The 105,954-nt window shown below is 42.7% G+C and overlaps 4 protein-coding genes across 4 annotated transcripts; 1 reads left to right on the top strand and 3 right to left on the bottom strand.

Moving 5' to 3' along the window:
• Window positions 1-20,695: 20,695 nt before the first annotated feature.
• C1QTNF2 (C1q and TNF related 2) lies at window positions 20,696-43,768 on the bottom strand. The gene is made up of 3 exons (XM_010369926.2): window positions 43,641-43,768; window positions 27,740-27,992; window positions 20,696-22,718 (listed from the first exon to the last, which is right to left on the bottom strand). Exons 1-3 carry the CDS (start codon window positions 43,764-43,766, stop codon window positions 22,105-22,107), a joined length of 993 nt encoding a protein of 330 aa, XP_010368228.1. The 5' UTR covers window positions 43,767-43,768; the 3' UTR covers window positions 20,696-22,104.
• A 22,924-nt stretch (window positions 43,769-66,692) lies between these two features.
• On the bottom strand, window positions 66,693-74,821 carry ZBED8 (zinc finger BED-type containing 8). The gene is made up of 2 exons (XM_010369928.2): window positions 73,219-74,821; window positions 66,693-69,086 (listed from the first exon to the last, which is right to left on the bottom strand). Exon 2 carries the CDS (start codon window positions 69,035-69,037, stop codon window positions 67,256-67,258), a length of 1,782 nt encoding a protein of 593 aa, XP_010368230.1. The 5' UTR covers window positions 69,038-69,086; window positions 73,219-74,821; the 3' UTR covers window positions 66,693-67,255.
• A 389-nt stretch (window positions 74,822-75,210) lies between these two features.
• SLU7 (SLU7 homolog, splicing factor) lies at window positions 75,211-92,316 on the bottom strand. The gene is made up of 16 exons (XM_010369929.2): window positions 92,178-92,316; window positions 88,000-88,185; window positions 87,196-87,349; window positions 86,773-86,853; window positions 86,362-86,526; window positions 85,359-85,427; window positions 82,172-82,219; window positions 81,850-81,981; window positions 81,494-81,591; window positions 81,269-81,336; window positions 80,996-81,135; window positions 79,731-79,892; window positions 78,293-78,397; window positions 78,070-78,141; window positions 77,693-77,809; window positions 75,211-76,716 (listed from the first exon to the last, which is right to left on the bottom strand). The coding sequence occupies exons 2-16, from the start codon at window positions 88,167-88,169 to the stop codon at window positions 76,537-76,539; spliced, it is 1,761 nt and encodes a 586-aa protein (XP_010368231.1). The 5' UTR covers window positions 88,170-88,185; window positions 92,178-92,316; the 3' UTR covers window positions 75,211-76,536.
• Window positions 92,317-94,998: 2,682 nt separating this feature from the next.
• On the top strand, window positions 94,999-101,489 carry PTTG1 (PTTG1 regulator of sister chromatid separation, securin). Its single transcript, XM_010369931.2, has 6 exons — window positions 94,999-95,093; window positions 95,477-95,578; window positions 95,885-96,069; window positions 97,320-97,413; window positions 100,476-100,634; window positions 101,351-101,489. Exons 2-6 carry the CDS (start codon window positions 95,488-95,490, stop codon window positions 101,428-101,430), a joined length of 609 nt encoding a protein of 202 aa, XP_010368233.1. The 5' UTR covers window positions 94,999-95,093; window positions 95,477-95,487; the 3' UTR covers window positions 101,431-101,489.
• The last annotated feature ends 4,465 nt before the right edge of the window (window positions 101,490-105,954 follow it).

Genomic DNA, 105,954 nt, shown 5'->3' with positions numbered 1-105,954 from the left:
GGTGCCTGTTGTTCAGCCACTTGGGCCACCACTGAGTTCAGCCACAGCAGGGGGTGAAAGTTCCGACTCTTCTCTGGCTGCCAAAGCCTTCTCCAGTGCAGCAACGTAGCTGGAACCAGTTTGGCTGTCAGGCAAGCACAACCTAGAAGGGAGGAATTAACGCCCAGAGGCAACCCCCAACAAGGTGGGCCGGGAGTCGGCGATAGAGGATATGGCTCCTGTTCTTCAGAAGAACAACTCTGGAAGGCATTCTGTATGACCCTCGTCAGAGGTCCTGGCATGATAAAACTCCAGAGTAAGGAGAGAGGCTAGTAACACCCTCACATTGACTTTGCACTTTTGCTATCTCACCTTCCCTGCTTTCTGGCAACATTATCCAAATAAACTATCCGCATCCAAACCTTTGTTTCAGTCTCTGCTTCCGAGGAAATCCAAAGTAGAACAAATCGTAAACAAACAAAAACAAGAAAATACAAAAGAGTAGTAAGTGCCATGCAGAGAATGAAAACAGGTGTGAATAAAGTGAGTGATCAGAGACCCCTGACACTGGGGCCATGGAAGGCCTCCATTGAGAGCTGAGTGACAGGAGGAATCCAGCCATGCCCCGGGTGGAGGATGAATACTCTGCAGAGGGAACAGCTGGTGCAGAGGCTCACAGCAGGAGTGTGCGTGGCATGTTAAATGAGAGAAAGGACAGCGAACCTGGAATTTAGTGGCTGAGGAAATGAGGTGAAGAGGAAGGCCAGATTGTGAGGGACTTTGCTGTAACCCAGGTATATTGATTTGGGACTTTATTCTAAATGCCATGGATGAGAAGTCATGGGAAGATTTTAAACACAGGAGGAACAGGGATTAATCTTCAGTTTCAAAATATCACCCTGGCTGCAGCGTGAGAGTGAGTTAGAGTAGACAGGGAGTAGAAACAGGACACCCGTTCAGGAAGCTACTGCACGACTCCAGGCAAGTGATGCCGGTGGCTTGGACTGGTGTTGGAACAATGTGGATGAAGAGAAATAGACGATTTGGGATATGTTTTGTAAATAATAATGGTGGGCTGGGCATGGTGGCTCAAGCCTGTAATCCCAGCACTTTGGGAGGTCAAGGCAGTAAGATCGTTTGAGCTCAGGAGTTCAAGACCAGCCTGGCCAATATGGTGAAACCCTGTCTCTACTAAAAATACAAAAAAAAAAAAAAAAAAACACAAAAAGCCAGTCGTGGTGGTGTGTGCCTGTAGTCCCAACTATTCGGGAGGCTGAGGGAGAAGAATTGCTTGAATCCAGGAGGCAGAGGTTGCAGTGAGCTGAGAGCGTGCCACTGCACTCCAGCCTGGGTGACAGAGCAAGACCGTCTCAAAAAAAAAGAAAAAAAAAAAAAAGAAAAGAAAAAATGAATAATGGCAACACACCAGGCCCTACTATATGCACAGAAATATTGAGTAACTTATCCAAGGTTGCCCAGGGCAGAGATTTGAACCAAGATCATCTGATTCCACAGTCTGTACTCTTCCACTAGGCTCCCCTGCCTCACTAGAATCTACCCCCTGGCTGAGGAATCTGACATGGAGGTAAAGGGAAGAGGAAGTTAGGAATCAAGCCACAGCCCCGGAAGTCCAGGTGTTAAAAACAATTTGTGAGACAAAAAACCATTGTTTTGGACTGAACCCCTATACTAGTCCAGATCAAACCGAATGGATTCCCTCATGCTAGGTGCCACGTAGTCAAACTAAACTTAGAAACAGGAGAGTTTCTTGAAAAACAAGAGATTCACAGCAACCAACCCAGAGGGGCTCATCAACCTGAGCCAGTATGATAAGGAGGTCTTCTCCGCTTTAAACCTCTAAGGAAAGTAACATGGAAATGACCCATCTGCTTTTCGATCCTTGTTTCTGCTTTCTTCAGCCTTTTTCTGCCTATAAAGCCCACCACCTCTGCTCAGCTCATTGGAACACCTTTCTATTTTGCAGATAGGATCTGCCCAATTCATGAATTGCTAATAAAAGCCAATTAAATCTTTGAAACTCAATTTGTTGACATTTCGTTCTTTGAGACAGGTATTGTTGTTAGGACACCCCTCCGCTGCCCTCCACAACACCACTGTGGTTATGGAGAGAGACAACCACCCTCTCTGTGCTCCTGCCGAGACCCCCACCCCTGCCTCTTTCCAACACAGCCTCATCACTATGATCTGCCTTGAGACCACAGTGAGGCACCTGAGCCTTCTTCATATCCCGTTACCATAGAAGCTCAGGTCTCCCCTTGCTCCTCCAGACTTGAACCCTCATGCCCCGCCTGGCCATTGTCCCCAGTTCTGACCCTGTCTCCTGAAACCTGCCACTCTGTTCTGGACCCTGGTCCAGATCTCACCGGGTCCTCTTGATCCTCTTACTCTCATTCCCGGGCTGCACATTCCTATCACTTCAAGGACTTAAAAACATCCTGAAGCCCACGCTCCTCACCAGGCCAATTAAATAAAATTTCAGATTGTGGCATCCAGGTATTGGCATGTTCTCAAAATTTCCTGGGTGTTTCTAATATGTGGCTGGGTCAAGAACCACAGATGGAACAGACCCTGGCTCTTCTTGAGAGCTCAGCTGCCTTAAGTGGTGGCTGTGTTCACTTCCTGTTGCCTCCGAACCATGGGCCTGAAGGTGCTGTGGGCTTCTCTCTCCTCTCTGCTCCCCCTTGTCACTGCCACTCTCTTCTCCATCACTGTTTCTGTAAAACCTTCAGGCTTTGAACCTCATGTCTTCAAAGTGCACCTCCTGGCCACCAGGTCACCCCTCATTGCTTGAGGATTTTAGCTCCTGGCTCACTATCACTCTCTCTAACACTGCTCCTGCTTTTTTTTTTTTTTTTTTTTTTTTAGACAGAGTCTCCCTCTGTCACCCAGGCTGGAGTGCAGTGTTACGGTCTCAGTTCACTGCAACCTCCACCTCCTGGGTTCAAGCAGTTCTCCCGCCTCAGCCTCCCAAGTAGCTGAGATTACAGGCATGTGCTACCATGCCTGGCTAATTTTTGGATTTTTAGTAGAGGTGCTATTTCACCATGTTGGCCAGGCTAGTCTCGAACTCCTGACCTCAAGTAATCTGCCTGCCTTAGCCTCCCCAAGTGCTGTGATTACAGGCGTGAGCCACTGTGCCCGACCCACTGCTCCTGTCTTAATTCTCAGTGTTTCCAATATCCACACAGATAGATGGACCTTCTGAGACTCTGATCTGTCCTCTAATCCCCATCTTTCACCTCACCTCAGCTGTTCCTTGTGATGGTCTCGCACCATCCATGGTCTCAGTCTCCAATAACTCCTTGACCACTCACCACTTATCACTTGCCATCTTTCCAGCTCACCTTCACTAGGACCCAGACCCCAGTTATCCTTGAAGCCCTGAATCTTATCTCCTGTCTGTTATGTCACCTCCTTTCACCTCCTCCCTTCTCGCCTTGTCCAGATTCCATTCCAAAGTCAATCAGTGGAATCAATCCTTTGCATATATCCTTAACCCTCTTGACTTTCTCATAACTTGCAGCATCCACTTGGCCAACCTTCAACCCAGGTTCAATCCAGCTGCCTGTTCTGCACCAGATCCTGTGCACTGACCGTGATGGGACAGAAACACAGCCATGCTGATGGCCTTCCAATGAATTCACCATCATTAAGCACAAATGGGTTTTCTATTTGGCCGAGCAAGCCTTCTGTATTTCTCTTGTCTTGTGGGTCTCGAGGATGGTCCCTGAACCAGCAGCATCAGCATCATCTGGGAACTTGTTAGAAATGCAAATTCTCAGACCCCATGTCAGACCTACTCAATCAAATACTCTGGGGGTGGGCCCAGCACTGTACTTTAACCAAGGCTCTAGGTGAGTCTGATGCATGGACCCCAGTACATACCATTGCTAGAGTCTGTTTCCCCTCCCTCTCTCCAAGATGAATATTTCATGCCATCTCTTCTCTCTGCTCACATCTAATACTTCCCCACCCCTCCTCACATTCAGCTAGCTTCCTTATACACTAAGAAAATAGGAAAAATCAGAGGAACTTCCACAAGTTCCCACACCACATCTCTGCCTCCTCTTACTGCACCTGTGCCCATACATGCTGCCTGCTGTCTTTTATTGAGGACAGGCTGGCCATCCGGTCTTAAAACCAGGCCCCATGACTTCCCTGGTCCAATCTGCCACCAACTTTCCACTGGATAATGGCAAAAGCTCCCTAACCAGTCTCCTTACATCTGCCTTTGCCCCCCACTTTGCCCAACCAGAATGACTCCATCAAAATGCAATTCACATCCTTCCTTTGCCCAAAACCCCTCAATGATTCTTCATCTCACTCAGAGTAAAGGCCTATACCTACAGGGCCCTATGTGATCTGCCTACATCTGTGTTCCCCTGTCTGACCTCATCTTTTCCCACACTCCCCGCCCTGTCCACCTACTCCCACCACACTGGCCTCTTGCTTGTCCTCAGACATTCTGGGCACGCTCCCACCTCAGGGTCTCCACACTTGCTGTTCCTCCCAGCCCCACATATCTGTACAGCCAGCCCTCCAATATCCTTCAAGTTTTTACTCCATGTCATCTTATTGGGGGGCTTTTCCCAGCCACCTATTATAGTTTCAGCTACTGATCCTTCCATCTGCCTTCTCTACTTTCTTTTATTCTCCTAGTCCTTAACACTATCTAATAGACTACATATTTGGCTTTTAAAATATTGTTTACTCTCTGTCTCCTGCGTGGAGCATTAAGTCCATGATGGAAGAAATATCTTACTTTTTTCTTCTCCGTTGCAGTGCCCAGCTGAGTGCCAGGCATAGAAGTGGATCAGTGAATTAAGACCGTCAACCTCATCAATGATTCTCTTCCTCCGCTGGGCATGGTGGCTCACACCTGTAATCCCAGCACTTTGGAAGGCTAAAGCAGCAGGATTGCTTGAGCTCAGGAGTCTGAGATTGGCTGGGCCAACATATGACTACCCAGTCTCTATAAAATTTTTTTATTTTTATTTTATTTTATTTTTAGACAGAGTTTCGCTCTATCACCCAGGCTGGAGTGCAGTGCCACGATCTCAGCTCACTGCAAGCTCCGCCTCCCAGGTTCATGCCATTCTCCTGCCTCAGCCTCCCGAGTAGCTGGGACTACAGGTGCCCGCCACCACGCTTGGCTAATTTTTTTTGTATTTTTTAGTAGAGACGGGGTTTCACTGGGATAGCCAGGATGGTTTTGATCTCCTGACCTTGTGATCCGCCCACCTTGGCCTCCCAAAGTGCTGGGATTATAGGCGTGAGCCACTGCGCCCGGCCCCACATTTTTTTAAAAAAAGTAACCAGGCATGGCAGTGTGCACCTGTAGTCCAAGCTACTCAGAAGGCTGAGGGAGGAGGATGGTTTGAGCCAAGGAGGTCAAGGCTGCAGTCACCCATGATCATGCCACTGCACTCCAGCCTGGGTAACAGAGTGAGACCCTGTCCAAAAAAAAAAAAAAAAAAAATCCCTTTCTATTTTTCCTCTAGCTAAAACTTGGCTCTCTTCTGAGAACAAGCCTCCACTGTAACCCCCTTAGGTGGAGCTGTTTTCCGTCCCTCTTCCCTTGTATCAAGCGGCCTGAGCGGAAGATGGTGACCCCTGTTCCCCATCACCATACCCAAGCCACTCTCCTTCCCTTCTCTATACCCCCTAGCTTAGAAATTCATATCATCAGACCAGTCCATCTTGCCCCTGTCTCCTGTGGACCCCCAGGGTTTTCCCCTCACTCCTGGAAGAGCTGAGTTGGTGCCTTGCTGTTGCAATTCCAACACTGCCTCATGAGAATTCTTGGTGATTTTGCTATCTTGGTAGATGATTCATCCAAGACCCAGGTTTTTCAGTTCCTAGAAGTCCTCTCCAACAATCTTTTCTCCACCCTGACGCAGCCACTTGCTCTGTGGCCAAAACCCAGACTCTGTTGTTACTAATAATTGCAAACCGTCCATTTCAGGAATCGCATGCTGTGACCAACAAGCCTGTCTTGCCAGCTCACCCCTCAGGCACTCCGACTTCAGCAACCACCCTACTCCATTGGGTCCTCCAGCCATTGATCCTTCTACCTTTTCACTGCCTCGCCCACCGCTGTCATGCCTATGCTATACACAGTGCAGATTCCATGGCTTACCATTAAATCCTTTGGTTGTACACATGCTCCACTAGGCTGCCTACTCTCGATTCATAATTTTTACCTTGCAAAAACCCAGCCCTTATCAAAGGCAACATTCCACCTACTCAGCACCTGCACAACCAGAGGGCACAATAAAATGATCAAATCCATGCTTATGGCCTCACTTTAAATCAATCACAATAGCTATTCTCATAGTGCTTTCCATGGGCAAGGTACCATTATAGGTGCTTGACATGTAGTAAGTCACTTAATCCTCACAACAACCTTATGAGATACTACTATTATCATCCTCATTTCAAGATGAGAAAACTGAAGCACAGAAAGGTTAAGAGACTTGCTCAAGATCACATAGCTGGGTGGAGGAATTAGAACCAGCAATTCAGCCCCAGAATTGATACTCAGGACCATTACACTGGCCTCTCGGGATCCATGAACTTCACACACTGCTGTTGTTGAGCATTTCTCCCACAATTCCTTTGGCCAGCCTTCTCACATGAGACCCGGCATCAGAACCACCTGGAGGGTTTGTTAAGAACAGGTGGCTGGACCTCATTCCCTGGGCTTCTGAATCCATGACAAGAAAGTGTGGGCTAATGATCAGCCTTTCCAACCACTGCCCAGGCGATGCTGCTGTACAGTTCAGTGACATTAATTACATCCACACTGTTGTGCAACCATCACCACTGCGTCCTAATATTTTATATCTAGAATATACATTTTAGCCGGGCACAGTGGCTCACGCCTCTAATCTCAGCACTTTGGGAGGCTGAGGTGGGTGGATCACCTGAGGTCAGAAGTTTGAGACCAGCCTGGCCAACATGATGAAACCCCGTTTCTACTAAAAATACGACAATTAGTCAGGTGTGGTGGCATGCGCCTATAATCTCAGCTACTGGGGAGGCTGAGGCAGGAGAATCACTTGAACCTGGCAGGCAGAGGTTGTAGTGAGCTGAGATCATGCCACTGTACTCCAGCCTGGGCAACAGAGCGAGACTCCATCTAATAGAAAAATTACATTTTAATATATCTGTTTATGTATAATATAGACAATATAGTTTTTATATCTATCTATCTATCTATCTATCTATCTATCTATCTATCTATCTATTTTTTTGAGATGGAGTCTCGCTCTGTCACCCAGGCTAGAGTGCAGTGGCCAGATCTCAGCTCACTGCAAGCTCCACCTCCCGGGTTTATGCCATTTTCCTGCCTCAGCCTCCCGAGTAGCTGGGACTACAGGCGCCTGCCACCTCGCCTGGCTAGTTGTTTGTATTTTTTAGTAGAGACGGGGTTTCACTGTGTTAGCCAGGATGGTCTCGATCTCCTGACCTCATGATCCTCCCAAAGTGCTGGGATTACAGGCTTGAGGCACCGCACCTGGCCTATAAATCTATATTTTTATACACCTAGATATATAGAACTTATATATTTTTATATACAGAAAATCCCAAAGAATCCACAAGAAAGTTGCTAGAGTACAGCCTCATATTGTCTCTTGACCCTTCTCTGGGCATGTTTTACCTCCATTCCTCCACCCAAAATGCTCTTTCAAAGTCTCCTCTGATCTCCATCTTGCTAAAGTCAATGGCCAACACTTAGTCTGCATCACCTGATATGGTTGATCATTACTTCCTCTTTCTTTCTTTCTCTCTTTTTTTTTTTTTTTGAGACGGAGTCTCGCTCTCTCGCCCAGGCTGGAGTGCAGTGGCCAGATCTCAGCTCACTGCAAGCTCCGCCTCCCGGGTTTACGCCATTCTCCTGCCTCAGCCTCCCAAGTAGCTGGGACTACAGGCGCCCGCCACCTCGCCCGGCTAGTTTTTTGCATTTTTTAGTAGAGACGGGGTTTCACCGTGTTAGCCAGGATGGTCTCGATCTCCTGACCTCGTGATCCGCCCGTCTCGGCCTCCCAAAGTGCTGGGATTACAGGCTTGAGCCACCGCGCCCGGCCTTTCTCTTTTTTTTTTGAGATGGGGTCTCTGTTGCCCAAGCTGGAGTGCACTGTCGTGATCATAGCTCACTGCAGCCTTTGAACCCCTGGGCTCAAGGGATCCTCCTGCCTCAGCCTCTTGGATAGCTTGGACTATAGGCAAATACCATCATGTCTAATTACTTTTTTGAATTTTTTTTTTTTTTTTTTAGAACGAGGTTTTGCTTTGTTGTCCAAGCCAGTCTCAAATTTCAGGCTGCAAGTGATCCTCCCACTTCAGCTTCCCAAAGTGCTAGAATTACAGGCATGAGCCACTACACCCAGCACCTTGCTCTTTTTAATAGTATCTTTGGTTTCCAGCATCACAGTCTCTTGATTCTCTTCTAGCTCTGTAGCAACCACTTATTTTTCAGTCTCCCTTGCTGGATCCTCTTCATCATCCACACTCCAAATACCAGAGTGTCCCAGGGCTCAGTCTTCAGACTCTCCCCTTCTTTATCTGCATTCTTTCCCCTTGTGGTCTCTCTAGAACCATGGCTTAAAAGCCATCTATAGACTGAGGACTTCTAAATTTATATTGTCAGTCCAGACCTCTTCTCTGAACTCCAGACTCACACATTCAACTACCCATTTGCCATCTCAACTTAGATGTTGATGACGGTCCTCAAAAGAATATGTCCACATCAAATATCTGGAACCTGTGAATGTGGCCTTATTTGGAAAAAGGGTCTTTGCAGATGTAATTAAGGATCTTGAGATGAGAAGATCTCTAAGGGGGTCCCTAAATCAAATAGAAGTGTTCTTATAAGACACACAGGGAGGAGAACCACTCAGAAGAGGAGAAGGCTGTGTGACCAAGGAGGCAGAGATTGCAGCAATGCAGCCACAAGTCAAGGAACCCTGATGGTCACCAAAAGCTGGAAGAGGCAAGGAACAGAGTCCATCCAAGACCCTTGAGAGTAAGCACAGCCCTGCTGCTGACATGTAGATGTCAGCCTCTGGTTTCCAGAACTGTGCAAGGATCCATTTCTGTTGTTTTAAGCCACAGTTTGTGGTAATCTGTTATGGCAGCTCTAGGAAACTTACACAGATGTTTTATAGACATCTCTGACACAACATTTCTCAAAACAAACTCTGTTTACTCACCTCCTGTTCCCATCCACAGAGGCTGCTCCTCCCACTCCTCCCAGGAGCAGTGTTTCCCATCCCGGTGAAGGCAATTCCAGCCTGAAAGTTGCTCAGGCCAAAACCTTTATGTCAGTGTTGACCCTTCACTTTCCATCACAGCCCACATCCAAATCCTCAGTGAAACCTGGTGGCTCTATCTCCAAAGACGACCAAAATTGTATCATTTCTTACCTCTTTCCTGCAACTCTTGGGGCCAAGCTCCCATCATCCCTTGCTGGGATTCTTTCTTTCTCTCTCTCTCTCCCCTTCCTTCCTTCCTTCCTTCCTTCCTTCCTTCCTTCCTTCCTTCCTTCCTTCCTTCCTTCCTTCCTTCCTTCCTTCCTTCCTTCCTTCCTTCTCTCTCTCTCTCTCTCTTTCTCCATTCCTTTTTTTTTTTAACAGGGTCTAGCTCTGTTGCCTACCTTGGACAGCAGCGGCACAATCATGGATTACTGCAGCCTCTGCCTCCTGGGCTCAAGAGATCCTCCAACCTCAGCCTTCTGAGTAGCTGGGACTACAGGCATGTACCACCATGCCTGGCTAATTTTTTATTTTGTTTTTTTGCGGGGGTGGGTGGGGGTGGTAGAGACAGGTTTTCACCATGTTGCCCAGGCTGCTGTCGAACTCCTGGGCTGAAAAGATCCTTTGGTCTCGCCTCACCTCCCAAAGCCCCTCCCAAAGCTGGGATTACAGGTGTGAGCCACCACACCCGGCTGCTGGGATTATTAAACTAATCTCCTATCTCTCTCCTTTGTCCTTGCCCCTCACAGTCTATTCTCAAATAGTAGCTGGAGTAATGCTGTTATAATTGAAATCAGACTTCATCACGCATCTGCTCAAAGCCCTCATTATTTCACATCTCACTCAGCATAAAAGCCAAGTTACTATATTCTGCAGGCCGCTACATGATCTGGGTGCTTGTAACCTTTCTGAGGTCATCACCTGCCACTCTCTTCCTCTGTTACTCTGCTCCTTGAGCCAACCATGTTAACTCCCACCTCAGGGATGTTTCATTGAGAATGTTGGGGGTTGGCAAGGAGCTGGTAGAGTTGCTAGGCTACATTTTGTGCCATTGGAGATTTGTAGGCATGAATTGGAAGTGGGACCAGTCAGCACAGCTGGAAATGAGTGAATTGTGAAAAACATGAACCTGAAAGAACCAATCCTTCAAGATAGATCCTGAGTGGCTAACTGGGCCTAAATTTAAAATAGAGCCAAATGGCCATTTGCTGACTACAGGTCACACACATACTCTGAGTTCCCCAAATGCCCCTCACCTCTGTTTAATTTTGGGACTTTCAGGGTTCACCTCAACCAACCAGAGCTCACCTACCTCAGCCAATCAGGGCTCAGCTGTATCAACCAAGCAGAACTTAGCTACATCAACAATTCAGAACTAAGCAAGTTTGAATCCTTCACTTGCATAAACGATTTGATTGGAAACCTAAGTAGAAAGTTTTTCTATAAAAGCTAAACCCGGCTCACTCCTGTAGTCCCAGCACTTTGGGAGGCCAAGGTGGGCGGGTCACTTGAGCCCAGATGTTGGAGGCCACCCTGGGTAACATGGTGAAACCCCATCTCCAGAAAAAAATACAAAAAAAAAAAAAAAAAAAAAAAACCCAGCCGGGTGTGCTGGCATGGGCTGTAGTCTCAGCTATTTGGGAGGCTGAGGTGGGAAAATCTTGAGCCCAGAGAAGGTTGCAGTGAGCTGAGATCGCACCACTGCACTCCAACCTGGGTGACAGAGTGAGATCCTGTTCCCCCAACCCCCTCACCCCCCCCAAAAAAGCCAAGCCTTCTCTTTGTCTTTGGAACATGTCTTCATTTTACCCTAAAGTCTGGGTCCCCTTGGTTTGTAAACTGTTCACTGAAATAAAGCCTCTTTCCTCCAAATTCCTTTTTAGAGAACTTTTATTCATAGAATGAAGAAAGAGAAGGATTGGGTTTGGCTGGATTAAGGTTTTGCTAGGAAAGAATGATGAGAAAAAAAGGGCAAGGATGTAAGGGCTATTTGTATAAGGGAATGATTATAATCTTGGCCCCATGAAATCTCAGATGGGTAAGAAGGACTGAAGTTAGGTAATGCATATAAAGCGCTTACCATAGGGCCTGGCACATTGTAAAAGCTCACTAACTGCATTCATCCTATGTATACTACAACTACTCTTCTTCTTCTTCTTCTTCTTCTTTTTTCTTTTTGAGACGATATCTGGCTCTGTCACCCAGGCTGGAGTGCAGTGGCACGATCTCAGCTCATTGCCACTTCCACCTCTGGGTCCAAGCGATTCTCATGCCTCAGCCTCCTAAGTAGCTGGGATTACAGACACCTGCCACCATGCCTGGTGAATTTTTGTATTTTTAGTAGAGATGGGGTTTCACCCTGTTGGCCAGGCCGGTCTCAAACTCCTGACCTCAGGTGATCCACCCACCTCGGCCTCCCAGAGTGTTGGGATTCCAGGCATGATCCACCATACCAGGCCTAAAACTACTCTTAAACCTAAAAAAGACCTGGCAAAATTAACCACAGTGCCATACTCTAGCCTAGCACTTGTAATTAAACCTCAATCTCTATAAACAAGAGATGGCTTTGAAGATAGAGCAATAAAATCCAAGACATGGATAATACTTAAGAAATGTGCATATATATATATATATATATATATATGTATGTATATATGGTATAAATAAATCAAAGGTATAATTGCCAGAGTGAAAGTGATTATCGCTTTGTAACTCTATATAATGAGCAACACACAAAACAAAAAAACAAACCCCAAAAAACCCCCCAAACCCCAAAACACATCCAAACATGTTCTTCAATTTAAATACGTTAAGATTTACTTACTCCTCCAAGTGTTTGTAATATTTCAGTATTATTTCAGCCTGATAATATTGTGGTTTTCTTTTACAAATCTTCGTCGACTTGCTTTCAGTTATCCATTAGTGCTGACATAGAAAGTGTTTTTTCATCTGTTACTCATATCTGCCAAGTTGCAAGCTGTGGTTGACTAATTGGAAACATACAACCAAATGGATCAACTTTATCAGCGTGTTCCAGGTACTCAAGGCCATGGCCTATTTCCCTCAAGCTTTAATATTATTCAAAGATTTGGCTGAGAAAAACATTTTATTTTTATGTTCATACAAATAGAGATGTTAATAAGGAGAATGTCAAAATCACATATATTCGAAAGATGAAAACACATCAGCAAAATTCACGTTCATGAGCTGGGCCATAGATCAAGAAATCAACAGATGGGAGTCATAGTAGGAGGCGCCATCTGCCAATTCAAAGTCCCGCTAATTTAGGACTAAGACAAACCCTCTGTGACAACAGTGTGGTGGAGGGAATTATTTCTACATTTTTGAGCCGAGCACCTGGATGGATGGAGTTGCCAGTTATTAAAATGAGGGAGTTGGGGCTGGAACGCACAGTTTCAGGTTCAAGCCCCTGATGGTTTAATTCCAACTGCAGGAGCCTCAATTTCATTATCTGTGAAATGGATGTCCATTCCAAATTTCCTCAATCCTATTAGTGATTTTTTGGCATTTCTGCTATTGAGAACATGTCTTAATTAATAAATTAATCCATGTGAAGGGGTAGTGCTTGTCTTTTAACAGATAAATTTTAAAATTGAGAGCGTTTATTTTACATGGTGTTGATTTAAAATGTAACAAAGAAGACAGGACCTGGCTCATGAGGTTGCTGTGAGGATTAAATTCCTTAAAGTGTGGTGGTGTTTGTAAAGCATTTAGGAGCATTTGGACCCCAGGGCTGATGAGGGAAGGTGAGGGCTGCAGCCTGAGTGAGGATGTCTGAGTTCCCAGTCCTGTGTGTTGATAAGATCTCCATTATCACCTCACTGAATCTCAGCAGAAAAAGGCCAGGAAAAGCATCCCCATCCTACTCTGGGGGATTATTTCTTATTTATAATTTGTTCAGGGATATGTATTTCTCTTGAGCTGTTTCCTACCCTGCCTGCCTTTTCTTGTTACTCACTATGAAACCTACTTCAGGACAATGTCAGGTTCTGACCCACACAATCAGCATCTCTGCAGGGGGATCCTAAGTTCACATTTATTTCCTGTTTACATGTGAGTCTTTTACTGTTCAAAACACTCCAGCGGGTTGGGTGAAGTGGCTCATGCCCTGTAATCCCAGCACTTTGGGAGGCTGAGGCGGGTGGATTACTTGAGGTCTGGAGTTCGAGACCCGCCTGGGCAACATGGCAAAACCCCTTCTCTACAAAAAGGACAAAAATTATCTGGGCATGGTGGCGGGTGCCTGTAATCCCAGCTACTCAGGAGGCTGAGGCAGGAGAATTGCTTGAACCCGGGAGGCAGAGGTCGCAGTGAGCCAAGATCACTGCATTCTAGCCTGGGTGACAGAACAAGACTCCATTTAAAATAAAAAATAAAATAAAATAAAAAGACAACAACAAAACTCCAGGGGCCACTGTCAGGCCAATGGTCCATAAATGCCGTCCATGACCTGTCTGACTAAGGACTCTAGCCATGGTGGCCTCTTGGCTATTCCTTCAACCCGCCAGACTTACTCTTGTTTCAGGTTCTTGCATTTGATATTTCCACTGTCTGAAATGCTCCCTGCTACCCTCCACTCCTACCCTCAGATATCGTCATCTCACTTTCTAAAAAGTCTGTACTCAAACGTCACCTTTGCAGCAACGACTTCCCTGACCACCCCCATAAAGCTGTAATCCACCCTTAACCAGCACCCCCATTTTCTTCCCTACTTTATTTTCTCTCTGTAGCACTTGGACCATCTAACCCCATTTTATTTTATGTTTACTTGGTTTATTGCCAGTCTCTGTATTCGAATGCAAGTTCCACGAAGGCAGGAATCTTTCTCTGTCTTCTTCACTGCTTTATCCCCAGTGTCCGGAACAGAGCCTGGCATATAAAGGTCCTCAGTAAGTTCTGTGAAATAAAATGTGTAGGAGGCCATTGGTTTAGACTGAGTTCCTGCGTTAGGCACAACTGAATAAACCGAAATGGGATCAATCATGCTGAAGTTCCCTGTCACCCAGCCAAAACTAAGTTGTTTATCTGACCTTCCCAGAAATCAGGAGAGACAACAGCCAGATTTCTAAACAAGCTAGTTTTAGCTGGTATGATAAGGAAGTCCCCTCTTCTTTAACCTTCACAAGGAAAGTAACTTTGAAGCAGCCCATTCGTGTTTTGCTTTCTGTTTCTGCTTTCCTCAGCCCTTTTCGGTCTGTAAAACCAACCTTCTTTGCTCCGATTATAGGAACACTCATTCTGTTTTACGGAATAGGAGGTATTGCCTGATTCTAGAATTGCAAATAAAAGCCAATTAAGATCTTTAAATTTGTCAAAATTTTGTCTTTTGACAGCATTTATTTCAATAACCAGTCTTTTATGTATTTAGCATTTCCCTTCTTCAAGTTGGGATTCGGGGCCAAAAGGGATGACTACTTTTTATAGTTTTTCATCTAGGTTGTTTCAGTGTATCAATAGTTTGTTCCTTTTTATTGCTGAGTAGTATTTCATGGTATGGATGCATCACAGTTTGTTCAACCAGCAAGTGCAAAGGCTTGGAGTGGGGAATGAACTTGTCACCCCTTCAAGTGACAGGAGACTAGGTGGCTAAAGAGAAAGAGGTTATTTATCACTTTAGGCTCTGAGCAGTAGAACCCCAAGCAGCTAAGGAGCCATAGAGGGCAGGTGAAGGATGTTCCCTGAGGTTTTTTTCATAACTCAACTCTCAAGTTCAGTCTCATCTGACCTCTACGGGAACTTGGCCTTGGGACGAATTCTCCCCCCAACACCTTCCACAGCTCCTGACACTCTTAAAGGAGTGGATCAGATCCTGGCCAACAGTCAGCAGCATTCAGTCCTGGCAGTGTCAACTATGGGTCAGCTGACTTCATTTCTTCTTCTCCTCTCACTGGTCTGCAGGCTTCGTCGGGGTCAGAGGGAAGATGGTGGGCAGGCTGTGGAGATGTGCCCTTGAAGACTCTGCTCTCCCTGACCGGTCATTGGAGCTGACACAGTATTACCAAGGTCCTTCAGCCTCCATCTGTCAGTTCCAGAAATTCAGCCACCTTGGAGAAAGGCTTCTGGCAGCAGAATTGGTGAATCATAAAATCAAAAAAACTATCCAAGCTAGAAGAGAACTCAGAGATCATTGAGTCCAGCCAGAGAGATAGCTCTTCCTGCAACAGCTCTCTCAAGTGTTTTACGAGCTATATGCCCATGGGTCTCAACCTGGCTGCACTGTAGACTCAGCTGGGGAGTTTCCAAAAATTCCCAATGTCCAGGCTGCACTCCAGACTAATCGCATTCGAGTCACTTAGCGGGTGGGAGACAGGATTAGAAGTTTTAACACTCCACTCCAACCAGAGCTGTGGTCCCTTGCAGCCTGGCTGTCAGGGGACTACAGTCATTATGACCATGACCTCTGAGGTCTGAAGGACTTGGATTTGAGCTCCTGCTCTGCAGCTTCTCCAACTGGGTAATCTCAGTCAACTTTCTGAACCTCTTCTAGCCTCTATTTCTTCATCTGTGAAAAGTGGATCATCCTAATACACCTACCTTACATGTTGCTCTCAAGGCCAAATGTATTAATCCATGAAAAGCACAGTGTTTCATTCCTAGTAAGAACTCAGTAAATGTTAGCTTTTATTGTTACTACTTTCCCAAGGTCTAGCATTCTATCAGAAAGCTCTTCTGAGCCAAGCGATGTGGCTCATGCCTGTAATCCCAGCACTGTGGGAGGCCCAGGTGGGTGGATTACCTGAGGTCAGGAGTTCGAGACCAGCCTGGCCAACATGGTGAAACCTCATCTCTACTAAAAATACAAAAATTCGCTGGGTGTGGTGGCAGGTGCCTGTAATTCTAGCTACTTGGGAGGCTAACGCAGGAGAATCGCTTGAACCCGGGACGCAGAAGTTGCAGTGAGCCCAGATGGCACCACTGTATTCCAGCCTGGGCGAAAGAACAAGACTCTATCTCCAAACAAACAAACAAACAAACAAACAAACAAACAATATGAAAGCTCTTCTATAGGGTAAGTTGAAATATTTCTCCTTTAGCTGCAAGAGTGGTCTTCTCAAAACCCAAGTCTGCTTATGTCACTTGCCCACTTAAAATCATTCTGTGGTTTCCTGTTATTCTCATGGTCAAGACAGACGTCTTCAGTTTGACCTATCAGCCTTCAAGGTCTGGGCTCTGCCCCCTCGTCTTCTCCCCTTGCACACTTTGCCCCCATGATCTGGGGAGGGGCTTCTTTGATTCTTCCCCTCTGCCATGCTTTGCCCCACCACGGGGCTTTTGCTTGCCATGCCCCTCCCTGGAAAGCCTTCTCCACCCAGCCTGCCTTGCCAACTCCCACTTGCCCTTCAGCTCTGCTGTTACTCCACCAGTGCTACTCCTTGACAGTCTCACCAGGACAAATCCTCACCTTGCCATTCTCATGGCATCATGCCACAGCTGGCATCTTACATTTATTGGTGTGGTCATTTTTGCAAAGTCTGTCACCTGTGTTAGACTCTAAGCTCCAGGAGAACAGAGACCATATCTGTTTTGCTGGTCCCGTGATTCCTCTGTGCCTAAGTCACTGCTTGGCACATAGCTGAAGTTCAATAAATATGTGGTGCATAAACAAACTGGCCCCAATTGGCCTGTTGATAAACTCCACCGGTTGTTTCAGTTCTGCCGTCTGCAGCTCTTCAAAGCAGTCAGTGCCTTCTACCCTGAGACCACCTTGCAGGGGTGGGCAGGTGCCTTCAGGACCCCCAGTCTTCTCTCCTCAAGGCTGAACAGCCAACACTCCTATAACAGGTGGCACTTCTAGACCCTCTACACCCTCCTCCGGTTCAGGTTGTAGGATGCCTAGAACCAGACTCAACACCAGGGAATGAGGAGCTTTTCAAAAGTGATTTGCCCATACAGTTCTGCCAAGTGACAGGAAACTGTGATGAGGTTGAGGATTAATACCCCATTAGCCTGTCACCCTGAGGCCCTTAATCTCCATGTCTTGAAGCTAACACATTAAGTGTGTTTTATGGGATAAGAGAGCCCCAAACAGAATATGGACATTTCACATGAGGAAGCCATTTCGGATCGCTGTCAGGATCAGCTTGAAAACCACTTGGGGTGGGGATAAATGAGTGGTGGAAGCTTGCAAGGGCGTCAGCAAAAATAAACACCTGTGATGAAGTTGAACTTGTTTTTAAATCAGGGCCAATCTGAGGCAAAAGTATAAAGTAGATGGAGAATGTTTAAAAAATAAAAAAACAAACTGCACCATTTTCCAGAGCCATCTTTGGGCTCTTTCTGAGAAATTCTTTTTTTATTTGAAACGGAGTCTCACTCTGTTGCCTAGGCTGGAGTTCAGTGGCACAATCTCGGTTCACCATAACCTCTGCCTCCCAGGTTCAAACAATTCTCGTGCCTTAGCCTCCCGAGGAGCTGAGATTACAGGCAGTTGTCACCATGCCCGGCTAATTTTTTTTTTTTTTCGTATTTTTAGTAGAGACGGGGTTTCCACCATGTTGGCCAGGCTGGTCTCGAACTCCTGACCTCAAGTGATCCACCCGCCTCGACCTCCCAAAGTGCTGGGATTACAGGCGTGAATCACCGCGCCCGGCCTCCTTCTGAGAAATTCTTTTTGGGTCTCTGTCTCTGGAGCAGGGAGAGAAGACTGTTGGGGAGCCACAGAGTTCGTCGGGAGCACCCTCAGATGCTGTGGTTGAGGAGCTGGGCCTGCAAGGTGACCTTCAAACCCACACTCCGCTCCATTCTCAACGCCACCCCGGCCTGAGGTCAGCTGTGGAAGCGACACCAGGACAAGGCAGGCACACACAATGTCCTCCCTTGAAGGGCAGAACTGGAGTCTTTCCTGTGTTAGTTTTCCCCTCAGCCCGGGCCAGGGCTTGGCAAAGCTGGCTATGGGTTAGAATCGGCTGAGGAGTTTTTATGAAAGCGCATGGCAGCTGTCCCCGCAGGAGGTTCTGCTGCTGAATAAGGTTGTGGTGCCAGATAGATCTGACTCCCCACCTGGTTTGGGGACCCCAGGTGCATTCTCCAGCCGTGCCTCAGTGAGTGCTCAGGACACGTCTGCTGAATTGAAATAGATCTTCAACGGACTGAACAACAACCTGCTTTGTGACAGGGAATCTAGAAAACAGCCTGAGACGAGGGTGGATCTCCCAGCCTCCATGCCGCAGGCCTGGAGGTTTGTGTAGTCGACGTTCTCCCCCTAGTGGCACGACTGAAGATGACAGGCAGGAGGGAAAAAAAGCCTTTCCACCTGCGAGGCCTGGCTGCCAAAGGCTCCAGAGATGCGGATGGACACCAGGATCCAGCTGCTCTTGCATGACTCGCCCTCCCTTACCTCGCCCTGATCCCGGCCTTGTCAGATCTCATCTTTACTTAACATTTCGATATTTTATCATAGAGTTTTTGGTTAATTTTGATTTATTAAAATATTGTATTAAAATATTATTTCTGGCTGGGGGTGGTGGCTCACGCCTATAATCCCAAAACTTTGGGAGGCTGAGACGGGTGGATCTTTTGAGGTCCGGAGTTCGAGACCAGCCTGGCCAACATGGTGAAACCCCGTGTCTACTAAAAATAATAAAAAAATCAACCAGCCATGGTGGTGGGCGCCTGTAATCCCACCTACTTGGGAGGCTGAGGCACAAGAATCATTTGAACCAGGGAGGCGGAGGTTGCAGTGAATTGAGATTGCACCATTGCACTCCAGCCTGGGTGACAGAGCAAGATTCCATCTTGAAAAAAAAAAAAATTATTTCTGCCAGGTGCGCTAGCTCATACCTGTAATCCCAGCACTTTGGGAGGCTGAGGCGGGAGGATCACTTGAGGCTAGGAGTTTGAGACTAGCCTGGGCAACATAGCAAGGCCCCCATCTCTACAAATAATTTAAAAATTAGCTGTGTATGGTGGCACAGGCCTGTAGTTCCAGCTTCTCAGAAGGCTGAGGTGGGAGGATCAATTGAGCCCAGGAGGTTGAGGCTGCAGTGAGCTGTGATCGTGCCACTGCACTCCAGCCTTGGACAGAACAAGACCCTGTCTCAAAAATATATATACATATATTTCTATTGATTACTGAGGTTTTTGTCACTCTCTTACATTTTGTGCATGAGGTGAGTGCCTCAATTGCCCTCCCCCACCCTCATCATAGTTCTGATGCAGAAGTCAGCCCACGAATCCCCCTCTAGATACACAGAGTGCAACCCCCATCATTTGCCAGGTGAGCCCTGAGGCTCCACCCAGGGTGGGGCTGGCCTGTGAGGGCCTTGTGTGTCTAGTGCTCTTTGCACTGTAATCATGGGAGCTGCAGATTCTCCAGGCTTTCTCCAGAAGGGGAATGGCTGCCTTTCAAAGTGTGTTCTAAATGAGAAAATACCTCTGGATCAAGGGCGATTTGAGAGCACAAAGATACACTGGGTTCTGTGGTGCTTACATACGTGGAGACCTACAGGTAGGCCTTGGTTGCTGAAGCCCATGGCAATCAGCCATAGCTAGGAAGAAGGGCTGGGGCCCAGTGCATCTGGGAAGGCCACCGCCTTGGAGCCCCTTCCTCATCTGGGCCACCATCCCGCATCATCAGCCTGAGACCTCCAAGTGGCTCACCAAGGAGGCAGCCATTTTCAGAAGAGTCAGGGAATAAAGGAGAGCTCATCCTTGACATCAGTAGCTACCAGAGACCTGCCTCAACTGCATCATCTGCTTCTGCCCCCCTGCCACAAACCCACCATCTGCAGCAACCCTAGACCACATCCAAGGAAGACAAGACCCCAGCCCTGGGCCCTGAAAGGTCTCTGCTATCATCTGCCCCACCCTCTACAAAAGAGTGCCGAGTCTTTCCCCATCATTCCCACACTCTCCCTGAGGAGTCCCTGGCAGATGCCAAGGGGACATCAGTTCAATATGGGCCAAAAAGTGGCAACCACAGAGCTCTGGGGTCCAGCCCATCTTGCTGAGTTTGGATTTATTACCTGGGCTACAAAGGGTTAAGTCAAATGCCTTCAAATGCCTATATCCCTGGGGGAAGGAAGAGGAAGAAGCAAAAGGCTCTCCTAAAAGTTGTATTTGTAAGAAAAAGAAAAGGAAAAAAGAACTGTTCACTGGCCAAAGCTGACCCCTTCCCACAGGGGTGCTGCAGGGGACCCCAACCCACACGTCAATCTGATTGGGTCAGAAAGCCTTTCCTGAATTTTTCAGACCCACCCCAATCCCAAACCATTTATGGCCCAGAGAAAATGGAGTTATTTTAAATAAACCCCATTTTACTTATGGAGATGGCCACTCCTTCCAGAACCATCCCATGCAGCTATCGCTGTCCTTGAGTATCTCTCTAGGCGGGCAGCCAGAGAAAGCTGCTAGGGAGCTGTGGTTTCAACTGAAAATTCTCTCCAGCAAATTGTTTCACGGGGCTCTCAGGACCTGCATTTTTTTTGAGACAGTCTTATTCTGTTGCCCAGGCTGCAGTGCAGTGGCATGATCTCAGCTAACTGCAACCTCCACCTCCCAGGTTCAAGCAATTCTTCCACCTCAGCCTCCCCAGTATCTGGGATTACAGGTGCCTACCACCACACCTGTCTAATTTTTGTATTTTTTGAGATAACATTTCGCCATGTTGGCCAAGCTGGTCTTGAACTCTTGACCTCAAGTGATCCATCTGCCTCAGCCTCCCAAAGTCCTGGGATTACAGGCGTGAGCCACCACATCCAGCCAGCACCTGGCACTTTTACTGTGGCTTCTTAAGCCCTCAGATCCCTGCATACTGGAAACACCTGGGCTTGGGGTGAGATTCATTTGCATGGGATCCATTCCTGCCATCTTAGAGCAGTGGTTCTCAGGCGTACGTGCATATCCTGGTGTATCTCATTCATTGAGAAGCGGACCTGCAAAAGATTAACTAATAATAAACTGCTCAAGTCTGTGGCCGACTTGACTCATGCATTGAGCAGATTCAAGATGATCTGCTTATCAGTGTCATGCTCACTTTGCATTCTGATAAGCCTTTGTGAGTGGAACGAGCTCTGCCATGGCCTGGGAGGTTCTGTATTATCTTCCAGCCTCACGCCTCATGCCTTGCTTCTCAGTTCTGACGTTGGCCCCTCCCTCTTTTCTGTCAAAGTCTTTGCACTTGCAGAGTCTTTTGCTGGGAGACCTCTTTTCCGAGGCCTTTGCATTGCTCTATTTCCTTCTTTGGAACTCAGCTCAAAAATGGAACTTTTCCAGGTACTGACTTAGAGGGGTCTTAAGAGAGCCTTTGGGGAAGGGAGGTGAGAGACTGGAAATAGCTTGTTCTTCGATCTACATGGAGGTTTCAGGGTGTACACATAAGTAAAAATTATTCACTGAGCTGTCAACTTAAAATTTGGAGAGTCACTGTATGTAAGTAAACCTAAAAAGGCAAAACAAACAAACAAACGGAAACAAATTTCCACGTCTTCCCTGTCTCCTGTTATTCCTATTACTGTCAACCATGGCATGTTCATTTCTATCCTGGCATAATATTACATTATTTGCTTGGTTATTTGTAAATTGTATCTCCTGCTAGAATGTAAGCCGTATGAGGACAGATGCTCTGCCTTGTCCACTGTTGCGCCTTTCAGAGAATAGCATAGTGCCTGTTACACAGTAGATACTTTAAAAAGAAGTGAATAAATAGATGGTTGGATGAATAAAAAGGTTTGGATTTAATGATGGGGAAAAAAAGAGGCAGAGGAGGTCAGCCTGAGGCTAGAACTGCTCACTGGACCCCCCACCCCCAGCCTACAGTTGAGGGGTCTTGCTCTGTAAGCCCAAGTCCAGAAGCTTGCTCCCCGCCTGGAGGACCACACTGGCATGTCTATACCTCGTTGGGGTCATCCTGGTCGGCATAGATTAGGAAGCCCGTAAAGAGGCTGTCTGTCCAGTAAGGGTCGTAGAAGAGCCCATTCTGCTCTGAGTAGAAGATCTGCAGCCAGACTTCGTCACCCTGCTTGAGAGCCAGGATGGTGGAGCCCGAGGCCACGTCGTGGTTGCCGGTGTTGGCATCAAAGGTCCGGATGCGGTACTGGCCGTTGTGCACCAGGCCGATGGCCAGGTGCTTGTTGGCCAGTGTGATGTCATAGGTGAAGTAGTAGATCCCAGGCACGCCGCAGACGAACTTGCCGCTGGAAGCATTGTAGTGACCACCCTCGTTCATCAGAATCTTGTCAAACTTGATGGGCAGCCGCTCCCGTGGGTAGCTCTTGGTCACTGCCACCGAGAAAGCTGACTTGGTATGGCCACTGCCGCAGCTGCAGGGGCCTGGGAGGCCCGGCTCCCCCTTCTTGCCCTTAGGCCCCTTCTTGCCTGGCGTGCCATGCTTCCCGGGGGTGCCGTTGACCCCCTTGGGGCCACGGGGGCCAGCCCGCCCAATGGCCCCGGCTTTGCCCTTTGGTCCTGGCTTTCCCCGGTTACCTGTCCGGCCAGGTGGACCTGGAAGACAGAGCAGCTGATGTTACGGAGGGTCCTCACAGACCTAGGCAGAGGGGTGCTCCTTGGTGTTCCAACCTTGGAGAAGGAGTGCTTGGGTAATGGAAAGAACAAGAAGGCTTTGGAGACACACAGAAGTGGGCGTAAATCCTCATGCTAGCTATCTGGAAAATGGAAATGATGATACTTACCTTCAAAAATCACTGCGGATCAGGGCAAAAAGTTCACACCTTTTCCTTTTCCTGCCTTCTAAGGAAGGGTCTGGTCTGTCTGCCAGATCAATCCTTCCACGGGCTGTGCTGGTAATGGGTTGAGAAGAGAACTAGAAAAAGCCTCTTGATTTCAACACATTGATCTTAGTAAAATCCCTGCCTAGTGCATACAAGCCCTGCCCATGTGTACAAGGATTTTATTGGGGCATTGCTTACAATAGCAAAAAATAGGAACGACTAAATGCCCATCCAAAGGAAAATGATAAAAAAAATTATGGTCCATTCATACTGTGGATTTCTATGCAGGGGTTAAAAAAAAAAGAAAAGTAGAGTTACGTGTACTCTATGAAACCTTTTCTAACATATACTAAGAGGAAAGAGCAGGTGGCCAGACCTTTTATGTTAAAAGGAAGCCAGGCTGGGCATGGTGGCTCATGTCTGTAATCCCAGCACTTTGGGAAGCTGGGACTGGAGGATCGCTTGAGGCCAGGAGTTTGAGACCAGCCTGGGCAATGTAGCCAGACACTATCTCTACAAAAAATATAAAAATTAGTCAGGCATGGTGGCGTGCGCCTGTAGCCCTATCTACCTGGGAGGCTGAGGTGAGAGGATCCCTTGAGCCCACGAGTTCCAGGTTACAGTGAGCTCTGATTGTGTCACTGCATTCCAACCTGGGCAACAGAGTGAGACCTTGTCTCTAAAAAATAAAAATTAGGAAAACAAAAGGAATCCACAATGCTAAATATTTCTACACCCATTTAAATGCATAGAAGAGTGCCTGGCCTATAGCAAACATTCCCTAAATACTAGCTGGCATTCCCTGCAGAACAATTCCCCCAATTGTGTTAGCCTTTAGAACGCTTTTTGATGTTTCATACTCATATTTCATAAAATGCACATTTCTCTCAATACAACATTTTTGGCTATTGATTGTATAAAATCAATTTAGTTTATGTCCCTTCAACTCAACATTTTAAACAAAACCTATGTAGATAATGACTTGAGTTCACTGACACAAGGTTATGTCACCCATATGAACTGGGTGGTCAAGGAAGTAATGTTTCAGGCATTTTCCATCCTAACAAGTTGCTTTGTTTCTTTTTTTTTTGAGACGGAGTCTCGCTCTGTTGCCCAGGCTGGAGTGCAGTGGCCGGATCTCAGCTCACTGCAAGCTCCGCTTCCCGGGCTCACGCCATTCTCCTGCCTCAGCCTCCCGAGTAGCTGGGACTACAGGCGCCCGCCACCTCGCCCGGCTAGTTTTTTGTAGTTTTTAGTAGAGACAGGGTTTCACCGTGTTAGCCAGGATGGTCTCGATCTCCTGACCTTGTGATCCGCCCGTCTCGGCCTCCCAAAGTGCTGGGATTATAGGCTTGAGCCACCGCGCCCGGCCGCTTTGTTTCTTATACGTATGTATGTAGGCATTTCGCTGTGTTTTAGAGTTCTGAGTTAATCTGTAATGCATCTGAATTTTTCCTATTTTACGTAATTCGGAAATAGGTTTCCAAATAGCATTTTGTTACTGAACACTTGATTTTCAGCAACAGAGTGCTTATGTTAAATGCCTGACAATGCCCAGTATTATTAAACACATATGTAAATACACCGAAAAAGGCCAGGAAACATACACACACCTAACCAATTAATAGTGGTTACCTCTGGAGGGTGAGGGGAGGATGAGAAGGGGTAGTAAGTAAGGAAGACTTTTGCTTTATGTGTATTGTTTGAATATATTACAGTGAGACTGTATTTGTATATTACTCATATAATTAAAAATAAACAAAAAGAATGGGAAAAAATAAAACTAAGAAAAGTCACAAAACTCTTGAAAAAATGAAAATAAACAAAAGGTGGGAAAAGGGGCCAAGAGAAGAGGAGTAGAGACAGAATCTTTTTTTTTTTTTTTTTTAGAGATAGAGTCTCACATTGTTACCCAGGCTGGAGTGCAGTGGTGCAATCATAGCTCACTGTAACCTCAAACTCTTGGGCTCGAGTAATCCTCCTGCCTCAGCCTCCTGAGTAGCTGGGATTTCAGGCACACACCACCACGCTTGGTTAATTTTAAAATTTTTTGTAGAGATGGTGTCTCCCTATGTTGCCCAGGCTGGTCTCAAACTCCTGGCCTCCCAGTACTCCTGCCTCGGACTCCCAAAGTGCTGAAATTACAGGCATGAGCCACCATGCAGCCCCCAAATCATTTTGACTTGGGGTTTTTGGCGGGAGACAAATAGGTAAGAAAGCTTACCGGGAAGCCCTGCCATGAACTATATAATGTGCTTTCCTCTTCATTACCTTTTTTGAGAGACTTCAGGAAAAGCTGACTTTACTCTTGAAAGACTTTTCTGGAGGTGAATTTGTGTGTGTGGTGATGGGGGGCGGTTGGATGTTATCCTGAATTGGCCCCAGGGTGACAAGCTTTGTCTGGGTTATGTGTGCTGGGTTCCCAACACCACCTTCCTTGGTGTGGTGGCTTCCTTCTCTGCAGAGACTCAACACATAGCAGAAGAGATGGCCAAAGGCAGCCCCAGTACATGGTAGAACTTCCTGGTAAGCTTTATCTATTTGGGGAAAAAGTCAACAGCAGAGACTCTGTCTCTCAGGATCCATAGGCAAATCTCAGGGAAAACACTAGCTGGCCTGCTTGGAGCACATGTCCAGACCTGAGTCTGCCGTTGTGGTCAGGAAATTGGATATCATGACACCTGTGCCCAGCACGCTGGAAGACCGCCCCCCACACACACCGCCAGTCAAAGCTATGATGGTCACTTTTATACTAATCTCCTGGGGAGGAGGTACTTTTGAAGGAATTAGTTTGGTGTGGTAGGAAAAGATCTGGATTTGCAGTCAACTATCTGTGTGTTATGTGAGCTCAATAAGTCAATTACAGGGTGCCTAACATTTATTGTATGTCTACGCTGAGACAGGTGCTTCATACACTGATTTATTTCATCTTTACCACAACCCTGTGAGACAGGTGCTATTATTATCCATATTTTAGAGATGAGGAAACCATGGTTTGGAGAGAGGTTAAATAGTTTGCCAAAATCAGTGTCCAGGTTTGTTTCCAAAGTTCATGTTCTTGCAGGGATGATATTTTGCTCTCAGCTGAATCACTCTGACTCTCAGTATCCTCATCTGCAACATGGCGAAAATAAGAATCCCTCCGGCACAGGATATGGGTGGTCAGATGGGCAACATGCTCAAAAGTGCTTTGTCAATATGAAAATGCCATACAAATAAAAATTATTATATTTCTCTACTGCTTAAAATGTAGGCTTAGGGATGCTGCTGACACTGAAAAGTGCTTGGTTGCTGGGGTGAAAGTTTGGAGATATAAGGAATGTCACAACGGAAAGGTCTGTAGAGTATATCCATTCTGCTTGCCGTCTGCCTGGCATCCCTTCCTTTGGGGAGCTGCCGTTCACCATTTCATTTCATATGGTCCTAGCAGGGCTGTCAGTCACAATGACTCACATACACACACACACATACACACACACACACACACACACACACACACACACACACACACACACACACATACACGCAGGGGTGGCCCCATGAGCCTGCCCTGCAAACGGCGGCACCTCACCTCCTTGGTCAAGGGAATTGGTCCAGGATACACATGTGGCCAAGGAGAATTGGCTGTTCTGAGATTTGCTCTGTGGACGAAGCCAGGAAGATGTGGGCCTGAGCCCAGCAGTTGCTATTTCAGAACTTCCAGCCTTTGTGAGGATGCAACAAACACAGAGAGAAGCAGAGCCCTGACAATGATATTTGAGCTCCTGGACTCAGCTACTCCTGGAGCTCGGCTCTTGGATGTCTCAGTTTTGTTTTTTTTTTTTTTTTTTGTTTTGTGTTTTGTTTTTTTGTTTTTGTTTTTGTGTTTTTGGAGACAAGATCCCGCTCTGTTGCCCAGGCTGAAGTGCAGTGGCGCAATCTCAACTCACTCTAACCTCGGCCTCCCGGGTTCAAGCAATTCTCCTACCTCAGCCTCCAGAGTAGCTGGGATTACAGGCATGCGCCACCAGGCCTGGCTAATTTTTTGTATTTTTAGTAGAGATGGGGTTTTGCCATGTTGGCCAGGCTGGTCTTGAACTCCTGGCCTCAAGTGATCTGCCCACCTCAGCCTCCCAAAGTGCTGAGATTACAGGTGTGAGCCACCGCGCCTGGCCTGATGTCTGTTTTATGAGCTAATACATTCCATTTGGGACTATAAATTGGGTTTCTGTCACTTGCAATCGTCAAGAGTTCTGAGTAATATTTTGGGAGACTTTTCCAAAGTCACTTAGCAACCCAAAGGTGCACCAGGGGCAGGAACACAAAATTCAATACCCATGTTCCTTTCAGAATAAACTGCTCTGAGGCTGGGCACAGTGGCCCATGCCTGTAATCTCAGCACTTTGGAAGGGCGAGGTAGATGGATCACTTGAGATCAGGAGTTTGAGACCAGCCTGGCCAACATGGTGAAACCCTATCTCTACTAAAAAAACTCAAAAATTAGCCAGGTATGGTGGCGTCTGTAGCCCCAGCTACTCAGGAGGCTGAGGCAGGAGAATTGCTTGATCCCAGGAGGCAGAGGTTGCAGTGAGCTGAGATCACACCACTGCACTCCAGCCTGGGCAACAGAGCAAGCCTCTGTCTCAAGGTGGGGGGGGGGGGGATATATATATATATTGCTCTGTTTATAAGTAAACAGTAATCTGATTTATAATGAAGAGGATTAATACTAGTTTTATCAACTTGATGACGTCCCTCGCATGCCGGATGCTGTCAGCCAGGTGGGAACGAGAGGGGCAGGTGTAGGCCTCTTACCTTCTTCTCCGCTGTCCCCCCTGTCACCGTCCTGTCCATCTTGGCCATCTTTGCCAGGAAAGCCCATTCGTCCCATCATTCCTGAGGGCCCTGGGGCTCCTGGGGGGCCAGGTGGGCCCTGTGGGCCAGGCAGGCTGCAGACTAGTTGAGGGGAGCCTTTCCGGAAGTCCCTGCGAGCAAAGGCGCCAAGCAATGGGTCTGCAGCGCAGGGGAGGGCACAGGCCAAGAGCACCCAGGGGATCATGGTGGTCACCTGTGGGAGGCAAGAGAGCTGTGACAGGTGAGTGTGGCCACCAAGCTGGCCTGGGTCTGGTCAGAGGGGATGCACAGGAGGAGGCAGCTGGGATACACTCAACTGGATTTCTGTCTCTTGCTCTTTCCTGCATCACATACAAGTAGATGTGATGTGGACAGAGTTGTCATAGCTTGAGGAAGTATTTGGGTGAGTGGAGTCATTACCCAGAATACACTTTGAAGGGGTCTCGGGGGTGAGGCACTCATGATCAGACCATCATCCCCCAGAGTGGCTGAAATGGATGCAGACCTTATGACCCAGAGACTGGTGACTGGGAGGAGCTGTGAAGGGAGAGAAATGATCCATGGTTTCATCCAAATCTATGGCATGAATAGAAAGTTACAGTTCTACAAGGGTAGAAATGTTTGAATTGTAGGTGACTTTGCAAGTAGTCTGCTTCTCACGGGAGACTCAGGGTTGCGCATGAGGAGGGCTGAGGATTCAGTTACTGAGTGGAGGTCAACCATCACCTGAGCGACCTTGGCAGGCCAGTAGCAGCTCCTCCCCCAGGTGCTTCCTGAGCGCCAGGCATGTGCTAAGAGCTTTCCATTCATTACTTGATCTTCACAATACTCTTAGAGAATAGATATAGGAGAGGAAGCGGAGGCTCAGAGAAGTTGAGCAATGTGTCTACATCACACTTTTCCAACCCGGGGCCTGTGGGCCGCATGCACCCCAGGATGGCTTTGAATGCAGCCCAACACAAGTTTTGTAAACTTTCTTAAAACATCATGAGATATTTTTTGCGATTTTTTTTTTAAGTTCACCACCTATTGTTAATGTTAGTGTATTTTATGTATGGGCAAAGACAATTCTTCTTCCGATGTGGCACAGGGAAGCCAAAAGACTGGACGCTCCTGGTCTACATCACGCGATGAGTAGATGGCAGGGCTAAGGTTTGAACCAGGCCATCCAGATCCAGAGCCTGTGCCCTCCTGTCCCAGGCTAGACCATGTCCTTAAGGCTGATGGCAGCAATAGCACGATCCCACTGGAGACCAGTGTGCTATACACCCAGAGGTATCAGAGGTATCTACTCCCTGCCCTCACTATGCATACGTAGAAACTGAGACCCAGAGCAGAAATAAGCAACTTGCCCAAGATCTCTCAACAAATCAGTTCCGTTGCTTTGCAATTAACAGCCTCTCTCTCAGGAATGAAACCAGAAGGGGGAACATCCCAGGCATGGCTTCCTGCCATGGAGATCAACTATGAAATGGTAACTTGCTTTGTGACCTTAGGCAAACCCTTTTCCCTCTCTGGGCCTCAGTTTCCTCACCTGAACAACAGGGGCTGGACTAGAGCAGTGGTTCCTAAACTTCAGTGCGCATCACACTCACCTCGAGGGTTTGTTAACACACAGGTTGTTGGGCCTTATCCCCAAAGTTTCTCATTCATTAGTTCTGGGGTGAAGCTGGATCATTTGCATTTCTAATAAGTTTCCAAGCGTTGCTGTTGATGGAGGTTCAGAGACCTTGTTTTGGGAACCACTAGGTAGATGGTCTCTAGGGTTCCTTCTAGCTGCAATGCTGAGCCTTTCAGACTTTAATCTGTTTTCTTTCCAGATACAAAGCACTGTGGGCTTCATAGTCCTCACTCAGCCTGTGGCTATCCAATCAGAGCATTTGAGTATTAGGGGGATCCTCGGCAGCTGTGGTCCTGGTTGCACGGCAGGGGCATTGCTCAGACATTGACCTTTGGAACTCATTTTTCCTTCCGGGCCTTCAATCTCCTTTCCCTTCAGACTCTGCTTGGCTGCTGGCTCTTGGAGAGCCTGTCCAGGATTTTTGGCTGCCTCTGGCTGTTCCTCTCAGAAACAGGCTGACCATACTTCTCCTCCTGCCCCCTCCAGGATCTTTAACCCTGGAAACAGATGCTGAGGGGAAGGCCTGGGCTTGCAGAGAAAGGAAAATGTTCATTGCCCACATCCCAGCAGTGTGACAATCACAGGGCCCAAAATGGTCACTCCCAAAGAGCCTGCAAAAGGCCCTCATGGAAAAGATAGCTTTAAATGTCTGCCAGGCACAGAGATGCGGAGTAGTCTAGGCCCGCCCCAGTCATGAAACATCTAGAAATCCTCCTCATGTCCTTGTACCTCCCCTCCCTTCAACTTGGAAAGAGGTGAGCTGACAAGGGGAGCAGATGGCCTTGCCCGTTTCACACCTTCGCTGGGGGAGCAGGAAGAAATCTCACCTTCGAATGGAAGGGTTGCCAGGGAGTGGAGACTTCAACCAGGGGGAGGAGGAGCTCCCCTCACTGACTAAATTATAAGTAGGGAGGGGTAGGAAAAAATAAGGATGCAGTTTGATCGTATTTCTGATGTCACACTTGCTCAACCTAGGTTACATAAATAATAGTACAGGTGGTAGGCAGATACGGCAAACATCGTGGAAACATTACATAAATGACAGGTGCTTTTGGAAAACCATGGCCTAGACACTCTCCAGGTCCTGTGAATCACCATTTCTTTCCCTTGTCTACATGATGAGGGTCTTGGAAAACTGGTTAGCCTTATTTGTGAGCTGCAGCACAACTGGGACCCCCAGAATAGAAACTGAATTTTTAAAGCAGGTTCGAAATGATTTGGAAAGTTGCAGTCCACAAACATTTTGCAGTAGGGAGAGAGGGAGGAAGGAAGTGGAAGCAAGTCTTCAAGGCAGATGAGAATCCTGCAAACAGCTAGCCGAAGACAGGCAGAAAAGAAAGCCAGCCGGACAAGAGAGAGGGAGAGAAAGAGAACCATCTGTCACAGTTGACAACTCCCCTCTCTCTTCTGACCTCCATGCCCAGCCACACAGGCTCCACAAGAGGAAGGTGGATTTGCTTTCTTGCCCACAATGGCCTTGCACCAGCTTCTCTGGACAAAGAGGGAATGCCTCTCTGCAAAAGGTGGTTCGGAGCAGGCCCCAGTGCCTGGGTGGAGGGGTGTGTGTCTGAGACACACAGGGAGGAAGGTTTTTCTGAGCTGGAGCCTGAAGGCTCCTGGAGTCCCAGAGGAGTGCTGGGAGCTACAGCCAGGAAATGTTTTGGAAATAAAGGCGGGGAGACTAGATTCTAGTTCCAAACCTAGAGGAAGGGAGGGAGAGGAGAGTCTCCTTGCCTCCACAGCACCTCCAAGAAAAACAAGGCTCCAAATAGCCCTGCTCCCAGCTTGTGCCCTGCCCCACCCTCACCCCATTCTCTACACAATGGTGTGGAGAAAGCCTGGGGGCAGGGTGCTTAGAGGGGCACTAAGGCCTGGAGGAATCTAGGCAGATTAACTCTTCCAGGGCCTTTCTTTATTTTTCTTTTCTTTTTAGGGATAGGGGTCTTGCTCTGTTGCCCAGGCTGGAGTGCATGGTGCTAGAGCTCACTGCAGCCTTGAACTCCTGGGCTCAAGTGATCCTCCTGCCTCAGCCTTCTGTCCCAAGTAGTTGGACCTACAGGAGTGTGCCACCACTGTCAGCTTGCACCTTTTAAATACATTTAGAATCATGAACTTGGGGAGGGCCTCAGGGAACCATCTAATCCAACCTCTTCAGTTACAGATGGGGAAACCAAGGCAGAAGCAAACCCACCTTATTACACACCTACAATGTTCCAGGCACTGTGTGAAGCTCTGTATCTACATTTTTTTTTTTTTTCTCACTTTGTCGCCCAGGCTGGAGTGCAGTGGCATGATCTCAGCTCACTGCAACCTCCACCTCTCGGGCTCAAGTGTTCCTTCCTCCTCAGCCTCCCGAGTAGCTGGGACTATAGGAGCATGCCACCATGCCCAGCTAATTTTTGTATTTTTTGTAGAAATGGGGTCTTGCCATGTCACCTGCTGGTCTTGAACTCCTGGACTCCAGCGATCCACCCGTCTCAGCCTCCGAAAGTGCTGAGATTACAGGCGTGAGTCACTGCATCCAGCCTGCTGCATTGTTTTATATGAAGCTTACCTAAGTCCTATGAAGCTTACTTGAGCCCTTATTGTCCCATTTTTTTTTTCAGAGGAAAAAACAGATGCTCCAAGAAGTGAAGTTATCTACTCAGAGTCACACAATCAGGGATTAATGGAGATGGCGTTCAAACCCATGTCTGTATGCCTCTGAAGACTGTGCTTAATCCATGCCCCTTGCTTCCTGCCCCTGCTATTTTCCCCCCATTTTATAGAAGACACTGAAACTCAGAGAGGCTAATTTACTTATGTTTACACAACTAGTTAGTGGCAGAAGTTATATATGAACTTGGGTTTGGCTGACCCTAGTACCCAAATGCTTTCCATTATGTCAGCATTTCTTATATTTTTCCTCCTAAATATCCCACATTACAGAAAAGGCCTTGAAGCATATACCAAAACCACACACAGCCACAGAGAAATCTCTCTGATGCCCTGTATTTTATTTTACAATTTTTATACACACACTACATGACTTTGAAAATGTACAAGTGATGCTTTTTTTCTCTCTCGGGGTGCTGGAGTAAATCCATGTTTGAACAAGACCTCCTGTCCTTTGAGAGGCCCACACTTGGATTAGACAAGGTGATGAGAGGCATGGAGGGGACAGCCTCCTGGACCCTGGGTCCTCACTATAAGCCCCTTTGGTTTGTTAATGGGGGGTGTTTCCAAGGCCTGAGCCAAAAGATCAGGGTGTCACTCCCCAAGACCCTCCAGTAGGTGCTGGCTTAAACAGCAAACATCAGAACCCCAGCCACGGCTTAAGAGGCCTCAACTGAGCTGGCTCCAGCCTCCGCCCCAACTTCAGCTCCTCCCTGGCTCCCTCAGCTCCTCTGGCCCAGCACCCCCCTCCCACCCCCACTACCTTTTCCAGGCCAAGCTCCATTCAGCCCCAAGGCGCCAGCCACTCCGCCAGTAACCTGACGGCTCCACCCTCTTGCTTTGCTGGCTCTTTATCTGCTGTATTTCAGTTTAAATGTCACTTCCTCCAGGCATTCCCTGACGTGCCCTCTCAGCCAGCGCCCCCTTTCTGCAAGCTCCCTTTACCCAGCTCTTTCCACTCATCCATATTCACTTTACTTGGTTGCCTCCCCCATGTGTCTCCACTAAAATAAAAGCTCCATGAGTACAGGGACCCCAGCTGGTCCCCTGGCCTCAAACTTCCTCACACACAGTGGATGTTCAAGAAATATTTGCTTAATTAGTAAGTGTTGGAGACATGGACTCTGCCCTCAAGAAAATCCACAGCGAAGAGAAAACCAGGCAGTGGCTGAAATCCAGAAAAGAGAGCACTGACACCTGTTGATACAAATCAGTTCTTTTTTCCTCTGCTTTTTCTAACCCAAATCAGATCAAATCCCTCCTTGCTTTTGACCCTTTATAGTACAGGGGCTAGGTCTTGCCCTCTCTGGCCCGTAGGGTGGGGCTAGCCTTGCAGAATGCCTTACATATAGCAGGTGCTCCATAGAGAGCTGTCCAATTAACCAGAAGAGAGGTAAGTATTAGTCCTTTCTCACCTTTAAAAAACAATCTCAATTCCTAAATTGTCCTTTCTGGGGGTGGGAAGGTGTTAGTTGAATATGGATGCCTTCATTAGAGCCTTCCTGCTAAAGGGATAAAAAATATTAGTTGGTTAAACCCCAGAAATAGAATCATGGGTTGCTAAACTCGGACGAGTTCTTTTTATTTTTATTTATTTATTTATTTTTTGAGATGGAGTCTCGCTCTGTTGCCAGGCTGGAGTGCAGTGGCACAATCTCAGCTCACTGCAACCTCCGCCTGCTGGGTTCAAGCAATTCTTCTGCCCCAGCCTCCCGAGTAGCTGGGACTACAGGCACATGCCACCATGCCCGGCTAATTTTTCGTATTTTTAGTAGAGACTGGGTTTCACTATGCTGGCCAGGCTGGTCTCGAACTCCTGACCTCGTGATCTGCCTGCCTCACCTCAAAGTATTAGGATTACAGGCGTGAGCCACCGACCCTGGCTGAACATGGATGAGTTCTTAAATCTGGCTTCTCATCTCCCTGTTAAGTAGCTAATGATTCACCAATACACATGTTCTAGAAAAGCACTAGGAGCTAAAGTGCCACAGCCTGAGTCTACTGTCAGGGAAGTCTTCCTCCTGGCCCACAGGACATGGCCCCCTGGTTTATTCCCAAGGACCCTCTGACCAGACTGTGATGTGAGAAGGGCCAGAAGTGGGGACGTGGGCCTCTCACTGATCCTTCCTGAATGTGTCTGCCAGTAGAGGTTCCAGGAATACTTGTCTTGAGCAAGCCCACTAGGCCTGCGTGCTGAACAATCTCCCCTTGCAGACTGGAAGATGTAAATTATGCTCAAATAAATCTGACCTGTTGGTGATCAGGTTTTGACACACTGACAGGTAGGAGTGGCATTTAACTCCGTGGTTAAGAGCCACGGAACACCCAGCACTTGGTTCCCTCAACTATGCAATGAAAATGATAGTATACCTACCTCAGGGAGTTTGTGTGAGAAATGAGTGAAGGAATGCATTCAAAGATTTTATCTAGTCCAGTGTTTGACACTGTAAAAGCTCCACGGTTGGAAAAAACTGTGCCTAAAATGCCCGCAATCCTTCACCTCCTCTGGGAAGCCCTCAGGTAGCTGCCAGCCTCATCCTTCAAGTCTCAGGTCTCCTGTCATCTCCTCAGAGGGGCCTGCCCTGATCATGTGATCCAAAGCATTCCACCCACCCTGCATATGCTCTTATTCCATCCTGTTCTTTCAAGGCATCTGGCCCAATTTGTGATTATGCATTTGTTTGTTTCTTGACTTGTTAACTGTCTGGCTCTTTCCCTGGAATGGAAGGTCCAGGAAAGCATGGGCCCTGCATGTTGCTCTCAGTTGGGCTGCCGGAGCCTAGCGCAGCACCTGCATAGAGTAAATACTCAACACACAGCTGTTGAACAACCTTGAATGAACTGGCCACTCTTACAGAGACAGGAATGATCCAGGGTGGTCACAGGAGGAAAATTCCAGGCAGCAGTTTGACATGACTAGAGGCTATATAGGCCGATAAGACCCTGAAAAACAGGGTGTGGACCAAGCTGGCTAAGACCCACTGGACCCAACATAGTGATAGATTTGATCGAGATTTCACCCAGGACCTCTTTATACGCTCGTTCATGTACTCAATCACACACCCACCAGTGCCACGACAGCTCCGAGAACACCCATATTTGGTGTAGAAATGGGTGGCACCACAGTTCCAGGAAATCTCCACCTTTTTCCAGGAATTTTCATGAATATTCCACCTGTTGGTTAAAGAAACCAGTAAAGATAGAAACCCCAAACCCCTCTGCCCAACTCCCTCTTGAGAACGCCCACAGCCCCCTTTCCTGAGTGTGTACTTTTTCCTCTTGCAATAAGTCACCATAATTTCACAATTTCTAACTCATCCTTGAATTCCTTCTTGAGATGGTGTCAAGAGTCTGGACACTGGCTGGGGTTGAGGTCCCACTGGTATTTGAGGACCTCCCCAGCCCACCGGTATTATTACAATTTATAAAGCAAGGGGATCACAAGGGTCTCAATAAAAGTGTGGATGACAAAGCCTCACTTGGCCACTGAGGAAAACTCAGTGCAATGACTGGGCTTGGATTCTGAAGACCAGGGTCCCAGTCCTAGTTTTGTAACTTACTAATCATGTGACTGTGAAAAAGTCATTTCATCTTATCTGGGCCTTCATTTCCTTACCTGTAAAACGGACATATTAACATTTGCCCAGTCTGCCTTACAGGGTTATTCAGAGAATCAAAAAAGATAGTGGATTTGAAAACAAAACATGATACAAAAGTTAGAGCCATATTTAAAATTGTAATTGTCACTAGTTGCAACTGAACTAAGGGATCATAGTCCTGAACTCCCACTGGGAGCCTCTGGAGTGTTTCAGGGGACACCTCATCCTGGGTGGAAGAGGACACCCAAATCTCACCCAGCAGGGCAATTCTCCCTGTGTTTGGTGTTAAAAGGGACAAGGCTTGCTTGCAGATGAAGCTTGCTGAAAATCCGCTTTGATGGGAGAATAGAATATTATAATAAAAAACATTCCACGCCCTCCCCGAATTCCAGGAAGTAAATTGGAAACAGTCCTCTCCAGCTTCTCTGAAAAGCTAAAGAGATCTTTGGAGGGAAAAAGCGGCTGGCTGCTGCTCCTCACACAGTGCTCACAAAATGTCCCCTCTCTCCAGATCTCAGGATCAGTGTCCATTTGGAAACTGTCCAGAATCCAGAGTCTAAATACAGAGGCTTCAAAGTTGTGGGGCCCACTTGCCAGGATGCCTCAGAAAATATTTCATCTGCTATTTTCTCTCTTTCTCTCTCCTCATTTCTGGCTCAGCCTAGAAAATGAGATCCAAGGACACATCATGATCTAACAAGGCCTCGGAAGCCAGGGGTTTGTCTCAGCAAGAATTCTTGAAAGCACACAGGAAATCAGCTCGTGTGTTAAAGCCGAATACTTATACCTTCTAATATATACACTCCCAGCCTTTACAAAACGACAAATGTGGTGCATAACGTGGTGGGCAGTGGAGCCCACCCCCGGGGCCCTGGCCTGCTGCACCTCTGAGCCTCAGCTGCCTCCTCTGCACAATGAGGGCAAGAGTCAGGCTCTGGAGTGGCCAAAGACAAAGCCATCAAGCTTTGGCATTGTCTACAGCTGTTTTCTGCCGCATGGAGACCAAGGACTGCCGTGGGAGAGAAGAATGCAGCAGCTGTGAGAGATGTGAGGGGGAGAGAAGGCGGCTGAGGGTGTTCACATCCCCGTATCGCATCCCCAGGGCCCGTCTCCACGTGCCTGACCACAGCAGTGGGGGAGTGGGTGTGAGCAGCTTGGCCCAATAGGAAAATGATGCAAGTCACACGTGTCAGTTTGTCTTGTAGTCACATTAAAAAAGTAAAAAAGAAGCAGGTGAAATTAATTTCAATGCTATTTAGCCCATTATTTCCCAAATATCATCATTTCAACATGTAATCACCATAAAATTATTAATGAGACATTGTACATTCTTAGTACTAAGTCTTTGAAGCCTAGTGATGTATTTCACACTTGCAGCGGATCTCAAATCAGACTGGAGCATTTCAAGTCTTCAATAGCCGCATGCTGGCTTCTACAACAGCTCCAGCATAGCTGTGTGGGTTCAGATGCCATGAACTAGCTGTAGTACCTTCACACGTTATTTAATCTCTCCCCTTCAGTCTCCTCCTCTCCAACATGAACACGATTATAATAGAACCTACCTTAGACAGTTATGAGAATTTAATGTTTCTAGAATAAGACCTGGCATATGGCAAGAGGTATAAAAGCATTAGCTTCTATTATTGTATTATTTCTTACCCTTCCAAAAATCAAACAAGGTAATGGATGTTGAATGTGATGATACAAATTTTAAGACCTTGTTTAAAATTGTAATTGCCACTAACTGCAGTTGAACTAACAAAAACCAGTCCTGATCTGCCACCCTGAGTCCTGCATGCATTTCAGGTAGAGACCCTGGTAGCTTCTTATAAACTCCCATTTTCACTTAAGTTAGTTTGAGTTATGGCTCTGCCACCAAAAAAAAAGTCCTAGGGAGGCTGAGACTTTGTTCCTGCCCTGCTGTTTCTGCTCTGAGGGAAGGATGGGGTGTTGCCTTGGCTTCACAACTTTGAGCCACCTGGCATGTCTGTGCTCCATAATACAGAGACCAGGGAAGAAGCGGGATGGTGCTTATCTCATCAAGTGACAGGGCCAAATGGGATATCAGGTGTGCATGTGTGCATGATACTGTGGCCTGGCACATGGATAACCAATAAATAGTATGGTTTATTATTATTGCCTTTGAGGCCAGACACTGGGGATTTGGAGGTGAAAAGATGTAGTTGCTGCTCCTGTAGGGCCCACTCTGATCCCTAGAACTTCCTGGGCAGGTTATAATGATCTGCTTACCTGAGCATCCAGCCGGCATACCTGTGTGACCAGGAAAAAAGAGCCTCACTCTCCTTTTCCTTTGTAATAGGCGCCCAACGGCATCTAGATATAACAGCATCCAAGACCAGGCAGGCAGCAGGGGAAGGAAATTTTGGGGTTAGACAATAATCCCTGGGAATGACATAAAAGGGACTACAAGATCTAAGAACCGAGGGAGAGAAACAAATTCTGAACTTTGAAGATGTCAGGGAGAAAAGGCTAAGTTTTCCTTGACTTTTCTGGGTGGGCCCAAGAACTTCCATGGAGTCATTTCTGGTCAGGCCTTGATGGGCGTTCAGAGTAACGCTAAACTTCTGATACAGGGCCGGGCACAATGGCTCACATCCAGAATACTGGTATTTTGGGAGGCTGAGGTGGGGGATCACTTGAAGACAGGAGTTCGAGACCAGTCTGGCCAAAAAGTGAGACCGTCTGGGCAACAAAGTGAGACCCCCCCTCCCCTCACCCCACCAGCTCTACAAAGAAAAAAAAAATCAGATACAGGTCTACCCTTAGAGAAGCATGAGCTGGTCTGGTGATTAAGTCATTTTCCAGCTGTTTGACCTTGGGCAAGTTATTTAATCTCTCTAGGTCTCAGTTTCTTTGTCTGTAAAATGAGAAAAATAATAATGCATGGTCTTATTTGAATTTGAATATTTATTGTTTCACTTTATGTGTGAAATCTGAAATAACCCCAATTTTCCCAAGTGAAAAGTTGTCAAGAATCTTGTAAGGCAGTGTGAATTGTAAATTGTAAACTGTGTTTATGTTATAGCCACATAACAGCACTGTCCTAACAGGTAATCAGAAATACCTACCATTCTTCAGCAGGTGAGCTATTTTTTTTTAACTTTTTAAAAATTTCCACAGTTTATTGGGGAACAGGTGGTGTTTGGTTACATGAGTAAGTTCTTTAGTGGTGATTTGTGAGATTTTGGTACACCCATCACCCGAGCAGTATACACTGTATCCTATTTGTAGTCTTTCATCCCTCACCTCCCTTTCCCCCTTTCCCCTGAAGTCCCCAAAGTCCACTGTGTCATTCTTATGCCTTTGCATCCTCATAGCTTAGCTCCCACTTATGAGTGAGAACATATGATGTTTGGTTTTCCATTCAGCAGGTGAGCTTTTAATGACACCAGTTTTGAATTATTTGAGGTCTTTAGGAATGCCTCCCTCAAGTGATTTGACTGCTCACACCTCCCTTATAGAGTAATTGTGAATATTGAATGAGATAATGCAGCAACAAGCCCACAGTAAGCACTCAGTAACAGTCGTGATTTTTGATACAATAATCATTCCTGAGAACAAAGAGAGAGACGATGTCATGGGAGAAGGTTGTCACACTCATGAGAATAAACAAGCAGACCTGGGTAGACCTGGGTCTGCTGTTTCCCCATCCATAAAGTGGCCATAATAGTGACCCTGTGAGGAGCTGAACATTTGCAAACTTTGGCATCAATGGCGATGAAGGCAGTTATAATGGCTGATGCGATTTTATAGCTTGGCATGAAAGCAAAGAGGTACAGGATTTCTACAGGTATGCCCTACTTTAAACAAGATTGTAAAATTCAAATTTAGTCATTCAATGATTAGCTTTTAACTTTTTGTTAATATTACAATGTGTAGGCTGAGTGCAGCGGCTCATGCCTGTAATCCCAGCACTTTTGGAGGCCAAAGCAGGTGAATTGCCTGAGCCCAGGAGTTCGAGACCAGCCTGGACAACATGGCAAAACCTCGTCTCTACAAAAACTACGAAAATTAGCTGGGCATCGTGGTGCCTGCCTGTAGTCCCAGTTACTTGGGAGGCTAAGGGGAGAAAATCGCTTGAGCCCAGGAGGCAGAGGCTGCAGTGAGCAGAGATAGTGCCACTGCACTTCAACCTGGGCAACAGAGCAAGACATTGTCAAAAAAAAAAAAAAAAAAAAAAAAAAAAAAAAAAAAAAAGAGAGAGAGAGAGAATAAACAACGTGCAAAGACTGGCTGAGAAGAATTAAAAAGCTATGGAACATGCCCCTGCCACTGAGGAAATTAGAGCCTAGACAAACAGGGATCAATTGGCGTTATCAGTGTCCTCACGTGGATCACAGACTACTCTGTACTTTTTGTTTTGGGTTTTTAATTGGAAATTGTTGCCAATGTAAAACTTGGGAGGTTTTATATTAACATCGACGTTTGCAGATTTTCTTGAGCAGCAGAAGGATCTGGGCAGCACTGAGCCTGCATTTACGCAGGTCACCAGGTAGCTGCCCCTTGAGACAAGGTATTACAGGCTGACTTGTGTCTCCCAAGAATTCGCACACTGAAGTCCTAACTCTCAGATTCTCAGAATGGGACTGCATTTAGAGATAGAACCTTAAAAATGGTAACCAAGGTAAAATGAGTCATATGGGTAGGCCCTAATCCAGTATGAGTGGTGTCGTTATATGAAGAGGAGATCAGGACACAGATATACACAGAGTGACAACCATGTGAAGACACAGCAGATCATGGCCACCTGCAAGCCACAGAGAGAGGACTCAGAAGAAACCAACACTCAGACACCTTGATGACCGGCTTCCAGCCTCTAGGGATCGTGAGAAATAAATGTCTATTGTTGCATGTCCCCAGACTGTGGTATTGTCATGGTGCCCCACGCTGACTAGGACAGACAGCCTGTGTTCTAGAGTGTTCACAGTCCTCACCACTCCCAAATATCATGCATCCCATTCCCATACACATTGCGCACAGCTCCTGTCAGTATCTGGGTTTGCAATCCCTAACCTAGAGGAAAAGAGTAATGATTCTCCATGTATGTTGTGTGTTCTTATTTCAAAGTTTTGATGTTCATATCTCCCTTAATTCTCCCCACACTTCTAAGAGGCTGATACTGTCATCTCCACTTGGCAGAAGAGAAAACAGAGCTCAGAAAAGGGAAAAAATTACTTTTCCTAGGTCAAAGTTTGGGTGGAACTCAGTCCTGCTGGCTAGGGGCCCAGAGCTCAAGTTCCTCTACCATGGCCCCTCAGCTAACAGGGGAGTTACTAACAGGGCAGTGATGTGTATGCGCATGTGTATGTGTGTTACAGGAGTAAGCCACTTAATAGAAGTGAACAAATCCACGGGAAGGTTATTTGCTTAAATAAATATTTGGCACAGAATTCCTTTCAAAAGAAAAGCTAGAGGCCGGGCGCGGTGGCTCAAGCCTGTAATCCCAGCACTTTGGGAGGCCGAGACGGGCGGATCACGAGGTCAGGAGATCGAGACCATCCTGGCTAACACGGTGAAACCCCGTCTCTACTAAAAATACAAAAACTAGCCAGGCGAGGTGGCGGGCGCCTGTAGTCCCAGCTACTCGGGAGGCTGAGGCAGGAGAATGGCGTAAACCCGGGAGGCGGAGCTTGCAGTGAGCTGAGATCAGGCCACTGCACTCCAGCCCGGGCGACAGAGAGAGACTCCGCCTCAAAAAAAAAAAAAAAAAAAAAAAAAAGAAAAGCTAGAATGGGCCGGGCGCGGTGGCTCATGCCTGTAATCCCAGCTTTTTGGGAGGCCGAGGTGGGCGGATCACGAGGTCAGGAGTTCGAGACCAGTCTGGCCAATACGATGAAACCCCGTCTCTACTAAAAATACAAAAATTAGCTGGTTGTGGTGGCGTGCACCTGTAGTCCCAGCTACTCAGGAGGCTGAGGCAGAAGAATTGCTTGAACCCAGGAGGCAGAGATGGCAGTGAGCCGAGATCGTGCCACTGCACTCCAGCCTGGGCGACAGAGCAAGACTCCATCTCAAAAAAAAAAAAAAAAAGAAAAGCTAAAATAGAATGTAACTAATAGAAGTTTGATTTACGCAAGAGTTCATCTCATAGAGGCAAATTAAGGTTGGCAGGTCTTTGACCTGGAAGGAGTGGGTGAAGCTGTGGGTGTGGAGAGGGACTCTGTTACCCCACAGTGAACATTCAGGAGTAGGACGCATCAGTGATTGAGACAGCAAGAGATCAGTAGGGTCAGGATAAGAGAAGGAATAGAGAGACAGGGGAGAAGAATAGGGAGATTTGCGGAGAAAAAAAGTGACATCTTGGAGAACTTGCTGAATATTCGATGGAGACAGAGTGGCTTCAAAGATGACTCCAGCCTTGTGAAAAATAATCTCAGTTCATCCATACAATGACACACTATGACACCATTAGAAGAACAAAGTAGGCCTGTATATGTAGATATGTAAACATGGCGAAGACACACTGTTAAGTGAAAAAAGCAAGTTGTATCATGGAATGTAAAGTATGCTTCTCTTTGAGTTAAAAAAAAAAAAGCACAAATATAGAGTATATATATGTACAGAAGGGTTGGGGAAATACTTTCTGAAAAGATACAAAATCTTGTTAAAGGGGTTACCTTTCAGAATTGGGAGGGAGTGTGTAGGCTTTTACTTTTCTCTTTCTAACTTTTGAACTGTTCCAATTTCCTGTGATGAGCATTGTTACTTTTATAACATTTAAAACAAAAGGTAACCCTAAGGTTTAAGGATTGGAAGACAGGTAAGTGTGGTATCCCTGCTAGGAGACGGGGAGAAGTCAGACATTTGGGAGGAAACAAATTCTGCAGTGAATCTGATGTGTTACAATGAAGGGCTGTAGTGATGCTTGAAAATGTGTGGAGAGTCTGAGGATCGGGCAGTTGAAAGCAGGAGTAATTGATATAATTACTCCAGATGACAGAATAAATTAGAGAATGGTGCAGAGGGAAGGCAAAAATAAGGATGTGAGAGGACAGATTTTTAACAATGCTAACTGAGCACCAGCCTTGGGTTGCCTTATGTAGGACATTGTCTTTCTATTACTGCTACTTCAGCATGGTGGAAACACAGGGTCTCTGAGAAAAGGCCAGTCGAAGGAAGGGACCGCTCCAGGCTTCCAAGCAGGGCAGTTTTGTGGTCAAGGAGCAGAGGAGGATCACAATGAGGTAGTGCAAGGGACTCATGGTGTCAGAGGAGAGACCTGGGCTGGGAGAGTATTAGGGCCCACTGCAATTGTTTAGCTGAAAAGTGAGGTCCCAGAATGCGGCAGCAGCAGTGGGGATGGAGAAGTAAGGACAAAGCATATTAAGACAAGTAGTTTAGGCAGGGAAGGAGAATGAAGAGAGTCAAGAAGCATTGGGTACAAATCTCTGCCTGCCGTTCAATACCTTTTGAGCTCAGTTTGCCAGTCTGTATCATATATTTAAATAAATGTGAAGATTAAATGAAATAATGCATTCAGTAAATGTTAACTGTGATTGTTAGCTCGGGTATTGGACTCAGATTTACCAGACTTCAAGTCCCTTTTTCATCAGTTACTAGCTGTGCAACCCTGTCCAAATCATTAATGTCTCTGAGCCCAGTTCCTCTTTTGTAGATGGGGATAATCTGTTGTCATGAAAATGAAAGAGCACAAGTAAAGTGCCGGCAGGACTTGGCACAAAGCAGGCGCTCAATAAATGGCAGAGCTACGGGTATTACTATTGTAACGGGTAAACCACTGGGCACAGAGCCTGGCACACAGTAAGGACTCAAAATATGTTAATTTGTGTTATAAAACAGAAGACAGAAGTCGAGAGGCAGGAATGCGGGAGCTGCCCAACCCGCAATAAAGGCGCGCTGGCAGCTCTCCCGCCTTCCGCATCCTGCCCCGCCCGCAGCAGTGCGAGTCCTCCTCCTCCCCGCGCGCACTTGCCGCCCCCGCCCGACCGCGGTGTGGGCCACTCACCCTCGCGGCTGCCCGCCACGTCCAGGGGCGTCCGGAGCAAAGAAGCTCTCGGCGGGGCTCCGCGTCCCGGCTTTCGTCGGCGGCAGCAGCCGGGCCGAGCGCCGGCCCCAGGCATAGTTTTCCCATCCCGTCATGGGCGGGAGAGCCTTCTTCCCGGTCACGTGGGCTGGCCCGCAGCGCAGCATTCTCTTTTTAGCAGCTGTTTGGAAAAAACTTGCAGTGCTGATGACAACTCGGGTGTGTCGATGCATCTCTGCGTGGGTAGAGCTTGTTAGTGTATTTGGAGGTTTTGTGCACCGGAGTGATCAGAGTGATTGTTTCCCACGCGTTTGCAAAGGTGTGGATGGACTTGAGTGTGATGATAAATCATATGGATGTGTTTAGTTGTGTGTGTGCATAAGTGCGTTTATCCAAATTTTTCATCAGGGCTGTTCGGTGTATGCACACATGCATGCACATGTCCAAGATGGCAGCTTGGTGTACAACTGAGTGCACATCAGCGGCTGGATGTACACAATAGTGGCTAGACATCTGTATGTGGGGTGCATGTTTAATTGTGTGTATGACTGTGCAGTGGCTCATTCTGTGTTGATTTGTATGCATGCCTTGGTGTGGATTTTGTCCAGATGTGAGTGTGCACATACACACTAGTGTGGGTGAGTGCCCTGTGTCCCAGCTCTCATTTCTCTCCTCCCCAGAAGGTGAGGATTCACTGGCCTCACTCGCTCTCTGACCCAACCTCAAGTCATTGAGAGACTTATGGAGGGTCTCAACTCCCAGGAGAGACAAAGCAATCCTGTGTAGGAATCAAGCAGGCACTGGAGGAAAGGAAATCCTCCAAGGCCTAGCTTTCACTTCTCCCTGTTCCTTCCACTGCTCTCTTCCACTAGCTACCCATATTTCGCTCCATGGCCAGAGCATCTGGTTAACAGCTGGTAAGTGACACAAAATTTATAGTCAGAATTTTAATACAGATATGCATTTGAATTCTAATGTTGGAACCACTGCCTTAATCAAGTCAGATAACCTCATAGATGATGTTTCATTTTCTAAAAAATTGGGAGAATATTACCTGCACTGCCTTTACCCCAAAGTTGGAACACTAACTCATAAAGATGTTTGGTAAGCCATTGAACTATGTAGGAAATTATTACTAATACTACATAAACACCATTTGAAAATGAAAGTTTGTAGGCTCAACAAACATTCATTCAACAAATATTTGATAAGCATCCATTATGTGTCAGTCCCCAAGCAAGGTGCTGGGGATATAGAGGGAAACAAATAGGCTTGATGCCTACCCTCATGAAACTTAAGAGTCCTCCAGCTGGGGATGACACAAGTGGTTACAAGTGAAATGAGTGTTACAGAAAACAAAAACTTAAAGTATACACTGGGCAGTAAGGGGAAGGCCTGGGAAAGTGATGTTTCAGGTGAACCCTGAAAGATCAGTGAGACTTGTCTGAATGTAGGGGAAGTGTGACCTTAGAAAATGAAGGAATGATAACATGTGGAGTGGAGTTTAGGGTGTTGATACACAGATGCCTGGAAAGGAAACTTCTATCCACTGCCCCTTGGGTCAGATGTGTCAGCAATCAGAAAGTTGAGGAAACTGCTTAAAATGCCTGGAAGTCATTCAGAATCTAAAGGGCTCAGGAAAGCCCCTCTCCTAGGGTAGAGTGGTAATATCTGTGTGTTATCCATGTGGCTCCATTATGACAGAGGTTGAAATCACTGGCATGCTCTCATTGGTTAGAAAAAAAAAAAAAAGGTTAATGAAAAGTATAAGAAAGGCAGTGGTGCTATACCTGGCAGTGTGAAACATTTAGTAAACACTACTGACTGAATGAATGGGGGCAAATGTTTTCCCAACTTTTGAAGGATACCTGGAACCTAGGTTTCCTAAAGCCTAGCAGAGTTCCTCGGTCCTTGTCCCATGGTTCCTTGCAGTGCTGATGGCTTCATGTAGCAGGCAATCCAAAATACTTCTGAAGTGGCAGTTCTGTGAGCTGTGGGAACTGTGTCAAGCTAGAATAGGGCTTAGAACTTCCTCTCTCTAGCCTCTCTCTGTCTTTACTCTCTGTCTTGAATTCGGTCTACGAACATTTGTTTGTTTGAGATGGAGTCTTGCTCTGTTGCCTAGGCTGGAGTGCAGTGGTGCAATCTCACCTACCGCAATCTCCACCTCCCAGGTTCAAAAGATTCTCCTGTCTCAGCCTGCTGAGCAGCTGGGACCACAGGCACGCACCACCACACCCGCCTAATTTTTGTACTTTTAGTAGAGATGGGTTTTCACTATGTTGCCCAGGCTGGTCTTGAATTCCTGGCCTCAGGTCATCTACCTGCCTTGGCCTCCCAAAGTGCTGGGATTAGAGGCATGAGCCACCGCACCGGCCACAGTCTATAAACATTTATTACCTATTATGAGTATGGGGACAAAGAGATGAACTTCTGAATGAGAACACAAATTACACTAGGAGGGAAAATACAATTAAGTGCCATAGGAAAGGTGCAAAGTGTGAACATGAAAGAGGAGGATTTCCCCCTTCAATTTCATTCATTTCACATCCACTCACATCTAGAGAACATGCTAATATCCATCTAGAGAAGATGAATGATATTATGACATTGATGGCCACAGAGTGGGGCAGCCATGAGGCAGATGTGGCAGATTGGCTTGTTCCACAATTGTCCAAACTCTTCTTGGTGTGCCTTCCTACACAACAGAGACTAGAAAGCTAAAAATCCATTTCTCAGACTCCTTGCTGTTGGGGCTCCCATTATAATTTAGGTTTAGCTAGTCCTGTGCACCTGGGAAAGACCTGAATTCAAAATTGTGTTAAGAAAAACAAAAAACCAAAACCAAAAACAGTTACGTGAAGAGGAGGCAGCAGCCTGGGAGGAATCCACTTTGCTGGTGGTAACCTGGAAGGTGCAGTGTAACTCTGGAGTTCTGCCAGTTCCTGATCCCCAGATTACACCTAAGATATTGTGTTCCTGTAGTCAGACTGGGCCAGTCGCTGGCCTGCTGACTGTGGCAGAAGTAACTGTTCCCTTGGGGTGGTGGGGTTAGTACGACGGTGGGCTTTGGGTTTTGGGACTCATTCCTGCAAGCCCAAGCCAGAACTTGTTCTGCAATGGTTCTGAGTTTATTTGACTCTTTTTATTAAATTCATGTCTGCTTAAAATCCTAACTAACATGTCATGTTGTGAACTATAGGTGCTGTGAAAGTCAGGGAAAGGAGATGAGTGTGGATCAGAACAAGCAGAGAAGAAATCTAGAGGACTGCCTTCTTTCCTCTTTCTATCCACCTCCTATGCTCAACCCCATTTCAATCCTACTATCAACCTTCAGATTAATCAGTTGATTAAATATCAGCAACAATGCACCAGGCACTCTGCTTGATGTTGGGGTCACAGTGATGAACGAATAAGGAAGGTCTCTGCTTCCACAGAGCTTACGAGACAGATGTGAAACCAGCAACCAAATAAACATATAATTCAAAATTGTGGTGAAAATAAGAGGAAAACATGGGAAAGAATAATGGTATGAAGTCTGTGAGATAACCTATTTTGATTGAAAAGTCTAGATGATCTCTTCAGTAGGTGATATTTAAGCTGAGTCCCAAAGAACAAAAAAGGGCTAGTCGGCCGGCGGATGCGGTGGCCCATGCCTGTAATCCTAGCACTTTGGGAGGCCGAGGCGGGCGGATCACGAGGTCAGGAGATCGAGACCATCCTGGCTAACATGGTGAAACTCTGTCTCTACTAAAAATACAGAAAAATTAGCCGGGCGTGGTGGCGGGTGCCTGTAGTCCTAGCTACTCGGGAGGCTGAGGCAGGAGAATGGCATGAACCTGGGAGGCGGAGCTTGCAGTGAGTGGAGATTGTGCCACTGCACTCCAGCCTTGGCAACACAGCAAGACTCCGTCTCAAAAAAAAAAAAAAAAAAAAAAAAAAAGGGGGGGCTAGTCATACAAAGGTGGCCAAGGTGAGGAGAGGTGCCAGGCAGAAGAAGCAGGGTACGTACAAGCTACCTTAGCCTTTCTAAACATCTTTCTAATGCTTCCCTGTGTAACAGAGGATAAAGCCTAAACTCACCCTCTTTTTTGTTGAGGGGACTGTCCTATGCATTGTAGGATTATCAGGATCTCTGGCCTCTACCCACTAGATACTACCTGCTAGTAGCAGCCCCCCTCAACCTCAGCTAGGACAAACAAAAATGTCTTCAGACTTTGCCAAATCTTTCCAGAGGGGCAAAATTGCCCTCTATTGCAAAGCACTGTCTTATAGGTAAGCTCTGCTTTGGTCAGGGTGGTTTTCTCACTGACTCCCAAATGCACCATCAATGTTTACATTTCTGCACCTACATATGCCGTTCCCTCTAATTACTATATCTTCTTCTGCCTCTCCACAAAGCCTTACCCGTATTTCTACCACAAATCCATGGCTTTTTCCATTGGGGAACTCTGTTTGGATGACTCTCATGTGTTTTGGGTGGTAGGGGAAGAAAGGTCCATCCTAGTGCTCTGTCTGCTCTCTGGCTACAGCAGCAGGGGCATGTAAATTACGTACCCTTTCCTTTTCTGCCCAGTTAGGAGTTGAATTGGTGGGCATGAGACCCAAGTGAGCCAATCAGAGTCTTTCCACGTGATCTCCATAAGAGTGCATTGCTTTTCTTTTGAATTGTTGACTGCAAAGAGGTAGCCCCTGGACTGCCACTAGCCATGTTTTTCTTGGCACTTGGAGAGAGCCTGCTTATGGCAGGAGACAATGACATCAATACACAAATAGAAGTAGATCCAAGAAGAATTGAAAGGTGGAGCAAGTGCCATGACTACATTATTAAAGCCCTTTTTTCAGATACTTGTGCTAAAACAGTCTCATTCGCGTATTCTTTTTCTCTTTCTTTAAGCTAGTTTGAATTGTTTCTGTCAGCTACCATGGAAAGTCCTAATCAATATCCTTCAATGCCTAGTTCAAATCTTTCCTCTTTTATGAAGTCCTCTCAGCATAATAGTATGAAGAAAATGCCTTATTTGCATTCTTAACTGGTGTTTTGGTGGATCCCAGCAGCCATGCATCTCTTCCCAACTCTGAGTTTAGTGATGTAATGTTGGTAATGTGAAAGTAATCACACCATGAAATCAACAAATTCTACAAATCAGAGCAGTTCCCTCTACCGCAGCCCCCAGCCTGTTCACCAGCACATCACTGTCTAAATCCCTTCACAATTGTGTCACCCATTTGGATAGTAATCATGTAGTGATTTGTGACACTTCTTGCATTTTGAAAAAGGTGAGATTGGGAGGACAAGTACCATTTATGCTGCATCTGAATCTTCAGAATCTCAAAGGAGGAAAGGTCCTGAGAAATAATTTGGTCCACAGTCTTCATTTCATACTCAAAGACAAAGAGGTCCAGAGATCTTCAGTGACTTAATGGTTGTGGAGCCAAGAAGAAAGTCTTCTGACTTACACTCATTATTTAAATGTAGGCTCTTTTTTTCTTCCCATTTTCAGCCTTTTATTTTCTATAATTTTGGTATAAAATAGTATTTTAAAACTATTGTTGAATCATTCCAAACAGCTGATAGCCAAGATCCAACTTCTCAGATGCTTACTTTTAATAAGGGTCTGTGAGGTTCTCCAGAATGAGATAATTCCAGATGGTGCTCACCAATGTGGCAGTATCGGGGAGACAGCTATTCATAGAGAGGACTTGCTGCCATTTCACAGACTTCTAAGCCCTCAAGTCTGGAGAACTGTACTCACTGTTGTAATGCCATATGAGGGAAAAGATCAAAATAGCCCAGGTTTAAAAGACCATGTCGAAGTGAATGTTGGCTGCTGTGTGTATTGTTACTTAGAATGAAACAAGATCAACCCAAATGAAAGCTTGCTGATTTATAAAAAATTAAAAATACACAATTAATTTCTTGATATAGCCATTCTGTTTCCAGGAACTTATTCTGGAAATGTGCATATGGATATTCATTGCAACCTTGTTTAATAAAGGATTGGAAACCATCTAAATGCCCAGTGATAGGGAGCTGATTAAATAAATCACTATACATATCCACACAGAGGCAGAATTCTATGTCTTATATGGAATGATCTCTGAGATATACTGTTTAGTGAGAAAAATAAGGAGCAGAACAATGTACATAGTTTGCTACTATATACCTTAATAAAAGAAAGGCAAGGAAAACACATGTGGGTATAAAAACAATTATTTCTGGAAGGATATACAAGAAATTGTAACCCATGAACTTGTCTCTGGAGATGGGAACTGGAAAACAGTTGTCAGAGGGAAGCTTATTCACCGCTTGTCTTTTGGAATGATTTGATTTTTAAAACCATGGGAATATGTTACTTATTCAACATCCCTCCCTACAAGAAAATAAAAAATAAAGTCTATGCTGTGTTGTAGTTTTTCGAAATTCTTCTTTTGCTCTTATGGATGAGCTGGATCTGGGGATGTGCCAGAGTTTGGAGAGTTAATAATAGTAATCCCTCTACAATGATATACTTTATTAAAAAAAATTTTAAAATAGCTTTTTGTTCCATCTTTCAAATTCGGGACAAGTATTTCCCTCATTATACATCTGAAGGAACTGAGTGAGGCACAGAGGCAGGTCATCTTCCCAAGGTTACACACTGAATGAGGGTCGGAGTTGGGATAACCAAAATCTTGTACCTAGCCATAAGTTCTTTCTACTAGACTATATTTAGCTGGGCAGAGGGTATCAACAAGTGAGTAGTTTTCATGGGAAGGAAAAGAAGAACCAGAGAGTTCTCAGAGGCTCTTCTTGCTTTAGGTTGTTTTTGTTTTGTTTTGTTTTGAGATGGAGTTTTGCTCTTGTTGCCCAGGCTGGAGTGCAGTGGCGTGATCTTGGCTCACCGCAACCTCCGCCTCCCAGGTTCAAGCGATTCTCCTGCCTCAGTCTTTGAGTAGCTGGTATGACAGGCATGTGCCATCATGCCCAGCTAATTTTTATATTTTTAGCAGAGACAGGGTTTCACCATGTTGGTCAGGCTGGTCTCGAATTTCTGACTTCAGGTGATCCACCCACCTTGGCCTCCCAAAGTGGTGGGATTACAGGTGTGAGCCACCATGCCCGACCCTGTTTCAGGTTTTAAGAAAGTTAAAGCTCTGACCAGGCGTGGTGGCTCACGCCTGTAATCCCAGCACTTTGGGAGGCCGAGGTGGGTGGATCACCTGAGGTCGGGAGTTCAAGACCAGCCTGACCAACATGGAGAAACCCCGTCTCTACTAAAAAAAATACAAAAAAATTAGCTGGGCGTGGTGGCACATGTCTGTAGTTCCAGCTACTCAGGAGGCCGAGGAAGGAGAATCGCTTGAACCTGGGAGGCAGAGGTTGCGGAGAGATTGCACTCCAGTAGCCTAGGTAACAAAAGCGAAACTCAGTCTCAAAAAGAAAAAAAAAAAGTTAAAGCTCTGAGACAGAGTCCTAGTGTAGATGAAATCAGACCAAAATAGATATCACTTACATTCAACAAGAATTGACCCAGAAAAGCTCCAATCGGTTTCCAGATGTAACTCGAAGGACTTCAGCTGGAAAGACTTCATTTTGGAATCTGATGCAAAAAGCTCTTGATGAGGTTTCTCAACTCAGTGTGTGGATCAGAAATGAACTAACATTTGATTTGAGAAAATGCCCTGCTAAGTTCTAGAGGCTTCTGCTTTGTAGAATCAGGTTCTGAGGAAAGTAGCCTATGAATGAGTCCAGAAACAGGCTTTGCCACATTTTGCCAGCGTGATTTTAGGAGGGAATATAAGAAATAAAGGATCCATCTTTGCCTTTTGGCTGGGAAGAAAAGTAAGAGTCCCACATTAAGGAAATGAGACATGATTAAACTACATAAATGAGATATTGCTAGTGGCTGGAAAGGGGTATTTTATCTGTTAGCTGTTCTGAAGTAGAAGGAGACTAATTTCTCTAAATCTTGCATTTCAAAAGACTTCTACAGATGTCCTTTAAATAACACTCAGAAGACTATGTCTCATCCACTTAATTTACATCCAGTAAATTTATTTTATTGACAGTAAATTAAAAATCTTGAAGTATTCAAGAGTGTCTAGTGTGCTACTACTTGTGAAAAAAAAAGGTTACACACACACACACACACACACACACACACACACACACACAATGTACCCAGGCACCCATGCACATACTTGTTTATTAATAACTATCTCTTTAAAGATCCATAATCTGGTAACAGTAGCTGCCTCTGGGGAGATTCCAGGATAGGATGGGAGTCACAGCTTTCACTGTACTGTTGCAATTTACCATATGCATGTATTACATATTAAAAATAAGACACTCTAATAAAAGCTCAAAGGGAAAAACAGATTTGGTGGCTACTCTGTAACCAATTAAGTAAATTTAGCACTACCAAGGATGTAATAATTTGGCATTATATACCTACTAACCTGAATCAAATGATACTAACCTGAATTGAATAAAGCCTTTTGACATAACCTGTGATTTGCAGAAAACCTAGAATAATTAGTTAAACAAGATAATCAAATCAAGTAAGTGGGATATTCTTCAAAATTTCAATGTCATGAAAAAATAAAAAGGTGGTTCAGAAATATAAGATAATAAAATCAGAAATAAAAGATATTGGGGGACTTTGAATATGGTCTGAGTATTAGGTAATATTAAAGAATTACTAATTTTTCTCAGGTGTGAAGAATGATTTTGTACTTATAAAAGATAATGTCAGCTGGGCGTGGTGGCTTATACCTGTAATCCCAACACTTTGGGAGGCCGAGGTGGGTGGATTGACTGAGGTCAAAAGTTTGAGACCAGCCTGGCCAACATGGTGAAATCCCATCTCCATTAAAAATACAAAAATTAGCCGGGCGTGGTGGTGCGTGCCTGTAATCTCAGCCACTCGGGAAGCTGAGGCATGAGAATCACTTGAACCCAGGAGGCAGAGGTTGCGATGAGCTGAGATCGTGCCATTGTACTCCAGCCTGAGCAAAATGAGCAAAACTCTGTTTCAAAAAGGAAAAAAAAAAAAAAAAAAAGGATGTCCTTATTTTTAGGAGATGCATGCTGAAGTATGTAGGGGTAAAGACACATGATGAACTCACTTTAAAATGGTTCAGAAAACACACATGAACACACATGCAAGTGTACACATGCATATACAGACACACACACTATTGGTTATTAAGCTATAGTCTCTCAGTTCCAAACTCAGCTACGTGATGCCAGGGCTGGGACTTTGCAGATCACATTTCTTCTTTACCAGCCGGCCTTCTGACAGCCTGCAAACAGGGAATACTAGAAGAAGACTGGAAGTCTAGATGAGTGGCAAGAACTTGGTCCTTTCTGTTTTGCTCCTGTTACTGTCATTGTCACTAAGCAACAGTTCCTTACCCTGGCAATGACAGTTATTTCCCGTAGGAGCAGCTGGTTCAAGTTTGCATTTTTTTCCACAATCTCAGTCTCATTATGCTTCTTCAGACAGCCGGTATCAGATGGCAGATGCTCTCTCAGTCCCAGCTCTGTGGGGCCCTCCATCAAAGCGTCTGCATTTTAATAATTCCAAATTACTCTCCATGTTCTCCCAGCTGTAGGGCTGGTGGCTGCTCTGTGCATTTACGATAGTATTCCTTTTGCCCCTCCAGTTCTCCAATACCTGGTTAACACTTCTTTATGTTAAATTGTCCCTGTGAAAGTAACTGGTATAGCTTATGTATCCTGACTGAACCCTGATGATTCAGAAACTGGGATCAGGAGTCCCAGGAAACAGACTCTCAAAGATGGAATTTTTGAGGTGTTCGGGTTTGTCTTTAAACTTGAACAAAATGTTGAGCTCTTTGTCATGAAATGGGATGCTGGTAATCCATGGGATGGAATGGCACTGATATTCAAATTATTTATTGTAATAAAGAACTCCCTGAAGCAGGTGCCTTGGGGGCCCACGTGGTTGCTTGGAATGAAGATGACTATAAACATTGTGAGGTGGGATGCCTGCTTCTGAGTGTATGGAGTGCTTACAGGAAGAAAATGTCATACTCAGCTCTTTCAAATCTTAGCTCAAGTCTTTGTCAGAGAACTAGAGAACATCTGTGGCAGTCCTAAAAGTATCTAAATGAGATTTAGATACATTTGATAGCCTACATTTCCCAGCGAAAGTTAGAGTGAGAATTTGGAAAGTGTCCCCAAGACTTGGAATGAGGACATCTTCATGGACTTGGATGAAGCTGAAAATCTTCCATGTCTGAGATTAGCTATCTTTTGCTTGAAGACCTTGTAATAACCTCACCTGAGGCAAGTGCCTTTCAAGGAGGTGCCTATATTCTCTAAGACATAGCCTAACTACTCCTTGTTGCCACCAGACCATAACTAGGGTCAAACCCAGCATATTCCAATGGAACAAGTACAAAGTCTCATTCTGAAGGAAAGACTTTATAATCCAAAAGAACTGCAAGATTTTTCTAATTTCTGTAGGCAGAAACCTGGTCAATATATATTGGAATTGGATTCTAAGAGCGTTAGACCAAAGAAGGTGGAATATAATAGGCCAAATTTACTGATATGAGAGTACTTATCAGGGATTCTGGGTGTTAGATTATATTAAGAATTTACTTACTTACATGACAGAAACTTGGACTAAACACTGACCTACATATAATGAGTTTGAGGTCTCAGAACTTTCTGGTATAATGCAGAGAAAAGAATCCAAAGTCTTAAGAAGCTCTTAGTGATAAGGCAAATGGTTTTTTCTCTGTACCAATTTGCAATGAACACCAGAAACAGTTTGTCTTTACCTGACAGAGCCAAGAGATCACCTTCATAGACTTGCCTTACGAATATATTAACTTACCTATAATATAGTCTGTACAGATTTTGATCATCTTGACATTCCACAGAGTAACTGATCTGATAAGAAGGTAGTAGCAAGTACTTTAGATGTCTTAGCAAAATGCATGTGGGTCAGAGAATGGGAGATAAATACCATAAAAACAGAGGACCTTAGCAGAGTTTCTGATGTGCTAATAGTCTGGAGTATATTGCAATATCCCCTTCAAGGTGAACAAGAAGTTGCTGTGCCTTGCATGACCTACCACTACAGCAGAGGAACAGTGCTTGATGAGCTTTTTTTAAAATCTGGAGGCAACATATACCGCATGAGTGATGTTGCTCTGACCCATTTACCAAGCAATCCATAAGACTGCCAGTTTGGAGTGGAGACCAGAGCCCGAAAAGGCTCTGCAGCAAGTCCATGCTGTAGTGCTAGCTACTCTGCCACGTGGAGCTTAAGAGCCAGCAGATCCAATGACTCTTGAATGTGGCAAGTAGGAATTCTTTATGGAGGCTTTGGCAAATACCAATAGGAGAACTGAAGCATTGACCTCTGGGGTGGTAGAGAAAATCCACACCCTGTTCTGTAGATAACTACTTTTCTTTTGAGAAATAGTCACTGGTTTGCTACTTGGCATCTAACTATGGGACTGGGTGCTATTTGATTCAGCAAGTCATAAATTGGAGTGAGTATAGCAGCAATCTATCCTCAAATGGAAAGAAGTATAGAAGAAACAAAGATTAAGCCGATTTGGAAGGCACAAGCAAGTTGCTTGAGTAAGTGGCTTAACTCCTTTGATACCTACTTGTGTTGCAAACCTTCTTTTTTCTCAATCTATAATTTGGGCTACATGGGGAGTTCCTTACGACCAGCTGACTAGCAGGAAGAAATTTAGAACTGGTTTATAATTTATTCTGACCAATAAGCTTGTACAAGCTGGTTGCTGCACAATCTATTGCAGCATTACAACCTCAATCAGGTATGTCTTGGAAAAGTCCTAATGAAGGGAAAAGTTCCTAGAGAAAATTTTGAGCAGTACATTTGGTTCTCTATGTCTGAACTGAACAATATCCAAAAGTATGGATCTAAACTGCATTAGTCAAGGGAAGTTACTAATGGTTTGATGGGTGATCAGGGACTTGGGAAAAACAGATTGAGAAGATAAGTGACAGGAAGGTGTAGGGGAGACGTGTATGAATGGACCTCTCAGAACAGGCAGAGAATTAAAGCTAATTGTGCTCCAGAGGAATACTTACCAAAGGAGGCTGTGTGCCCATGAGAATGCACTTTGCAGCTGTCAACTACAGGCAACATAACTAACCAGGGGCCCCAGATGCTGAAATTAATGCACTCTGAATTTCATCACTGCACTTGCGCAGGTTCAAGCTTCCTGGGAGCTATCCCCAGCAAATGTCTGAGTGTGGCAGGAATACTTAGCCATGCCTGTTCCTGGGATATATGTGTCTCTTGTGACAGCTGACTTTGGCGTGAGGTCTTCCGGACTGCCTTGCTGAACCTAAACTAACACAGACATCCATCCACCGCAGAGGAAGCTCTCAATAAACAGTAAGACAAGATGACACTCTTTCACATAGACTAATGGAAAAGATAAAATAACCCAGAAATAAATCTCCACATTTATAGCCAACTCATTTTTGACAAAGGCACCAAGAACATAAACTTAGGAAAGGGTGGTCTCTTTAATTAGTGGTGCTGGGAAAACTGGATATCCACATCCAGAAGAATGAAATGAGATCTCTTTTACAACATATAAAAATCAACTAAAAATGGATTAAAGACTTAAACCTAAGTCCAACAACTATGACCTAAGTCCAACAACTAGACAAAAACAGAGAAAACACTACAGGATATTGGTCTGAGAGGAATCTTTTGAATAAGACTTCAAAAGCACAGGCAACAAAAGCAAGAATAGACAAATGGGATTACCTTAAATGAATTAAGACTCTACACAGTAAAGGAAACAACAGAGCGAAAAGACAACCTACAGAATGGGGGAAAATACCTACAACTATCAATTTGACAAGAGATTAATAGCCAGAATATATAAAGAACTCAAGCAACTCAATAGCAAAAACTAAATAATCCAATTTAAAAATGGGCAAAAGTTCTGAATAGATAATTCTCAAAAGAAGATATACGAATGGTCAACAGGCATATGACAAAATGTTCAACATCACTAATCATCAGGGAGATGCAAATCAAAACCACAATGAGATATCATCTACCCCAGTTAAAATGCCTATTGCCAAAAAAGACAAAAAGTAATACATGCTAGCGAGGGTGCAGACAAGGAGAATGCTCATACACTGTTGGCAGGGATGTAAAGTGGTCCAGTGAATATGGAGAATAATGTGGAGGGTCCTCAAAAAAACTAAAAATAGAACCACTATATGATCCAGCAATCCCACTGCTAAGTATGTGTCCAGAATAAAGGAAATCAGTGTATCAAAGAGATATTGGCACTCCTATGTTTACTGCAGCACTATTCACAACAGCAAACATATGGAACCAACCTAAGTCTCCATCAATGGATGAATGGATAAAGATGTGGTATATATACACAATGGAATATTATTTGGCCTTAAAAAAAGAATGAAATCCTGTCATTTGCAGCAACATGAATGAGACTGGAGGTCATTATGTTCAGTGAAATAAGTCAGGCCTAGAAAGACAAATATCACATGTTCTCAGTCATTATGTGGAAGCTAAAAACATGGATCTCATGGAGATAGAAAGTAAAATGGTGGTTAGCACAGGCTGCAAAGAGTAGGGTGGTTGTGGTGGTGGGCGGGGGAGGATGCAGAGAAGTTGGTTAATTAATTAAAAAAAATACAGTTATATAGAAGGAATATGGGGCTGGGTGTGGTGGCTCACACCTGTAATCCCAGCACTTTGGGAGGCTGAGGTAGGTGGATCACTTGAGGTCACGAGTTCGACCAGCCTGGTCAACATGGTGAAACCCTGTCTCTACTAAAAACACAAAAATTATCCAGGCATGGTGGCAGGCACCTGTAATCCCAGCTACTCGGGAGGCTGAGGCAGGAGAATGGCATGAACCAGGAGGTGGAGGTTGCAGTGAGCCGAGATCTCGCCATCACACTCCAGCCTATACAACAAGAGCAAAACTATGTCCCCCCCCCGCAAAAAAAAAAAAAAAAAAAAAAAGGAGGAATACGTTATAGTATTCAATAATACAGTAGGGAGACTACAGATAACAGTAATTTATTGTATACTTCAAAATAGCTAGAAAAATTGTAATGTTCCCAACACAAAGAAAAATGTTTGAGGTGATGAATATTACAATACCGACTTGATCATTACACATTGTATACATGTATAAAACCATCACATGTACACCCCAAATATGTATAACTCTCAAGTATCAATTTAAAAAAAGAAAAAAATGATGACATGCTCTGTGGGTATCAGATGGCCTCTTTTCCCAGCCTTCCCAATGACTGCCCAATGGGTCCAAGTACAAGAGAGGCCACGCTGGCAAGGATGGAGACTTACATTTAGGCTCAATGACATGGACTTCCCCTCACCAAGTCTGATATGCTGAGTGCCTGACCTGCCAACAGCAGGGACCAACACTGAGCGCCTAACATAGGTACTTGGTGGCAGGTTGATTACAGTGGGCACTTTCTATTTACTGTCACTAGAAAATATATATATTCTGGATATGACTTTGCCTTTATTATCTCTGTCAGCCTCAATAACTGTCAAGGCATCATGCACCACATTACTTCTTATCAAAGACTAGCAAAGGGGTATGTATTAGTCCGCTTGGGCTGCCACAACAAAATGCCACAGACTAGGTGAATTAAACAACATAAATGTATTCTTTACAGTGGAGGGTGTGAAGTCCAAGATCAAGGTACTGGCAAGGTAGGTTTCATTCTAAGGCCTCTTCTCTTGGCTTTGTGGGCAGCTGCCATCTTGCACAAACCTCTTGGTATCTCTTCTTATCTTCTTATAAGGGCACTAATCTCATTGGACCAGGGTCCTGCCCTCATGACCTCACCTAACCCTAACGACCTCCCAAAGGCCCCATCTCCAAATACTGTCATATTGATGGGGAGTTAGGCCTTCAACATATGAATTTGGAGGGGAAACATTCAGTCCTTAACAGAGTGTGGCAATAGACTGATGCCCACGGAATTTATTGGTTTTGGCATGTACTTCATTACCCAGAAACATCTGCTTTGTTAGAATGATAGAATGATTTACTTAAGACTCAGTTACTTGCAACTGAGAGAAAATAACCTAAAAGGATTAGGTTCTATTTCACAGGATGCAGTATGTGCTTTGAATTGATAACCAAAGATAGGTAACCCTAACTTCCAAGGTCAAAATATGAGCCCAGAAATCAAGGAGTGAACATGAGAGTGGCTCATTTCACTATTGCACCTAATAATCCACTCACAGAATTTGTACTTCCCATTGCTGCATCTGTGAACTCTGTTATTTTGGAAGTCTTGTTTCCCAAGAGAGGAATGCTTCCACCAGGGGATATAACAGTGGTTCTACTGAATTGTAAGTTGAGACTGTCACTGCTCATTTTGGGGTTGTGCTGTGAGGATGAATTCCAGTAGGCCTGAAATTGGCCTCAGTTGTTTACATAGCACCAAATCCTGGTCAAGGCATAATATATCCTGATTAATAATGTTGTTTGGTAACCTTACGTATGAGGAGTTTCAGGGTAGTTTGTACCAGTTTGTCAACATTGTTTATTGTAATAGTGAGATGAATGATTTATACCTAGAGACCTCTGCCCCTCCCCCTGTTCTCCTTCCTCCAAAGGACACAAAAACTTGGTTGCTGGGGCTGGTTATGTGCCAAAAATATGATTGTGTGAACAGCAGTGTGTAAGAAACCCCAGCTGAGGCTCCATTTTGAGCCCTCTGATTCTGAGGTGTTCCATGCTCATACTGTTGGTCAGATCCAAGAGTGTGTCCCTACTGCCCTCTATTAGTTTCCTGTTGTTGCTCTAACACTTTACCACAAAACCAGTAGCTCAAAACGACATAAATTTATTATCCTACGTTCTATAGGTCAGAAGTCCAAAATCAGTCTTATGAACTAAGGTAAAGTTGTCAGTCAACAGGCTGATTCCTTCTGGAAATTCAAGTGGAGGATCTGTTGTTACCTTTTCCAAATTCTAGAGGCTGCCTGTATTCCTTGGCTGGTGGCCTCTTCTTCCATCTTCAAAGCTGGCAGAGTAGCATTTTCAAAACTCTGACCCCCTGACCTTTGCGTTTATCCTCACATCTTCTTCTTTGACTCTCCTGCCTCCTTATGAGAGGGACCCTTGTGACTACAATGGGCCCACTGGATAATCCAGGACAACTTCCTATCTCGAGATATTTCACTTAATCCCATTTGTGAAGTCCTTTTTTGCCATGTAAAGTTACATATGCACAGGTTTCAGGGATAAGTATGCAGACACCTTTGAAGGACCATTTTTCTGCCTACCACAGGCCCTGACACTTAGTGCTCAAAATTATCCTCTCCAGATCTCTTCTTATGAGGCAGCCTTTGGGTATGATGCATATCTATATTTTAATGCTGATACTATACTATGTCCTTTTCCTGTAATAAATTATAGATTTGTCATTTTTGGTCCCATTATCTGGCAAATGAATTCTGTCCATCACCATTAGTACTAGGCTCATGTCTCTGAACCAATAAGCAAAGAATGGGAATATTTTACTGGCTAGGGCAAGCAATAATGATTACCAAGGAGAAACTGGGTTGCTGCTACACAATGGCAGCAAGAAAGACTATGTCTGGGACACCAGTGGATGCTCTGAGTACACCTCTTAAAGCTTCCATGTCCAATAACAAATGTTAATAAAAAGCAATCTTCTTTTTATTGCCTAATTGCCCTGGTTAGAACCTCCAAGTACAATGTTAAATAAAAGTGGTGGCTGGGAGCTGTGGCTCACATCTGTTATACTAGCACTCTGGGAGGCCGAGGCAGGCAGAATGCTTGAGCTCAGGAGTTTGAGATCAGCCTGGGTAACATGGCAAAATCCCATCTCTACAAACAACACAAAAAATTAGCCTGCCATGGTGGCGTGTGCTTGTGGTTACAGTTACTCAGGAGGCTGAGGCAGGCAGGAGGATCATTTGAGCCTGGAAGGCATAGGCTACAGTGAGCCATGATTGTGCCACTGCACTCTAGCCTGAGCAACAGAGTGAGGCCTTGTCTCAAAAAAAACAAACAAGTGTGTGAGAGTAGACAGTTTTGACTTTTCCTGACCTTACGGGGAAGGCTTTTTTTCACCACTAAGTATGTTAGCTGTGGGTTTTTCATATTTTCATAAATGCTCACCAAGTTGAGGATGTTTCCTTCTATTTCTAGTTTTTTTTTTTTTTTTTTAATTAAAGGATATTGGATTTCTTAAGTGTTTTTTTTTTTTTCTATGTCTGCTGAAAGGATCATGTGATTTCTTTTACTCTATTAGTTTGATGTATCATACTGGTTGACTTTCACATTGAACCAACCTTGCATTCTTGGAATAAATCTCACTTGGTCATAATGCAATTTTTGTTATACATTGCTGGATTGAGTTTGTATTTTATGGAGGATTTTTATAAGCATATTCATAAGGAATACTGGTCTGTAGTTTTCTTGTCATGTTATTTGTCTGGTTTGATATCATGGAATGAGGTGTTTCTTCCTTTTCATTTTTTTGGAAGAATTTGTGAAGGATTGGTGTTCTTTTAATATTTGGTAGAATTAATCAGATGACAGTGAAACCATCTGGTCCTGAGCCTTTCTCTGATTCTTTGGATTGTTTTGGATTACTGACCCAATCTTTTCACTTGTTATGGGTCTATTCAGGTTTTCTAGTTTTTCCTGAGTCAGTTTTGGGAGTTTGTGCCTTTCTATTAATTTTTCCATTTCATCTAGGTTATCCAATTTGTTGGTATGCAATTGTTCGTATTTCCTTCTTTGATTCTGTAAGGTTGTTAGTAATGTCCCCTCTTTCATTCCTGTTTTTTCTAGGTCTGACTTAAGGTTTGTCAATTTTGTTAATATTTTCAAAAGACCAACTGTTGATTTCTATGATTTTCTCTATTGTTGGTCAGTTTCATTTATTTCCACTTTAATCTTTATTATTTCCTTCCTTCTGCTTGCTTTGGGTTTAGTTTGCTCTTATTTCTCTAGTTTCTTTAGGTGGAAGTTTAGGTTATTGATTTTTTTTTTTTTTTTTTTTCCTTGAGACAGAATCTTGCCCTGTCCCCTAGGCTGGAGTGCAATGGTGCGATCTCGGCTCACTGCAACCTCTGCCTCCTGGGTTCAAATGATTCTCCTGCCTCAGCCTCCCAAGTAGCTGGGATTACAGGTGCCCACCACCACGCGCCAGTTAATTTTTAAATTTTTAGTAGAGACGGGTTTTCACCATGTTGGCCAGGCTGGTCTCAAACTCCTGACCTTGTGATCCACCTGCCTCAGCCTCCAAAGTGTTGGGATTACAGGCATGAGCCACCACACTCAGCTGACTTTTCTTTTTAATGTAAGCATTTACAGCTTACATTTGTTCTCTGCTAGAACAAAGCAGGCAGAAGGTGGAATAGCTTTTGCTTGCTGGGTCTCCTGGCTTCCTTCTTTTTCCCATGCTGGATGCATCCTCCTGCTCCTTCCGCCCTTGGACATCAGACTCCAGCTTCTTCAGCCTTTGGACTCTTGGATTTACACCAGTGGATTGCCAGGGACTATAGGGCCTTCAGCCACAGAATGAAGGCTGCATTGTTGGCTTCCCTAGTTTTGAGGCTTTCAGACTGAATCCCTACTGGCTTATCTCATCCTCAGCTTGCAGATGGCCTATCGTGGGACTTCGCCTTGTGCATCATGTGAGCCAGTTCTAATAAAATGCCTTTCACATATACATACATCCTATTCGTTCTGTCCCTCTGGAGAACCCTAATACAGGTAGCAAAACTGACCACTGGAAGTCCAGACACACCGTATTAGTTTAGCATGTATAGCATCTTTCCCATTAATTCCAGCAAAAGTACTAGAGCTAACTAATTAGCCAGGAGGGGGTAATATGGACTGATAGTGGGGAGAAAACAGTTCCTCAACAAAAATCAGGGTGTTATTATTAAAAGAAGGAAGTGAATGAATGAATGGTGAGCAGGTCAAAACAAGATGATGAGACTGTCAGATCTCTTGATTCCTATATGCCAAGAACTACAAAGTTTATACAGCTAGTAAGTAGCTGAGACAGGACTCACCCATTGCTGAATTATAGTAAGATTTAGAGCAAATTTGTAAAACAAAAGTAAAATAACCTGAGGTCTCTCTTTATTCTTAGAAGTACAAATTACAATAGACAATAACCTTACACTGCCCCTCAAATTAAGGTAGACTTTGAAAGCTTCAAATTCGATGTTTCTAAATGCCTGGTAGATATTAAAGCCATACTCATAGTATTTGATATAATTTAGTGCTAAAAAAAAAAAGAAAACAAAAACAAACCTGTATACCATACTATAAATATCTAGGTTTTTTTTTTTTTTTTTTTTTTGGTATAGGGTCTCACTCTATTGCCCAGGCTGGAGTGCAGTGGCATAATCACAGCTCACTGCAGCCTCCACCTCCTGGGCTCAAGTGATCCTCCCAGTTCAACCTCCCAAGTAGCTAGGACGATGAGGCTGGTCTCTAACTCCTGAGCTTGAGCATTCTGCCCGCCTTGGCCTCCCAGAGTGCTGGTATAACAGATGTGAGCCACTGCTCCCAGCCACCACTTTTATTTAACATTGTACTTGGAAGTTCTAACCAGGGCAATTAGGCAATAAAAAGAATTACTTTTTTGGGGAGTGCATGCCACCACATCGGGCTAATTTTTGTAGAGAAACAGTGTCACTTTGTTGGCTAGGCTGGTCTCGAGCTCCTGGGCTCAAGTGATCCTCCTGTCATGACCTCCCAAAGTGCCAGGATTACAGCTGTGAGCCACTGTGCCCAGTCTTTTTCTTTTTTTTCAGACAAGGTCTCACTCTGTCACCCAGGTTGGAGTGCAATGGCACCATCATGACCTATTTCAGCCTCAACCTTTTGGCCTCAAGGAAACCTCCTGTCTCAGTCTCTTAAGTAGCTGGGACTACAGGTAAGTGCTACCATGCCCAGCTAATTTTATTTTTTGTAGAGACGGGGTCTTGATATGTTGCTCAGGCTAGTCTTGAACTTCTGGCCCCAACAGCCTTCCTGCCTCAGCTTCCCAAAGTGCTGGGATTACAGGTGTTAGCCACTGCACCTGGCCTCAGAGCCTATTTTTAAAAATTGAGGCTGGGCGCAGTGGCTCATGCCTGTAATCCCAGCATTTTGGGAGGCCAAGGCAGGTGGATCACGAGGTGAGGAGTTCAAGACCAGCCTGGTCAACATGATGAAACCCTATCTCTATTAAAAATACAAAAATTAGCCAGACGTGGTGGTGGGCATCTGTAATCCCAGCTACTTGGGAGGCTGAGACAGGAGAATCTCTTGAACCCGGGAGTGGAGGCTGCAGTGAGCTGAGATCATGATCACACCACTGCACTCCAGCCTGGGTGACAAAGTGAGACTCCATCTCAAAAAAAAAAAAAAAAAAAAAAAAAAAAAAATTGAGATATAATTCAAGTATCATCAAGTTCACTCTTTAAAAGTATAAGTCAGCTGGGCGCAGTGGCTCACGCCTGTAATCCCAGCACTTTGGGAGACCGAGGTGGGTGGATCACGAGATCAGGAGATAGAGATCATCCTGGCTAATATGGTAAAACCCTGTCTCTACTAAAAACATAAAAAAATTCGCCAGGCATGGTGGCGGGCGCCTGTAGTTCCAGCTACTCAAGAGGCTGAGGCAGGAGAATGGCGTGAACCTGGGAGGCGGAGCTTGCAGCGAGTCGAGATTTTCACTGCACTCCAGCCTGGGCGACAGAGCAAGACTCCGCCTCACAAAAAAAAAAAAGTGTAAGTCTATTTGGTTTTGCTTTTCATCGGCTCATGCCTGAAAATGCTGACCTATTATTTACTAACTTTAAGCAGCTTTTGGTGACTTAGCCAGTGAGGATGTCAAAAATCCACATGCTTGTATTACAGAAAAAGTCATTAATATTTTCTCTTTCCCACCTGTGTTTCCCAGTGATTTCTTGTAGTCTCGTGATTACTGGCTCCAACAGAGTTCTGCCTGCCCAATTTTGAGTCCACAGAGGCTCAGATGGGGAATTTTAAATTTCAGCCACCAGTACCTTTTCTAGAGATGTTTAAAATCAGCTATTTGGCAAAATCTGTAATGAGAGTAAAGTTGCTTTCATTCAAACCTACACAGAGAGTGACATCTGCTGGTCATGAAGATTGTTATTTTATTTTTTATTCCTTTTCAAAATTTATCAATGACCCTAAAATAAAACATAAGAAAAGTAATTATGTCTTCTTTGGGAAAAAAGAAACCAACACATGACTAAAAATTCCAATATATGTACCATTGTGGGACATTTTTAAACTAAAAAAAATTGAAATTCCTTCATTTTAGAAAACACTGCAGCTCTTTCATTTGATCAAGAGAAAATAAATTGTTGTAGAATTTGGAAATGAGTAAAAGTCCTAGTTAGCCATTTCCTTAAAAATGTCCTTTGAGTTTTTGTTTCAGAGCAGCAATAACTAATTTAGTCTAAGACCTAATGAAAGACTGGCTATCAAAGGTCATTTCATCCTGGTCCTTCTATTATACTGTTAAATCCTAGGTTTCATACATGCCCATGTCCCTGTTCCTACTTCCTTCCTACCTTTAGAATTGCATACAGATTAAACTTTATATATACACATCTAGATTTTTTTTTTTTTTGAGATGGAGTCTCACTCTGTCACCTAGGCTGGGGTGCAGTGGCACGATCTCGGCTCACTGTAACCTCTGTCTCTTGGGTTCAAGCAATTCTCCTGTCTCAGCCTCCTGAGTAGCTGGGATTACAGGCGCATGCCACCATGCCTGGCTAATTTTTGTATTTTTAGTAGCGGTGGGGTTTCACCATGTTAGCCAGGCTGGTTTCGAACTCCTGACCTAGTGATCTGCCCGCCTTGGCCTCCCAAAGTGTTGGGATTACAGGCGTGAGCCACCACGGCTGGCCTACACATCTAGATTTCCATATTAGCTTTGGAAATTTTTCCCACTGTCTTTGAGGTTAGATTGTAATAGGAAAATTAAGACCTATATTCTGTTACTACATTTTTAAGTGAAAAAAGGCATGTATTTATAATTACTGATAAAATATAAACTTTGATCTGTGTACTAATGTGGCATCTAAATTTGGTAGTCAGGTTCCATTTTCCTTCAGGTTTATTTTTTATTTTTCAGTATTATAAAAATGCTGTGATTAGCCACCTTATAAGTAAAACTTTGGGACATTCCTGATTCTTTCCATATGATAAATTTATAAAGGAAAAAATCTTAATCAAAGAGCTATAAATAACCAACAAAGAGCCTAACACTAGTGTAATAATAAAAAATTGAGGGGAGTAGAAGAGATGGATATTTTATAAATTCAATCCTTACTTATTATCTAGGGGAGTCAATATATAACTTTTAAAGCTGATATAACTGCTATATCTTATGGTATGAACATACTACTTAGGAGATGTGGGTAGAATTACAAGAAATCACAGAAGAAATGGGTAACTGGGCAGGAAGGGGACTGTGGCTTTTCCTTATAGGACTCTCTATATCATTTTTTCCCAGCCTTCAGCATGCAGTACTTTGATAAAACATTAATGTTTAAAAATATAAATGAAAATGTATTTAAATTAAAAAATATTTTGCCAAATTATCATCCAGAAAAGTGTGCTAAGTTAGATTCCCATGGGGAATTTTGTGATGGTCTTGAATTACTCCATTGATTTCATGTCAATTTATTTACGATTTATACTCTGACATTTTGAACTTAGAAAAATACATATAAGTGGTAATATAAGTGACAAAATTAGGGTAAAGGAAAAATAAGTGTAGGAAAAATTGAAACCAGAGGACACAAGAATCCAAGAATCCATCAGAACAGTCTGGAAAGCTGGTTACGAATGAGGATCCTTGACCTTATCAAAGACCCTGCTAATCAGAATGTCTAGGGTAAGGCTCAGGAATCTCCTTTTCAGCAGCCTTGATAACTTGGAGTTCTGAAGTAATTTAAAGATGACAAACAGTGATTAATATATTAGGCTATTTATTAATATGATATTCATAGCATAGGAGCTAGGGGAATGGACATTGTGAAACTAACTCCAAAGAGCATATTTAAAAATAAGTCTTATATAAGCCAGATCATTCCTTTTCCCATTGTATTTCATAATCCTCTTCTGATTTCATTAACCCCTCCATAACAAAGGTGGGCGAACTCAATCTGTCATTTTGCCTTTTTGACTTCTGGGGTATCTTCTCTTTTCTCCTGGCTCAGTTCCTAGCCTACCGCACCATTTAGCTGGATATTCTAGTGCTTAGGTATCTTTTTTACATACCACATGAACAGATTAAACAGATACTCAGAATTAGGAAAACCTCATGATAGCAACTAGTCAGTAGTACTTAATCCTTTCTGTTGTTTTTTTATTCTCAAAACACATTTTCACATGCCTCATTCAAAGTTAAAGTTGTTAAGTTTTTTAGATAAAGAATTCAGTATATCATAAATATGAAAGAGAAGAAACAGAATTACAGTTTAACTTTACAATGATATTAAGATTAAAATTATACATTAAAAAAGTATATCAGCTTACAGTGGCTTCTGTAGCTGTAGCTTTTGTTCAATGATGTCTGAGAAACGAGGAACTTTTTTTGAAATAGCCACACGGATATCATCACTCAGACTAAAGCAGCTTCTGGACTTTGTTTTGAAATGTAAAAGTGATGAAAATCCCAACTCACAAAGGTATGTAGTTGCAAATGGCATAAGGATTTCTAGAGCTGTCTTTGCCAGGTTTGGAAACACTGTGAATTGGGCACACCAGAAATCCTCAAGCTTCATTGTCTCAAATTCCATTAGGATTTGGCCACTAGCTCGTAATTCAGCAAGATCATTTTTCATTAAATAACTATCATCAACAAAATCGATATTAAAAAGAAATGGATCCAATATCCATTTACTTGCCTCATTAAGATCTCCAACGGAAAAATATCCATGGAAGAAGTTGCTCAATTGTTGCAGATGCAGTGTTATTTCAGCTGCAATGAATATTCCTTCATTATCTGAAACAATTATTTCTTCAAGAAAAGGAAAATTGGTAAAATTTCTTTTCTCAATTCGTTTTTGCCAAAACGGAAACTTCCTAACAAAAGCAGATAACTTTTCTCTAGCTGATACTGTGTTCATCCCAGTCCTCTGCATAGATGCACTGAGTTCATTTAAGTGTTTGAATAAATCTGCAAGGTATGCTAGGTGAATTTTAAACTCTTTATTTTCAAAGCCATCAACTAAATTACTGCTTTTGTGGTGAAGAAACTGATTTATTTCTTCATACATTTCAAAAATGTGAGTAAGTATTTGGCCTCGGGAAAGCCACCTCATTTCAGTATGGAAAAGGAGGACACTATATTCTATGCCAATTTCTTCAAAGAAAGCCTGAAATAGGCGATGATTTGGAGCTCTCCCTTTGATGAAATTTATTACCCTCACCACAGTAAACAGAGCATCCCTCAGTTTTGTAGGCAATGTCTTTATGACAAGTGCATGAGGATTCAATAAACAATGTGTGATTACGATATGAGGTATCTCTTTTTTCACATAGGCAACAAACTCGGAATTTTCTCCTAGCATAGAGGAGGCACCATCAGTACAAACAGAGCCACATACATCAAGTGCTATCTTATGCTTCAGAAAGAAGTCTCTGAAGAGATTGAACACATCTATTCCTTTCATGGATAGCTGCAATGGTTCACAGAAGAGAAATTCTTCTATGATCTCTCTTTCTTTTATATATCGCACAAATGCCATTAGCTGACCGCAGTCATCCATGTCAGTTGTCTCAGCAAGCTGAATACCCACTTTAAGAGGACTGGCTTTGATATCTTCTAGAACTTGCTGTAAGATATCTTGGCTCATTTCATCAATTCTAGAATGGATCACGGCATCTGATAAGGGTACCTGCTGAAGCTTCTTTTGTGCATCTGGTCCCAAAACTATTTGTGCTATTTCCAGTGCACAAGGTTTCACTAACTTTTCAGCTACTGTATGAGGATTCTTCTCCTTGGCACATAAATATGCAAATTGATATGATGCTTGTAATAAAGTATCCTCATGAGATGCAACTCCAAATGCTTTCAAGGTTTCACTCTGATCAGATGGTGTTGGCATATGCTTCAGGCTATTGAGATCATGCCCAGCTACACCACCATGTTGTCTGTTAAAATGGTCCGACAGTTTTGATGGTCTGAGGTCAGCATTTGAAAATACTGAGTTACACAACACACACTGTGGGCGCTGAGTTCCATCAACTTCCGTTGTACAGGTGAACCAGTAGCGAACATAGTCATCATCCCATTTGCGTTTCTTCGACATGGCACACAAAAATTCTCAGGCAGTATTCCAGAGATGCCACAGAATTTTGCTTTGGGAGTAAAATATAACCCACACATTAAAAACCAGTGGCTAACTGAATTAAAACAAAGCCACATCACACGCTATATTGTCATCACATACTATCTTGTATATGTTAAGATATAGCCTGCAGCATGTCAATTCAAAGTAAGCCATGACAGGATATAGTTTAACTTAAAGCTAGCAACTCATAGCTAATGCCCTGGAATAAATAATTCGCCAGCAAGTTATATATGGAAGATTTGAGCTTAGACAAGTTACGCATACCCGTAAGTCCTTTATTGGTGAATTACAGTTATGGCTTAACTTGTTTTCAATAATGTATGTTACAAACATATCTAGCACATTTTGTATCCCTAGAAAGGGCATCTCACTACCACCACCTTCTTCCATTCAGCCCCAAAGATGTATGCATACCCTCAGTTAGGAATCACTGAATAAAGGAGCAATTCACTAAATAAGGAAGGGTGGATGCTGACATGGAGGTTAAAAAAATTATATAAACTTATGGGGTACAAGCACAATTTTGTTATATGCATAGATTGTATAGTGGCGAAGTGAGGGTTTTTAGGGTATCCGACACCCAAATAACATACATTGTACTCATTATTTCTCATCTACTCCCTCCCACCCCACCCTTCCTCTCCTCTACCCATCACTCCATTATCTGTTCATGTGTACACAGTATTTAGCTACGATTTATGAGAACGTGGTAGTTCTTTTTAATAGTTAAGGATTAAATAGGTCTGTAATACTATTTGAACCTTGAGCAGTTTTGAGTCCAACTTAGGCACAGAATTTCAAATAGGATATTTAAGTCTGATTAAGCCACCCTTGATGCAAAAGTAGGCTACAAATTGGCTCAGAGTTTCCTTACTGCTAAGTGTAACACACTATTGGTCCATGATTCATACTATCCACATAAAAAAGCAAAATGGCTGGGTGTGGTAGCTCATGAGTGTAATCCCAGCACTTTAGGACGCTGAGGTGGGTGGGCTGCCTGAGCTCAGGAGTTTGAGACCAGCCTGGGCAATATGGTGAAACCCCATCTCTACTACAAATACAAAAAATTAGCTGGGCATGGTGGCATACACCTGTAGTCCCAGCTACCAAGCCAAGATCATGCCACTGCACTCCAGCCTGGGCGACAGAGCAAATCTCTGTCAAAAAAAAAAAAAAAAAAAAAAAAAGCAAAACAACTTGTTCAGGGGAAACACAACTATTCTTCTTACCGAGACTTCAGCAAAATCCCTCTCATATGAGAACACCCTTAAGTACAATAAGGAATTTCATGATGCTTTTCCACCTAAATACCTCTAAGTGAAGGCAGTCATGAACACACACACACACAGACACACACACAGACACACACAGCAGCATTCCTAAGGTTTGGTTTAACCCAAAGACAGGATGTAGAAGGCCCTACCCATAGAGATTCTGATTCTCTAGCTATGGAGTGGGGGCCCAGAATCTGTATTCTAAATAAGTATTTAGATAATTCTTATAAATAGTAACTAGAACAGTGATCTGTGACAAGAGATACCATATCATCACAATCACTGGGAAACTCTTTGAAAATATACATGTCCCTGCACTACCTTAGAACTAATACATTATCTTCTCCAGAAGCAGAACAAAAGAATATGGGGAAATAATGTTGTTCAGGCAATCCTGAAACACATCCTGGTTAGGTAGTCAGATTTAGGGGAATGAAAACATATCCTTCAAACCAATCCTTAGCTAACAAATATTCTAGATTTCTAAGTGAATGGTCCCAATGCTTGAATAGATATTTAAATTTTCTACGTTTTCTGAGCTTATGACATCCTCCTGTGAAAGTTGAAACCTAAAATGAAAACCATGTCTTTTCTCTTTCTCTCTCTTTAGCAATGAGTAAAGGCATAATCCACAGGTAGGCTCAAATAGACCTTAGAAAACATTCTATCTCCAAGACAAATAAGTGATCCCCAAAGTTTCCGAAGTTCTGTACCAGAGAATGTGGCTGAAATAAAGTAACAGGTATACATTTAAATCCAAATGCCCACTTTGGCCATTAAAAGAAAAATCACAAGCCAAGAATATCTACTTAAAGCATTAGCTTTCAAGTGGATCTACCAAGATGAACTAGTTGTACAGTGTACTCCAATAAAATAAGTTGATCTGTTACACCATTGTTATGAGCCTGTTAAACTGGAGGATGTCTGCCAATCAAAAAAGACAATCCGAAGTTTAAAGAGCTGATCTTAAGCCTTCATTTGTCAAGTAATGAGACTACATGGCCACTTTTGCTTAGAACCACTTCTAATTAATGACAATAAAATTATGACATTACCATAAAATGCTTATTTTTCTGTATTCTATTAATGTATATTTATCATGTAATATTTGGGGAGGCAGAGGGAATAAAGGAAAATGTTTTTAGTCACATTAGAAATCTTTACAAGAGGGGCCTGGCGTGGTGGCTCATGCCTGTAATCCCAGCACTTTGGGAGGCCAAGGTGGGTGGATCACTTGAGGTCAGGAGTTCCAGACCAGCCTGGCCAACATAGTGAAACTCTTGTCTCTAATAAACATACAAAAATTAGCTGGGTGTGGTGGCGCATGCCTGTAATCCCAGCTACTCGGGAGGCTGAGGCAGGAGAATTGCTTGAACCCAGGGGGCAGAGGTTGCAGTGAGCTGAGATCAGGCCACTGCACTCCAGCCTAGGAGGGCCAGACTCTGTCTAAAAAAAAGGCCGGGCATGGTGGCTCATGTCCATAATCCCAGCACTTTGGGAGGCTGAGGAGGGTGGATCACCTGATGTCAGGAGTTCAAGACTGGCCTGGCCAACTTGGCGAAAACTCGTCTCTACTAAAAATACAAAAATTAGCTGTGCATGGTGGTGGGTGTCTGTAATCCCAGCTACTGGAGAGGCTGATGCAGGAGAATCGCTTGATCTGGGAGGCAGAGGTTGCAGTGTGCTGAGATGACGCCACTGCACTCTCCAGACTGGGTGAGAGTGAGACTCTGTCTCAAAAACAAAACAGAACATACCAGAAATCATTACAAGATCTGTTAAAGAGTCCATTTCCTATCCACCTTGACTACGTCTCTCAAGTATATTTTAATTTAAAATTTACCTGCTTTGAACAAAAGTTTTAGGAAAATCAATTTATGGTATTCTTCTCCATCCCTCTGAAAAAGGGAGAATAAGTGGCAAGAATTTTCCAGAGCCTCAAAGATGAACTTACTGCCCAAGAGGCCTGTTTTAGAACTTCACAATTTGCACTTGCGCTTTTTGTGGTATTTAGGAATTACAATATCCTAAAATATGTAAACATTAAAAAGCATCATCATCATAAGGAGATATTGTTAAACAGGCATGATAATGGTATTGTTTGTGTTTTTTAAAAAGTCCTCATGTGTTCGACACAATTATTTACAAGTGAAATAAGACGTCTGGGATTCCTTTGAAATACTATACTTCAGCACACTCACAAACATGCACAAAGCAGGGTGGAGATAAAAGAAATGACTGGCCTTAAGTTGGTAACTCTTGAAGCTGGATGATGGGTACACATCATTACACCATTCGATTTTTATGTATTTCGGAAACTTTCCATAATAAAAAAAGCATTATCTTAAGATAGATAGATATCACTCATTTTAAGAATGATTCTTTTGAGAGATTATCTTCAGATGTTTAATGAAAGATCTGATATAACAAAGTAAAATGTTTTGGCAAGTTTATGAAGGGTAGATATGAAAAAGTATTACAATTGAGCAAAATCGTTAAAAGTGAACACTCACAAAACATTTAGGGAATGCTAATATATATATACACACACACACATATATATATATTCATTCCAGCAGTGAAAACGCCAAAGTGCAGTTGTAAATCTGAAACTCCAAACCAAATACAATTCAACTTCTATCCAGCCACTGAGTATGCAAGATCATGGTAGGCGCAGGTGTTTGGGGAGGCAGAGCATTTAAGCATTACATTTTGCAGTTAAAATTAATAGCCAGGAGAAAGGGGGCAGGAACTTGGTGGCTGGGGAGACGCTCCAGGGGCAAACGCCTGGGATCGTGGCTTTGTCACTTACAGGCTGGGACCTTTCCAAGCCTCAGTTCCTCCAGAGGGGATAACAGTACCTACCTTACAGGGTTGTTGGGAGGTTTAATTATAAGAATGCATGCAAATAACAAGCAGCTCTTAACTGATAGGACCTGATGGTGTTACTGTTAAAGACGGAGATTTTTACAGCCTCCAGGGTGAGATAAGAACGCCAGCGGCTAGGAAAAAAAAAAAGAAAAAGACTCAGCGCTGTCTCCGCCCGCCCGTCTCCGAGCCTGAGGCGCAGGCCCATGGGATGCTCGGGCTTCTTTCAGGCGCCTGTTTCAGGCTCCAGTTCCGCTCTCTGCTCAGCCTAGGGTCCAGCCTCTGGCTGTCAGAACCAGTAGAGACGGCGGTTCCTCAGGTCCGACCCCCGAGCAGGAATCTGCGGTGCGCGTGGAGAGACAAGCATCCGCAACAACCTCCGCCTCAGCCAGGCCCGGGTTCCATCCGGGTTCTCCAGGGTGCTTCCCGCCCGTAAACTGGGCGAGGCGTCTCCCACACGCAGGCGCAGTAGCAAAGGGCTGTGGGATGGGCTGGCGGGCTTGAGTACTGAGCATGCGCGCTGGCCCTCCCCCTTTCTTTTAGGTTGTGTACGTGGAACACAAAATCGTTTGTTTATTGTGTCTGCCACAGAGGATGAACTGTACAATTTCAGGAATGGAAGGGGCTGCAAACTACACATAGTTCTTTTTAACATGCAGAGCACTGAAACTTTTATATTGTGTTGGGCTTTGAGCTTTGAGATGATAAAATGCTTGATAATTACCATGTTCCACGTGGAATAAATGAGAGAAAAAGAGAAGGAAGCTCATTGTAATCTCAGATTAGACATTTCAGCAGTGGAGGATGAGCTTCCATAGCTTGTGTACTGTTGCCCATGCAGGGTGATCTACCCCTTTCCTTAAGTGGGAGCATGGGGATGAATTTCCTTATCATCATCCATCGCAGAGGAAAGATTTTTATTTAAAATTCTTTCAACAACATGATTTCAAAGAAATAAACCCATATTAGAGAGGTTTTAGGGAAAAATCCCAAGTAGAAACTAGGAAATGTTGTTGAAAGAAATAAACCGGAATATAGCCCTTTCCTGTTTGGGGGTCTTTCCAGAATTCTTATAAACTTAAATGAGTTTACTCATTTTTGTACAACATTGTTAGAAACATTCTATAAGGCTAGTGTGTGTGAGGAGTGGTGGGGCGCCAAAGAACGTGGGCCACATACATCATTTGCAGGTGCTGATGGTGAGCCTGGTAAATATTGAGGGGCTGCTTACGTTTTTGTGGATGCAAGAAACTGCTCAAGACCAGTACCTCGTTCGTCAAGAAACTAGGGCCTTAAATACTAGAGAAAGGGGTAGGCTTCAGAATCCAAGACAGCTAGCTTCATGTCCTGAGTCCGATACTTAAACGGTTAGGATTTGTGCAGATTACTTGGAGTTAATTCCATGTGCATTTTGTAAAATTGATAGATCATCCATTACCCCATTAAGTTCTTTTGAGGAAGGAGGTAACATTATGACAATTACAGTACATAATTCTCGAAAAGGCAGCTATTATTGAGATAATAAAATCAAAGTTCAATCTGAATGTCCTAGGCATTATGATTTTGAGACAGGTCTCATTCTGTTGCCCAGGCTGGAGTGCAGTGGTGCAATCTCTGCTCACTGCAACCTCCACCTCCCGGGTTCAAGCAATTCTCATGCCTCAGCCTCCTGAGTAGCTGGGATTATAGGTGTGTGCCACCATGCCCAGCTAATTTTTGTATTTTTAATAGAGATGGGGTTCCGCTATGTTGGCCAGGCTGGCTGGGCATTACTTTTCCAAAATAAAACAGAAGACATGATTCTGGATATTATAGAATTCTTCCTAAATCAAAGTAAACTAGGCCTCATAGAAGAGGGAAAGAGGTACAGAAAGGTTAGGTGACAGGATGCTGAAATTTTCTTAAACTCACGGAAGCTAATCCAGGTTCCCTTCCCTGTCCCATAAACAACTTTTCTGCCAAATATTAGATATAATGCTACAAACCACGCACAGTTAAGTATCGTCATTTATTTATCTCTAACAAAAGATAAAATACAAAACAGACACAACAATGTCAGCCTTTATGTTGAACCACCCTGTTTGGATAGGAAAATAAAATTTTTTTTGCATTTTTGAAGTAAATAAAAATTAAATCTATTTGCATTGTTAATTTCATACCAATCTAAAGCTAGACACTATGTATATCCAAAGTACTTGACAATTTGACTCAGTTACTCTCACACCACCCTTTTTGAGATGCAGTATCCTATAGGTGGTTTTTGGTAGTTTAGAAAAGCCAGTGAGCTGTTAAAAGTTGATATACTGAAGTCGGAGGTTTTGTTAGGCTGTTTTCACTGATTCCACTCTGTCAGTACTATCTTCACAGTGTTCTGAGTAGAGGCTTCAGGATCATGGCAATCTATTACTAATATCCCTACAAGCTATCCTTGTAATTCTTTCAAGAAGCCAACTTCAGGTTTTGGTTTTTTGCAAATTTTACAAACAAAGTAACAGCTGCTGGCTATAAATATTAGGATATTCTACAATTTAAAAAATCTAATATTCATGATTGTTACATGAGGGCAATCACAATGAAAACAAATAGTATCGTAAACCATATCCTCTATGATAAAGGAAAGGATTTCTACATCTAAAGGCTTATGTCCAGAATGGTAAAGACCTACTACTGATCAGTCAATATTGACCCAATGATGAGAAAATAGTTGTTTTCCATTCAAAGACTAACACATTTAGTCTACTCCAGAGGCCAAGGAGAGAGAATCGCTTGAGCCCAAGACTGCAGGGCGTTATGACTGCATCTGTGAAAAGCCACTGCTCTCTAGACTGGGCAACATAGCAAGATCCTGTCTCTTAAAGAAAACAAAACATAAAAATAAATGTAGTCATACAGTTGCTAGTAATTATTTTAAAAAAACAAAGCCCCGTTTTTTTCTCAAAACCAAGGTATGCTAAGACTAAATATAGGGCCACAAAAACCGAAGCAATAAAGTTTGAAGGTTAATAAATGTAGAGAGAGACATTCTTAATAGGTAGAGAGCCAAGGCTTCTTTACACATGACTCACATAAAACTGGAAATAAAATCTTAATCCAATTTTAAATTCTGTTCCCAAAAGCATACTTCATGTGCCTCTTCTTTTTCTTTTTTGCTTCTTCAGTATGGAAAGGAGTGAACTTACTGTGAGGCACCTGAAATATTTATTAAAGTCAGGCAGCAAGAAGAATAAACAAGGATTTTTGTATCTACAATCATCAATAAGAAGCTGAAAAGAATGTATCAGCTGCATCTATCTTGGATGGTCATGTGACTAGTTACTACTGTCCAAGGAAAGAGGCCATGGGGTCATCTGGCCTCTGACGTTTCATTCTATATGCCTCCATTTCCTCTTCAGTAGGTTCCCGAGTTTCATATATGCTATTGTAAGGCCGCTTCCTCTCATCAATCTGCATGGTCTCCTTGACATGAAGAAGGCGGGCCTCCTCTGCATTCAGTGCCTATAGAGAGAGGAATAAAATGCATATCACAGCTCTACATCAGATCTCTTTTCTTCAAAAGTGGCAGAGTACCAACGGACCCCACTGAATATGAACTGCTCTATCAGAAACGCAGATTGCCTGAAAGAGCTTTGGAGTCAGCCCTTCTACTGTCAAGCTACAACTAATCACTATTTGGCTTATATGATATTTTTATAGAGCACAAAACATTCTATAACATTTCAAATCAATGTTGAAGAAATTTTATTTAATAACAAAAATTAAATGAGGTTAACTTTACTGATACAAGCTTGCAAATGATGCTTCTGGTAAAGACTATAATTCTGACTTTTCTCAAGGACTTGCTGAAACTTACAAATTATAGAGCTAGAAGGCAATTCTTTCTGGTCAACATGGCAATAACTCTAAAATGCTTTATAACGCACATTTCTTCTGTCCATTAGTCATGATTACTAAATACTCGAAGAAGAAGGCAATACCTACACCCCACAATACCTCCATTAATATAACTTGAGCAAATCACTCAGACTCTAGGCTTGTTTCATCATTTTAAAAATGCATTTGGAGACAGGACTAGATCATAGGCCATTACAAATAAAGGCCTTTACAAATAATACTGGCCAGGAGCGGTGGCTCAAGCCTGCAATCCCAGCACTTTGGGAGGATGAGGTGGGCGGTTCACCTGAGCTCAGAAGTTTGAGACCACACTGGGCAACATGGTGAAATCCTGGCTCTATAAAACAATACAGAAATTAGCTGGGCATGGTGGCATGTGCCTGTAATCCCAGCTACTTGGGACACTGAGGCAGGAGAATTGCTTGAGCCTACGAGACAGAGGTTGCAGTGAGATAAGATCGTGCCATTGCACTCCAGCCTGGGCAACAGAGCAAGACCCTGTCTCAAAAAAATAAAAACAACCCCCAATACAAAGAATACTGTTACTTATCACTTTCACTATTTAGACTTCACAAATTACCTTTTTCAATTTTTCATGCTTCTTTTCTTCATCATCACTATCTGAACTGCTCTTTCGATGCTTCTTCTTTTTCTTTTTCTTCTTCTTCTTTTCCTCTTTCAGTTTTTCTTGATGCAGCTGGAAGGGAGGATTGAAATGCAGTGTTATTAATGTGAAAACAAAGCTCGGGTGCACTACTTGGGAGGCTGTGGCATGAGAATCACTTGAACCCAGGAGGCGGAGGCTGCAGTGGACCCAGATCGTGTACTGCACTTGAGCCTGGGCGACAGAATGAGATTGTCTCAAAAGAAACAAAACAAAACAAAACAACTCAGGTGCAGGTTTTAAAGCCCTCCCTCCAGGACTTAAAAATTCAGGACAAATGATTATCAACTTACCTCCATGAGAGTTTGAGGTTTTTTCACAGATTCGTCCCCAGTTATATCATTTATAATACATTCCTCAGAGTTCTGTGGAAAAATACATGTGATTTGAGTTGAGTGTCATAGTTACTAATCATCTAAGAAAAAGTTAAAATTTGAAACACGAGACAGTATGTTTCAGTTTGACTTAGGAGCTTCGGTTGTTTTACACCTTTAAGAACCAAAGACAATTACTTACAACAATCTCCTTCCCAGCTTCTCCAGTACAATAGGAATACTTGAAAAAAGAGTGACAGCATTTGTATCCCCATCGGCCTTCTTTCCAGTACGATCCCCAGATATGCTGCAGAGAGAGAAATTACTTAAAAAGAAAGCTGAAATTAGAAACTTCTATATACTGTTGATAGGAGTATAAAATAATACAGCCCTTTAAAGGTAATTTGGGAGAGAAATTATGGGAATTCAAGGCTGGCTAACAGGGACAAGGTAGTCTGACCTGAAGTGTGAGAGGCAGGCACTGTAGTTACAAAGCTCTTAAATTCTATTCCCAAAAGCCTATAAAAAAATTCAGTGTATCTGACTTCTCTTGAAAAATGAAGGAGTGGGAAATTCTGGGCCTACATGACCACTTGGCAATAATCGGCTGTTGCTGAACAGTGGATGCCCCGTTAGATAGGGCTTATGTTCTCCAGTTTGTACAATTTGCCTGGCTCACTTTGCTCATGTATGATCACTGGCCTGGCTACTATAGGGAATTAGGTTTTTGACCCTCAACTAAGAGAGACAATTGTAGTTTGGTTACTTCAAGAGAACAGCAAAGGACAATACATGCTTTATGATGTTTATGATGTAATGTGAATATACTACATTACTTATTAAATATTCTTGTCAAAATATTTAACTTATATCCAATCAAGCCATTAGACCTGAATTCCTATTTATAAAACATACAGGGATAGAGAAACAAGCTATATAACGCTACTAGGATCCAGTCAATACAGAATATGAGACAATTTACAAACTAACTGGCCTAATCTATTAAATGGTCATTGTCATGAAAATGCAGAGATACATTCTAGAAAAGAGACATAATAACCAAATAATGATCAAAATAAATTTGAAATGAATTCTGACTAAAACAAAAAATAGATGTTAAAGGCATTTTTCTGTATATTTTGGAAAATGTGATTAATGACTAGATATTAGGTAATATTATAGAATTAATGCTACTTTTCTAAAGTGCAATAATGTCAATGTGGTTATATAGAAGAAAGTCTTTATTTTAAGGAGGTATGTGATACAGTTCTTATGGATAAAATGTCATGATATATAATTTCCAAATGTTTCAGTCAAAAAAAGTATACATAAACTATGTGTGTATGTATGTGTATTTTACGTATCTATGTAAAACAATGTGCATATGCACACATACAACTAGACAAAGTATATAAGGCAATATGTTAAAAATTTCGGAATTTAGATGATGGGTATATAGATGAACATAGTATTCCTTCAAAACGTTTCTATTTTTGAAAAAATTCCCTGAAACAGAGTTAATTTTTTTTTTTTTTTAAAGCATAGAGGATAGAAGCGGTTAGCTAATAAAGTTGTAGTGGAAAAATGCAATACAGAGCAAAACTAACAAGGACACAAAATTGTTCCAGTTTAGTACATACTGTGTGATTGTGGATCTTCACATCCTCCTCATACTTAGAGCAGGCAACAGCCCGCTCCTGTCCTTTGATGACTGTCCCATGTCTTGAGTACTCCACATAGTCTTCAGTCTGGGCTAAAAGCAATTCAGCTGGAGGGGCATCCAAATGTTCTTGGCCACCATACTAAAAGGACATTGCACATTATTCAATACATTTTACAACCTCATTTGCATTTAAATTTCCAGGAAAATATTTTTTTTTTCCTTATTCTATTTATTCATTATTTCTCTTTTCTCTGATGTTAACCAAAAAAATGGTAAAAAGATGTGAAGGGACCTGGTTAGAACCCTGAAACTGTCCACTAAGCCAGTGTTAACACCTGGGGTATAGTGGTTCCATGCCTTCCCTAACATTTATTCTGAATTTTATAAACAAATGAAAGACTTGTTTAATTTATATAAAAATGGGACTATAATATATTAATCTGAACATGATGTAGGAAAACATTTATTTCTAATCAGAAAGAAAGGGAACATTCTTTACTGGGTTTTGTTATAGAAAGCACAGTAGGAAAAAAAAAGCCATCATTTTTTTTTCTGAGACAAATAGAAGATGTCTCAGTTGCTATTCATCTGTTGAGTACAGTAAGTTACAAAATGGCCATAAATTCCTCTTATCCTTGTATGTATGCACTTTCACCACAGGGCTTTGCTTTTCTTCCCATCAAGAGACGAAGTCTTTCTCTATCCCTTGAATATGGGCGTGGCCATATTACTAGGTTTCACCAATGGGAAGCTGGCAAATGTGATGCAAGCAAAGGCACTTATGTACCACAACGCACTTTTTGCTGCCACTCTCTAGAACTCTGAGAATGCCATTTTAAAAAGCTGCCCTACTAGAGGATGAGACCACATGGAGTGGAGATGAGCTGTCTCAGAAGAGGTCCCCTTAGGACAATTAGCCTGTTAACTGCTAAACACAAGAGTGAGGCCATCTTAGTTCATCACCTAACCTCAGCTGAGCAAGCCCAGACCAGGAGACTCGGCCAACTGTGAGCAATAATAAATGTTTATTTTAAGCTACTAAGATATGAGGTAGGTTGTTTTGCTGTAAAAGCTCATACAAAATTGTATAGCATCTGACTAACACAAAGGAAGAAAAGGACTAATTCTTCATGGATTATGAGGGGCTCTCTTTGCATTATTTTCCAAATGTAAAACGAATGCTTATTAACTAGTAACTTCTCTTTAACAGAAATTCTTCTTTAGCATTTTGGTCAAAATTACCTTTTCCAGGATGCTTTCTTTCTGCTGTTCTTTGAAATCTTCTTTTTTGACTTTGAAGGACTTATACAACAGCTCTAGCTTTGTAGGATCTGCCTGCAGATGTACTTCAGATCCTTTGTCATAGGCTTCCCACGCAAACACTGGAGTAATTCAAAACATCTTAATGAATTGGCAGCTACATTATTGTATGCTTCTTGAAAACAAGCTTAAAAAAAAAATCCCAAACTTCTTATGAGCTGATATAAAATGCCTTGACATAGAGGAAACACTTACACTGTGTCTGAGCCATTGAAATGGTATCTCCAGTGTACCTAACAAAATTATCTCCAGCATAACTCACTCTGCAAATACAAATAAAGAAAATGTTTCAGATATTGATTTAAGGAAAATTAATTCGTAAAACTGAATCTGAATTAAAATGAACACCATCTATGGTCAGGTCAGAAAACAATTAACTTTCCCTCATCTTGAAATCTGTACATTTAACTTGATACTTACTCATCTGGATTCTTTCCTGCATTGGCATAAGGATTCTCTCTCATTGCTCTAGTTTTTGGATCATAGTAGGCAGAATTTGGATCTAAATTCCTCAAATACTAGAAGAAAAAAATATTTAAAGAATAAATTAATGTTTACTCACAGCAAAAAGATGTCAGCAGACTAGTTGGAGGAGTTGAACATGATCAATTAAATAAATGTGTGTATACAATTCTGGGGTACAGGTGAAGAGAAAAAACAGAATGAAACCTTATCTTAGAATGACTCTATTATCCATATGCTACCCAGAGTCGATAAAATTTAGGCTGGAAAGACAAATATTTTTCAAATATGTATGTTAAGTTGATAAGACTTACTTTTGCAATATCTTCTCGAATCCTGAGATTCCGGACAGTAATTCGTCTTTTGGAGTCAAAATTCTGTCCAGGCATGTCAATATCATCTGCATATTTATCTTCATCCTCATCTTCACTATTATGATCTTTTTCCTAAAAGGGGGAGGGGAAGAAAAAAAAGTAAGAAGAAAAGAAAGCAGCATGTAATTCTTGTTTTTTTTTTCTTTTCCCTTTAACCAAACCCTTATTTACTTGTGTTCTTTAAAAACTATTATTAGTGTTATTATTAGCCATCAGAAATTTAAAAATTTCACATGTACTAGAGGCAGCAAATATGTATTACCGTCTGAGAATTTGGTTCCTCTTCTCCCCACTGGTGCTTTGGAGAATTCTGTATCACGAAAGAAGAAAAGTAATTCATAATTTCATTCCACTTAATCCAATTAACACTTAAAATAGCTAAGATAATAAAACTTAATTCTAACTGAACAAACTCACATTTCTCAGTTGTAATGAGCACACAAATTCTGAATACAAGAGTGCCACTGTGAATTTTATTAGACTGTCTATAAAGCCAGCAAATTTCAAGAGAATTTTAATTAAGATTATAACTACAGAATGGTAACAGGAAGATTAAGATGACCAAAGTACCCAATAAATATTAATTTCTAAATGTGTTAGTCTTCAGACATACTGTTTTCATTAAACGTTACTAGTTTCCCAGTAAGTCCAAAAAGAAAATGTTACTAGGTTCATGTCTTCACAGCCAAAGTGAAGTTTGGGCAATGAAAAAATTCTACAATTGACACAATATTGTAATTTAAGGAGGGGCCAAACTCCTTGTCACAAGGATACACTTTTCTTCACTAGCAATTGGTCAGAATACTTTCTAACGCCACAGAATGTGTATAGTAACGTGGTCAGTATTTCATCATGTCCCTTCATAAAGGCTTCAAAGATTAAAAATACTTCAAAAGAAAAAAAGAATACATTATAGCATTAGTGAGGAGATATAGAAACACGTGCAGGTATATATAGTCTATAGATGTAAGCATAAATCTGTGTAGCTTTTCTGAATGATGGCTAAGTGATCATAAAAATTTTAGAAATATAAACTCACTGAAATACACTTCTAGAAGGTTATCCTAGTATCATGTCAATTATATAAAGATATATAAGAATGTGATGTGCAGTATTGTATATGTGCAATGGTTTTTCAAAACATTGGGAAAAAATCAAATTAATAATAGATCACTGGTTATATAATTTACTGCATTCCATGGAACACTGAACAGCCATTAAAAGTGATTCTATCCAAGGGGCAGAAAAGTATGTATCATTTCCTAACTTTTTTGATTAAAAAAATGGAGGGGAGAGAAAGGTGGGATAAGAGTATATATTTGTATTTGTATTTATTCAAGAAACTCTGAAAAGAGCCATACACATACACAAAAGATTTGGGGCGAGGGGAAGTTTAGTGTTAGGGTGGACAGAAACAGGGGTGGAGAGACTTCACTGTGCATTTTCTTAAACTGTTTTAATTTTTGAGCCATGTGAATTTATACAAAAATAAATGATGCTATAGGTCTATAAATATAGACAGAAAACACGTTCTCACTGTACTCTATGTTGTTAAATTAAAAAAGAAGGTAATAAATGAATATATAAAGATGGATTCATGTAAGAAACATTTTGTATTCTAGCACACATAAACAGGTATATGTGGACAAGAGAGACCTGGAAAGGCCTACTTCAAAATGTTCATAGTTAACACAGGGGATATTTTCTTTTTAATATAATGTTCTAATTTTTTTCACTTAAGTGTTACTTTCAAAATCAGAAATATAAATATTTCGTGAAAAATAATTTTTTTGAGTTCCCACTATTTGCTAGTTCAACAAAGGACATTTACATACATTTCTATAGTGACAGCTAAATACCTAAATCTACTATATGTGGTTCATCTTAATATCCAAGCATCCAAGTGGGCAAAAATCATTAGCCCCTTACATACATTAAGTATCCTTACTGGGGAAATAAATTACACCACGTTTACAACAAGTAACAGAGAATATATTAGAACAAAGAAACAGGCCCTTTTTCTTTTCCCAAAGTTAGTAATACATAAAAATAATCACAACAATAATAGCTACTAATTACCCAGTGTTTACTATGTGATATGTATATAAACTTCCTGGGGGTAGGTGTTGTCATTTCTATTTCAGACATACTAAACTGCAGCTCAGAGAGACAAATTCACTTTTCTAAGAGCATGTATCTCTCATGGAACAGAGACAGATTTTGTTTTCATTTTATTGATTGATTGATTGATTGACTGAGATGGAGTCTCGCTCTGTTGTCCAAGCTAGAGTTCAGTGGTGTGAACTTGGCTCACTGCAACTTCTGCCTCCTGGGTTCAAGCGATTCTCCCGAGCAGCTGGGACTACAGGCGCTCGCCATCACACCCAGCTAATTTTTGTATTTTTAGTAGAGATGGGGTTTCACTATGTTAGCCAGGCTAGTCCCAAACTCCAATCCACCCGCCTCGGCCTCCCAAAGTGCTGGAATTACAGGTGTGAGCCATCGCACCTGGCCAGAAATGGATTTTAAACACCTATCTGGTAACTTAACGCTGTTAACTTGCCTGATAGATTACGCTCACTTAGTAATTATTTCGAGTTCTGCTTGCTTTGTTACTTATACATGGTTTAGAGTCCCTTTTAGAAATTTAAACTAAAAAACTATAAATGTTTACTATTTATTTGTGCCTAGATTTGTTAAAAAGAAACTTGACAACTCTAATATGCATAATATATTTACTCTATTAAGTTGACAAGGATTTTAAAAAAAGAAAAAAAAACTGACTGCAACAGACCTTTCATTCATACAAAAAAATGTTTTGCCCAGTTATGTAACTAATACATATTCATTGTGGAAAATGCAGAAAATACTAAAGAAAAAGGATACAAAGAAAAATTCATAAATTCTACATTAAATAAAAACTAGTGTTCTGGTCTTTCTTTCAGTGTGATAATATTATACTATCTTTTCACGTATCATTCAAATACAAGTGTTAACCAGTGTTGTTAACGAAGTCTCGAGAAATGCCATTTTTAAGAACTAAGCAGCTATTATACCATGCAGATGCACTTAACCAACTCCCTATTCCTGGACATTTAAGCTATTCCAATTTCTCTACTATTGTAAAAAATGCTGTACCATCTTTATGCATAATGATTTTTCTGAACTCTAGAAAATTCTTTAGGATGGATAGGTCTAATAATTTAACTTGAAAAAGTAAGTGTACGTCTGTGTGTGTGTCTAAATATAAATAGTGGCAGTACTGTTCCCAAATTGACTGCATCAATTTATATTACTATAAACTGTATACAAAGTATCAGTTTTATTTTCCCCCCAATAGCATTTCTCTCTTCCTCTCTAACTGAAGAGCTATAAAATGAATTGTTTCAATTTTCATTTCTTTGTTTAAAAGAAATGAAACTTTTTTTTTGATCATTTTCATTACTTACAGCCTGTTCCACTAATTTTCCTGAGGCTAATTCCTCTTGGAGTTTCTGGGCTTTCAATGTTCGTTTTGCCTTTAAAGGAAAAAAAAAAAGAAAGAAAGAAAGAAAAAGGAACATTTAAATTTTACTTACAACATTCAATTCGCCACCTATGTTTTTATATATTTAAAATGAATAACTTTAAATTAATTCATTTCAGAAAAGGTCACTGAACACACCTATCTCTTTGGGATTCCTTGTAGCCCTAGACTTATTACTCTATAAAGAGCAGGAGTTACACAATGTTTGAACCAGGCAATAATGTAAACTGAGACAAATGGCATCAGTAGTAAATTGCAGGGAGCAAGCCCTGACAAAAACAAGCAGCTGCCACATAACTCTAGATGACTGACTCTTACCAGGCAGGCGTGGGGTTACCATATATTACAATGTTCAAGAAAAGATGAAATCCAGATTTTTATATGAAATCTTACAATTTTAAAATGATACCTCTAATAAAAAAAAAAAGGCAGTGCGACTATGACTTCAAAGGACTAAAGGTGAAGAGGTCAAATCATAACAGTAAAAACTGAAGTTGGGTTAAAATAAAATAAAATTTCCTGAAACAAATTATCCATTCCCTTTCTACTACTCCCAAATGCTATGTGAGGCACCATAAAATAGGTTCATGGGCAAGCTATAGCTTGGGGCCATACATTTCTAATCTCACAAAACTAAAAGCTTTGGACACGAATCTGTTCTCATGCTTCCAGTATCTTTTGCTACCTAAGACAGGGAGTAAAGGACAATATAAGAATCAAGAAGAAACTGCTGGCAAATATGGCTAGCACATTATTTCCTCTATTCAATATTACAATTATAAAGGTAGCCTACACAGTAGTACTAATACTAATATAAAAATGCTACCATTTTTAAAGTGCTTCAAGATTTGAAAAGTAGAGCTGCTAGAGATACAGCAATAGGACGATTCTTTAAAAAATCCAGGAAAGCAGGGAATTTTGCTCACCAGATCAACTTTGGCATACTCTTCAACAATTTTCATGTGTTCTTCTGGATTGTAGCCATTCCATCGATCCCTCTTCCCATCATAGTCAAACATCAATTGAGGCTGGACATGTTCATCTGGAGCTATATTAGTACCTGTAAATTTGGCTCCAACTCGCCTAGGTCTCTAAAAACAGAGTAAGATTTAATCTTTTCCTAAGTGCTTATGACCCAAAGGAAGACTTTATACAACTTTTACAGAGAGGGCACTTTATGAGCTATTCAATTATCAGTTAGTCTTACAGCAATTCCACTCAAACTAATTTTTATTTAACTTGTACCTAAACATAGGTGATTTCAGAAAAAGAGAAGCAAGCTCTCTGACAACGAAAAGACTGACAATGGTTTTCAAAATTCTCAAAGGTGAACTTACCTCAAAGCAGTCTTTCTTTTTGTGTGTCATGGCCCCACAATTTTCACATGCTCCTTTGCGGTATTTAGTAATTATGGAATTCTATAAATATAAAAAAAAAACAAAAAACAAAGAAAATGTCTTAACTACATAAGTTAGACATAACTTTGGCTCTCATTACGATTTTGTCTAGTGAAATGATTTCTTTGTTAAAAGGAAAACGAGTTAGTCTCCACACATTTACAAATGTGAAAGTTTAAGGACTTCAGGAGTATAAAATTTATATAAGAAATACAAATGTAAAATAGTAAGGCACTGTGAATTCCAGTACCAGATAAAGGGTTTTATTATGTTTCTGCTTTAAATAGTATTGCATTGAAACTTCTTACGTTAAGTTCTTAAACTCTCCATATCCATGAAGAGGTACACAGGTAGTCTACATACCTCTTTAACACCCCTCTTGTACCATTCTCCAGATGAGCTGAACTGCTTTTGTTTCTCTGGTTGTGGTCTCTGGTGTTTTAAAGTAGGTCTTTTTGAAGGATCAATATACCATGGCACTGAAGAAATATACTGAGGAATATGGGGGTTGATGTCTCTGTAATAAAAGTTAAAAAAAAAATTTAAGAATAAAGTTGGAAAATAATCAGTATTGCAATTACAAAGGTAGCTTACACAAAATCTAAGAATAGAAACATTGCAGTGGTAGGGGGAAGAGAATATGGTTGCTATCACTATACTATAATAAAGAATAATTTAAAATAAAGAAGTAATTTATTTTAGAGTGAAAATATTTCCAACTAAGAAACTAAGAATAGTGATGTAACTGAAGGGAGAGAAGGGAGGAAGGAAAATAGAGATGTGTGTTAGTAATCTAAATCTATCACAAGAAGTTTTGGTTCAAATAATGTCTATAGTCAATTAATTAAAATAATTGTGTAGGTATTATTATCTAGAGATGTGAAGGTAACAACCAGAAAAACTCAAAATAGAAAGATTTAACAGCAGTCACTCCTGTATAGCAGGCCGGAGTGGGAAAGGTGAAAAAACACTGTTGCTATCCATTATAAGCCCTTCAACATAATTTCATTATTAAACCATATGCATATGAGTTTGATAAAATAAATAATAAAAGACATAAATAATGAAGATAGGTGCCTCTCAAATAAAAGGATGAAAAATTAATAAACTAAGTAGCCAAGAATTTGAATTTTGAATGAATGGATCATACAAAAATTAAGTACTTACTTTCCTTCTTCATCAACTTCTGCAGGAGCATTGCCCAATTTTCGCTGTTCTTCTAGCTCCTTCTTCTTTCTCCAGTCCTCTCTGGTCATCTTCTTTGGTTCCTCCAAACTCATTTCTTTTGACCCCGATAGGGGTGCAGCATTAACTGCATCTACAACCGTGGCTGACATGGTTATCTGGCCTCCTCTAAGAAAAGAAGTCAAATTTACAGTAAAAAGTAGGCCTTCATTAGTTCACTCAAACTACCAAAAAGACATCCTAATAATATATACTGCTTCATATGTTTTCTCCCCCCATAGTATGTGTAAGGAAGGGTCTCCTTCCCCTCCTCAAGGTCTCTATATACTGTTAGCAGTTTCTCCCTCAACTCCAATTTACAAATGGAGAGAGACACACATGTGTATTTAAAACTTCACAGGACTCTTTTTCTCATACATATCCTGAATCCCTCTTTCTGTGTATGTGTCTCAAACTTTTCTAACACAGTAACTCTTAATGAAAGAGGGTCCTATCTCTGTACTCCTTTAAGAATGAACATCTCAAGAGTTATCTATAATCACTGTCTCCACTTCCTCACCTTCTACTTTCATCCTTACTCACTCTAACTTAGCCCTCCACTCCCTATCATTCTAAAGAAAAGAGTTACATTAAGTCATCAAGGACCATTGTGCTAAATCCAATGGACATTTTTCAGCTCTGTTCATTCCCTTTTTATATACTATTTATTGACTTCCCTGACACTACATTCTCTTGGTTTTTCTTTTTTTTTGGAGATGGTGTCTCGCTCTGTCACCCAGGCTGGAGTGCAGTGGCACGATCTCGGCTCACTGCAACCTCCGCCTCCCAGGTTCAAGCGATTCTCCTGCCTCACGCTCCTGCGTAGCTCGATTACGGGTGCCTGCCACCATGCCTGGCTAATTTTTTTTGCATTTTTTGTAGTGACGGGATTTTACTACATTGGCCAGGCTGCTCTCAAACTCCTGACCTCAGGCAATCTGCCCACCTCGGCCTCCCAAAGTGCTGGGATTACAGGTGTGAGTCACCGTGCCCGGCTCTCTTGGTTTTTCTTGTACCTCTGTTGTCATCAAATTTTGCCCAGTTATTTAATGTTGGATTCCTCAAGGCTCAGCCAGCACCTTTTAAACCAGTCTAAACTCCCACTAATGGATAAGCTCATTTACTTCCAAGGCTTCCATGGTCACAATACAACACTGCTGGCTCTCCAGCTTATTTTTCTATAAAATAAAAAATAATAAAGGAACAATTTATTTTTCTACTCAAGACTTTTCATCTGAGCTTCAGATACATATATCCAATTGCTTACTTGACATCTCCACTTAGAGATCAGAGGCATTTAAACTCAATACGTCTTAATTCAATCTCATGATCTTCCCTCTGAAATCTAATCTCCTACTGTTCCCTACCTTTTTTTTTTTGAGATGGAGTCTCGCTCTGTTGCTGAGGCTGGAGTGCAGTGGCGTGATCCTGGCTCACTGCAACCTCCGCTTCCCGGGTTCAAGCGATTCTCCTGCCTCAGCCTCCCAAGTAGCTGGGATTACAGGCACGCCCACCACCACGCCTGGCTAATTTTTTGTATTTTTTTTTTTTTTTTTTTAGTAGAGACGGGGTTCCACCCTGTTAGCCAGGATGGTCTCGATCTCCTGACCTCGTGATCCACCCGCCTTGTCTTTCCAAAGTGCTGGGATAACAGGCGTGAGCCACCACGCCTGGCCCCATTGTTCCCTATCTTAATGAAAGACAACACCATCCGTCCCTTTACATTAAGTGCTTCAGCTTATCCCTACATCTATGTCATCACTAAGACCCATTATTTTCACCTTTTGAATATCATTCAAATGCATCTACTTCTTTCCATTCTTACTGCTACCACCCTAGTGTAAGTTATTACTTTTTCCTATTTACTGGTCTCCTCTGATTCCCTCCAATCAATTCTCCACATCGCAGCGTTATTTTTTCAAAACACAAATCTGATCATATCATGTCTGACATGGTTTGGCTCTGTGTCCCCAGCCAAATCTCATCTTGAATTGTACTCCTGTAATTCCCAAGTGTTGTGGGAGGGACCCTGTGAGAGATAACTGAATCAAGTCGGCAGTTTCTCCCATACTGTTCTGGTAGTGAATAAGTTTCATGAGATCTCATGGTTTGATAAAGGGAAACCCGTCTTGCTTGGCTCTCATTCTCTATTGTCGCCGCCATGTGAGAGGTGCCTTTCACCATGATTGTGAGGCCTCCCCAGCCACGCGGAACTGTAAGTCCAACAACCTTCTTTCTTTTGTAAATTGCCGGGTCTGGGGTATGTCTTCATTGGCAATGTAAAAGCGGACTAATACAATGTCCTACTGCCCAAGCTTAAAATCCTCCAATGCAGTACCGTCCAAAAATTCAATACAGCACCATCTAAGAGAAATACAATGCTAGTCCCATATGTAATTTTATGTTTTCCGGTAGTCACATTAAAAAAGTAAAAATAAACAGGTAAAATTACTTTTACAAGATTTGTATTGTATCCAACATATTATAATTGCAAATTTGAATTAGAAAAAACAACTCTGTCTTTAAAAGTTGATATGGGTTTTACACTTATTTAAACTAGTCACATTTCCAGTCTCAATAACCACAAGTGGCTAATAACTAGCATAATGAATAGTGACAGCTGGGCGCGATGGTTCACACCTATAATCCCAGCGCTTTGGGAGGCCGAGGCGGGCGGATCACCTGAGGTAAGGAGTTTGAGACCAGGATGGCCAACCTGGCGAAACCTCGTCTCTACTAAAAATACAAAAATCAGCCGGGCGTGGTGGTGTGCACCTGTAATCCTAGCTACTCGGGAGGCTGAGACAGGAGAATCATCTGAACCTAGGAGGTGGAGGTTGCAGTGAGCTGGTGTTGCATCACTGCACTCCAGCCTGGGCGACAGAGCTAGACTACGTCTCAGAGAAAAGTGACGCTCCAAAGGATTTTATCATTCATACTCTAAAAACTGACATCTTTTTAACACACCTACATGGTCCACCATGGTCTGGCATCTGCTTACCTTCCAGCCTCACCATTACAACTATCCCCGCATCCTTCTCTACTAACTACATAGACCTTCTTGTAGTTCCTCTAACACACCGTGCTCCCTGTAGACACCGGGCCTTTACACAAACCCCTTCCCAGTGGAAAGTGCTCAATGCCTGGGGGTCTACGATGCTTCTCAAAAGTGTTCTCTTCTCCTGTGTCTGACCTATAGAAAACCTCCCCCATATATTTGTGTAACGTATAAACTGAAGGCCTAAATATACTGCGAAGAGAAGCAGAACAAAGGTAAATTTAACAATCTTCATTAAAACAGCTACCATTTCTTGAGCCTACCGTGTATCACCTCATCCAATCTTCACAATAAGCCCAGTAGATAGGTCTGATGAACCCCATTTTACAGGGAAGAAACAGGTTCTGAGAGGTAAGATCCTCAGCCAAGAACACATTGTACAAGGACTTCAAACACAAGTCTGACTCCAGAGTCAGTTCTCTAAAAACAGCATGTTATACTCTGTCCATAGAACTTTGGCTTCTGGGCCTGAAATATTAAAAACTAAAACTGAATGAAGTATTATAGTCACCAAGTTGTACTCACTCGTTTCCGTCGCTGTGGAGGGGCCTATTTTCTTCAACTAAAAACAGTAATAGCTCCCACTTACTGAGGGCTTACCGTAAGACAGTGTTTAATGCTTTACTTACATAGATGTTTTCATTTATATCCGCATGATATCCCACTTAAGTCAGATCATCTCGACTTAACAGGAAAAACTGAAGCTTAAGTAAATTTTCTGGCGAGGAAATACAGTCTATCAATTTGGGTACTGGAAGCAGCTTTCCCCGCTCGCAGTCCGGGGATCGCTCAAGGTCTTCAAGGCCACCGCCACAAAGGTGACACTCTCATAGTTATCCCGACTGTTTCCCTGAAGACGCAGGCCTGGTCTGGCTGGGCACGAGTGCCATCAACGGGTCTCAGGACAGTGGCTTCCTTTTCGGTCCCCCGTCCTCGCTCCCTCCTCAACAACTGAGGGCTCATTACCCCCGTGAGGACATATCCAATAATTAGGAGCCTTCGACCCATTTTCTCAGGTTCCCCAATTCCCCTTCGCCCGAAAGTTCTAAAAATATTTTCTTACCCAGTCCCGCCGCAGGTGGTCCCAAGTCCATCCGAGAGAAGCCAAGCCTATCTTGTAATGTTTACTTCCGGCTTCTCGCCTCATTCCGGCGGCCAGTGCGGTAACTTCCGGACAATCGGCACATGCGCACTAATTTCCTGGCGGGACTGGGGGCGGATCCTCTTGAGCCGTGGGAATCGCGAGAACTGTAGCTGTGCCTATCGCGCTATTTACCCGGCTTGTGGAGAGATTCAAGTTGGGCGGGTTCTTTTTGGCTTCTATGTAGGAACTTTGTTTTAGAATCAGAGAATTTTAGGAAGTTTTTTTTTTTTTATTAAAAAAAGCCAAAACAGACAAGAGCTTAAGCCTCACCAGGGGGTTGTGAAATGAATGCAGAATTTGGTGATGTATCAGCTAAAAAAAAAAAAAAAAGCAGTTAAACTTGGCAGCAATTAGTAGCCAGGCTGTGTTAACATGCTGGGGATCTGGTGAACACAGTGTCTTCCCTCAAATTTACATCAGAGTGCGAAAGACACCGGAACAACTATTCAGATAATTTAGCAGCTGTAAAAGTTCCTATGAAAGGAATACCAGGTGCTGTGAGAACATAAGGCACGTTATCATTAGGAAAAAACACGACGATTTCCATTTTGGAGAAACATTAGTATCTATGCTATCCCATCTCTTCTTTAAAAGTATACATGTGAAATAAAATACTGGAAAATAAACTAATTTTCGTGGTAGAATTTCTTGTGATTTTTTTTTTCTTTGTGCTTTCTATTCTGGTTGTTCTCTCCCTGCCCCCCATAACGTGTATCCATCCTTTTTGAATGTAAAAGTTAAAATAGCTACCATTCCCGCCTCCATAAAATAGCCCAACATAATAGAATCTGTTTTTTTCGTATTAAGAATTTGCAATTCCTGGAGTTTAGGAGCATAAATATTAATTTTGCTTTTACAGGGCAGTAGATGAAGAAACAGAGACTAGCGTGAAAGTGAGTAGAGTCTATGAATCACTCAGGCTTTGTTTTTTTCCACTTAAAAACATTCCTGAAATTTGCTTAGGAGTGTTAAGGCCTAATTAGCCAAAACCACCAGGAGAGCACATCTCGAAGAGGAATCAGAAAGCCCAGGACAAGAGAGTTGAATCTTTTCTAAGACTTGAGGTCCCTCTGCAGGGTTCTGAGGAAGGTCTAGGAAAGCTGGGATTGGTTCTGGATGGGTTGCTGTTTGTAAAGCAGGATTAGGAAAAACTGATTAGGGACTAAGTGCTGTTATGAGTGAGGGTGGTTTAGCAATTGAGTATTTCCAGTAATAGTAATAGCAAAGCTGGTCTGAGGGCATCATTAGTAAGAAAACAGCGGTGGTTTTCAAAGAGAACCACCAAAGAGAGGGTGGTTATGGTTTACAGCTGATGCATGACCTTGGGAGAAACAATGCTTTCTGTTGGTGAAACAAAGAAGACATCCTAAGGAGATAAACTTTGCACCCCAAAACCTCTGTAGATAGAGAATCCCCACTTGGAAGCTATAGGTGTTGTAAAGATTTAGTCTCAAAAATTAACACTTTGAATGCTGATAATATAATATGATAATGTAAAATTTAGGAGATACAGGAGGAAATAAGGGGTGGGGATAAAGGAAAGAGAGCAGTGAAGGGACAATAAAGGTATGCATATTTTTCTGTCTTTCCTCTTTTCTTCACCTTAAGTTAGGCTCTTTTCTTCTTGATACCTAGTATAAAGTCCACCATTTAATAGGTATTCAATAAATATTTGTGAATGAATGAATCATTCAATCAATATTGGTCCTGAAATGCCAGGGAAGAAGAGATGATGAACTGGCATGTATTGAGAACCATGTCTATGTCAGGTATAGTGTTAAGCCTTTTGGGAAAGAGTAATATGGAATCAACTCCTCTCTCTCAGCTAATCTGCAGGTATAAAATGTATATATGGTGACCTGTGGGAAGCGGAGCTTGAATGACACAGGTCAGCCTTATCTTTTGAATGTATACCTTTATCTTGTGGTTGCTCAATGTATTCCATTTTACTATAGAAACAGGAAAAGGTCGTCAACTTTTTCAAGCAAAATTTCTTTTCATATCTGGGAAACTGGAATTCCTTTTTTATATCTTTATTATCTCTCTGATGTTCTCTTGCACCCTGGCCAAGCCCTTCCAGACAGCTTTGGTTAGTATATTATTGAGATGTTAGAGGTTTAAAATAAATCAGTATTAAATGATAGGATTTTAAGGGAAGACTAAATTATGTATTCATTAGATTCATAATTTTGTTCCTAAAACAGATTCGTGATGGTATAACAGAAACAGCATCTTAGCCTGAAGTGTTGAGGATAATCCTAAGATTAGGGAATGATTAGTTTGTTCTTAATCATGAGCATAAGAGAATGACTCAAACGCTGCTGTTTGATCTATCTGTACTTACATTTCTTCTTAATTTTAAATTTTCTCTCCTAGTATTCTTTAGACCCAACATTGGTTGTTTCGACCATTTCTACAATATTTCTATTTATTTTCCATCCTATCTACGGTGCCATTTAAAAAATATATCTTAAAGCAATAAAACATTGTTATTGAGTCAGTACCACAGTCCATGCAGCTTAATAATATGGAGAGCAAAAAAAAAGCCTCTCAATTTTTTTTTTAATATTACACGACCCTAGATTTTTTTTTCCCAGAAAACGTGCCACAAAGTTTGCAAGAAAGAGCTTTTGGGGCGGAGTCCTGGCTGCTTAGGTCCCTTCCATTGGTTCGGCTTGATGACCACGCCCCCGGCCCCGCCTCTTGAGTGGAAGAGCCAATTGGGCCGCGAGTTGTGGTTTAAACCGGGAGTGCGCCGCGTCCGTTCACCGCCGCCTTAGATGAATGTGGCTGTTGGAAGCTGCGTGAGTGAACGGGAGGGTCGCCGCTGGTTAGGTGAGTCTGGTCGGGTGGGGAAGGAGGCGGGCTGGGGCTGGGGCTGAAGCTGGGGCTGGGGCTGGGGTTGGGGTTGGGGGACTGCCTGGGGCGTAGATGGCTCCGAGCCCGTTTGAGCGCGGTCTCGGACTGCGAACTGGACCCTTGGCAATTCTCTGAAGAGTGCCAGCCGCAAACCGCCTGCTCCTCGGGACCTTAGAGCCTCTGACTCAGGCTGAAAGATTTGAGAGCTGGATTAAGTACTTGTTGGCTCACGCCCGTGACTGTTCCTCTGTTTGCTCTTGTTTTTGTGTGGACATCCCTAGGATAGAAACTTTGGTATGTTGCTATACCTTTGCTTCTGCCACCTTACCCAGTATCTAATATGTATTTCTCATTCTTAGAATAATCCAGAATGGCTACTCTAATCTATGTTGATAAGGAAAATGGAGAACCAGGCACCCGTGTGGCTGCTAAGGATGGGCTGAAGTTGGGGTCTGGACCTTGTAAGTACACAAGGCTGCAGTCGGATACACTGGTATTGTGTACGTGGCCTGGAACTGGACGAGACATTTAGTGTACTTTTTGAGCAATTGGAGTCAAGTCTGTTATTGGTCCTTTTTCATTTTCAGTATCTTAATGAGATGATTTAAGGGAGTACTGAATCTCAGCTATTAGTCCTATCATATCCATACCACTACCAATAATGGGGGGTGGGTTTGGGGGTGAGAGGTCAAGTTTACATACACAGTATTCAAGTTGTACAGGTATTTTGCTGCTGGAATATTCTTATAGTAAGAGTTTTTCTTCAGCAATCAAAGCCTTAGATGGAAGATCTCAAGTTTCAACACCACGTTTTGGCAAAACGTTCAATGCTCCACCAGCCTTACCTAAAGCTACAAGAAAGGCTTTGGGAACCGTCAACAGAGCTACAGAAAAGTCTGTAAAGACCAAGGGACCCCTCAAACAAAAACAGCCAAACTTTTCTGCCAAAAAGGTAAGTATTGGCTATAAAGACACTCTTTAAACACGTAAGCACTTTTGACTCTTAAAATGACGATTGGCATCATCCTATACAGCTTTCTTCCCTCTGAGTAGAAGGGAAATAGAGGTTAGCAAGCAGAGTAGTGGAGGAAACTCAGATTGTCCTTGTGGACCTCTTGGTGCCTTGAGATTGGGAATCTCAGATGCAGCTAATGCATATTTGTCCCTCACCTGTCCTTAACTAGTGTCTTAAAACTGATTGGTGGTATCTACTTAGATACGTACTGAGAGAGAGGGTGCCTTAAGAGGTTCTGTTGCTGCTATAATAGCACAGGTGTTGCCATTCTCCGCCTAGCCTTCCAGGGCAAGCAGCAGCTTGTTAGGTGACAATTTGCTAGCATGTTGATGTTTGTGTGTGGGTCACAAGCTACAGGTCTGTGTATCCCAGACTGAGAGCACTTTGCTGTGAAAGATGACGTTAGCATGAGGATTAACACTTTATTTGAATAACTTTTGTTTAATTTGCATTAGGAAACAACTGGTGAATTACATGTAGTGCAACTTAGGACAAAGATGTCTTTTTAAAAAAGTGAATTAACTTAAAAATATTAAATACAGGAATTGCAAAGATATGGCAAAAACGAGACACAGAACTGAAGTGTGAGAACCCCATAGGGAGTTCTAGGCATGCATATGTGAGGTGAGATAAATCAGGAATATGCCGGCTTCCATTGTAGCACCCTTCTGTAGTAGACTGTAGTAGACCTGTCAACTCCAGACTAGGAGATTGCCCATGGTGTTTTTCTAAAGTCCTTGACAATGTCTTCCTGCCTCTTACTCAGTGTATTTGAGGAACACAAACTTGTTTTTAATATTAACCAAGCACATAATTAGGTAACACTTGCGGAAAAATCACACTCCCATAAGCCAAAAATGGCTTTGATGATGAGCTACTATCCTGGGTGATTCATGCCCGTTTTCTCCTCTGTTAGGTTGAATAATTGCATTGATTAGCTCTGAATTAACTGCATTCTTGATAACTTATGCTGACAGGTGCTGGTACTTAAAATTTCAGATTTTAACTTTTGAGTCATGCTACTCGAATTACATTTGAATCATATTATTTGAAGTATATTTAAGTGTAATTATGAAAACTAAGGATTATGGCTTCTTAGAAGGCAGCATGAAATTGACAAATTTAAAAACTAATCAGCTAATGAGACTTCCACTCTCACTAACCCATATTTTCTTTGACTGTTCTAGATGACTGAGAAGACTGTTAAAACAAAAAGCTCTGTTCCTGCCTCAGATGATGCCTATCCAGAAATAGAAAAATTCTTTCCCTTCAATCCTCTAGGTAATATCTTTTGTAATTGCAAAAAGTGCTTTTGGCCTTTAGTTTCTTAGTATTCAGCTCAGCTGTAACTTGATATGAATATAATATATGACCAAAAACTATAATGAGACTGTCTGAATCTGGGTTGTTTTGGACAAATGTACTTGTTGATGGAATTATTTGCAAGGTATCATCTTAGATCAAGAGGGGAATAGGAACAAAGATATAGAAGACATTGTTCCTGTCTGTGAAGGCTTATCACCTAGAGGAGGTAAGATGTATTCATGAATATTGAGTAAGTCCCATTGTGGACAGTTTTTCTCACAAGCCTTTTAGAAAGTGAGCTTTATGTCAAGTTGAGCAATGCCTGAGAGTGCTTTGGTAGGATTATTTCTTTGGTTAGAAAAATCTACATAAGACAGTGAAAACCTGCTACATGTATCTGAAGTATTTTCTGTTTTGGAAACAGCTTTTCAAGCTTTAATTTACTCAACCATTTGAGGAGAAGCCACTGTGTGTCAGGCATCGCTAGGTGCTGGACACACTAACAAGATGGGCCCTGCCTGTGGGAGCCCACAATTTGAAGGGAAAGTCAGATGCTGGACAAGTCATCTCACTGTGAGTGTGAGCCAGAAAAAAGAGCATTGTAGGTCAAAGTGGTGCAAAGATCCTGAGGTAGGAAAAGGGACTGAAGTGGTTCTAGGAAAAATACAGGCAGAATGAAGGAGGATACAGGTGAGGTGTGGGGGCAGATCAGGGAGGGCCTTACAGATTTCTGAGCTGGATCTTTTATTTAGCCTTTTTTAGCCAAAGAGGTCATGTAGTTATTTTATTTAGCCAAAGAGGTCATGTAGTTATTCTTTTACTAATTTGCATTCAGATTGTTCTGGCTTTTAGAAACTACAAACATTTCTACGATTAGTATTCTTGAAATGGTCTTGTTGCAAGTTTGTGAGTACATCAGGAGGGAAACTGAGAAGGATTGCTGGGTTCAAGGGTTTGTGTGATTAAGTTTTAAAATTATAAAATGTGGTGCATCTGTGCTAATAATTACCATTCAGCCATTGGGGAAAATGAGGTAGATTTATGCATATTGATCAAGAATGAAGACCACAATATCGTGTGTTAGAGGAAGGAGATATTGCTAAGTGGCCCTTCAAAATAGTGTAAATTGTTAAATCCATCTACAGTGGATGAAGATGTCTACTTCCTCCATGTTCACTAACTATCAATGTTTTAAAACTCTAATCTTTATCAGAAAAGAAATATTTCATTGTTTTAAATTTGTGTGGTGAGCATATTTGATTATTGGCCGCTTAGTTTTTCTTTTATTAACTTCCTGTTTGTGTTTTTCTTTGATTAAAGAGCTCTTTGTAGATAAAATTAGCTCCCCTTATATTGCAGACTTCTTTCCTCTGGAGTCTTTTGTCTGTTTATGATTTCCTTTACAATTCAGTGGTTTTAAGCTAAATAGTCACATATCATTCAATTCTTTCTTGACTTCTGGGTTTTACCAGACTTGAAAAAGAGCAGACTAATTCTTGAGTACTTAGGCTTTAGAGAACTTTCATACCTAAGGACAAAGATTTAGAAATTAAAACTGAAAAACTTAAGATATTCACTAAGTAATCACATTACATTAATGTAAATTTTTTTTAACATAAAATATTTGTTTTGGAAAAGTTTTGAGAAGAATGGCATGGTTTATATTTTTGAAAAATATATGAAGAAAACCTGACCTCACACAGATATGTTTTAATAGTCTTTTCAGATAAGCGTGGATAGTTTTCTTTGCCACTACACTAAAACCCACAAGTGACTGTTTCTGAATATATAATTGCAATGTGGAATCTGAAACCATATCAATGAGCATTTTGAATCTTGACAGTAAAATCCATCAGTCTGTTTTGCACTTGGAATGTATCTTTTATTCTTGCATCTATCTTGCGTTGATCATTCAGAAATATTGATTCACTGAGATATGTAGATACCCATATGTTGAGATGCTTTATTATACAATATCAAAAGCACATTAATATCACAACTGATCTCATCAAAAAAGTCTAAGGCACCTGTCAAGCTAATGACTGCAGATAAGTTTTCCAGAATTCCTTTTTTTTGGCCAGACGCGGTGGCTCATGCCTGTAATCCCAGCACTTTGGGAGGCAAGGCTGGCAGATCCCCTGAGGTCAGGAGTTCAAGACCAGCCTGGCCAACATGGTGAAACCCCATCTCTACTAAAAGTACAAAAATTATCCGGGCGTGGTGGGCGCGCCTGTAATCCCAGCTACTTGGGAGACTGAGGCAGGAGAATTGCTTGAACCCGGGAGGCAGAGGTTGCAGTGAACGGAGATCGTGCCACTGCACTGCAGCCTGGGTGAAAGAGTGAGACTCTGTCTCAGAAAAAAAAAATTTCATTTTTTTGTTTTTGACAAAATTTTGACATTTTATATTCTGCCATTGGTAACAAAGCCTGTCAGTTTTCCTTGAGGTGATAGACTTCTTTCATGCCTTTGAGAAAAAGTGTGACAGGCATCCAGGTCTGAGTGACCATGGGATTTCTTGCAGTTGTTCAAGTAAAAACAGTATTTCAGGAAAAAGTTCTCTAGTTTTAGCTTGCAACTCAGACAATTGCACAAATCCTTTTGCTTTGAGATAATCATATTTTGGTGTGCAGTGGAAGTGCTTTATGGCATACTTCTCATTTTATCACATAGAACATTAAAAAGACATCTTCTCAAGGATGGAGAGCTAATAAAATTAATACTTTCTACTGCATAGGGTGAAGTGACATTAAGTGAAACTGGCTTTTTTAAATTACAAGTGCAGAAAGATGCAGAACATAGAGACTGCTCATATGGTTTACTGTCACTGCCTTGATTTGTGTTGAGGCACCAGCAGCTTTATCCACCATTGCCTTGGTACCATCATTACAAATGTCAACCCAGTGGGAAAAGGTGTGAATATTGTCATGAAAATAGTTTTGACCTCATGGACCCCCTGAAAGTGTCTCAGACCACAAGGAGTCTACAGCCCACACTGAGAACTGCTGCCCTGACAAAAACACTTTCTCTCTGTAACAGACTTTGAGAGTTTTGACCTGCCTGAAGAGCACCAGATTGCGCACCTCCCCTTGAGTGGAGTGCCTCTCATGATCCTTGATGAGGAGAGAGAGCTTGAAAAGCTGTTTCAGCTGGGCCCCCCTTCACCTGTGAAGATGCCCTCTCCACCATGGGAATCCAGTAAGTGAGCAAGTGCCATTCTAGAAGGGCTGCAAACAATTTGTTTCATAACACTTCCATTACCGTGGGAACAAAGTTGTGCAGGAGGTGAGCCTGTGAGTCATTTCTGTCCTTCAAATGACAAGGATAAGGTTTCAGAAAAATAAACTATTCTCAATTGGTATTGCTTTTTAGTCCCAAATGCCGCAGTAAAATTGTTATTCTGGAAACTGGATAGTCTTAGTTACAGCCAAAAGATTAATTCTCCCTTTACATCTTCTTAGGCTGTAAGTTGAAGCATATATAATAAACTTGTTGGAATGATGATTCCATATTATATCCAAAGCTAATATAAGATCAAAACACCTGTGCTGTAGCATAGACTGACAATAATTTCTTACTGCAGAAGGTTTGAGGTCTTTGAACTGGTAGTCAAAGACATCATTATGTTTTCTGTTTGTTCTGATGTGGGATAATTTGTGCTAATAAGTTACATTAGTGAGACTGTTAGCTCTTACTTTGGTCTCTAAGAGATTCAGATACTTCTAAGACTTACTTCCTAATGAAAGTCAATTCTGGGGCCACAGACATATTCCAAAAAGTGTGTGTCAGGAGGGGATGGAGGTGATTGATCAGACAAAGGGAAAAACATGAGTTTTTGACAGCTGATATCTATGTTGATATGGACAATGACTCAACGATTTGCAGAAATTTAATAAGAGATTCCTGTTTTCTAGATGTGTTGCAGTCTCCTTCAAGCATTCTGTCGACCCTGGATGTTGAATTGCCACCTGTTTGCTGTGACATAGATATTTAAATTTCTTAGTGCTTCAGAGTTTGTGTGTATTTGTATTAATAAAGCATTCTTTAACAGATTCTTCCAAGTATTGTTTGCTTTTCCGTGGAGTTTACTTAAAACAATATGAAAGCTAGCCGAGGTGTTTAACAAAGAGTCTATAATGTGACAATAGAGATTTGTCTGATTTCTAAAAACTTGAATCCTTTTGGTTTAACAGCTTATTTTAGAAGCCACCACTGTTTTTCCTGAAAAGTATAACCCCTCAATGTATACTTTATTGACTTTTTGCGGCCATTAACTAGTGACAGTTATTAGATCTCTTAATTAGAAGAGCTCTTTCCAACTCATTAAGTATCTATTGCTAGGCATTCTTTATTGCTGATTTGCCTTAGTTTCTAATGACTTTAATACTCAGTATTGAAAGGCTCTAAATCTGAGAATTCAATCTCCTTGGGATCTTCAGTTAGGTTCCTTGAAGATCACTGGAGATAATTTACTGATAGTAAGGTCTACACTCCACCTATAGGAAACTGTATTTAGTTATTTACCTTGTGTTGGACATGAGTATTTGAGAAGCATTATTGTGTTTAATGTTTGACACTATTTTCCAGATAAGATAATGAAGCTCAGAAGTTCATTGATTTGTCAAAGATGTGAAGAGCTAGAAAATGATAGAGCTGGTATTTTGATCTCAGTTCTGAGGTTGGAATCAATATAGAGATGGCAAATGGTTGTTCATAGGTTTTATCTTATTTTATTTTTTTTTTTGAGGGAGGGGGTAGATATTTTAAAAACCTTAATCATTTCCACTGTTTAAAATTCTAGCGTTTCACCAATCTGGCTTTGGAGAGTTCTTGAAAAGAGATGTGTCCATAGTAGACCCTATTTTTGTCACTTGCTGGGGTTGGAGGTGGATTGCTGCTGCTGCCTTTTGGGTGGAGTGTAGGCTTTCTATCCCACAGACCCTGCCTTAAATGGCCTTAGTGAGAACTGAAGTGATCCTTTTACTTTTTGTGTCTCTTCTCAGACCTAGCCTACTTAACTCACTTGACTTGCTTGGGCCATGTAGTCACCTGAATTTGACGCTTGCTTGATGCTAAGTTATATAAGAAGTCTTTCCCTTGATATATCAGTAGTTCTATGGTCAAGTTAGAATGTGAACCCTTTGGCATTGTTACTGAAGGAAGTTGAAGGATATTAGGCATGAAATACTAAGAACACCCACAACTGCTTATCCTGATTTTAAAACTTTTTACCTTCTAAATATAACTGAATCAGTGTGACTTTCTGGAATTAGTAGAAAGGCAGACTTCTAGGAGAAGATAATACCATAAGACTGCTAGGGCATTTGGCTTTAGGGGAGAGTTAGATTTAACATCCTCAGGTAAAATAGGACTGCTAAGAAAAGCAAAGTATAGGTTGGACACAGTGGCTCACACTGGTAATCTCAGCACTTGAGAGAGTGAGGTGGGAGGACTGCTTGATCCCAGGAGCTCGAGATCAACCTGGGCCATGTAGTAAGACACTTGTCTCTAAAAAAATTAAAAATAATTAGCGGGGTGTGGTGGTGCATACCTGTAGTCCTAGTCTCAGGAGTTTGAGGCAGGAGGATCGCTTGAGCCCAGGAGTTCAAACTTACAACTTGAGTGGCTATAATGCCACTGTAATCCAGCCTGGGTGGTAGAGTGAGACACTCTCATAAGCAATGAAAAAAGCAAAGTGTAGTTCTGAATGGCTTTCATACTCTGCAACACAAACTGAAGCTTTGGAAAATTGTCTTTTGTGGTAGAGGGAACCAAGGGCTGGGAGCAAGGAGACTAGTCAGTCCCTTACCAGTTAATTGCTGTCCTCTGGGTCACAACTGAGTATGGAGGGATCTGATCTTTTCATCTGCTGTTAATCAGATTGCAGTGTGCATAATGTGTGTTGAGACTGAGAACTTTAAGCAGATGCTCCTCCATTAATACAGATAATTTGCATCTTGTGGGGGTTGTTGCTATTTTGTTAAGTTCTGACACTTTTTGAAATAAGACGGACTTTATTCATACCTTTACAACTCTGTAATCCTTCTACCTTTCTCTACAGCACCTTTGAGACTGCCCCTCAGGATCCTGTACATTCTTAAGAGTAGGAGCTAACAGTCAGGAATGCCATTATCTTGCTACCATTTCTTCTTTCTTACCACAAGTTGTATTTTCCTACTTCTTTGCATGCCAGCCGTGGATTTTACCTTTTTTCATGCTGGGTGTTTTTACAATTCTATGAATATTCTTAACCTTTGTTCTGGAGTATGGGTAAGGTACCTAGAAGCAATTTGATTCATGTGAGACTTGCCTTTAAGGTTAGGCATCACTAGAGCAGCATTTAGCCCAGGGCTAATTTCCCTCTGCTACTGAAGTGCCAGAGGCTTAGGACTCTGCTGCTCCTGAATTATGAGGTTTTCCTGTCTAGCTGGTGGGAGAAGACACTATTCCCAGCCCTGTGTGGGCTTCAGGAATTCTTCCCTCTGATCTTTTCAGCTTGTTTTCTCATGCATATATGGATCAGCGCCCTTCTGAATATTACAGGGAGACCCTCTACAAATTTCCAGGGTTCTCTCTGTGCAGCTCTCTCCTCTACAGTGCTCTGCTCTGCAAACTTGGCCTGCCTTGGCCTGACTCTCTGTCTCTTCAACTCAGGAAATTCACTGGGCTCTGCCTGCCTCCCTCCCTTCCCTACTCTGAGGCCTGGAAACTCCAAAGTAGCCAGTGAGGACAGTCATCAGCCTCACCTCACTTATCTCACATTCCTCAGGCATCGCTGTTCTTCGTCGCCTGATGTCTGCTGTTTGGGAAGCCCTTGTTTCATATATTTTGTCTTGTGTTTTAGTTTCAAGCGGGAGAGTAAATCTGGTCCCTGTTACTCCATCTTGGTTGCCTTTGAAAGTTCCTTCCAGGTATTCCTTTTTTTTTTTTTTTTTTTTTTTTGAGATGGAGTCTCGCTGTGTCACCCAGGCTGGAGTGCAGTGGCACGATCTTGGCTCACTGCAGGCTCTGCCTCCCAGGTTCACGCCATTCTCCTGTCTCAGCCTCCTGAGTAGCTGGGACAACAGGTGCCTACCACCGTGCCTGGCTAATTTTTTTTTTTTTTTTTTTTTTTGTATTTTTAGTAGAGATGGGGTCCATGTTAGCCAGGATGGTCTTGATCTCCTGACCTCTTGGTCCACACACCTCGGCCTCCCAAAGTGCTGGGATTACAGGCATGAGCCACCACGCCCGTCTTTTTTTTTTTTTTTTTTTTTAAATCGAGGTAACATTCACATAAGACAATTCATTTAAAAATGTACAATTCAGTGACTTTTAGTTCATGCAGTATATGCAACTATCACCACTGTCTAATTTCAGAACACTTTCATCACCCCCAAAAATAAACCCACGCCCATCAAGCACTCATTCCTCACTTCCTTTACTTTGGAATGATGTCCCTCTGCCACCCGGATGAAGTCTGAGTTGCTCAGTGTGGCTCACATGGCCTTGTGGTGGCTCTTTGGGGTTGTAATTTCCTCTCCTCATTCACCTGGTTCACACCTGTCCATCTCTAGTACTCCAGTGAGATGCTTTTCTTACCAGAAGCCTTTTCTGATACCCTAAGATCAGATTATGTATCCCCCAATTTGCTCAATTAGCCCCTCACCTTAGCTTTTTCCTTGCACTTACCGTGCTCAGCTGTGTCTGGCCTTCTCCGCTATACTGGGAGCTGGATGAGGTGTGTCCTGTGCAGTGGTGTATTCTCTGCCTGGCATGTGACAGGTGCTCAGGGACTTGCTGAAATGAGTTAAGATGTCATCAGTCCCTGGGGATCCATGTTCCTGGAGACCCAGTGACTGCATTGTACCCACTGTTAGCATCACACAGTATCAGGGCCAGGGAGCCTGACTTGAAGGTTTCCAGAGAGAGAGTGGTGGGGGCAGGCACAAGTCTAGGAGGTCAGCTTCTCCCACCCTAGACAGTTTCTGGTCATCTGTTTGTGCCCCGCCAAGCCCAGGTATAACCTGTTTACCGAGAAGCTCCAGCTCTGTGGGGGAAATATAAACTGGGTTTCTTTCTTCCTTAATTGCCACCAACCATGTTTTATTGACCCATCCTCCTTTCTGGGTGGTGGGTGATGCTGAGCAGCATTCAGACAGATTTCACAGCTTTCTAGGTACTTTTGGTTAAAATTAAACTTTGCTTATTTTAAAACTTGAGGTTCAAACCTATTTCAGGTTCTTCTCCCTCTCCCCCAGGACAGGTGAGAGCTCGGCAAAAGCCCATGTGTATGCTCTGCTCGCCACACATGTCCCCTCTCCCCTTCTGGTGTTAGGACCCTTGTGGGGGCTTAGTCCAGCCCCAAGCCTGGGAGGACAGCTGGAGGGAGAAGAGAGTCTGCTCCTGTGACAGGCTACTTGTTGGTTATGGGGAGGGTGCTGGCTTCGTTTTGGCTGTTGTGCTCTGCACCATGCTGGCAGCCTCTGCTCATGGGGAGGTCCTTACGTAGAGAATCACCCTCTCCTCCATGGCTGAA

This window comes from Rhinopithecus roxellana, chromosome 3 (assembly GCF_007565055.1).
Source record: "Rhinopithecus roxellana isolate Shanxi Qingling chromosome 3, ASM756505v1, whole genome shotgun sequence".
NCBI classification, from domain to species: Eukaryota; Metazoa; Chordata; class Mammalia; order Primates; family Cercopithecidae; genus Rhinopithecus; species Rhinopithecus roxellana.
This window is presented reverse-complemented; position numbering and strand designations above follow the sequence as displayed.

Coding starts and splice junctions, on each gene's coding strand:
- C1QTNF2 (XM_010369926.2), bottom strand. CDS start 43,766: ATGGGAAAACTATGCCTGGGGCCGGCGCTCGGCCCGGCTGCTGCCGCC. Junction 27,993..43,640: donor CGTGGCGGGCAGCCGCGAGG/GTGAGTGGCCCA, acceptor TGCCTCCCACAG/GTGACCACCATGATCCCCTG. Junction 22,719..27,739: donor GGGGGACAGCGGAGAAGAAG/GTAAGAGGCCTA, acceptor TCTGTCTTCCAG/GTCCACCTGGCCGGACAGGT.
- ZBED8 (XM_010369928.2), bottom strand. CDS start 69,037: ATGTCGAAGAAACGCAAATGGGATGATGACTATGTTCGCTACTGGTTC.
- SLU7 (XM_010369929.2), bottom strand. CDS start 88,169: ATGTCAGCCACGGTTGTAGATGCAGTTAATGCTGCACCCCTATCGGGG. Junction 86,527..86,772: donor AAAAGAAAGACTGCTTTGAG/GTAAGTTCACCT, acceptor CTCTGTTTTTAG/AGACCTAGGCGAGTTGGAGC. Junction 77,810..78,069: donor AACCTCAAACTCTCATGGAG/GTAAGTTGATAA, acceptor CCTCCCTTCCAG/CTGCATCAAGAAAAACTGAA.
- PTTG1 (XM_010369931.2), top strand. CDS start 95,488: ATGGCTACTCTAATCTATGTTGATAAGGAAAATGGAGAACCAGGCACC. Junction 96,070..97,319: donor CAAACTTTTCTGCCAAAAAG/GTAAGTATTGGC, acceptor TGACTGTTCTAG/ATGACTGAGAAGACTGTTAA. Junction 97,414..100,475: donor CTTTCCCTTCAATCCTCTAG/GTAATATCTTTT, acceptor TCTCTGTAACAG/ACTTTGAGAGTTTTGACCTG.